The sequence below is a fragment of the Mustela lutreola genome, chromosome 13 (genome assembly GCF_030435805.1).
Source record: "Mustela lutreola isolate mMusLut2 chromosome 13, mMusLut2.pri, whole genome shotgun sequence".
Lineage (NCBI taxonomy): Eukaryota > Metazoa > Chordata > Mammalia > Carnivora > Mustelidae > Mustela > Mustela lutreola.
The window spans coordinates 62,589,575-62,711,470 of NC_081302.1; the positions used below are offsets into that span (position 1 = coordinate 62,589,575).

The following is a 121,896-nucleotide window of genomic DNA, read 5'->3' on the forward strand; positions in this document are numbered from 1 at the left end:
ACACATTTTAGACATTAAGACATTTAGACACATTCCACTTGGAGGTGTGCCAATAGAAGCCTTCATGAGGCTAGGGAACAGGTTGGGAGACAGGAACGAGAGTGGGAAGGTTAGAATTGGCAGTCAGAGGTTTGCATCTGGGAGTTGTCGACTGTAGTTGGAGCAATTGGAAAATGAAGGCAAGACTCTGCTGGAAGGAATGATCGTGAACAAACACTGAGGTCCTCGGTGGGCCAAGGGAGGAACCAAGATGTCTGTAATGTCCAATTCCCAGAAGGGGTGGGGGGACCAGAAGGGGAGCCTCAGAGAAGCAAGGTTTCTGCCCTTCCCCTCTCTGTGTATTTGGTGAACTCGAGTTCTTCAGCTCAACAAGCATTGTCTTTTTTTCTTTCTTTCTTTTTTTTTTTTACAACAGAAAGTACATTTATTTTCTTTTAAAGTTTTTTTATTTCAAGTTCAGTTAACATACAGTGTTATGTTAGTGTCAGGTATATGTATAATATAGTGATTCAGCACTTCCATCCATCACCCAGTGCTCATCACGACAAGTATGCTCCTTAACACCCATCACCTGTTTTGCCAGCCACATCTTCTATTCTGTGAAACCTTTCCCCGTCGCTTCGTCTGGCTCTTCCCCACTTCCCAACCATGCTGCTCAGGATGCATGGTTTCCTCACTTCCACTGGCTCAAACATTTTGTACGTTTCTAAACTGAACCCCACAGACATCTGTCATAACGTTCTCACGTGGTGTTGAGGTGTAGGGTTTACCTGCCTGATCTCTCACTAATGACTGTCAGCGTTCAAAGGCAGAGTCAGTCTCTCATGTGGAGCAGCTCCAGCAGGATCATCAGGTCAGTGTCATTTTGAGGAGTCCGTGAGTGCATGGGCATGGCATTTGTATGGAGAGGGTCAAGGGCATTTGGACGGTCAGACACAGAACCCAAGAGGCTCACAAAGAGAGAGAGTGGGCGATTTGGAAGCTGACCGCAGAGCAGAATGATAACACCCAATGCTTCCCAGATGCCAGGCACTATGTCAGCCTGTGTGTGGTAACTTCTCAGTCCTCCCAAAGCCCTTGGTATGCCAGGGATACAAACAAGAGATCCACCACTCGGAGAGCTTACTTGCCCCAGATCACAAACCTAGAAAGTGAGAGAGGAACAGTTTAAATGTGGGTAGTCTGGCCGGCATCAAAAGTCTGTCTTACTCATTACATGCCACCTTACCTTATATATGAGATGCCTTCAAAGGCAGTGCAATGGGCTGAATTGTGTGCCTTCAAATCCCGAGGCTGAAGCCCAACCCTCAGTACCCCAAAGGTCTTTAGGGAAATAATAAAGTTAAAATGAGGCATTAGTGTAGACCCTAGTCCAATCTTTCAGGTGTCCTTATAAAAAGAGGAAATTTGGACACACAAAGAGATACCAGGGATGTACATGCAAAGCAGAGTGACGACGTGAGAACATGGAGACAAGCCAGCCATCTGCAAGCCAAAGGGAGAGACCTCAGGAGAGACCAGACCCGCCGCCACTACCACGATGTGGGACTGCCCACCTCCAGAACTGTGAGAAAATAAATTCCTGGGTTTTAAGCCACGCAGTCTGGGGGACTTTGTTATAACAGTCCCAGCAGATTAATGCCAGTGGACAAAGCTGTGGAAAATTGGGTCACAGAAGGAAAGTGTCAGAATGTGAGGATGACAGAGAGCTCACCTGTCCAAGTCTAGACCATCAGCGTGATGACAAGGGGGTGACCTGGACACAATTCCCAGAAGGCTCAGCTATCCTCAGTGTTCTGAGTCTAAAGTTTCATCGTATTCTTAAATTTCCACAGCACTTTTCCAGAGGTCTTTCCTGTTCCCCTCTCTCTTTTGGCCCACCCCTGGCGGTTGGAGGGGTAACTGTGGCCATACTGTGGGTTGTCTGGTCTTGGACTCCAGATCTCACACTAGGAAACATAGGCTCAGAGTCTGGGAAGCCTCCCAGCAAGGACCACCATCCCTGCTCCCTCTTATCCAAGCCGAGTCATTCATACTTTAATGAGATTATTTTCCAACTCAGCCATTTATCCTTAGTTCCATTTATCCCTTTGCCATCTGGTCCCCTTATGTTTGCATGTAAGGCTAGTGGCTTTCTTTGTCTAAGTAGATTTGTCAATAGTTTATAATTTTTTCTTCTCATGATCATAATATTTATTTTTCACATTAGATAAACTCTTCTGGAGACTTGGAGGAAAGAGATTCCCCCCGTCGCCATTTCTTTTTAACCTGAAATTTTTGTTTCTGGGACACATGGATTTTGGGAATGAGCAAAACTTCCCAAACCAACATATTTTCTCATTCTATTGCTTCTGCATACCCTAAACTAGTATTTCATTTAAAGAACTATCTTAGATTAGGCTGGCCTCTCAGCAAATGGTCCAGAGGGCCCGCTCATGCAAGGTGTGGCCCACTTCCTTCCAAACTGAATCCCAAAGCCAGGCCAATCCCATGCCCAGGAGATTTTAACTTCTACCTTTCTCAATCTCCAATGCTTCAAGTTCTTAGTCTTCAAGCTACTTATCCTCTGGTTGTTCAAACCCTCAGCCCCTCCCCATTACTTATGTCCTTCTTAATTACTAATCTCTTTCATCAGTAAAATTGATGCTCTTTACTTACCATCACATTATTTCGAGGTTTTCCTTTTTTTTTTCTTTTCTTTATTAAAGGACTGATATGCCAGTCCTACCCTAATGGACCGCAACACACTGTGCACCTGTCAAGAGCTTTGAGGAGCCATCTAAGGAAGGCAAGTTTTGGTGGGAAAGCCAGTCCTGCCCTTGGTGCCGGGAATATGATAAACTGTCCTCTCCTGACCTCGACAGCTCTGTTAGGCCAGTTACTGCCTCTGGCTCATTCCCCATCATGTCCCTGGTACCGGGTGCACAGTGAGAGCTCAATAAATAGACAGATGAATGGCCTTATTTTCTAATACACCAACACATGCGAAAACATCAGCAGAGACTGAAACGAGCATGGTAGGTGAAACAGAACATGAGAATGTTGTCAGTGCATCTGAGAACAAGTGACTAAAACATCAGTGACAGAGCGCCTGGGTGGCTCAGTGGGTTAAGCCTCTGCCTTCAGCTGGGGTCGTGATCTCAGTCCCGAATAGGGCTCCCTGCTGAGCGGAGAGCCCGCTTCCCTCCCCACCTGCCTGCCTCTCTGCCTACTTGTGATCTCTCTCTCTCTCTGTCAAATAATTAAATAAAATCTTTAAAAAAAAAATCAGTGACATCTAGGATTGATATACTTCCTAGTTTCTGGAAGGCTTCAAATCTCCCACGAGATATGTACCAACAAGTATGTCTGAAGGACAAAGCCTCACCAGGTTTCTGTGAGGATTCCAGAGATCATGTATGTAAAGCTGCTACTACAATGCCCAAAATGCAGCAAGAGCTTTAGAAACAGCAGAGAGGCCCTCTTCTTTGCTAGTGATACGACAGGTTCAGTTCCAGAACACAGGGTTTGCATTTCCTGGCCTGTGACAGCATCCTCAGTGTTTTTCCCACGCCATCCTCAGACTGATGGGAACACCTAAAGGCAGCAGGCATGACACCTTAAGAAGACCACGGATACTCCTCTGCCCCCATCTTGCTGGGGAAAGAGATGTGGTGCACTGTACCCCGTGGTTACGGCAATCAGCGCTAAATGGCTGGAAGTCAAGCCTGGGAACCATGCAAACATTATGCGCGGTGTACCTTCTGGTGATTGCCGCAAAGTCCTCATGCTGATTACCTGCTGGCAGCTCTTTCACCAAATACATAACAACATGAGGCTCCTAAGCTCCAAGGACTGAAGTGGGAGCCCTCATATAAACTGAGATCTGTAGTTCGGAGGGACCATAATTATTGTTCAAACTTCTCTCCCCAATAACAAGTGCATCACTGAGCTGCCATCGGACATTGTGCCGATGGTAAATATAATACCTGAGTCCCCTCTGGTTGAGGCGACCTGAATCAATGCATCATTCTGAGATGCAGTCCAGGTTTGTTTGTTTGTTCGTTTGTTTTTGTCTGGCCTGACCTTTTTCTGAATTTTTGAGAATACCTGAAATAGTGGAAGTAGCATCCATTTTCCCGGGCCCACCTTCCAAGGGCTGCACTTAGTTTACCATTTTTCTCTACCCTTTCTCTTGTGCCATCCTCCTGAGGATGTGACTGGGCCACACATTAGCCTTCCAGGTAGGTGACAAAAATCCCACACACAGTAAATGGTCCACTGGGCTCCTCTGCTTGTGCATTGGGTGGTCTGGGGCAAGGCACTTGGACTCACTGAGGTTTAGTTTCCTTGACTGTAAAATGAAAAGATAAACCTGCTTCATCAACCTTTCCTGAGTATTCAGCGATGGGACAAATATGAATTGTCCCTACCCAAGATTGACAAAGTAGCTTTCCTCGTGGTGGTAAGGACACTAACATGGTAGAATGTTTGTTACACTTTATCAATCTCTTCCATCTGATTGCACTGACATTATGTGTCCTTCTACTTTTCAAATAGGCTTTAATGGTCTATTCATTTCCCGGAGATGTCACATTTATATAGAAATCCCTCACTACCTTTGCCACTTTGTGTTCTCGTCACCCAGCCTTCTTCCACTCTAACTGAATGCTTAGTGCCCTATCCTGCCTCACATTCCCTGGTCTCTCCATCTGGAAAGCTCTCTTCACTGCTGTCTCCTCCCTGAGACTTTTTCCCTTTCATTCACGAACACATTTATTGCCCCACATGTTGGGGATGTAGCAGTGAACCCACCAGTCCCTGCTGTTGTGGAGCTGACATTCTACAGGGAGGGAAGAGCAGGTAATTAGTAAATAAATCTCTCATATGCCAGGGCCTGGTAGAGTTATAACAAAGAGTCGAACAGAATAAAGGGATGCTGGGATTTAGGTTTAGCTGGGAAGGTTTCTCTGAGGAAAGGACCATTTGAACATAGTCCCGAAGGACATATGGCAGGAATCTCACAGAAAGTCTGGGAGAGAGTATTCCAGGAAGAAGGAAGAGCAAGTGCAAAGGCCCGGAGGCAGAGAAGGGCTAAAATATCCCTTCTTGAGAAAGCATTCCCCTTGACACCCCATTTTAAATAATGTTCTCTTTCTCGGGGCACACCATTCTTTTTGGAGTATTTAATCTTCATTTATGTTTTATATCTTAGCGTATGTAATTTAATTAGTCTCCCCCTCTGAATTACAAGTTCCATGAAGGCAGGCATCATATCTGTTCCCACTTTCCCTTATTTGTGTACCCAGAGTTCACCCTCTGGTCTGGTATTTGTATAGTTACTGGATGAATTGATCAATTTCAAATGGTCATTAATGGCAATGTGCAGTAATTTTGCCTTGTGTGAGAATTTCCTTTTAGAAATCAGTATATAGGGTGGGGCAAGGGAAATCTCCCCTAAGGAACTGACATACTTCCTTCTTGCAGCTAATGAGCACAAACTGAGTATAATACATCCATTTCTGCTTTGTATGGCAAGGATCTTACACTCAGTAAAGATAATTCATTAAGATTTGAGGTTGGCACCTTCTCCTGTGTTTTTTTCTTAATGATGAGATTGTGCTTGTATTCTTTTATTCATTGGATTCCTCTTTTTGTGTAATTTAATTAAGATACGAATAAAAAAGGAGCGATAATTAGGTAAAGAAGGAAGAACAGAAGAGGGGGGAGAAAGAGAGAAAAGAAAATAGATTCCTCTTTAAGATATATCTTGTCACTGCTTTGCAAGTTGAAATTAGAAACATAGCTAGCTTGTGCTTTAAATGTTATGACAGCTGCCTGTGACTATTGCTTGACATTATCAGGACCAATGCTAAGTATTTTTACATGTATGTAAAATTAAATTTTAAAATCTCTTTAAATTCCCAGTAGGCTATAGAGTAGATATCAATAGCCCCATCTTACAGATAAGTAAGGGTCATAGAAGTTAAGTAACTTGGCCTGAAAACAGAAGAAAGTGGAAATGAGTGCCTTCCAATGGCTGTCAAAATTAAATATGAGTTGTTTTGTTCTGCCTCTCCTCAAGCTTCCATTAAGCCTCACCCCACTAAGAAGAGGTGTGCCCCTCCAACAGAGATCATAACCTTACTCCAAGGAACAGGGGTGGGGTGGGGGGGGGGGTGGAGAGTCCTTTACAAACATCCATTATCCCCTTAACTGAAAAGGCTCTGAATGCAGGTACATCCTATGGTCTTTATTTTTGAAGCCTTTTTTTCTTTTAATAGCAAAAGAATGCATGACACTGATTGTAAACTGTCAAGTTGGGTGCTGGGAAGCCTCTCAGACCTGCACTAAGAAAGGTGATAATGAATTCAGTGTTGCCAATTCTGAGGGAACTGAGAGAAAACACCTAGAGGTTCCCATTAGTCCCAGTAGTGAACCAGATCCCTCCTTGCTTCCAAGGTGCAGCCACTATTTCTCTGTGCTGCTCCCAGCTCTGGGGCTCTGGAACGTCGGGTCAATCCCTGGGACGCAGAATCCTGGGGCTTTGGGCCCAGGAGAGAGGGGCGGCTTCTATGCACACACACGTCCATTTACACGCCACACATGGTCACAAAGCACAGACAGCACACATGCTCAGCGCCCGCACAAACATCGACCTCACCCACCCACCTGTATCAACACCACAACACAGGTGCACGCGACCTCACACACCTCGCCCACTCGTGCACTCACACCACACACTGGCGCGCAACACCCAAGCTAGCACACGCTCGCACACCGGCTCACGCCCCGTGCACACACCCTCTTGCGCGCGCCCAAGCCCTTGCTCGCCTGCACACACCCGCGCGCACCCGCTCACGCCCCGCGCACACACTCTCTTGCGCGCGCCCGCGGTCTCGCTCACCGGCCCCCGCGCGCGCGCACAGGCCCTAGTTCGCGGGCGCACCCCGCGCGCGCACACACACGCTCCCACCGCCGAGTGGCGAGGGGCGGGGCGGGAGCGGCCGCCAGTGGCCGGCCGGGCGCGGCCAGGAGAGGGCGCGGCGCGGCGCGGGGGAGTGCGGCCCGCGCCAGAGTTGTTTCCCGGAGCCCCAGCCGCGAGAGGCTCCGCGGGAGCCCGGCCAGCCGCTCGGGCTGGGCTAGGCGGGGCTAGGCGGGGCTAGGCGGGGCTGGGCGGGGCGGCCCGCAGGGAGTACGCCCCGGGTCACGCCGGCGCCCGCGAGCCGAGCGCGGCGGGGAGCGCGCCATGGACCCCAAAGCGGGCGGTGGCGAGGAGGATGACTGCGTGGACTCGGGCGCCGAGACCGGAGGGTGAGCCGCGCGGGGCCGGGCCGTGGGCGGGGGGCGCTCTCCGAGTTGCGCTGCGGTCCCCGGCCGGGACCTTTCCGGACCCCGCGGCGGAGCCGGAGTCGCTGCCGCCCGGATGGGGCCGCGGGGGCTCCCCCACCTGCCTGGTCCGGGGTGGAAGGTAGAGGGGCTGTGGCGGGCCGGCTGTCTCCTGGTCGGGCCCGAAGGGCAGAGCCCCGTGGTCTGTAGCTACCCCGGGTGGGGCGGGCCCCATCCCTGGGGGAGGGGGGAGGGAGAAAAGTGGAAGGACTCAGGGTTCAGAGTAAACCTCGCGCACACCACCACACACCACCCCTTCTTGCCCCCATTATCACTGAGATGATGTGGAATACCAGGCGAATGCAATGTCCCCCCCCCCCCGAGATCATCGCTAGAGAAACAGATGCTCTTGCACTTGTTTCAGCCTTCCGTGAGGACTTTATTCCTCTAGCCCCGCCGCTCCCGGAGTCCGGGATGAGGGATTGGGGATGAGAAGAGGATAGGACACCTGGCACCTAAAAGTCTTTCAGAAATCTTATAAGAGGATGACATTTTTCATTTCATGGCTTTATTGTGCTTGCTGAGACTCCCTCCGCAGCTCCTGTTTTCCCCGCCAAACTTCTCTGCCCACCTGTCCCAGACACCTGGCACCTAAAAGTCTTTCAGAAATCTTATAAGAGGATGACATTTTTCATTTCATGGCTTTATTGTGCTTGCTGAGACTCCCTCCGCAGCTCCTGTTTTCCCCGCCAAACTTCTCTGCCCACCTGTCCCAGCCTTGGGTACAGGTGGGATGAAGTTGGTGCTACAACGTAGCCCTGCTTATAGAAATGTGCTCATCGCTTCAACGACTCAAACCGTTGGCCCACACCTTTACCTCTGGAGGCTAATTAGCCTTCTCCCAACGACACCATTTTCCTGAGTGGGACAAAAGATGGAGTATCTTTTAGGAGATGAATGTCATTGCAAATGCTTCTACCCAGCTCCTATCTCTAGAGGATTTTCCTGTGCAGAGTCAGCAAACATCCAGGATGCCGGTACTGACCCAGGAGGAAAGGGTGTCTTTTCCTCTCTGGAGAACCCTGGAGATGGGCTGGAGCTGCCCAGGTTACAAAAACCCTCTTCCATGCAACACTGGGGAGATTTAGACTAATCTCGGGGGTTGGCAGCCTTGAGAGGACAGGATGGGACCCAAGGTCAGAATGGGCACAAGGGGCTGCCCCCTGAGGGACACAGTCACTCCTGCCTGCCTAGGCTCACCCTTCCTTGCAGCCTCCCCCCATTCCTAGCCCAAATCTGGCACTTTTACACCCTACAGCAAGTACTCTGCAATGGGCTTTCGCTGTTATCCAAACTTGAGATCACTTCACTATAGAACCCAATTACATTCTGGAGGGGTAACCTGATTCCAAACACAGAACTCCCTTGTTTTCTCCCCACACTTTGTGTATGTGGCATTTATCAACTGTAATTGAAGATCCTTGACTCCCCCCCACCCCCACCACCACCCAGTTAGCTAGCTAGGCCATGGATAGAAGAAACAAAGTGAAATTAACCAGCTCATTTTCAGCTGCATAAAATAAGGCTCCAACTGGTCCATTCATTTTCAATTTGGAGAGCTCACCTAAAACAGGTATTTTTTCCAAGGCTTCTCTCTTGGAAAAGTGGAGGAGAAGCCCTGACCCAGGAACAATTGTACCCTTGGATCCCAGAGAAAAGCATGACAGCTGCCAGGGTTGCTGGGAGGGGTTTGCTGAATATACTGACACCAGAGCTTCTCTTCACTGCCTCTGCCCTAAAGTGTATTGTTGTGACAGAATAGAATTGTTTAAAGACTCCTTTTTGCCTCAGCAGCATCCTTAAGCTAAAGATGAAGGTAAAATGGTACATGCTTAAGGAGTTTCAGTATATAGTTCCTGATCTTTTATTTGCCACATATCCGTGTATCTCCTGCAGTTTGGTTTGGTTATCAAAAAGCTGTTCATAATTTCCTGGCTTTTCCAGAACTCACCCCCAGCTTTCATGTAGCTGCCTGAGGAGACTTTACACATCCGTGCTATCACTATTATTTTTACAATACAAATCTGATCATGCTTCTCTCCCAAACCTTTAGTGGTTCTGTCATCTCTAATGTACAGAGAGCTTAGTGTGGCCTATAAGTCCTAATGTACAAAGAGCTTAGTATGGCCTATAAGTCCCCAATGTGATAGGGTCCCCTTCTGTCTCTCTGGCTTTGTGTCTCAGCACCCCACCCTTATATCCTGCCTCAAGCCACATCGCAAGGTGTTTCTGATTCTGCTTTTGTCAAACTGCCCTTTTCCCCAGCTCTGCCCTTCTCCACCTGGCATGCCTGCCCACCAGGTGAAACTCTATCTTCTTTTAAGACTCGGCTCAGGTGACCCATCGGCTAAGGCAGGGGTCCTCACCTTGAGGCCCATGAATGGCTTGAAGTCACATACAAAATGACATTCTTTGTGAATTTTGGGAAGAAGAGACTTACTTTTCACCAGATTCTAGAAGTAGTCTGTGATTCCCCTTGCCACCACATTTGGGCAGGGTAGGAGAAGTTTCATGTTCATCGTGCCGTGTCCGAGGTATTGAGAGAGAGAGCCAAGCAAGGATGATGAGCCAGTTGTTGAGTCTGTCTAGGGAGATGATCAGAGAGGATACGGGTGTGACGACAGTGGTCAGCCAAAAAATGGCAGTTGCAGTCCTAGGAGTAGATGAAATCAACTAAAGATAGTGAAGATAGTAAACACCCGGCATCTTACTCTGTGCTGGGGACTGAGCCTTTACCTATTTTGTTAACACATTTGATTTTTCAACAACTGCGAAGCACATACTGTTTAAGACCGGCCTTGAGAAATGACAACACTTAAAGGCCAGGTGAAGTTGGAGGAGCTGAGAAAGGGGCCTGAGAAAAAGGAGACCCCGACAAGAGGAAGGATGAGGTGTCCTAGAAGCCAAGGGGAAGAAGGGAAAGGCATTGGCTGTGAGGTTGAGAAACTCACTAAGCTAAAGGAATGTGAAGTGCCTTTTTTGCAAATGTAGGTAATGAAGGAAAAGGTGGATGCGTGGACAGTGGCAGGTGGAGGCAGAAGCCAGGTCCACCTGGCTCCAGGAGGGAGTGGACTGTGTGGAAGAGAAGGTAGGCAGAGCCCTTTGTCTGAGAAAGGGGGGGTGAGGAGAGGCAGTAGCTGGAAGAGAGAGTGGGATGCAGGAAGGATTCCCAAAGCATAGGCAGTAATTAGGCTCCTGTAAAGAGATGCTTCTAGAAAAGACTCTATAAAAAGGGGCATAGATATGGGTGCCTGGGTGGCTCAGTGGGTTAAAGCCTCTGCCTTTGGCTCAGGTCATGATCTCAGGGTCCTGGGATCAAGCCCCGCATCTGGCTCTCTGCTCAGCAGGGAGCCTGCTTCCCCCCCCCTCTCTCTCTCTGCCTCTCTGCCTACTTGTGATCTCTGTCTGTCAAATAAATAAATAAAATATTAAAAAGGGGGGGCACAGATAAAGATATAGCAGAAAAATTGATGGTTTGTAATGTCCACTTTCTGAAAGGGTGAAGGCAGATGGACTTCAGACCTCTCAGCTCAATGGGCTTTGGGTAGGAGGGACAGCTCTCTTCTTACAGCTTAGCAGGGAAGACAGGTTTCCGTTCTGGGCAAATGCAGCCCCCTCCATGGGAAAGTGGAGATTTGAAATAGTTGCTTGGGGAATGTTGAGTGAGAACCCAACTGAGATTAATGATTATAAATGTATGAAGGGCCCAGTCTAGCTTGCTATCAAATTCCCAGCAGCAGTGCTCAACTACCTTAGGGGCAGGCAGAGGGAGATGGTGAGTGGTCGAGATGGTCAGGGAGAGGGACTGTTGCCAGACAGGCGTGAACAAAACATTGGAGCAAAGGATTTGGGGGTATATGTGGAGCTGACTATGGATCCTTTCGGCAGCGTGCTCAAAGGTTCCAAGAACGTTTTGGGTCCCGCTGCCAGTGAGCAGGTGGTGCTGATCGCTTTGAGAGTGAGAGTCAAGAGAGTCAGGCTGCTGGGGTTCAACTCCATGCCCTGAGTTTTCTTTTCTGTAAAATGTGACAATGATAGTACCCACCTCACAGGGTGGTTGTGAGAATTAAATTAGTCTATACATTTAAAGTCTGGCATAAGTGAACGCTCAGAAAATTATTTCTCATCATACTGTTAGTATTGTTATGAAGAAGACTCTAAATGACAAAGTTAGAGCTTCATATAATAAAAATGTCTATTTCTGGGTGCACTCAAGATCCTATGTTCTTTATACTCGTCACAGTAGGTGTTCTGATGTTTTTAAATGTCACGAACAATCTGAACACCTTTCAGAACATCTGCGAGATGATAGGATGTGTCTCAATATAATTATTTTACCCATAAGGAAATGGAGGTTCAGAGGGTACATGACTAGTTGGTGGCCTCAGTGGAAGCCTGCATCTCCGGCATTCTTCCCACCTAGCGAAGTTGCCACTCCAGGAACCACTGATGGGCAATTCATTCTTGATTCCTACTCAGACATTTTCTTTTGCTTGAAATGTTGTATTTGCTGACTGACCCACCTACTACAGGCCAGGCTAAAAGCTAACTAGTATTGTTCTGTGGCAATTGATGTCATTTTGGAGCTCCCCTTTTCCAAATGCACTTGAAGGCAAGTTTTGTGCTCCTGTGTATTTTTCATTAGAAAAAAACTGGCAAGCCAGCTACTGACTATGGTATACTACCCTAAGAAACAGAATCCCTTAACAGAGGGACAAGCTGTGTTTTTGCAAACCGAAATAAAAGACAAAAAGTAAGATGAATGCTTTTTAGTGGGTGTTTCCTTTGTGATGCCTCCCAGATATGGCATCTGAGCCACTCTTTCAAATAGGACCATATCTGGTGCATTATTTTAATTCACAAGTTTGTCCGCCAGTAATGAGCCTCCACCTCCCTGTCACTTGTCACTGAGCTTCTGAAAAAATACTCCTACCATACCCTTTGGGTGACCTTCAATTGATACTTCACTGTGATTTAGAGATAGCACACAATTCACAGGGCTGGAGTTTATAAGCAGGTGCATGGGAACAAATGGAATAAATTTGAAGACGGGACAGGTTTAGAGAAGAGTAAAGGGGGAAATCTTGCAAAGAAGACAGGATGATCTATTAGGTACTCGATTATCTTTGTGTTCAAGGTGGAGCTAGTTAGCTCTGAGCTACCATGGCATCTAATTCAATGGACTGAGAGTAAACAGATGCGGTCCATGATGCACTGAGCTGACGTTTTAATGAAACGTCAAAATCAATATTATTGAAATGCCAAGATCAATTCTTATGCCAAGATTTTCCTGGAAAAAGAGAATTTAAGGGCGCCTGGGTGGCTCAGTGGGTTAAGTCGCTGCCTTCGGCTCAGGTCATGATCTCAGGGTCCTGGGATCGAGTCCCGCATCGGGCTCTCTGCTCAGCAGGGAGCCTGCTTCCCTCTCTCTCTCTCTGCCTGCCTCTCCATCTACTTGTGATTTCTCTCTGTCAAATAAATAAATAAAATCTTTAAAAAAAAAAAAAAAAAAAAAAAGAGAATTTAAGGTGGTAGCCTATACCTATATGGACAAGTAGGCTGCTGACAGTGATAAACTATCTTAAGTTCAAACCCCTTTACACTTAACCCCTGTTTGTATAATTGTAATTAAAAGGCAGTCAAGGGACTACATCTAACTTTCTGGTCACGATTGGCAGAGATACCAAATAAATGTAATGTTTAGAAATGTGTTTACTCTATGTGTCAGGCGTGTGAACGTTTCTAACCCTTGCATCATTCTGCTTATCTGTATCATGTGCCCATACATTTTTCTTCCCAAAATTCATGGATTCACCTCTTGGGCTTCATTCTCACAGAGTTGAATGTCTTATTCAGAGCAAGGTGGGTAAATTCTTAGGATGTAAGACCAATAAACGGGATTCACAAGACAGGTGCCCTATTGCTGTTCCCTCCTATCCTAAAAAAGCTGGGGGTAACTTACCCTTCCAGAGGACTATAGTCAATATCTGAAATTGAACCTGTTTAAGCACAAAATTGTTTTAAGCTTTACAGTTTGTCTTTCACCAACAATATTTCCCATAAATAACCTTTTGAAGTTATTTGGAATGTATTTTATGGGCTATGAAAGTGTTTGTACATTGACTCAGGTCCTGTTTCCCATCAGGATCATTTTTCTAAGGAAAAGAAAGTAAATATCAATGTATATGTATATATATGTGTGTGTATGTGTGTGTGTGTGTGTGTGCAAGTATCTCATCATCGTGTAGTTTGCAAAAGTGAACAATTAGAAACAATCATATAGCAAACAAAAGGCAAATGGTTGAATAAATTATAGTACATCACTTTATCTAAAATTATAATAATGAGAACTAGGTAGCAGCATGTTGTGATGGTGCGTGGTGAAAAGAGCAGTTTAAAATTCTATCTCCATCATTATGGCAACTGTGTACAAATTTCATAAACAGAATCAGAGGCTGGAAAGCAATGAAAGGTTTTAGGGGATTTTCTTCCCGTTTGATTTCCATTTTGATGGGGGACAGGGATGGAAGTTGGGGTGATGGATGAGACTGCAGAGCTGGGCAGAGACCATCATTCATGAAAAGTGGGTTTTATGTTGTGCTTGAACTTCATCCAAAGAGTGACACGATCAGATTTGTGCTTTGCAAAGATCGGCTGCTGTTTGGGGAAGGAACTGGAACGGAGCAAGAGTGACAGGAGACTGACCAGCTGCCAGGCTTGACCCAGGCAGTGCCTTTAGTCACAAGAAATACATACAGAGAGATGCATGGCAGGGACGTTCGCTTTGCTAGCACCTGCCCTAAAATACTACCATCACACCTTAAGATTCTCAAAATAGGTTTCACATGTAAATTTCATTCTACATTCATCTCCATCTGTATGGGGATCTTTAAAATACATGCATTTGTGAAACCCATCTGCCTCGGGAGTTTTGGAAAATCCTAGCTGAAAATACTGGCAAATTTCTAATAATAAAACGAATAGGGGCGCCTGAGTGGCTCAATCAGTTAAGCATCTGCCTTCGGCTCAGGTCATGATCTCGGGGCCCTGGGATTGAGCCCCATGTTGGGCTCTCTGCTCAGCAGGGAGCCTGCTTCTCCCTCTGCCTCCCACTCCCCCTGCTTGTGTCGCTGTTTCTCTCTCTGTGTGTCGAATAAATAACTAAAATATTAACACACAGTTACCACATTTCTAAGTTTGGTCCTAAAATTAATTTATGCCCTGCTTGGTTCGAGAAAGAAGTGAATGTATCCACTCTGGTGGTAACTCATCCTGACCATCCTGATCCTGTCTTGCATCTCCCTTAGCCAGCATGTCGCCATGCTCTATAACCAGTCGTCCTACCTTCCAGGTCCTGCCTCGCCATCACCCCGCACTCCTACTTCAGGTCCACTGGCCACCTCCCGGTCTCCTCGCCAATGGTATCACTTTAAGCTTCCTAACCGATAACATAAAAAAGTAGGCTCGATATAGGCAGATTCAGTTTGTAATACATAAAGGGATATGCAAGTGTTAATAGTTGCTATTTTTTTTCAGCCTGAAGATTCAGTCATTCTGTAACTACTAAGACAGTTCATTTGAAAAGAGAAAACCGCATGCTGTTTTTCTTTCATTTTGTTCCCCTACCAATAAATCAGTGCATCATTTTGCATGAGCGATATAGGTTATTTTAACTAGTAAGAGGTGTGCTTTTTATTATTTTTTTTTGAAGTTTTGTATATATGGTAACAAAGTCAATGGAGTGAAAATTGAATGATTTAAGAAAAGCAACATGAGGCTAAGTAAATAAAAGTGTATCTGTGGAAAATTAAACATAATTAACTACTTTATTTGCATAACCAAGTTCCCTGACCACCACCTTGAAGAATAAATCCCTTTGTGCCTGAGAGATTAATTCCTTACTGAGAATGACTTTAGGACACTGTGGGGAGAAAACCAAGAGCTTCTATACCAGATATGTTGCCAGAGAGGGAAGGCTTCCCAGCCACACAAGTAGAGCAGAAACTTCGAAGAGATTAAGCAGGCAGATCCTTGGCCAGATGCCCATTCTCACAGAGGCCGTGTGCCAGCAGCTGGTTTTTCAGCCTGGAAACTGATGGGTAATTTCACCCTGGCCCTAACCCTGCCTTTTCCCTTTCCCTATCACAGCCCACATCCTGTTACTGTAATGTGCAGCAGGATTTCTTCTCAGCTAGAACTGAAATCAGTCAAACATCACTGTGCCTTTGTTTCCTGATGGCCAGCCAGACCCTGCCTGTGGAAGCAAGCCCTCACAAGCCAGGGTCCCCTCATGCTGCTGCCAAGGTCTATCACCACTCTGCTCATGTCAGCAAAGAAACATGTCCCCACAATGCACTCTAACTTGAAGGGTGCTCATTTTCAGTGATTTCACCTTTGGGGGGCATCGTGAATCCCTTTGAGAATGTGTTGAAGACTTTGAGCCTTCTCCGCAGAGGAATAAGCTTCCATTCGAGAATTCGCCAACGAATTTAGATGGTTCAGGACCTTGCTAGTGTCCCATCTTGGAGAGTCACAGAGCCCATCTGAAGGACCCCTGATTTCTAACATGCCTTGAACGTGTTGCCTTCAAATTCGGACGTAACTTTATTTTGCACCGAAGCCCCCAGCGCTCCGGTTTTTCGTTTGCTACAGGTCCTTACCATGTAAATGCTACTTACCCCTGACTTTTTAAAAAATTCTAGCTTGAAGAACTCACTTGGATACAGAAAAATAGTGTCTAATCCTACTAATACTAAGGTTTTGTGTTTCAGGTCTGACTACAGCCACATGTCCTCCACCAGCAGTAAGTATGGTTTAAATGTCCTTCTGCACTGGCTTCTCAGTCCTGTCTATCTGGGGAACCCATGCTTTCATGGAAGAATCACCCAAGGGATACTTGCCAAAGTGGTGATTCTGGATTCTCTGACTCTGAAAGCTGGGGCTCTTCCTGGAGAATTTAACTGTCCCTTGATTTCAGAACTAGCTATGCCACAACTTTCCCTATGGAAATTGAGCCTAGAGGAACTAGCCCAGGCTTTGTTAGGGCAGATGCTTCTAAAACAGCTTCTCCGAATAATCCCAGGTAACTCATTCAATCACCAGACATTTATCAAGTACCTGCTGCCTGCAGGCTAACAGCTTAGAGCACATTCATTAGACCCCTGGGTGACCCTGCTCACCTGCTGGGCCAATGTACTCCCTTGTATTTCTGCATCTGCAGGTGGATATCATAGGCAGTTATCAATACGGTTTAAGAAAGGTGACTGGAAGTATGTTAATAAACATACTGTAAGCATAGAAAAAGATGTCTGCATTAAATACTAATTGACAGGGAAATCTATTCATGGGAAATTAGGTTTTATATCTAGGCACAATTCACATTGTTTAACACTGTGTAAATGACCAAAGCCATTTGGATTAATTAAACACCTATTTTAAAAATAACAAAAAAAAAACCTTCTTCCAGTAAAAGCCCTGATTATTTGATTCAGTAGATACTTTTTTTTTTCTATCTTCCCTGTTAAACTCTGAATTCTAAGTAGTACCCCAATGAAAAGACACTTAATTGGATTATTCTATTTATTGATGTTCTGGCTTAGTTTTCCCTTGCAATAAGAGACTGTGCAGAAAGCTGTATTTCTGGAATTGTAATTTAGTGTCAAATTATATTTAGTTATTAGTACAACTGCAGTGAGTAATCTCTGATCATTCTAGCCAACTGGAGACCCAACATTGCCCCTTAGTTATTAAGAACCATTAGTAACAATGAGAATGAAGCCCCCGTGATTTGCATTCCCTCCCTGAAGCTTCTGCCTTCCTAAAAATCCAGGAAAGCTCTCTTGAACTCTCTCTCTCTGCTGCTATTTTCATTCCACTCAGTTTTGCCCAGAAGCTACATTTCTTTAAGAATGATTTTTTTGTGAAATACTTGCCCAAAGCCTTTGTTCAATTTGTAGCTCTCACATCAGTCCTCTGGGTCACAACAAAGCATCTCTCTTGTCAGCGAAACTGGTAATTTGGTTTGGGAGGCTTTCCTCTCCATTATTTTAATTGCGATCTCAGAGTTGAAATTTCTCTTGGTGCAACTGGGATCAATAGCCTTTTATTGCTCTTCCTTTTCTCTTTAAATACTTGGTGATTCCTGCGTCAGTCTTCAGTGTTGGGACCTCTTGCTGAGGATGTGTATGTGTTTCATATTTGAGTTAGGAAATGTATTTGGCTATAAATAGTAGAGGAAAAATAATGACTCAAGTCGGCATTTGTTTTCCTCTAACATTAAAGAGAAGAAGAAGAAGAAGAAGGCGGCCATGCAGGTCTGAAGTGGAAGCTCCTTTCATTGTTCTGCTTGGCTTTTGGCTTCTGTTCTTAGAGTTGCCTCAGAGTTACAAAATGGCTGCCTTGACCGCGGGCAGCACATCCTTGTTCTGGGCAGGAAGAAGGGTTGAGTGGGTACTGCTGGGCCCTTGGATGTCTTTGTCTATTATCTGCCTGGCCTGCTTCTCTTCCCTGCCAGGAGGATAAACACTGACCATACCCAGATGCAAGAGAAGGCCCCTGTAGCAGTTAGTAAAGATAACAGAGTGGACCCTTTCTGAAGAAGGGAAAAAAATGTCTGAAGTCTTCAATCTGTCCTTTAAGACATAGGTTTGACAGACTACAATCATAAAGAGTTATTTTCCAAGTAGATTTTTAAAACCACATTGCCCCACAAACTACACAATCACACTCGGAAGACTGAGTAGAGAGAAGGTTAAGAAGCTTGCTCTCCATCCTGAATAAGGCTGTTCCAGGGTCCCTCTCCTTGTCACAACCCAGCTGTGCCAGTACCTGCTATGTGACCAGCAGGAACCCACGGAGCTGACTAGCCCTAGTTCCCTCTTCTTGTGGGTCCTGTGAGCAGCTCCTGCCTCTCATTGTCATCCCCCCTGCCCCTCTCTGAATGGCTTGTTTCTGAATGCTTCCTGGTTGGCATCATAGCATTGGTCCTATCTATTCACTGTTAGGAAATGGATTTTTCTGTCTACTAGTGCTTCCTGTTCAGCATACCCATGATGCTCTTTTACCCATTTGTGCCTGAGTTCACGGGGCCATAAGCAGTTCCTTGGGTTGAGCCAGGGTTGAAGTCTGTCCACAGCTGGAGTTCATCACTGCTAGACCTGACAGGAAAGCTTCCTCCCCAAGCAAGAGCTGCTCTTTAGGTGTCTTTTCCCTGAGAATGCAGGAACCGCTTCCTCATGCTGCCCACCCCTGATGGGAGAAGAAGGAAGGTCATCATCTAGAGAAAGTACAAGAGTTGCGGTGTAAGAGTTCGATCCCCTAGGTCCTAGTCCTGGTATGGAGTCTGGGAGGGCATGGTGGTCTTGGGCATTCTACTTTTCCTCGACCTCCTGGGTCCCAAAATCACATTCCCATTGGTTGTCTTTGATGTCATTTTCAACTCTAGGGGAAGTGGCTGAGGGGGCTTCTTTAATGGATGGTTTTATTCTATAAATTGGGTAAACGTAAATTTGGGTAAAATTTTTTTCTACTTGCCATGGGTCCCTTTGCCTTTTTGAGATTGACAGGGCTGCCAGGCTTTCCTCTTATGTTTTCCGCAAAGCTAAACACACTGTTAACACTCAGATCTCAATAAATCACAATATTTCCTAAGAAAGATGAATTTAATTTATACTCTTGGAATTTTAGGTGGTTTTTCCAGAAACCTGGGTAGAAGATTATCAAGGCAATATGTACAATTTGCATTCTTAAGTGATTTAAATAAAAAGGAGAAATTTTATAAACAGGATCAAAGAAAAGCAGTAATCATGCCAAGGGAAGGAAGATCAAGTGTGCCACATGATGATAAATTCCCCTCATGCATGATTGAATATTCTCATTCAAATAAAGATTATAATCATACCTGGAGAATTTCTCTTAGAAGATCCTGGGAGCTGAAAAATGGTATTTTTAGGAAAGTGTCATATTTCTTGAGGATCTCTATCCCCAGGATAATGCCAGTAGGAGGCAGGTCAAAGAATTAACTAGTTCTCTTTACTGGATACTGTTCCTCGATTTGCCCTCCTAATTTGTGCCTCAAAACTGTGCCTCCTCAAAACCCAGGTACAGTCATTAAGTCTCTACCTGGCCCTTACCGATGGCCAGTGGCAGCAGGGATGCCTTGCAGTTTTGTGCCCCTTCGTACTTTTCGAAATGCAAATGATCAAAGTGAGTCACAGTGATACAGGGGCCCTTAGCAATGCCCTGAGGAATTCCCCATATCTGAAATTATGGAGAAATGGCCATGACCGGTGTGTTCTACCGATTCAAGCCCAGGACCACATACCAAGCTGTGCAAAATAGGGACACCTCCCGGGTGGGTGGGAGTCATGGAATCTATTTTCTCACCCACCCGGGCCTCAGATTCCTGCCCTCCTCTTGCTTCCCTGGCTTGCTTTTCCTAGCTTCCTGCTCTGTCCTTCCAGTTACTCAGGTAGCTTCCCCAAGTCCTGCCTGCATTCCCCTTGCTGCTTGGGCCCGGTTGTAGGGCCAGTGGAGTTCTGTCCCCTCTGCTTTCTTGGGGCTGCCATGTCTGTAACCTGCCCTTGAGGGCAGCCCTGACCAGGCCCAGCTGATGCTGTGGGAACTTGGACATGCTCTCTTCTTGAGAGAAAGGGGCCAAGTAGATTGCAGGTGTTTTTCAAATAGGAAAGTTAATTGCAAGCCCTTGTGACTGGTCTTGAGCCACCACATGAGTTGGCGGGTCCTGCCTTACTGCTGTGTGGGATGACCTTCATCCCTCCCCAAGGCTGCCTTGTCTCAGAGGTATATCTTTCCACATGAATGCCATCTTCTCCCCTTCATTTCTCCACAGTCTCATTTCCTTGAAGTTTTAGGATATCAAAGCATTGTATATTTTGAATTTGGTCTTTAGCCACATCTGTGCCTCCCCTCAGTGTGGAAGGAAAGGTAAGCTCCTTGTGAGCTTATTAATTATTACGTAATTAATAAGCAAAGGTAAGGCGCTTTGAAAGCAACCCATCGAAAAGACATGACTGCATTCCGTAGAACTCGTCACTGAGGGGGAACATTTAAATAAAAATGACCCTTGTCTGTAGATCCAAGAGCTAAATTCAGACGGGATAGTGAAATAGTCATTATTTCATTCTATTTTCGGGAAAGGATATAACTTACTGACAGATTGATGTTTTAAGGCCACTTGTCCAAATAAGGAAGGTCAATATCTTGGAAGAGGTGGGTAGTAGCCAATTTAACATTGATCTTTTTGTAAATTTCATAGTCTTTTTATTTTTTCCTTCTGTGCACAATACTTTCCCCATTATGATTTTCAGAGTAAATGTTCTTTTGGGGTCTTATTTCATTAGATCTAGGCAAAACCTGGATCTGTTCATTAACCCTTATGCAGAACAATTTAGCCATTGCATGTGTATAATTCTGTGACCAGTATGTAGTTGGCAATGGACTCAGGTTTCCAAAAAGACCAAAACACCCACCTGTCCATCCCCAGCTTCCCACTCCTTTTGCAATTAAAACTTCACAAGAAGCATCACCAGTTTTCTCTAATTTAGAGTACAGCCTTTTAGGCAAAGTTAGTTATGGATGGTAATATGGTTTATGAGGTGGATCAGACAAATATTAAGTAGCCCAGTTCAGGCCTGTCACTATTGACACCCATTTCCTACTTCCTCAGTGTGCAGAGGGCTCATTAGTGATACTAAAGATGCTTCATTTACTTTTATAGACCAAACAGTTGGCATAAAACAAATCCAAGCCTAGGGGAAACTCTGATTTCCAAGTGGAGGAAAGTCAGGGTTTTGAATCTCTACTTGGTCACTCCATTGAGCCAGGAGCACTTAACTTTGCTGCGTCCAGCAAAGGAACCCCAGATAAGAATGATTTCCATTTTTAGTATGTTTAAGCATGTTCTGGCACAACAGTCATGTTCATGCACAGAGCTTCTCTCAAAAGAGATCCAGGGTGACCTGCTGCACAGCTGAAATGAATCTGCTGCCTTAGGTAGGCTCTCTGTGAGTGGCCTTCTGTTGAACCACGGTGGCCTCAATATGTGGCCATGGCTGTGGAGACCAACCAGAAATCATTAAGATGCTTTGCACATGGAAGGATCAGTTTGACTTCCTTGTCCATTTTGTCCTCTGTGGCCCTGCCTTCCACAGTAACTATAGGATTAAAGCTTTTACTCAGAAGTCCCTATCATACTCCCTGGCAATAGGCATCTGGTATACCTGCACCTTGGTAGAGCCGCTGCTCCAATCGCCATGTGGGAAAGAACCCTCAAGGCTTCTTCCCTCCTCCTTGGAATGCACTGGCTTCACTCCTGCTTGCCCTGACTGTTGGAGAAAGAGCCTTGGTGCTGGTGGCTCTTCCCATGCCCTCAACCATTGAAGCTTACTGTGGCAAGTATGGCTTCAGGTTTAAGATGCTCATTATGCTCCTGGACTTTCCTCCTCAAGCTGGAGCCATGTAACATGTAGCTTGTAGGTAACTCTAATGAAAAGGTCGCAGGTGTGGGTGTGTCATTTTTTGCAAGTCTGGGTCTTAAAGCCAGTCAGGTAGAGACTTAGCCACAGCCTGAGAGCCACAGAATGCCAGCTGGCACAGTGTGGGGTCTGCTTTGCATTTTGTCAGCTGCCCAGAGAAGGAATTCTTGGCCTGGCAGAGCACATAAATCACCAAACTGGAAAACTTTGCTGCTCAGAGTATGGTCTACAGAGCACTCCATCAGCATCACCCTGGAGCTTGTTAGAAATGCAGAATTCCAGGCCCCACCCCAGACCTCCTGAGTCATGTGAGTTGTTTGTACAGAAATGTTGAGGAGCACTAATCTAGTTCCTCTGGACAGTCAGTAAGATTGCTCTGAAATCCCTAGTAGATATGGTCTATCCACATTTCTTTAAGATTTTAATTTTTAAGGTCATAATCTGTAGGCCCTTGGATTTGCATCACATCGAGATGAGAAAAATTTTCACTTGACAAATATTTAAATTATGAATTATTGATCATTTAAAAGAAGAAAATTGTGTCCTTCTACTGAGTGGTTTATTTGAAAACAGAATTTGTCCTTTATCAGGCAAGCTAGAGGTATGGGTTTGGAAGTGTTTTTTTGAGATGCAGGCAGCAGCCTTATCTGGAAGATCACAGAGTAGTAAATGAAGTCTGAGATGAATGAGCTGAAAGCTAGTGAACTTAGACAGTTATTTGATAGTGTGAGTTCTGTATGGCCAAAATCCTCTGCACAGGAACCTGAAAGGCTGAGAAATATTGGTAGTTGGCAGTCGATAAGAAAAAAGCAATAACCAAAGATACGCATCAGGAAATCAAAGGGTGAAGACAATATACCACACAGTCAACTCCTTTGATGCTGTTCCACTGGCATCCATTCCCCCAAAAATATGATATAGTCCTGCTGGCTCCAAAGATAAGTTTTAATTGTGTGATTTCAACTACATAGAGAGTGTCGATTTCTGTCCAGGATATGAAAGAAAAATGAAGGAAGACTTCTCACAATCACATTTTTCCTGAGAAGCTGATATGACACATCAGGGACAGCTGGTCTACCAGGGTCATGGGGCCACTCCCTTAACACTCCCCCCCCCCCCCCAATGACCAAGGGAAAGAAAACAAACGAATAGCTTCCATCCCCCATTCCTGATGTGCTTGGTGCTTTTCCCAATTTTAAAAATAATTATTATCACTCAAATAATACATAGTCATTGTCAAAAAATCAGAAAATAATGATTAGCCAAAAGAAGAAAGCTCAGATTCCTGCCATCTAGAAACGACCAGTAGTCTTAATTTGGTGTCTGCCTTTATCCATTTTTTTCTGAGCATCTGCATTACTATAGATATGTATTATTAGCAAAAATAGTATTGTATAGTCTTATTGTCCCATTTTCTAATTAACCATATGTGAACTTCTTTGATATCCAACTACTATAGTAGTTTGAATATACAGTATTCCATTGCATTTCTGTATATCCACTAGTGCCCTGTTGTTGGTACTATAGGTTATAGTCACTTTTTCACAATTACAAACAGAATTGCCTGAATTATTTTTATGCTAAGTCCTTGTGTGTTTATCCTTCATTATTTCCTTAGGGTAAATTCCTTCAAGTGGAATTATGAGGTAAAACGGGTTGTTTACACTTTTTAAAGTTTCTGATGCTTCCTGCCAAGTCATTCTCTAGAGGTACCATTTCACTCTCCCACTGGCATGAATGAGAGCACCAGGGTCTCATAAAACTGGTGATTTTTGTGAGTGAAAAATAATACAGGTGGATACACACACAAAGTAACAGTGGGCAAAAGTTCTCTGAAGAGTAGGTGACAAATGGGAGGCTCTCACATTTTGGAAGCCCACAACTTGAAGTTCTGTGTTTGTCTGTCATGAAAAGTATGGTATCAGTTACACTCCAAACGTGACCTCAGGCAGCGAGCGGTACCAACCAGCAAAAGCCATCAGTGGTACTCTGTGTAGGCCTTATGGAAAGTATTTCCCATTCTGGTGGACAACCTCTATCTTTATTCAACATCAGTAGTGTTGCCATTAACTTCTGATGAGGTAACAAGTTGGAAGTATTTGGGGAATATTGTGCAAAGAACCAGGTCGTACCCACCTTGTAAACCTTCCTTGTAAACCTTCTTTCCTTCTACCATGTCAATCAAACTTCTCTTTTGTGCAATATTGGTTATGGAAGAGAAGGAATATTCCACCTGCTCTACTCCCCCTTGTGTTCCTATGTCACCTGGCATCTTCTGACATTATTGTCAGTATTGTTAGTGCCTCTAGCTGTGCAGCCTGCTCCTGGAAGGCTCCTCTGTCCTTTGGAACAAGAGCAGTTGTGAGAAGTCTTCCCTTTGTCCCTTACAGAGAGAGCTGGGCTTCCTCCGTGATTCAGTTTTACTGTTTCACCACCTCACACTGGAGCACAGTGAGGCCACAATGTGTGTAGCCTCACATGCAGCCTCACAATGTAGGATCACAGATCACCTAGACTCAGAAACCAGACACGTCTTTCTACGAGCTGCCATGCTTATAGAGTTGCATTCTAATACTTCGTATTGTCGGTGGAGAGCTTTGTATGAACCTCCTATTGTGGTGGAAATTTTCACAGTTGCATGCTCAGGCGTAACAGTAGAACTGCTGTACTTATAGTCAAGTACAATGTCACTCCTGAGCCGGCCTCACACCTAGAAATGAAGGTACAGGTGTGTTCTGCTCTGGGACCCACAACCCTGCGGCGCTGAGCCCAGAGTGTTGGCACATCACGCTTTCTTGGAAACCATCTGGCATTTAGACTTTGGTTAGGTCCCTCCCAGTCTTCTTCCTCCCACCAGAAGCCAAAACGTGGCATCTCCCGAGCTAGAAGGACCATCCCGCAGCATCACTCGTTCTTCTGTGCTGCAATTCGTGGGGCAAGTCCTCTGCTTTAAGCTTTTAACTTTCCTTAGCTCAGAAAGCCTTGTCTGTCTCTGGAACCCCAGCCCTTGCACTAGAGAGCCTTGCCCTTCAAGACTCTTCTCTCTGCCACGATCTGAAAAATAGACATGAATTTAGAAACTTGATTAATGGATCTATCTGACTCCACCTTCCCTGAAGCAATGAATAGCCCAGACTCTACAGTTAAAGGGCCACAAAACAGAAAATTTGTGGCAAAGGGGAACTTTGGCTATCGTCTCTGAAATTCATCTGCTATGTCATTTAGAACATGTCTCCCACTTTAGGTTTTCCTTACATTTCTCCTGTTTGAACACCTTGCTCCCTCAGTTAGGTTGTGAGCTCTGGGAGGAACCATGTCTCCTGCTTTGCAGTCCTTGGGCTGTTAGCAAGAGGCACTTGAGAGGTAAGGGAGAGCCCCAAATGGGTGAATTTTGGAGATGTTTGTTCTCTTTCTAGATCTGCCATTGAGTCATGGTCGATGACCTCATCTGTGACATGAGGAAGCTGGACTAAATGCCTCTGCCACCTCTAATTTTCTAGTCCTGTGCAATTAGCTTGCTCTTCTAAGGGCTGTAAGGTACATCATTTCTGAGGAAACGGAAACAAGGGACTAGGAACGTGTCAGTGTCCTATTCAGACTGGTCAAGAATTTGAATATTTTATCAAATTTTCAGCCACAAAAAGAGTCCCTATGCTTCATTTCCTACATGGCTAGTTTGATCCCTAGCAAAGCCAGCACCAGATCTCAGCATTGGTTTTTCTACTGTGGCATTCAGAATGTATTTTATAAGGATGTATATGGAACGCTGTTCCCCAGAACAGTTGTAATAGCTAATTGTTGTTTGATTTCTCACCATCCTGCCAGAATAAATCCCTTTGTAAAACGAAACTTAATTACTGTAATTGGGAGGATTCCTGCACCCAGCTCTAGTGGTATCAGAGGTCTGGGGTTTGCTGATGAACAAATCCTCGGGATAGATTTCGGTTACCATCCTCCTCTTTTGTCTGTTTTGTTTTGATCAATATATTTTACATCTCAAAACACGATGAATATACTAATCTTGTTGTTTGCATGCCCCGCTGCCTCATCTCCAAATCTGTAGAATTCTACTGAAGTCCTGACGTGGCTTTGCTACTGATGAAAATGACAAGATCTATATGAAGTGGTAGAGAATGCATGGAAATTACTTAGTGGAAGAAAGGATTCTGGGTGAAAATGCTAGCATCTCTTCTGTCACTTTGAGCCCTTCAACTTTCTAAAAGTTCTTGTTCTTACACTATTAAGCATTGGACTTTGGCATTCATCAGACCTTAGTCACCTTCTCATAAACTTTCAAAATCACTGTAGTCCTGAGGGCTTAGATAACTACGCGAGATATTTTAAGTGTTTCTAGCTGCTTTGCACCTTCTAATTACATGTAAACCTTCTGGCCCCCTTCCAGAATCCATGTCAGGCTGTGTCAGAATTCATACTGTCTTTGTCATTACTCTCTGGCTGGCGGCCGGCCTTGGCTTCGCCTCCTCTTGCCACCTACAGGTCTGTTTCGGAATGAGACTTAGGAAGACATACAAAGTAAAATGAATGTCCCATTTTCAAGTGGGGAAAAAAAATGCAGGGTACCTCAAGAATCTACCCGCCTTTCTCTACGATTTCTTTCTCAATAGTGTCCTGGTTTCAGATGAGCTCAAGAGCGTGTCGGTATCACGCATCCAGATCCCTGACATTGTTTCTGCAACAGATGGTGAGAACGGGGTGAGCAGTTAAACTACTATAGTTAGAGCTGGAAGAGGCCTAAGGATCAGAAAGATCCCACACTGTCTTCCTCTGCCAAATGAAAATAGAGGTTTTGGCTAAACCACATCAGCCTGTATTCCATTCTTCAATGACGAGAAAGCGCTGGGGACTCAGGCTGAGAGAGGAGAAGCGTTATTATGAGCACCATTTGGATCCCCTGCGTTTAAAACTCTGCCTGTCACCTTGCTGCCATCAGAGTCTCACCAGGCCCACCCTGCATCTACTTGTGACTTGCGCCGGGGCTGCCACTGGGACCAGCCTTGCCGCTTTCACAGCCCAGACTTGCAGCTCGACCAAAAGCCTTGTCAAAATCGTGAAGTTACTAGGAATTGAGAAAGTCTGAAATCTTATCTTAGGGGTGCGCATGGGAAAAGGGGATCGCTTCAATTTTTTCATTAGTTCAGAGGTTCAAGAAACTAGTTGTTGTTGTTTTTTTAAAAAGCTGCTTAAAAAAAAGGGATGAAGGCAGGTTATTCATTACACTCTGGATGAATAGACTCTCTGGAGAAGGAATTTGGAAGCCCCTCTCTGAAAGCATTTACTTCAGGCATTCCGGGAAGACCGGGCAGCTTAATGAGGGGAGGCTGGCCCTTTTGTGACACTTCACAATGCACTGGGGTTTGTGTTTGCCACTCCGGAGCCTCTTTGCCTCCTGCCCGCTGACCTAATTTTTCTTCACTGTGGCAGCCCGCGCCTGGCGTGTCTTTGCGGCATACCCGAGCCACACTTCACCTGGGTGTTCTGCTCGGTCAGGAGGGTCTGCTTGACCAGACCAAGGAGCCAAGCCCCAGAATTGTTCAGTGCCCTAGAGCAGGGCTTTAGAAATGCAAATAAGGAGTTTATTCAGCCTCATGCCTGTCTGTGGTTGGAGAATCTCAAGCCAAGATCTGGGGCCAGATTCCCTAAACCAAGCACCTATGGTGGCTGGAAGTACCCTCCGCCTGACTCTCTCAGCCTCCTGGGGGCTTATGGTGGCACTGGTACATAGCAACTTAAGCTGATGGTTAATGGTTGTGGCTGCTGCCTTGAAAATCTCTTATGATTTACCATTCAATCAGCTTTATTCAATGAAGTGTCTTGCCCTGAGTTACCTGACTTCATTTAACATATTTGCTCATGCTCTGACTCCCCCTACTAGATTCTAAGTTCTAATAATGCAGAGATTCTCTTATTTCCCACTGTATCCTATGGTGCCCAGCACATAGTAGGTGTTCAGTAAACACTGCTTGATCAAATAAATGATTGCGGTTGAATTACAAATTGTCTCTGATACATTGTGGATAAAATGAAAGAGACATCAACCATTGCCCAGAACTTCCGGAAAGAGGTCTCTGAACTTGTTGCATCTGAAGAGTTGGCCAGGCGCTCCGTTTGGAATGAGAGATCTGGACTTTAAAGTAGACGTACCTGCTGCTGGGAAGCAAATGCTTTGGGGACATGCACTAGTTTGCCAGTTCCGGGAGGAGATCCAGCCTGGCAGGAACCAGGCAGTGGGAGACTGCACAGGAGGGCTGGTGTGAAGCCCTGCGGTGCAGAGAACAGCGGTGAGGAGTCCCGGCTCAGGCAGCTTTGAGACAGCTGAGTGGGAGGTCTGATATTGGGACATCTGTCCACAGGCAGAAACACCTCAGTCCCCACCTACACCTTCACCAGACAGAAGCTTAGGGTGTCCCTGCTGCTCAGCGGTTGCCAGAAACTGCCCCGACTGTGAGTGGAGTCCTCCACTCGCAGCAGACTCTCCTGCCCACGTGGCCTGAAGGAGCTAAGCCACAGTGTCAGAGCCCAGCCACACAAACCAAAGATGGCAGGCTAGAGGGCAGAGAAGGCACACTGGTGCACACAGCAGAGACCCTACTCTTCTCTAGCTGCATGGCCCTTGTCAGATCCGGTAATATTTCCCCTGCAACAGGGGGCGGATACACCTCTATCCCAGTGTTGTTTTAAATAAAATGAGGTTATATCTGTCAAGCTCTTAGGACAGTCCTCTGGCAAATAATAAGAGCTTAACACGTGATTATTCGTGTCTAAATCATCTTCATTAAAACTTAAGAGACCACAAAAGGGGAGCTGACACGTTGGGGAGAAATGTAACCAATATCCAGGTTCCCAGTATACCTGTCTCATGGAAGGCCTGACTCGAGCAGTGCTTTCCTTGAAGTTGGTTTTTGTTTCATACTATCAAAGGAAAAATCTAATTGTTTCTAATCCCCTGGGAAAGAATCTTCCTTCTCTTCTCAGGCAGCACAAAGTAGTCTTGAGAGCTTTGTTACTACCTGTGAATTTGTGATCAGCAACTCTCTCCGAACCAGCCCTGGCGAAGTCTGTCTGCTGCCCCGTTGGTTTTTGGTCTGTGTCTTGCCCCAAGCAAACAGGTGCTCTCTGAGGTCCTTCTAGAAGGCGTGTAATGGATATGATAAAGGCAGTACATATCCCACAGTCACGGTGTCTCTGCTTCTCCAGGGAGGCGTAGAGGCTTTCCATGACAATGAATTATTCACATTTTCTCTCCTTCCCTCAAATACTCGGTTTCCTGTCTAGCTCCAGGAGGTCCATTTTCTTTGGGGCATGTATAACCCCAGCACCCAGCGCCCGTTTGGAGCTGCATGCTGTGGTTCTTTGGGCCTGGTTACTTTAGGGCCTTGTGCAGTGGGCGCATGTTGGCGATGGCCTGAGTGTATTAATGCCACCACCCATTCTCCTCCTCCTTCTCAGGGTTGGACTGTAGCCACATTGCTCGCCCTGGTTCACGCATGCAAACAGAGCTCGGGGGTCAGGTCTTCATCTCCCTTCCTTGCTTTCTCTTGGCTCCATCCCAAGCTGCCCAGGCGAGCAGGCACTTGGTCAGAGGCCTTTCTCTGTGTCCCCACCCTGCCCCGACCTGCCCCGAGGTTGGGCATCCTGCCTTTCTGCAAAGTGGTGACATTCACTCACCCGAATAGGCTTCTGCATAGCCTCTGTTACTGCTCTCTGGGAAACCTTTGTGTTGCTGATAGAGGGGTCTTGGCCCGGAGCACCCTGACAACTCCGTCTTGGAGACGCAGAAGCTACCTCCACAGGGGCCTCTCCCCACCCAGGCCCTCACGCTTGTCTACAAGCACGAGCAGGCAGTGCTCAGATAGACGGAGCTGGGTGTGTGCCATGGGGAGGCGGTTTCTGGGTTATTCTTCCTCAGACACCCAGAGCCAGATGAAAGAGCTGTAAATGGGTATCTGAGACAGGGAGCTATTGGCTGGTGGCAGAGAAGCAGTAGAGGAGGGTGAGGGAGTAGCAGTGTGGCCAGAAATGATGGGGCAGGGCGGCCGCCCATTCTGCTGGGAAATGAATACAGCGGAGAGGGTAAGCACACGTCTCTGCAGAGCCATCCTGATCTTGCACACACGCGCTGTGTGACCGTGGCAGATTTCTTCACCTCTCTGTGCCTCAATTTTCTGCTCTCTAAGATGGGAACAAAAATAGCACCTTGTCCCCTTTCTAGGGCTTTTCTAAGGATTCAGTGAGTTCATATACATAGAACATGGAGTAAGTGCCAGGCCACAGCGAACACCGTGCACGGGTCAGCTAACGTTTCTCTGTGTTTGCGGCCACACGCACCCCCTGAGGAGCGGGTGCAGGGTCTTAACAGGTCTGCCTCACTGCTCTGACAATGTCTTTTCCTAAACATTCTTTTAACTCCATATGTCCTTTTTTTCTCTCACAGAAATCATCCACAACTTTCTCAAGGAAATTGCTTCATCCTCCAAATCTTTCAAGGCCGTTTTACTTCTTTCCCTTTGTACTGAGCTTTCAGTAAGGTTCAGCAATGTCACATGTCCCCACTGTTGGGAGATCAGGCCACCGTGAACAAGTGAAATATGCATTTTATTTGATTGTGGTGCTTTCTTCTACCTTTCCTGGAGTTACTGACTGGTGGAAAATTGCACTGGCTTGCCTTGTCACTGTTTTTCTTTCAACTGCACTTCTGATGATAATGGCCCATTAGCCATTCAACAAAACAGAATGTAGTCAGGTGAGCAGAAGAGCAAACAGAGGACTGCAAGATTCTGTGAATTCTGGTTGTTTTTTAAGCCATCATGATGAATTTCCACTGATTCAAATTTATATTGGATATAAGTATACATTGGGGGCACACATGTATTAGAGAACCACATAAAGAATACAATCTAATGGTAACTGAACCACAAAAATACAACCTAAAGGTAACTGATCCATCCTTAAAATTCAGCCCATGAGCTCAACAGTGCACAGGTCCCATTGCTAACCGGACATCCCTCCTGGAAGTCAATCTACCATCTCACACCAACATGGTGAGGCCAAAGTGGAACCCCTTACCTTTACCCACAAATCTGTTCTTCTTCCTCTATTTTGTATCTCTTCCTTAAGCATCAGGATCCAACCAGAAACATCACACCTCTCCTTTTCCTGCTCCCCACCCCAGTCTATGGGCTCCAAGGCCAGTGGACTGTGCCTCCTTAATAGCCTGCAAAACTGTGCCTCTTCTGTATACTCACTGACTCCTCCTGTACCTGTATTGCTGTATAACAACCACCCCCAAACAGTAGCTTAGAACAACAGTCATTCCTTACTTCTCACATGTCTTGGCCCAGGTGATCTCGACCAGGCACAGCTAGGTAGCCCTTATGATGTCTCTGTGGGTGTCTGAGATCAGCCAATACAGGCTGGGCTTACCTCAGGTGGCTGGGATCCATGTAGATCTCCTCCTGCCCTCTGGCACCTCTTGATTTCTGGCTAGCTTCTCATGGACACATCAGAAGCACAAGAAGGCAGGCCCAAACACACATCACCACTGTGTTTTTCTGTTGGCCACAGTTAGGCATATGATCAAGGGTGTCCAAAGTCCAAGGGTAGGGAAATGCACTTCATCCATTAATGGGAGGAACTATCAATATGGCAGAGAGCAAGGAGACAGGGCAAGATAAAGAATGAGAGCCCATAATGCAGTTTCCTCCAGGGCCAAGTCCTTGTGATCTGTCTAGACTGTTTACTCATCTTCTGACGTCTTACTTTGCCTCCCCCTGGACTAGCTCCCCACATCACTTTATTAAAACTTTCCACTGTCCCTTATCACTACCAAATTGAGCTGAAGCCCTGTATAACTTGGCGCTAGTCCATTTTTCCCACTGCATCTGTTGCCATGTTTCAGAATTACTCACCACCCCCTTCCAAATGTGCTTGTTTTTTTGCACAGTTCTGTGCCTTCATTAACCATCTTCCCCCTTCCTGCAGTGATCTCCTCCACGTTTGAGGTTATTATGAGCAAGATTTGTTTACCCTTCAAGGCCCAGTTCACATGGTGCCTCCTCCAGGAAACCTCCCCAGAAGCACTCTGGAGGAAACATTGCTCCTTCCTTTGCCCTGCAGTAGTAAATTGGAATTACATCATGCTTATATTTAACTCGTACAAATTCAAGACGGCATGCTCAGCCAGAGGGGGTAGGGCTTGAACAATGCTACCCACCATTCTAGTCCATGATCATGGAAGTACTGAGGCTTGACTTTGTTGTTACCTTGGTCATCCCTATGTTTTGGAAGTCTCTTGCAGGGTGAAAGGCACAGACTGCTGAGTGGTGGTCTGGGCCTTACTGGTACAAGACTATTCTTCTATAACACAAGCCATGCAGCAAGCCTGCAGTTTCATCTGGTGTTCAGCCAGAGGAACACCTATCTGGCTGTGTTGTCTCGCTGCAAGTTCAGTTCTATATTGGAAATTCAAGGGACTTTAGATAATTTTTACCTCAGGGTAATTTTAGAATCTAACCCCTACCTAAAATGCTACTCTACTATATTTCCTATAGGCACATATCAGATTGAATGTTAATTTTTTTAATGACTGTTTATGGAGTTATTTGTGGCTTGTGGTTCTTTACAGGGCTACTGCTGTGGGTGTGCAGGTTGTACACTGCGCAATTCTAAAGGAGCACGCTCTTCACCCCAGAGTCTCCATAAACAGATTGCCATAATCCTCAATGATTATCAGCGTCCTTGTTTTTCCCGTGCCTGGTACATATTGATTGCTCAACAAATGTGTAAATAAATGAGTAAATAAGAAAGGCAACAACAAACTGAATTAACTGTTCCCAAGTGAAATAAGTTAACAGAGTTGGGTTGAAAATTCAGACAGGTTTTGAGCCAACAAAATAGAAACTATGTTATCACAGATGCATGTGATGAAATATACCTGCAAGCCTATTTGGCATGTCTTGCAAAGCTAGAGGAAAATTACTTCTCATCTTGTAAATTGATGTAGGTTATTGTTCCTAAGATCACATCACACTTCTTCAAACGCTATTGACTGCATGATTGACTTCTACCTGATACCCTACTGGACTTGGTGAGGCATGTGTGTGATGACAGATCTACATTCTAGATGAATCTAACCCCCTAAGTCACAATAGACTTAAAGATTTCTTAATTTCCCTTGGATGAGTCATAAAGCCTGTAAAGATGCAAACAGAGCCATCTTTTAAAAGAAAACCCTATCAGGTTGTCCGAGATACTATGCTGAGTATTTCTGAATTAGAAATACGCCAGCATGACCAGCAAACTGTTCACCCTCTGAGATAGCGTAGCCAAGTAGTGCCTGGCACAGCCCCTGGCGTGAGGCGTGAAGAAAGGATTGCATAAATGTTTGTGGGGTGAATGAACAAGAGAAGCCAATTGAAATAAGCAAACCCAAGGAGTTCAGTGGAAGAGGGATCATTTATGGGGTAAGGTGCTGAAGGTGCTTCGGGAAGTATTAAATAAATGGTGTAACCTAAAGGCGACAGCATCTTTTCTAATGGCCATGTTATGGGCTCCAGATCGGTGGAGATTGGACTTTCTGCTGCCTAACAGGAGGTACACTCAAACTGATGCCATTGGAGGTTTTCCTAGCCCTGCCCAGTTTGGGGCCTATCCCTAGCAATACTTCTTTAGTCTTTGGGTGGCCAGGGTTTTGGGGGGCGAACATGGGATCCAAAAATCCTAATGATCACAGACTCAGTTCAGTTAGCCCTTAGCTTCTCTTCCTGTCGCTGTGGTGCATGTCATAACAGGACCCTTTTAGTGACATGGTCACCGTTCACTTGTGTTTCTTGTGGTGCCCCCAGGTGAGCTGTCCGTGGAGGAGGCGCAGGACCCTTTCCTGGTTAGCATCCACATCATCGCAGACCCGGGGGAATCGCAGCCCCTACAGGAGGCCATTGACAAGGTCCTGGCCTGGATCCACCCGGACCTGCAGCTGTTCCGGGTGTCGGAAAGGAGGGCGTCGCGGCGGCGGCGGAAGCCCTGGAAGGTGGCGCAGCCGGCGCTGGCGGTGGTTCTCTTCCTCCAGGAGGAGTACGGCGAGGAGCAGATCCTGCAGCTGCACCGCGCGCTGCAGCGGCCGCCCTGGCGCCTCCACCACACGGAGCGCGTGCCCGGCCGGTTCCTGCCCTACCTGCCCTGCAGCCAGGACTTCTTCACGCTGGCTCCCGGTACCCCGCTGTGGGCCATTCGGCCGGTGCACTACGGCAAGGAAATTGTGCGCTTCACCATCTATTGTCGCCATGACAACTACGCCGACATCCTCAAGTTCTATGAGCTGATCCTCCGGCGCAGCCCCAGCCAGAGGAAGACGGACTTCTGCATCTTCCCCATCTTCTCCAATCTGGATGTGGACATCCAGTTCTCCCTGAAAAGACTGCCCTGTGACCAGACCCCCATCCCCACCGACTCCTCGGTGCTGGAGTTCCGGGTCAAGGACATCGGTGAGCTCGTGCCTCTCTTGCCCAACCCCTGCAGCCCCATCAGTGAGGGGCGCTGGCAGACGGAGGACCTCGACGGGAACAAGATCCTTCTGCAGGTACCTGGCCGGGACTGGGGGCGGGGGGCGGTCTCTGTGTCTGCTCCTGTTGGGGGGTGGGGAGAGGACAGAGAAATAAGTGGCACTGCCAGAAACCCCCGTTACCCCTGTACCTAGTAAAGAGCAATGAGTTAGGAAAAAGGAGGGATCGGTGGCCCCCTGAGTGGCTCTTAGACAAAGGCAAGGTGTCCCTACACTGCCGAAACAGAAGAGGAGGCTCTCTGCCTTGGTTGTTTTCACTTGGCTGTCTTGGCTGTGAGCCTCAGCCAGCAACTGCCAGTTCCTCTGAGCGCCTCTTCACCTGCTGTTTGAGCAGCCACTAAACGCTCGCTCGTGTGGCCCCTGGGGATTTCAGATGCGCTTACATCCCCGGGACCTTATTTCAGATTCCTGGATCTACTCCCTTACACTTAAGGAGTTTTTACCAGTATATCCTTCACTTCCCAAAGGACCCTCACGAAAACCCAGCTCTTTGAAAACTGTACTATATTGAGAGAAGATAAATGTCTCCTCTCGTGCCTCCCCACCGTCTCCCCTTCCACCCTTCTATTGCAAGGCAGTAAATAGGTTGTCAAAATCCACTGATCGCTTAAAAAATTACTTTCTCATAAATATTTGAAGAAGTAACCTATGCCTTTGGAGCTCTTGATTTCAGTAAGCTTGGAATGCATCTTAAGGGAACGGATGCTGTAGACTGTCCTGTTTCTCTGTGGTTGGACCCCTTTCTCCTCCTGTCCTCCCACTGGTTCCTTGATCCTCTTTTAGGATCATTGATTACTATACTCGAGAATTCAAAATGCAGCACGTAGACTTAAGAATGCCCTACAGCTGGCCTGGCCTGATAAATGCTTTCTACACCCAGGCTTTCTGGAACTGACATGTAAATCAGTTCCAAGCATATAGGACTTTGTTTTTCTGAAAAACCTCTGGCTCAGGCATCTCCATTTTCCCATTTGACTACTTGGAAGGAGAAGTTGATAGTGCATCAGGGGCCATTATCTTGAAAGGTGCTGATCGCAATTACTCAAATCACAGGTAAAGCTTCCTAGTTTTTCTTGACTTTGACATCAAACATCAGAACTGTAATCCACACGTCATAAAATGAAGTGAGAATGTGGCACATGTCAGAAACCTGTTTAAAACTACAGCCAGGCCACTTTGCTCAAGTCAGAAAGGTCACCTCTGAGACGTTTACTGTTTATAGGACTCAAGTTATTTTCTGATTTTCCTTTGAACCATACAGATAAGAAACTAAGTATCGCTTTATTATTCAGTGAACTGAATGCTAGCTCACATCTGCTCTGTAATCTCTTTTGAAATGTGAGAACAAAATTCTTCAGTGTTTGAAGGCGGCCAATGCCGTATGCAAAATATAGTGCAGTTGATAATGTAAAAGTAAATGGAAGGGTTTTGTTTACACTCAAAGACCAAAAGGAATGTGATTGTTTTGAAGGGACTTCTTCCTTTTTTGTAGTAATTAGAACACTTTTTTGCTCGATGCCTGTAATCACGCAAGTGAAAGAACAAAGTATAAAAGCTTGGCCTGGACCGTGCTCAAAGGGAACCACTGAAAGGATATTTCAAAGAAGATTCACACATTTAAATGGTTATAAAATCTGTACAGGTGGAGGCTTTTGAAGTTTGAGCATTGAAGTGTGAAAAGAGGAAGAAAAAAGATTTGTATCCTCAGTCTTAGGAATGCAGGCCTTTGTTCAATATAGTAATATATCGAGGAGGTAAATTAATGTGGACAGAAATGACTAATGGCCCCCTCATAATTCTTCATGATGGCCATTTACAGGTTACTGGGACTGAATCACTGCAGAGAGCAACCTTCTGTTCTAGCACGAAATAATCAGCTGCCTGATTAACTGATTAACTTACTTCTATGTAAAAATTTATGTCTCAGTCTTCAGCAGAATTAAGATCTTTACGTCATGGAGAGGGACCCCTTGAGAGAATGCCTTTTATCCACATTGTCCTTAGCAGTATATATTTCCCAAGTTATTGTTTCGATGCTAACTTTTAATATAAATGCTCTCATTCACTTGGGTGGAGTTGTACACTGCAACAAATCTTGGTTGGGTAGCTTTTAGTCGGCTTGCTTAAAATACAGACTGAATTTTCTTTCCTCATCCTGCCCCATCAATGTTCCATATTCCAGAGACCTCTCCCTCTGATTTAATTCCTCTGGAAGACAAAAGATGAAAGGGTTTTTTCTGGGGGCTGCTCAACCTTTCATAAGAATTTGGAATGTTTCTGACTAAGATCTGATAAGAGGGACAGACAGACTTTCCCCTCCTGAAACTCCTCCTCCTCCCTTCTTCGTACCGCCTGGTCCAGGGGGAAAAGGCAGGGAAGAGGAGGGTGGGGAGTTGCTGGCATCAGAATCTGCCTGAGATCCCTCTGGGAAAATGTATCGTAGACATTTGCACTAGTGCTCAATGAAGCTGAAGTACAGCGTTCTGGAGGCATGGTCCATGTTCTGTGAATCTTTCCATATCGCCTGGAGCTAAACTAACATTGTACTTTGGACACAATACCTTCTCATCATATGTTTCCCTTTACTGTTTATTGAAGAATAGTGTAAATAATATATGGAAAACTACATATAAGCAGACAGCTTAATGAATTTTTACAAACTGAACATTTGTGTAAGCAACACCCAGCTGAAAAAACAGAACAGAAAAACAGACGAAAGGGTCTTTCCCCAACTCCCATGAGGCCCTTCCCTTGAATGAACATATTAATTACTCTATTTTGCACAGAAGGGAGAAGAGGTACCTAGTCAAAGAAATTGGGAATGTGTATATGTTATTTTTTTCATATTTACAAGTAGATCTCACATTTTAAAAAGATTTAAGGTAGATGACAAGAAGATTAATCAAAATAATTAGACAGCAAAGGGACTTGAAGTAGATGGAATATATTGATAGGGAAGTCGGAAAAACCAAAGGTGACATCCAAAACACACACATTTCCCACATCGTGTCTAGAGCTGATGGGTACCCACTAGCCACATGTGGCCATTTAAATTTAAAATTTGAATTAATTAAAATGTGAAATTCAGTTTCTCTGTCTTACTAAATACAAAAGACATTTTCTCTGTCTTACTAAGCCACATGTGGCTAGTGGCTACCATATTGAATAGCAGATACAGAAAATTTCCATCATCACAGAAAGTTCTGTTGGACAACATTCATCCAGAAGTAGTCCCCATATTGGACTTAAAGTTCTCTAGCAGGAGAAACAAAGCATAAAATCATCAGCAATAGGATTTAGAGTCCATGCGGTACAAACATGCCATGTTTAAGACACACAAGTACTCCTCGTTCTGAGTCCTCGGAGCAGTGCCCCCCACCTTCCCGATTCCACGTGGAGTCAACAGCCCACCTTCAGCAGTACCCCTAGAATAACTGCACGAGGCCCTCACAAACCTCTTTCTTACATGGAGCCGCAGAGTGGGCCAAGGTGCCTGGCCAAGCATAGTGCCAAAAAACCATTGAACAGAGGAAAGGTAGGTACGACAAAGTTGTCCCCACCACTCCTGGGGACTTGGCTCAGTCCCAGAGGGAGCGATGCATCTTCAGATGACCACTCCAGATTTGCTTCTCTTAGGCAGGCTTTGGTACATAGTGAGTAACCGTGAGCTTGGCTTTCCTATTCCCAGCCAAGTGCCTATCGTACACCTGTACCATGTAGCCGGTCAAGCAGGGTCAGAGGTCCTGCACCTCATCCAATCTGAGCTGTGTGCTGACATCTTCTTAGAGAGCTCCCAGGAATCTGATAAGGGCACAAGCCTCCGTGGAAGGCTACCTGCCTCCTCTGGGGACCTGCCATGAGAATGCATGGGCAGAGCTCAGGTTCTCCTTAAGAAATGATTTGGGGTCCCCCCCCAAACACACAGACGGAAGCACAGCTGAGCGCCCAAAGCTCTCAAAGTTCCACAAAGAGACTAGGACTGCTGCTTTAGGCTGGGAGGTGTTGAAAGCAGGTGGCTCTGCATCATCAAAGAGGCAAGGTAGTGTAACAACGGTGTCTAAGTCTTTGGAAGTCTCTTTCCACAGAGGATGGTCACCAGCTGTTCTTTGCATCTGCATTAAGGCAAAAGGGGCAATTAGTTCAAAACAAAAGGAGTTAAGTAAGACTTAAAAGGCAAGAAACTTAAAAGACACACAGAATTGTTAAGAGTTGCAAGCATCAGCCTCCAGGACTTTCTTCTCTGGAGAGCTTTTAGAGTCTCAGCAAGGTGCTTAACTAGACTACCGGGGACACCACACTGTTTAGGGCAGGGAGACTGATGCTGATGGGGATGCAACTGAGGGGCTGAGTGGGCCTCAGAGACTTTGTAAAGCTGTTGCATTGTGCTAAAATACACGTCACGGTAAAACTTACCGTCCTAACCATTTTTAAATGTACAGTTCAGTAAAGTGCATTCCACTGTTGGCACAAACATCACTGCTACCACCTCTGGGCTCCAGCATTCTTTCCATCTGGCAAAACTGAAACTCTGCCTGTTTAAAAAAAAAAAAAAAAAAAAAAAAAAAACCCACTCCCCTTGCCCCCAGCCCCTGGCAACCAGCACTCCACTTTCTGTCTCAGTGAATCTGACTATTCTAGGGAGCTCACATAAGTGAACGCATACAGTATTTGTCTTTTCATAACTGGCTTATTTCACTTAGCATAATGTCTTCAAGGTTCATGGTGTTGTAGCACACTTCAGGATTTCCCTCCTAAGTCGAATATTCCATTATAAACATGGTGCATTTTGCTTATCCTCTTATCTCTTGATGGACACTGGAGTCGCTTACCCCTTTGGGCAATTGTGAATAATGCTGCTGTGAACGTTGGGGCACAAATACCTGTTGGAGTTCCTACTTGACTTCTTTAGGGCATATGCCCAGAAGTGCAATTGCCAGGTCTGATGGTAATTTTGTGTTTGACTTTTTTTGTGAGGAGGAACCACTGTACTGTTTTACACAGCGAGTGAGCCATTTTCTGTTTCTGCCAGCAATGCACAGGGTGAGACTTATTTTTTAAGAAAGCAAAGAAAGGCTTGCCCTTTGTGAGGCTACAGCACATCATTTTTTACTCGAGGAGGTGGGAAAGAATAGAGCAAACATTGAAATGAGACTTGTTTTATTATGATTCACCCCCATGCACTCCAGAACAAGACTCTATAGCAGAAATTCTGAACCTACCATTCTTGGACCCCCAAGCACAGTTTTTGAGCATGTGTTTTCATGCATCATTGGAAAAGGTGCATCAGATTAAGATTCTGCAGAGGCTCTCATGGCCCTTGCAGTCCCATCCAGAATTCACCGAGGTCTAAGATTTTACATCAGGTGGCCACTACTGACTCAAGCTTTATCTCCCACTTCTCTCCCTTCTTGCTCCCTTATGCCTTCCATATTGGCCTACTTTCTGTTCCTCAGATGTAGCAAGCTCACTCCTGCCTCAGGACATTTGCACTTACTATTCTGTCCACCTGGAATGATCTCCTGCAAGATCTTCACATAGCAGTTTCCTGCTCATCATTCAGATTTCAGAGACACCTTCCCTGCCTGCCCCACTTAAATAGCTTCCTTTCTCTGGCCCCAGCACTCTCTATTATATTATCTATCTTCTTTTTCACTTACTATTATCTAAAATTATTTTGTATATGTATCTGTTTTCTTGTATACTATTGGTCTCTACTACTAGATTATCAATGAATGAATGAGTTTAAGGTTGGGGAAGAGGGCCTAGGGCCATGAATCTCAAATGGCTCCACGACTACCCTTATAGCCTCTCATATCTGGGTTGTGATCCCATGTTGAAGGAAGAAACTTTGGCCAACATATTTTGGACAACCCCTCTATACCAATGCTCTCACTCCCTACTCCCCTTCAGTAGCTCACCATCCAGTGGAGGCAGCCGTCAGGCAAACCAAAAACTCCAGCAGAATGTTCCAGGTGCTGTGATTTAAAATACTCCTATGGGGCAGTGTATGGCCCAGGCTTTGCAGCCGGATGTATTGGGGTCGGACCCTAACTCTTTTACTTACTAGTTGAGTGATGCCAGACAGATGAGATTACATTGCTGAGACTCTCTTTTCTAACCTGAATATTTAGGCTATTAATTCTTACCTTGCAGAGTTACTCAGACACTTAAAGTGCCTCTGAGGTGCCTTTCAGCACCAGGAACCAGTGAATGGTAGCTGTCGTTACACAAAGGGTGGGCTGGGTGATGCCGGCCTGGGGTCAGAGGGTCCCAAGAGGCTCTGTAGCAACTGATGCCTGAGCTGAGCTGAACTAAGGGTGGCCGTGGGTCCAGGGGATCCAGGGGAGCCCCAGGGCAGCAATAGGCACAAAGGGCCAAGGAGGGCTGCTGGACCCTGGGGCAGTGGTCAGGGTTCTGGGCTGCCATCAGAGAACACCAGTTTTTCTGGGGAGAAACTAACACAAGAAAAGGCAAACCATTGTTCAGATGCTCAAGACAAAAACGCCAGAGTCACTTTGAGATTTTCCCTTTCAGGAGCCCGTGTTTGTTCCCCATGCAGGATACACACAGAATCTGCCCGCTTCCCGCCACTTCCACTTCCGCTGACTCCACCACTGGTGTTGCCCCCGGAGCCACTGAGCAGCTCTTGATTTCCGCAGCCCATTCTCCCCTACAGAGGTAGCAGGCCCTTCAGAACACAAGCGGGGCCTGCATTTCCTCTGCTCAGAGCCCACAGGGGCCACCCATCGTGTCCCACGTGGAACACAAGCCACTTCCCCGGGGTGGCCGGCAGACCCAATGCTATGCCCCTGTCCCACTGTTCTCGCCTCTCCTGCCTCCCTCCGTCCAGCCACCTGCCTCATTGTCCACCTTCAGAACACCCTGGGCCTCTCTGGAGCCACCGCTGCCCACTCTGCCCCCTAGTCCCAGTGGCCACGTGGCTGCTTCCTCAGCCCCTCAGTCCCCACTCCATGTGCCCTCATAAGCAAGGGCTGACCAGCCACCCTGTCACCTATGCATTCATGCTTGCTTTTCCTCCTTTTAACACGCTCCGTGTTGGCTCAGCATTAGCACCTCGAGGGCAGCGACTTTATCTGATGTGCCTACTGGTGTGTCGCTCATGCCCCGAATAGTGTCTGGCACAGATCCAACACTCAGTGTTCAAATGAATAAAAGAAAGAAAGACAGAAGGGGGAGAAGGGGGAGGCTTGGGGCTGTTTCGGGCCTGCCAGGTGGAGGCAGACTGGGCAGTGGAAAATCTGGGCATGGCTGTTAGGAGGAGATGAGGGACTGGGGGGAACACAGACTGATGAGGGCCCAGAGGAGGACACCAGGCTGGGAGGTGCAGAGGGGAGCACTGTGTGCCAGCCGACTCCAGTGGGACCCAAACCACAGAACACTGGGCAGAGGGCAAAGGGGAAGCGTGGCTGCTCCCAGCCCCTCTCTTCATGCAGAGAGCAGTGGCTGTGCTAACAGGAGCCCTTCTGCCCTGCTCCCCCTCCACCGTGCATGGGAGCAGCCCTTCTCCCTGAGGGCACCTGAAAGAGGAAAGGAGGTCCAGCCAGCATCTCTGGGAAAGCCAAAAGACCCACACAGCACCAGTCCATCCTCCCAGTTTGGCTCCTCTGCTCCCAGCTGCCAAAACAGGGGCAGACTACCTCCAGCTGCTCAGCTTTTTGCCTGGGTACGAGCTGAGCAGGGAAGAATTTAGCCAAGAAGTAATTGTGATGTGATCATGAATATTAATTGCTTGCTTAGAAGGTGCTACGCTTTAGGGTTAACTGTACTCCAGTGCCTCACTTTACCCCCTCGGTATTTCTACCCAGAGGGGCCATTCGCACCCGGGCCCTACAGACACATGCCCTGAGATTTAGGCCTGGTAACTGCCACTGCCAGTTACTACCAGCCGTGGATGATGGGTTGGGCAGGGGCTGTCAGTGTGCCTAGGCACGTCTGATTCATGAGTGCACGTCGGCTGGGTTATTCCCTGTGCTTTTCCGAGGGACCCGGTAGAGGCCTGGACATTCCCTCTGCCAATGCCACTTAAACTTCAGCAGGCATGAAAATCACAGATTCCTGGGGTCCCCCTGCAGAGACACTGGTCCAGCAGGTGCAGGGCGGCCCGATCCTGCATTTCTGGCCCCCTCCCAGCTCCCAGGGCTGCTGCCCACTGCTCTCTCTGCACCTTCACCAGGCACAGCCTATTCTCAGGCAGGACTACCCACTTGCTGACATTTGATTACTGCTGCCCGGCACGCGTTCACCTTTAGACATGTACTATCATTATACTTAATAGCAGGCTTGGCATAGATCAAGAGCACAGGTTGCAAGTCAGTGGTGATCACTTCCCAGTATATACATGAATTGAATCATTCATTATATCGTACAACTGAAATTAATAGGACGCTATCAAATTTTTTTTAAAAAGGGGGGAAAAAAGTCAAATCACAAGACATGTCTAAAAGGTGAGCCAAGCTTCCTAAAACTTTTTGTTTTGTTTTGTGTTCATCAGAATGGAATTGCCAGGTTTTTTTCCTTTAAAAAAGAATAATAATTCTCCCCCCCGCCCCGTGACTAGAAACCCACTGGAGGCCATTTGTTTATTGAAGGTATTTCCTTTTTTGTTTTATTTTATTTTATTGAAGTGTAGTTGACATATTAGTTTTGGATGCACAACATAAGGTTTCAACATTTATATGCATTATGAAGTGATCAGCATGATGAATCTAGCTACCATCTATCACCACACAGAGTTGTTGTAATATTACTAACTTTATTCCCTGTGCATGCCCATGTTTTATTTATTTTATAGTTGGAAGTTTGTACCTTTTAATCTCCTTTCATGGTTTTAACCATTCCCTACTTCCTCTGGCAACCACCAGATTTTTTCCTGTATCTATGAGTCCATTTCTGTTTTGTTTTTGAGATTCCACAACTAAGTGAAATCATATAGTATTTGTCTTTGTCTGATTTATTTACCATAATACCGTCTAGGTCCATCCATGTTGTTGCAAATGGCAAGACTGTATCCTTCTTCTATGGCTGGATAATATTTCTGTGTGTGTGTGTGTACACACGTATGCACCATGTCTATATCCATTCATCTACAGTGCATACTGGGGCTGCTTCCATATCTTGGCTACTATTTAAAAAATACCTGTTGCAATAAACATAGGGGCAAATATGTCTTTTGAAATTAGTATTTTTGCTTTCTTCAGAAGAACACCCAAAAGTGGAATTCCTGGATCAGAGGGTATCTCTATTTTTAATTATTTGAGGGAACTTCATACTGTTTTCCACAGTGGCTACACCAGTTTGCATTCCCACCAACAGTGCACAAGGATTTCCCTTTCTCTACATCCTCATTAACACTATGTTATTCCTTGTCTTTTTGGAAATAGCCCTTCTGACATGTGTGCGATGGTGTCTCACTGTGCTTCTGATTTGCATTTCCCTGATGATGAGTGACGTTGAGCATCTTTCCGTGTGTCTGCTGGCCATCTGGATGTCTTCTTGGGAGAAACACTTCTTTATGTCCTTTGCCCATTTTTTAAATTGGATTGTTTGTTGTTTTGATGCCAAGTTGTGCAAGTTATTTATGTACTTGGGGTATTAATCCTTTGTCAGACATATGATTGGAAAGATCATCTCCCATTTGGTGGGTTGCCTTTTTGTTTTGTGGTTGGTTTCCTCCACTGTGCAAAACCTAAAGCTTCTTACCCTGTTCTGAGCACTAAGCCTGATGTCCATCGCACAGCAGCTACTCGGTAGACATTAGTTTGTACCCCCCACCCTTGTTCTCTAATATTCTCAGGATAGGGGTGCAGTCTCCCAAGGGGCAGGGCTTCCAGTCATGGAAGCAGGAAGACACCATGTAAACAGGAGGCCATGGGGAATGCCAATTTGCTATTACTCATAAGGTCTGTGGCTCCCAGTCCAGGCTCTGTAGAAAACTGCTGTGCCTATACTGGGTTATTTTTTCTGTGTAGACTACCCAGGGTGGTTGAAAGTCTCCCCAGAAAATCCTTTCCCAGATCATCGTCTGGTTTTGGCATTCCTGCAGAATGTGTAAGTGACATCATAGCTCTTTCAGGCCTGGAAGGAAGAGTAATTTTTTTTTAGGGAAATTAAAAAAAAAAAAAAAAGAAGAAGAAGAAGAAGCAAACTGTGATTATAGGCCTTGGCAAGACTTGGAATCAGATCTTAGAGGCAGAGGAAGGAAAATGAGGAATCCTAAGCATGTTTTCTGCTCTTAATCTCAGAACAGCTTTCCCCTTGGCCTCTCTGTCTCACTGAATCTGTGTGGTGGACTGCCCAGGGCTTTGCTACCAAAGGAGTCACATTTAGTGGCAGATCTGCGAGAAAATGCTGCTGTCTCCACATGTGACGACTGGCTTCCGGCAGGCAGGGCTGATCCCCTGCAGGTCAACCACATTGTGTCTGGAAGTAAACTGCAAGAGAAGTGGACAGTCCCACATTCTCAGGATCTGTTCAAGTTAGCCAGCACCCTCCTCTCATCTACATATGATACTGGAAACAGACAAGATGGCCAGGAGAGTCCCTATGCGCCAAGTTCACCAGCTGGTCCAGACCATTCCATGGAGTATGACGTGTGCAAGCATGGCGCAGCCAAGTGGGGTGTGGTGGGTGTACCTCCAGGCAGCATCTCCCTCTGGGGCCAGGGACAACGGGACCCCAGCCAGTGCTTTCTGGGAGCCAGCAGCCAGGCATCTGAGCTGTAGATCTCACAGATCTGGACCAAATCCTGTTTGCCTGGTGATCTGACAGCTCTGTCAGCCTAACCTTAAAACACCTACTTTAGTCTCCACTGAATTTTCCTCCTGTGTTAATATATTCTTTATTACCTTCCAATTGGCCTTTCTTTGATGTTTTCATATTTTCTAATTTTTATTAGTAATGAAGCCAAATCACCCAAATCTTGTTTTGGAAATTAGAATTTTTTAATTTAAATTTTAGTTCATGAACATGCAGTGCAATATTGGTTTCCGGGGTAGAATTCAGCGATTCGTCACTTACATACAACACCCCGTGCTCATCACAACAGGGGCCCTCCTCAACGCCCATCGCCCGCCTAGCCCATTCCCTGCTCATCTCCTTCCATCTCCCTCAGTTTGTTCTCTGTCGTTAAGAGTCTCTTATGGCTTGTTTCCCTCTCTTTTTTCATTTTCCCCTTCCCATATGTTCATCTGTTTTCTTTCTTAAATTCCACATATGAGTGAGATCATATGGTATTTGTCTTTCTCTGACTTAGTTCACTTAGCATAATACACTCTCATTCCATCCACATTGTTGCAAATGGTTAAGATTTCCTTCTTTCGATGGCTAATATTCCATTGTGTATATATACCACATAGGTATCCATTCCTCTATCGATGGGCATTTGGGCTCTCTCCATAGTTTGGCTATTGTTGATAATGCTGCTATAAATGTCTGGGTGCCTGTAGCCCTTCAAATCCATACTTTTGTATTCTTTCGGTAAATACCTACTAGTGCAATTGTTGGATTGTAGGGTGGTTCTACTTTTAACTTTCTGAGTACCCTCCATACTGTTTTCCAGAGTGGCTGCCCCAGTTTGCATTCCCACCAACAGTGGGCAAGGGTTTCCTTTCTCTGCATCCTCACCAACACCTGTTATTTCTTGTGATGTTAATTTTAACCATTCTCACAGGTGTGAGGTGGTATCTCACTGTGGTTTTGATTTGCATTTCCCTGATGCTGAGTGATATGGAGCATCTTTTCATGTGTCTGTTGACCATCTGGATGTCTTCTTTGGAAAAATGTCTATTCTTTTGGGTGTTGAGTTTGGTAAGTTCTTTATAGCTTTTGGATACAGAACTTAGAATTTTTTTTTTAATAATTCTGTTACTGCTACCATAACAGAGCATTTTAATACATTTTCTTTTGGTTCTTAGTTTTTGTTTCATTTTGTTCTTTGGTTACGTAAGCGGTATATGTCAGTTTTCTTTAAAAACATGTTGTGTTTACTTTTTCTTTTCCACTTGTCCCCCAAAAATGTCAGAAAAGAACCTTTTGATAAAAGGCTTCAGACCTTTTGGTTACTTTTCTTTCTCACTTCCAACCTTTTATCTAGTGAAATGGAAATTCAAACATTACTTTTGACTTTAAGGAATTTTCTTGCTGATTCTTGGCTTCTTGCCAAGAGAATGAGCCCCTGGACCCTCTGAAACTTTATGCTGAGGGAATTTCTGTCCCCTTCTTTGTACTCCCATGCAGCTTTGCCACCCAAGATGTTTTGGTTCCACTAGCTTGGATTTTTGTCACCTGAGAGGAGTCCCTTTCTTCCCGGGGTGGTCTGGAAGGGAATTCTATGAGGAGCCAGATAACATATACCAGTGCAGCCATCACAGAGCCCACCTATAGCTGGCCCTTGGCCAACACCTGCTTTTAAAAAACAGTCCCACATCACCAGCACCAATGGGCCTCGGAAGCTTTGAATCACCCATCCAGGCCACAGGAAGGTAGAGAGGGCTCCTAGACCCACCGTAGCCCCTGTTGTTGTCAGTGGGAGCCTGAAAGCTACAGGCCCTCGGGCAGGAGCCCTCAGCTTTCTCACTAGGTGACCTCTCCCTCCACCATGTGGACCAAGGTGGGGGCCAGGGTAAACAGTAAGCCATGAAGGAAGGCAGGAAGGAGCCGAGTGTTCAGTTATGGGGAGTGGCACCAGCAGTAGGAGGCACAGGGCCCGGACAAAGTCCAGTCCTGGTCTGCAGGGCTTTCTGTCCCTCTGCTGCTGAAAGCTGCTGGCCTGACAAAAATGATGATCACAAGTTTGGCCTCTGAGCCAGAGTTTGCATTTGGATACCCTCTCTTCCCGATACATAGCTCTGATCCCAGGAAAGTCACGTTTGCACAGGCACATGAGGGATCTAGAGTAAGGACTATACATCATCCTGGGAGCTGGCAGAGAAGGCTGTGCCCTCAGTGTGGAACCTGAGATCTCCCTAAATCTGATAAACAGTTAGGAGGAAAAGCTGATGGGAAGTCACAGGGATCAAAGGTGAGCCAGGATGAACCCAAGAGGCATCTGACCAGGGCCAGCAGCAGCTGAACATGGCGGACCAGTGGGAGCTGGAGGCTGCAGGCCTGGGGGCAGCTGTGTGCCCTCCAGGAGAGACAGCAGCTGGGCGCTGCACATACACGCTGCCACAGTGCCTGGCACCCTGCTCCAACCTATAGAGCATGAGAAATGGCTGTTCCTTTCTTTCCACTTCACATCCCCAGCACATTCCTCTTGTGACCATCTTAAACAGAATCCTATGGAGAAAGGAATTCTGGGAAACAGTTTTGGCTTAGCTAAGTTGACAATAACACAAAGCCCTAAAGGTTGGTTATGAAATAAAGTCAATAAAATATAGGGAAAGGATTTATTTTTAAGTTTTTTCTAGTTTTATTGAGATACAATTATCAGCAGTCTCTAACTTTAAAGTGTACAGCACAATTATCCGACCGACATGTATTGTGACATGATTGCCGCAGAAAGTTTAGGGACCACCAGTCATTTCATATAGTTACCAAAAAAAGTTCTTCCTTGGGGTAAGAGTTCTTTGGATTTACATTTAATGACTTTCAAACATACCATATAGCAATGTTAACTGTCATGTTGTATGTTATACCCTTAGTATTTATCTTATAATAGCAAGTTTATCCTTTTTGACTGGTTTCATCCAATTCCCACACCTCTCACCCAACCTCTGATAACCACAAATCTGATCTTTTTCTCTATGAGCTTGCTCTTCTTTAAATTCCACATATAGATGAGATCATGTGGTATTTGTCTCTCTCTGTCTGAGTTACTTCATATAGCATAATGCCCTTAGGATTTATCAGTGTCATTGCAAATGGTGGGACTTCCTTCTTGTTAATGGCTCAGTAATATTCTACTGTGTGTATTTGCCACAGCTTCTTTACTCACTGGTGGACACTTAGGTTGTTTCCATGTCTCAGCTATTGTAAATAACACATGGGGTTCACATATCTCTTTGATAGGGATTTTTTGTTTCCTTTGGATATATATCCAGAAGTGGAGTTGTTGGATCATATGGTAATTCTATTTTTAATTTTTTGAGGAGTCACCGGACCATTTTCCATAGTGGCTGCACCAATTTATAATCCCACCAACAGTATGTAAGGGCTTCTTTTTCTCCACATCTTTGCCAGCATTTGTTATGTCTTGTCTTTTGGTGATGGGCATTCTCATAAGTGTGAGGTGATACCTCATTGCTGTTTTGATTTGCATTTTCCCATTGATTAGTGATGTTAAGTACCTTTGCATGTACTTAAGCATGTAGCCATGTTAGCCATTTGTATACCTTCTTGGAAAAATTACTACTCAGATCCTTTACCCATTTTTTAAAGATTTTTAAAGATTGTATTTATTTATTTGAGATAGAGGGAGCACAAGCAGGGGGAGCAATAAAGGGAGAGGAATAAGTAGACTCCTCACTAGTACAGAGCCTCACATGAGGCTGGATCCCACGATACAGAGATCATGACCTGAGCCAAGATCAAGAGTCAGATGCTTAACTGTCTGAGCCACCCAGGCATCCTCTTTATCCATTTTTAAATTGGATTATTGGGTTTTTTTTCTATTTAGTAATAAGTTCTTTATATATCTATGTAATATTTTATATAATAATGTATAAATATTTTATATTTTACATAAAAACAATATACTTAATATGTAAGCAGTCAGATACATGGTTTTCTATTTTTTTCCTATTCCATGGGAGTTCTTTTCATTTTGTTGATATTTTTTCTGCAAAGAACCTTTTTAGTTTGATATAATCCCACTTGCTTATTTTTTATTTTGTTGCTTGTGCTTTAACGATCATATCCAAAATTTCAGGGCCAAAACCCTTGTCAAGGAGGTTTTTTCCCCTATGTTTTCATCTAGAAGTTTTATGTTTCCTAATTTTACATTTAAGTCTTTGATCCATTTTGAGTTACTTTTGTGAGTGGTAAAATAAGGGTCTAATGTCTTTTTTTTAATTAACATATAATGTGTTGTTTGTTCCAGGGATAGAGATCTGTGATTCATCAGTCTTATACAATTCACAGTACTCACCATAGCACAAACCCTCCCCAGTGTCCATCACCCAGCACCCCATCCCTCTCACACCCCACCATTCCAGCAAACCTGAGTTTGTTTCCTGAGATTGAGTCTCTCCTGATTTGTCCCCATCTCTGGTTTCATCTTGTTTCATTTTTCCCTCCCTTCCCCTATGATCTTCTGTCTTATTTCTCAAATTCCTCATATCAATGAGATCATATGATAATTGTCTTTCACTGATTGACTTGTTTCACTTAGGATAGTATCATTTAGTTCCGGCCAGCCACATCATTGCAAATGGCAAGATTTTTTTATGGCTGCATAATATTCCATTGGATAATTATACCACATCTTCTTTATCCATTCACCTGTTGATGGACATCTAGGCTCTTTCCATAGTTTGGCTATTGTGGACATTGCTGCTATAAACATTCGGGTGCACATGTCCCTTTGGATCACTACATTTGTTTCTTTAGGGTAAATACCCAGCAGTGCAATTGCTGGGTCATAGGGTAGCTCTATTTTCAACTTTTGAAAATTGAAAAAACTTTTGAGGAACTTCCATGCTGTTTTCCAGAGTGGTTGCACCAGGTTGCATTACCACCAACGGTGTAGGAGGGTTCCCCTTTCTCCGCATCCTCACCAACATTCATTGTTTCCTGACTTGTTAATTTTAGCCATGCTGATTGGTGTGAGAGGTAGTATCTCATTGTGGTTTTGATTTGTATTTCCTTGATGCCGAGTGATGTTAGGCACTTTTTTATGTGTCTGTTGGCCATTTGAATTTCTTCTTTGCAGAAATGTCTGTTCATGTCTTCTGCCCATTTCTTGATTGGATTCTTTGTTCTTTGGGTGATGAGTTTGATAAGTTCTTTCTAGATTTTGGATACTAGCCCTTTATCTAATATGTCACTTTCAAATATCTTTTCCCATTCTCTCATTTGTCTTTTGTTTTTGTTGACTGTTTGCTTTGCTGTGCAAAAACTTTTTATCTTGATGAAATCTCAGTAGTTCATGTTTGCCCTTGCTCTCCTTGCCTTTGGCGATGTTTCTAGGAAGATGTTGCTGCAACTGAGGTCAAAGAGATTTTTGCCTCTGTTTTCCTCAAAGATTTTGATGGATTCCTGTCTCATATTTAGGTGTTTTATCCATTGTGAATCTGTTTTTGTGTGTGGTATAAGGAAATAGTCCAGTTTCATTCTTCTGCACGTGCTGTCCAATTTATCCAACACCATTTGTGGAAGAGACTGTCTTTATTCCATTGGACATTCTTTCCTGCTTTGTTGAAGATTAGTTGACCATAGAATTGAGTGTCCATTTCTTGGCTCTCTGTTCTGTTCCATTGAGCTATATGTCTGTTTTTGTGCCAGTACCATACGTCTTGATGATTACAATTTTGTACAGAGCAGCTTGAAGTCCAGAATTGTGACGTCACCAGCTTCGGTTTTCTTTTTCAACATTCCTCTGGCTATTCAGGGTCTTTTCTGGTTCATTACAAATTTTAGGATTATTTGTTCCATTTCTTTGAAAAAAGTGGATGGCATTTTGATAGAGATTACATTAAATGTGTAGATTGCTCTAGGTAGCATAGAAATTTTCACAATATTTGTTCTTTCAATCTATGAGCATGGAACATTTTTCCATTTTTTGTGTCTTTCTCAGTTTCTTTCATGAGTACTGCGTAGTTTTCTGAGTACAGATTCTTTGCCTCTTTGGTTAGTTTTATTCCTAGGTATCTTATGGTTTGGGGTGCAATTGTAAATAGGATTGACTCCTTAATTTCTCTTTCTTCTTTCTTATTTTTGGTGTACAGAAATACAACTGGTTTCTGTGCATTGGTTTTATATCTTGATGCTTTACTGAATTCTTGTACAAGTTCTAGGAATTTTGGAGTAGAGTCTTTTGGGTTTTCCACATAAAGTATCATATCACCTGCAAAGAGTGAGAGTTTGACTTCTTCTTTGCCAATTGGGATGCCTTTTATTTCTTTTTTTTTTTTTTCATTTATTTATTTTCAGCATAACAGTATCATTATTTTTTCACCACACCCAGTGCTCCATGTAATCCATGCCCTCTATAATACCCACCACCTGGTACCCTGACCTCCCACCCCCCCCACCACTTCAAACCCCTCAGATTGTTTTTCAAAGTCTGTAGTCTCTCATGATTCACCTCCCCTTCCAATTACCCCAACCCCCTTCTCTCTAACTCCCCATGTCCTCCATGCTTTTTGTTATGCTCCACAAATAAGTGAAACCATATGATAATTGACTCTCTCTGCTTGACTTATTTCACTCAGCATAATCTCTTCCAGTCCCATCCATGTTGCTACAAAAGTTGGGTATTCGTCCTTTCTGATGGAGGCATAATACTCCATAGTGTATATGGACCACATCTTCCTTATCCATTCATCATCAAATTGGTAATGAAGAAGTCAAACTCTCTCTCTTTGCAGATGACATGATTCTTTATATGGAAAACCCAAAAGACTCCACCCCCAAACTACTAGAACTCATACAGCAAATCAGCAACATGGCAGGATACAAAGTCAATGTACAGAAATCAGTGGCTTTCTTATACACTAACAATGAAAATACAGAAAGGGAAATTAGAGAATCAATTCCATTTACTATAGCACCAAGAACCATAAGATACCTGGGAATAACCAAAGAGGTAAAGGATCTGTACTCGAGGAACTACAGAACACTCATGAAAGAAATTGAAGAAGACACTAAAAGATGGAAGACCATCCCATGCTCTTGGATTGGAAGAATAAACATTGTTAAAATGTCTATACTGCCTAGAGAAATCTATACTTTTAATGCTATTCTGATCAAAATCCCACCGGTATTCTTCAAAGAGCTGAAGCAAATAATCCTAAAATTTGTATGGAATCAGAAGAGACCCTGAATCACTAAGGAAATGTTGAAAAACAAAAATAAAATGGGGGGCATCACGTTACCTGATTTCAAGCTTTACTACAAAGCTATGATCACCAAGACAGCATGGTACTGGCATAAAAACAGACACATAGACCAGTGGAACAGAGTAGAGAGCCCAGATATGGACCCTCAACTCTATGGTCAAATAATCTTCGACAAAACAGGAAAAAATATGCAGTGGAAAAAAAGACAGTCTCTTCAATAAATGGTGCTGGGAAAACTGGGCACCTATATGTAGAAGAATGAAACTCGACCATTCTCTTACACTGTACACAAAGATAAACTCAAAATGCATAAAAGACCTCAATGTGAGACAGGAATCCATCAGAATCCTAGAGGAGAACATAGGCAGTAATCTCTTCGATATCAGCCTTTTATTTCTTTTTGTTGTCTCATTGCTGAGGCTAGGACTTATAGTGCTTTGCTGAATACCAGTGATGATAGTGGACATCCCTGCTATGTTCCTGACTTTAGGGGGAAAGCTCTCATTTTTTTCCCATTGAGAATGATATTTGCTGTGGGTTTTTCATAGATGGCTTTTATGATATTGAGATATGTTCCCTCTACACTGTAAAGAGTTTTGATCAAGAAGGAAAGTACTTTGTTAGATGCCTTTTCTGCATCTGTTGAGAGTATACATGGTTCTTGTTTTTTCTTCTATTAATGTATTGTATCACATTGACTGATTTGCGGATGTTGAACCAACCTTGCAGCCCACAGGAATAAATCTCACTTGGTTGTGGTAAATAATCCTTTTAATGTACTATTGGATCCTATTAGCTAATATTTTGTGGAGAACTTTTGCATCCATGTTCATCAGGGATATTAGTCTGTGATTCTCCTTTTTGATGGTGTCTTTGGTTTTGGGATCAAGGTAATACTGGCCTCATAAAATGAGTTTGTCAATTTTCCTTCCATTTCTATTTTTTGGAACAGCTTCAGGAGAATAGGTATTAATTCTTCTTTAAATGTTTGGTAGAATTCCCCTGGGAAGCTATCTGGCCCTGAGCTCTTATTTGTTGGAAGATTTTTGATTACTCCTTCAGTTTCCTTACTGGTTATGGATCTGTTCAAGCTTTCTATTTCTTTCTGGTTCAGTTTTGGTAGTTTATCAGAATAATGACTATAAAGATACTAGCGGGGCTTGAAAAAAGCATAGCCAGGGCGCCTGGGTGGCTCAGTGGGTTAAGCTGCTGCCTTCGGCTCAGGTCATGATCTCAGGGTCCTGGGATGGAGTCCCGCATCGGGCTCTCTGCTCAGCAGGGAGCCTGCTTCCTCCTCTCTCTCTCTTTCTGCCTGCCTCTCTGCCTATTTGTGATCTCTCTCTGTCAAATAAATAAATAAAATCTTTTAAGAAAAGAAAAAGAAAAAAGCATAGCCAATACCAGAGAATCCCTTTCTGGAGAAATAAAAGATCTAAAATCTAAGTCATAATCCAAAAGGCTATTCATGTGGTTCAGTAAAAAATGGAGGCTCTAACTGCTAGACTAAATGAGGCAGAAGAGGGAATTAGTGATGTAGAAGAGCAAATGATAAAGAAAAAATAATCTGAGAAAAAGAGAGATAAACAACTACTGGATCACGAGGGGAGAATTTGAGAGATAAGTGATACCATAAGGTGAAATAATATTAGAATAATTGGGATCCCAGAAGAAAAAGAAAGAGAGAGAGTGGCAGAAGGTACATTGGAGTAAATTATAGCAGAGAACTTCCCTAATTTGAGGAAGGAAACAGGCATCAAAATCCAGGAGGCACAGAGAACCTCCATCAAAACCAATAAAAATAGGTCAACACCCCATCATCTAATGGTTTAAAACTTACAAGCCTCAGAGACAAAGAGAAAATCATGAAAGCAGCTTGGGACAAAAGGTCTGTAATCTCCAATGGTAAAAATATTAGATTGGCAGCAGTCCTATCCACAGAGGCCTGGCAGGCCAGAAAGGACTGGCATGATATATTCAGAGCACTAAACAAGAAAAATAAGCAGCCAAGAATACTATATCTAATTAGGCTGTCACTGAAAATAGAAGGAAAGATAAAAAGCTTCTAGGACAAACAAAAACTAAAAGAATTTGCAAACACCAAGCCAACCCTACAGGAAATATTGAAAGGAGTCCTGTCCTCTAAGCAAAGAGAGAGCCTGAAAGTAACATAGATCAGAAAGGAGCAAAGACCATATACAGTAACAGTCACCTAACAGGCAATACAATGGCACTAAATTCATATCTTTCAATAGTTACCTTGAATATAAATGGGCTAAATGCCCCCAATCAAAAGACACAGGGTATCAGATTGGTTTAAAAAACAAAGACCATCAATATGTTGTCTGAAAGAGACCCATTTTAGACCAAAGATACCTCCAGATTTAAAGTGAGGGGGTGAAAAGCCATTTACCATGCTAATGGACATCAAAAGAAAGCTCAGGTGGCAATCCTTACATCAGAAAAATTATATTTTAAAACAAAGACTATTATAAGAGATGAGGAAGGACACTACATCTACTTAAAGGGTCTGTCCAATAAGAAGATCTAACAATTTTAAATATATATACCCCAAACATGGGAGCAGCCAGTTATATAAGCCAATTAATAACAAAATCAAAGAAGCACATTGACAATAATACAATAAAAGTAGGGGACTTTAACACCCCTCCTCACTGATCCTCACTGAAATTAACAGATCATCTAAGCAAAAGATCAAGGAAATAAAGTCTTTAAGTGACACACTGAACCAGATGGATATCACAGGTATATTCAGAACATTCGATCCCAAAGCAACAGAATACACATTCTTCTCTAGTGCACATGGAACATTATCCAGAATAGATCACTTCCTGGGTTACAAATCAGGTCTCAGCTGGTACCAAAAGATTGGGATCATTCCCTGTATATTTTCAGACCACAATGCTCTGAAGCTAGAACTCAATCACAAGAGGAAAGTTGGAAAGAACTCAAATACATGGAGGCTAAAGGGCATCCTACTAAAGAGTGAATGGGTCAGCCAGGAAATTAAAGAAGAATTTTAAAAATTCATGGAAACAAATGAAAACACAACTGTTCAAAATCTGTGGGATGCCACAAAGGCAGTCCTAAGGATAGTATATAGAAATACAGGTCTTTCTCAAAACTTAAGAAAGGTCACAAGTACACAACCTAACTCTACACCAAAAGGAGCTGGAGCAAGTTAGGCCTAAAGCCAGCAGGAGAAGAGAAATAATGAAGATCAGAGCAGAAATCAAGGAAATAATAACCAAAAGAACAGTAGAACAGGTCAATGAAAGTAGGAGCTGGTTCTTTGAAAGGATAAGATTGATAAACCCCTGGCCAGACTTAACAAAAACAAAAGAGAAAGGACTGAAATTAGTAAAATTATGAATGAAATCGGAGAGATCACAACTAACACCCAAGAAAAACAAACAATTGTAAGAACATATTATGAGCAAGTATATGCCAACAAATTAGTCTGGAAGAAATGGATGCATTCCTAGAGACTGATGTCTGTCTTTTACATGTGAATATCCAATTTCTCAAGCAGCATTAATTGAAGAAACTGTCTTTTCTCCATTGGGTACTCTTGGCCCTCTTGTCCAATACTAGTTGACCATGTATGGGTTTATTTCTGGTCTCTCAGGCATGTTCCGTTTGTCCATGTGTCTATTTTTGTGCCAGTACCATGCTGTTTGGATTATTATAGCTTTATAAAATAGTTTCAAATCCAGAAGTGTGATGCCTATAACTTTGTTCCTCTTCCAAGATTGCTTTGGGTATTCGGGGTCTTTTGTGGTTCCATGTAAACTTTAGGATTGTTTTTCCTACTTCTGTAATAAATGCCATCAGAATCATCATAGGGATTGCATTGTCTACACAAGTCTTTGGGTGATGTGGACATTTTAATGTTAGTTCTTCTCCTCCATGCACATTGAACCCCTCTCTATTTGTGTCCTCGTCAGTTTCTTTCACCATCTTGTAGTTTTCAGTGTAAAGAACTTTAATTCTTTGATTAAATTTATTCCTGATTATTTTATTGGTTTTGATGCTATTGTAAAATGGCATTGTTTTCTTTATTTCTTTTTCAGAAAATTTGCTATTACACAAATGTACTGATTTTTGTATATTAATTTTGTGTTCTGCAACTTTCCTGAATTCATTGATTAGATCTAACACTTTTTTGGCAGTGTTTTGGGATTTTTTTATATATAAAATCATGTCACTTGAGAAGAGACCATTTTACTTCTTCCTTTCTAGTGCTAATGCTTATCTTCTTAAAATTTTTTAAAAATTATTTACTTGTATGTATGTGTGTGTGTATATATGTATGTATGCATGTATGTATGTATTTTGCCTGATTATTCTAGCTCAGGCTTCCAGTATTTTGATATAGTAGTATATAGATGTTGAATAGGAGTAATGAGAGTGGGCACCATGGTCTTGTTCCTAATTTTAGAAGAAAAGCTTTCAGTTTTTCACCATCAAGTGTGATGTTCACTGTGGGCTTGTTGAAAAAGGCCTTTATCATGTTGAGATACTGTCCTTTGTACCTAATTTGTTAAGAATTTTTATCATGAAAGGATGTTGAGTTTTGTCAAATGCTTCTGCATCTATTGAGGTGATCATATGATTTTTCTTTCATTCTATGAATGTATCACATGTATTGATTTGCATATGCTGAAACATCTTGCATCCCAAGGATAAATTTTACTTGATCACGGCAAATGATCTTTTTATTGCACCACTGAATTTGGTTTTCTACTATTTTATGGAGAATTTTTGCATCTATATTTATCAGGGATAGGTCTTGTATTTTTCTTGTTGTGTCTTTTTCTGGCTTTTTATCAGGGTAATATTGGCCTTGTAAAATGAGTTTGGGTGTGTTCCTTTCTCTTCGGTGTTTTGGAAGCATTAAAAATTCGTGTTAATTCTTCTGTAAATGTTTGATAAAATTCACCTGTGAAGCCATATGGTTCTGGGGTTTTCTTTGTTGGGAGATTTTTTGGTACTGATTTGGTATCCTTACTACTAATTGGTCTTGTTAGGTTTTCTATTTCTTAATGATTGAGACTTAGTAGGCTGTATGTTTCTAAAGATTTTTTCATTTCTTCTAGATTGTCCAGTTTGTAGTGTTCATAGTATTTTCTTTGGATCTTTTAAATTTCTGTGTTATCAGTTGTAATATCTGCTCTTTCACTTATAATTTTGCTTATTTGGATCCTCGCTCCTTTTTCCTTGGTGTGTCTAGGTAAAGTTTTTCTCTTTTGTTTCTCTTTTTAAAGAACCAGCACTATTTTTTTTTTCATCTTTCCTATTGCTTTCCTTCCTTCTTTTTCATATATTTCTGTTCTAATCTTTACTGTTGCCTTCCCTCAGTTAAGATTAGTTTGCTCTTCTTTGAGGCACAGAGTTAAGTTTACTTGATATCTTTTTTGTTGCTTATGTAGTTATTTATTGCTATGACCTTTCCTCTTACTACTGCTTTGGTTAGATCCCATAAGTTTTGATATGTTATGTTTTCATTTGCATTTGTCTAAAGATACTTATTAATTTCTCCTTTAATTTATTCCTTGATCCATTGGTTGTTCAAGAGAGCATTGTTTGACTTCCATGTATTAGGAAGTTTTATAGTTTTCCTCATTATTGATTTTTTTAGTTTCATAGCAGGTTCAGAGAAGATATTGGTAGGATTTCAGTCTTCTGGAATTTGCTAAGAACTTGGTTAGTGACCTAACATATGGTCTATCCTAGAAAATGTTTCATGTGTGCTTGAAGCACTTGTTGGGTATGTTATTCTGTACATGTCTGTTAGGTCCATTTGTTCTATAATATTGCTCAAAACTGTTGTTTCCTTTTTGATTTTCTGTCTAGATAGCCAGTCTGTTGTTGAGAGTGTTTTACAAAGACCCCAATGATTATTTATTGAGGTTTATTGCAATTAGGTTTTGCTTTATATATTTAAGTGGACCAAAGTTGGGAGAATAAATATTCAAAATTGCTGTATTTTCTTGAAGGATTGACCCCCTTTATCATTATTTAATGGCCATTTTTGTATCTTCTTTCCATTACTTGTTCAAAGTCTGTTTTGTCTGATATAAATATAGGTGTCCTTGTTTTGGGTTTTTGTTTTTATTAACATGTGCTTGAATATCTTTTTCCATTCTTTTACTCTCAGTCTACATGTATCTTTAAGACTAAAGTCAGTCTCTTGTAGGCAACATATCACTAGATCTTGCTGTTTTTCTTAATATATTCAGCTATTCTCTATCTTTGATTAGAGAAATTAATCCATTTATTTTACAGTAATTACTAATACTTAATATTTCCACTTTGTTCATTGTTTTCTTGCTATTTTGTAAATCCATTTTTCCTTGTTTCCTATGCTTTTATATATTTTTATGTTCATATTTTATATGCATATTTTATGCATATATTACATATATGTATTCAAAGGTATTGATGTATTTAAATATATTGATGTGTTTCAGAATCAGTATGCCTTGACTTCTGTATCATGTTCTTCTGTGTCATTACTACAGGTTTTTCCCTTATGGTTACCATGAGACATACACAAAATATCTTAAAATTATAACACCCTATTTAATTTATTTTTTTAAGTAATATCTTACCCCCTCATGGGGCTCAAACTCACGATCTTGAGATCAAGAGTTATATACTCCACCAACTGAGCCAGCCAGGCTCCCCTGTAACACCCTATTTTAAACAAATAACAACTCCCAAAGCATTTCTAAATTTTACCCTTTTTCTCCCACTCACATTTTAGATTTTTGATGTTAAAATTTGCATATTTTTATACTTTGTATCCCATAACAGATAATTGCTGTTGTGGCTATTTTTACTATGCTTATTTTTTTTAACTTTTAAATTAAAGTTGTAAATGAAGTACACACCACCATTACCATATTGCAGACTCTAATTTTGACAATATATTTACCATTACCAGTGAATTTCATATATCCTCTTGTGTTCTTATGATGTTAAATAGTGTCCATTAACTTCCATTCAAATAACTCCTTTTAGCTTCTTATAAAACAGGTCTAATGGTAATAAACTCCCTCAGCTTTTGTTTGTGAAAATCTCTCTCCATTTCTGAAGGACAGTTTTGCTGGCTATACAATTCTTGGCTATGAGTTTTTCTTTTTTCTTTTTTTTTTTTAACGATTTTATTAATTTATTTGACAGACAGAAATCACAAGTAGGCAGAGAGGCAGGCAGAGAGAGAGAGCCCAATGCGGGGCTCAATTCCAGGGCCCTGGGATCATGACCTGAGCTGAAGGCAGAGGCTTTAACCCACTGAGCCACTCAGGTGCCCCTCTTTTTATTTTATTTTATTTTATTTTATTTTGTTTTTTTGTTTTTCAGTGTTCCAAGATTCATTGTTTATGCACCACACCCAGTGCTCCATGCAATAGGTACCCTCCTTAATACCCACCACCAGGCTCACCCAACACCCCACCCACCTCCCGCTCAAAACCCTCAGTTTGTTTCTCAGAGTCCACAGTCTCTTGTGGTTTGTCTCCCCCTCCAATTTCCAACTTACTTCCCCTTTCCTTCTCCCCATGTACTCCATGTTATTCCTTATGCTCCACAAGTAAGTAAAACTATATAATTGACTCTCTCTGCTTGACTTATTTACTCAGCATAATCTCCTCCAGTCCCATCCATGTTGATACAAAAGTTGGGTATTCTTCCTTTCTGGTGGAGACATAATACTCCATCATATATATGGACCATATCTTCATCATCCATTCATCTGTTGAAGGGCATCTTGACTCTTTCCACAGTGTGGCAACTCTGACCATTGCTGCTATAAACATTGGTATACAGATGGCCCTTCTTTTCACTATGTCTGTATCTTTGGGATAAATACCCAGTAGTGCAATTGCAGGGTCATAGTGTAGCTTTATTTAAAATTTCTTAAGGAATCTCCACACTGTTTTCCAAAGTGGCTGCACCAACTTGCATTCCCACCAATAGTGTAAGAGGGTTCCCCTTTCTCCACATCCTCTCCAACACTTGTTGTTTACTGTCTTATTAATTTTGGCCATTCTAACTGGTGTAAGGTGGTATCTCAATGTGGTTTTGATTTGAATCTCCCTGATGGCAAATGATGATGAATATTTTTTCATGTGTCTGTTAGCCATTTGTATGTCTTCTTTGGAGAAGCATCTGTTCATGTCTTCTGCCCATTTTTTGACATGATTATTTGTTTTTTGAGTGTTGAGTTTGAGGAGTTGTTTATAGATCTTGGATATCAGTCCTTTGTCTGTAGTGTCATTTGCGAATATCTTCTTCCATTCTGTGGGTTGCCTCTTTGTTTTGTTGACTGTTTCCTTTGCTGTGCAGAAGCTTTTGATCTTGACAAATTCCCAAAAGTTCATTTTCGCTTTTGTTTCTTTTGCCTTTGGAGACATGTCTTGAAAGAAGTTGCTCTGGATGATGTCAAAGAGCTTACCGCCTATGTTCTCCTCTAGGATTTTGATAGATTCCTGCCTCACGTTGAGGTCTTTTATCCATTTTGAGTTTATCTTTGTGTATGGTGTAAGAGAATGGTCAAGTATCATTCTTCTACACATAGCTGTCCAATTTCCCCAGTACCACTTATTGAAGAAACTTTTTTTCCACTGGATATTTTTTTCTGCTTTGTCAAAGATTATTTGACCATAGAGTTATGGTTCCATATATGGGCTCTCTAATCTGTCTTGGTGATCACAGCTTTGTGGTAAAGCTTGAAATCAGGCAACATGATGCCCCAGTTTTGTTTTTCTTTTTCAATATTTCCTTAGCAATTTGGGATCTCTTCTGGTTCCATACAAATTTTAGCATTGTTTGTTCTAGCACTTTGAAAAATGCTGGTGGAATTTTGATCCGGATGGCATTGAAAGTGTAGATTGATCTAGGCAGTATAGACATTTTAACACTGTTTATTCTTCCAGTCCATGAACGTGGAATGCTTTTCCATCTTTTTGTGTCTTCAGTTTCTTTCATGAGTGTTCTGTAGTTTCTCAAGTACAGATCCTTTACCTCTTAGGTTAAGTTTATTCCCAGGTATCTTATCGTTCTTGGTGCTATAGTAAATGGAATCAATTCTCTGACTTCCCTTTCTATTTGTTATTGTATAAGAAAGCAACTGATTTCTGTACATTGATTTTGTATCCTACCATAATCCTGAATTGCTGAGTTCTAGTAGTTTGCGGGTGGAGTCTCTTGGGTTTTCCATATAAAGTATCATGTCATTTGCAAAGAGAGAGATTTTGACTTCTTCAATGCCAATTTGAATACATTTTATTTCTTTTTGTTGTCTGATTGCTATTGCTAGGACTTCTAGTTCTATGTCGAACAACTGTGATGAGAGTGGGCATCCTTGACTTGTTCCTGATCTTAAAGGAAAGGCTGTCAGCTTTTCCCCATTGAGAATGATACTCACTGTGGGTTTTTCATAGATTTTATGAAGTTGAGGAATGTTCCCTCTATCCCTATACTTTGAAGCATTTTAGTCAGGAACAGATGGTATATCTTGTCAAATGCTTTTTTCTGCCCCTCCTCCGAGAGATTTTCTCTTAATATTTTGTATATATCATCTTATTAACTGGGCCTGAGAAGTCCTAAAAAGTTTCTGTTGAGAAACCTGCTGATAGTATGATGGGAGTGACCTTACATGAAACTTGTCTCTTCTCTCTTGCTGCTTTCAGAATTCTTTGTCTTCAACTTTTGAAATTGTAATTATAATGTGTGGTGGTATCACCCTATGTTGGTTCATCCTATATGGGGTCTTTTGGGCTTCATGTTTCTGGATGTCCATTTCTCTGCACAGGTTTGGGAAGTTTTTAGCCATTACTGCTTTAAATCTACTTTCTATCCTTTTCTCTTTCTCTTCTGGAATTCCCATAATGTGGATATTGTTGCTTTTGATTGTGTCACATACATTCTCTTGGCTTTCTTCACTGTTTTTCATTCTTTTTTTTTCCTTTTTGCTCCTGTGACTGGATAATTCCCAATGTCCTATCTGCTAAATCATTGATTCTTTCTTCTGCATGGTCGAGTCTGCTTTAGAAGCTCTCTATTGAATTCTCCAGTTCAGTCATTGTACTTTTTAGCTTTAGGATTTCTGTGAATTTTGCTGATTTTTTTTTTGATGGCTTCCATTTCTTTATTGAACTCATTTTGTTCATGAATTGTTTTCTTAACTTCATTTAGTTGTGTGTTATAGTTTATTAAACATCTTTAGGAAGAATATTCTAAATTATTTGTCTGATAGTTCATGGATTTCATAGATCCTCATTTCTTTAAGTCAGTTATTGGAGCTTTATTAATTTCCTTAGGTGGTGTCATGTTTATTTGATTTTTCATGATCCCTGATTCCTTACAATGATCCCTGATTCCTTACATTAGTATGTGTATATTTGAGTAAGCTATTTCCTTTTCCAGACTTTGTCGGTTCACTATGGCAAGCAGTCCTTTACCAGTCTGCTCAGCTCGGGGTTCAGAACATGTCATCTGATAATATACTTGAGCAGGTGGAACTTGCTATCAGGCTCTGTTTTGGGATGAGGCCACAGAGCAGGCTCTGAGGTCATGATGGGTGTTGGGGAGAGCTGCCACTGGCTGATAACACTGGATAGGACTGTTCTTGGCTCCCTGATCAAGGAAGGTTGTAGAATGGGCTCCATGATTACCTGAATTCTCTGGTCAGTCTTCCCACATAGTTGGAAGTGGTTATATACTCTGCAATAAGCAGGGCTATGAATTCGCTCCCCTGTTCTGGTGGGGTAGCAAAATAGGCTTCAAGGTCTGCACTGCTCATTATTTGAGGACTGAATCAGGACAGACTTTGCACCGAAAATCCTGGTCAGACAGGGCTACCAGTTTTGCTCTGCAAATGGGGAAAACCCTGTGTTCTGCTCTTCATTCATGGGCCACTGTAAGCTGGGCTGTAGAGTGGACTATATACCTTCTCATGTGCTCTGGTGCCCCTAGCCAGGTAGGCTGAAATCTGCATTCAGCAGTGGATGGGGCTATGATTTAGTTTCTCTACCCAGGCAGGGCCCCAAATGGGCCTCAAGACTACCAAGGCTCTTGTTTGGGGGGTCAAGTTAGAATGAACTATGCACCAAGTTCCCTGGCCTGACAGGGCACTATCCTAGCTCTTTAGATGGGTGGTCCACTGGCTAGGTTCTCCACTCAGTGCTTCTATAATAGGAATTGCAAAATGGGCCATACAGAATCCTGGGAGGTCTCGTTAAGTTCCCAGGTCAAGTGGCGTTAGAGATTCTTTCCTGCTTTGGATGTAGCAATAAATTACCTTCCCTTCATGGTTGGGGCTGGAGAACAGTCCCCAGATCTGACAAGGTTCTTTAGGAAATCACACAGACCTACATGCTAAGCTCCCTGGACAGATAGGGTCACCATCTTGACTCTGTGGATACAGAGCCACTAGTTGGATTTTCTGTTCAAATATCACAGTAATCAGGGCTGTGGAGTGAACTGCTGAGATTCCCAGGAGCTCTGATTAGGTGTCTGGTTAGCACAGTTGGAGGCTGTATTCAGCACTGGGCAAGGCTATAGGTTAGCTTCCCCGTCCCAGAGGGGTAAGGGGTTTGGGAGCACAGACCCTCAAGGCTGACAAGACTCTTGTTTGGAGAGCTAATCAGGCAGACTTGCTCTGATTGTTCAGCTAGAGCTCTGATTGCTCTGGTTGTGCACCCACCTCTGTCTAGACTGGCTCACCAGCTTGCCTCTGAAGACAGGCAGAAATATTGGCTGGGTGTGCTGTAGTGCTACTGGGCCAGACTAGTACAAGGCTTCCCTGTCAGGCAGGCCCCAAAGTTACCCTCAGCAGTGAACAAAGCTATGAATTAGCTCCCCTTCCAGACAGAGCGGGAAAGAGAACTCCATATAACTTCCCAGGTGTTCTGGAAGGCTATCTGGCTGTGTGGCTGGGAGCTGTACTCACCAGTGGATGGAACAATGAATTAATTCCTTTGCCTGGGTAGAAAAGAGAACTGTCTCCAAGCCTGTCAAGGTTCTTTGTGGTCTTGACTTAAGTCAACCCACACCTCAAGTACCCTGGCTAATGGTGCCACCAACTTTGTTCTGCCTTTCAAACTCCACTCAAGTGTTCCTGGGCTATGTGGCTTTAAGGTGTTCCAGCCTGACTTCCTGGTTAGGTAGGGCCAGGAGCTATTCTTGGTAGTGGGCAGGACTCAGCTCACTGCCTGTGTGAGGAGACTCACCAGGCTTTAGAACTGTGAAACCTTTTTATTTGAAGTCCTGAATCAGGCAGACCTGTGCTCTTGTTCCCTGATCATCTTGTGCCACCATCTTGGCTCTGCAGATGAGCAAAGTTGTTTGGGACTACTACTTAGATGCTGCAGGTAGAAACTCAGTGTGCCAGAATCCCAGTGCTGATTGTTTGCAAGCCTCTCCTACCTTCTCCATCATAATCAGATTTCCAGTCAAGATTTACAGATTCCCTCCTGATTCTCATCAGGTAAGACAGAAGTAGGGCCTCCCAACAAGCAACACTATGCTAGGGGAGCTGGATGTCCATCCAAAGTTTTCTTTTCCTACTGGAGGCTCAGGGGAGATCTCTCTGCATGATGCTACACTGTCCTGGGGGAGGGACAATGTGGTCAAGGTGTAGTTGCTTCTTTTACACTTCTAATCAATCTGTCTTGGTTTCTGTGGTACAGGGGGTGCTTCAGCCTTACCCCCCTCCCCAGTTCTAGGGTTTTCTCAGTGGTGTCTTGTTCACGGATAGTTGTTAGTTCTTACGAAGGGGAGCAAAGGCAGGAACAAGCTGAGTCACCATCTTGGTGATGCTCCTCCTAGGAAGATCTAGAAGTAAGTCCTGGCACATGGTAAGGTCTACTGAGTGTTTGCTGGGCTACTGTTACCATTTTCACCACCAGCACTATTATCATCAGAGCTGGTAAGCCACTTGCCCCAGGCCACAGAGCTAACAAGTGGCTCACTCACTAAGGGTTCACAGGTATTGAGGGGGCTCTTCCGGTAGCTGAATTGGTGACTACAAAGACCTCCAACTTCGGGGCTTCTCTCCAGACTATAACAAAGCACCTTCCTGCCTGAGACAGGAATTCAGATGCTTGATTGGTATATATGTACATGTGCTCATCTCAGCCACCTAAATGGGATATGCCTAAATTATTCTTAGGCGATGCAGGCTGAAATATGTAGGAGTAAAATGTTGTGAGAGCCACAAATTGCTTTCAGGGGATTCAGCAAAAAGTTATATATAGATTCTACCATATATACATATTCTCATAAATATATTCTCATAAATATGCATATACATATAGACCAACTGAAGGATAAAATATAGACATAGAGGATATATCCGTACACATATAGATAAAGAAAACAAGACAAAATAACTGTTGTAGGTAGGGTGTCCCTTGTACTATTCCTTCAACATTTTTTGTATATTTGAAAAGAAGTAATGAACACTGGAGAAACATACACATATTTTCACCCATTTTTAGGTGATAGTTTGGGGGCCTTTCATTAGAGCCCACTGCATTGTAAGATCTGTATTTAGAATTTATAAAAGCTATAATGTACTAGGTAAAATAAAAAACAAGATACAGTGCTTCTTTACTCTTGAACTGGGTATCTAAAGCAGCATTTTAATGTGCATTAATACCATCCTCTTGTCCAACCTCAAATCTAGCTGAGCTCATGGGGCTCAGTAATGCATAGTAAGTACTTGCAGTTTGCTTCTGGCAGGACTTGGCAACTTAACTGGAAAGAGGGTAATGAGGCCTATTATGGGCAACATAGATTAATGATTTACAACCGTACAGTTATAGCCATTGTAAAAATGTCTGTGAGGAATGGAAGCACCACTACTCTTACACAGACCTAGAAGTTTTTGGTCTGTATTCTAATGAAACTTAGCATGTCTGAGGACAAATACTGCTTGACTAAAGTTTCAGTTAAAAATTCTTAGGCTTTGAAGGTTTAATAATGTTTTGATAAATAGAATCAGCCTTGTTTTATACGTTTTAAAAAGCATGAATCCATTTCTCCCCTCAAAGTACCTCCTAACATCCAAAACCCTCAGTTTGTTTCTCACAAAAATTAACCTTAAACAGAGCAATGATAAAATGTCTAAAATATATTTTAAAAATTTTGTGTGCATGTCTTGGCTATTGTAAATAATGCTTCAAAGAACATGGGAGTGCAGATATTTATTTGAGTTAGTATTTTTGTTTCCTTCAGATAAATTACCCAGAAGGAATTGCTGGATGGTTAGGTAGTTCTATTTTCAACTTTTTGAGGAACCTTCATACTGTTTACTGTAGATGCTGTACCAATCTACATTCCCACCAACAGTATACAAGGGTTTCCTCTTCTCCATGTCCTCTCTTACTAACACTTGTTATTTCTTGTCTTTTTGAAAAGAGCCATTCTGACTGGTGTAAGGTGACAGTTCATTGTGGTTTTGATTTGCATTTCCCTGATGATAAATGATGTTGAGCATATTATGTCTATTGGCACACCTATATGTCTTTGGGAAAAAAATGTCTATTTAGATCTCTGCTTACTTTTATTATTTTTTTAAAGACTTTATTTGAGAGAGAGAGAGAGATCATGAGAGGGGAGAGGGTCAAAGGGAGAAGCAGAAGCAGGCATCCTGCTGAGCGGGGAGTCTGATTCCTGGGACTCCAGGATCATGACCTGAGCTGAAGGCAGGTTTTTTTGCTATTGAGTTGTAAAGTTTTTTTTATATATTTTAGACATTTTATCAGATAAATTGGTTTACAAATATTTTCTCCCATGCAGTAGGTATGCCTTTATTATGTTGATGGTTTCCTTCGTGTGCAGAGCTTTTTAGTTTGATTTAGTCCTACTTGTTTATTTTTGTCCTTGTCACTTTTGTATTTGGTGTCAAAACCAAAAAGTCATCACAAAGACTGATGTCAAGAGCTTACCACCGGTGTTTTCTTCTAAGAGTTCTAAGTTTCAGGTCTTACATTCAAGTCTTTAATCGATTTGGGGTTAATTTTTATGTATGCCTGTTTATTGTAGCTTTTGTTGCCTGCACTTCTGGTGACTACCCAAGAAATTATCACTAAGACAATGTCAAAGATCTTTTTCCCTGCATTTTCTTCTAGGAGTTTTATGATTTCAAACCTTAACATCTAAATCTTTGCTCTGTTTATGGTTAATTTTTGTGAGTAGTATAAGATAGTGGGCCAGTTTCATTCTTTTGCAAGTAGCTGTCCTCTTTTTGTTTGTTTGTTTGTTAGCTTAGATGGTTGTCACAGGTTTTGGGGGGGTTTGGGGGTAATTTTATTTTATTGTTTCAGTGTTCCAAGATTCATTGTTTATGCACCACACCCAGTGCTCCATGCAATAGGTGCACTCCTTAGTACCCACCACCAGACTCACCCAGCCCCCCACCACACCCCTCCAAAACCCTCAGTTTGTTTCTCAGAGTCCACAGTCTCTCATGGTTCATCTCCACCTCTGATCTCCTCCAACTCACTTCTCCTCTCCAACGCCCAATGTCCTCCGTGTTATTCCTTATGCTCCACAAGTAAGTGAAACCGTATGATATTTGACTCTTTCTGCTTGACTTATTTCACTCAGCATATTCTCCTCCAGTCCCGTCCATGTTGATACAAAGGTTGGGTATTCATCCTTTCTGATCGAGGCATAATATTCCATTGTATATATGGACCATATCCATTCATCCATTGAAGGGCGTCTTGGCTCTCTCCTCAGTTTGGCGACTCTGGCCATTTTGCTATGAACACTGGCATACAGATGACCCTTCTTTTCACTACATCAGTATCTTTGGGGGAAATACCCAGTTGTCCAATTACAGGATCATAAGGTAGCTCTATTTTTAATTTCTTAAGGAATCTCCACACTGTTTTCCAAAGTGGCTGCACCAACTTTCATTCCCACCACACGCAGTAAACAACAAGTGTTGGAGATGATGTGGAGAAAGGGGAAACCTCAACATCATTTATTAAAGAGGCTATCTTCCCACTTTTTTTGTCCCTTTGTCATAAATTAATTGACTATATATTCATGTGTTTATTTCCAGGCTTTCTATTCTGTTTCAGTAGACCCATGTGTCTGTTTTTATGCCAATACCACTACTATACTTACTATAGCTTTGTAATATAGTTTGAAATCAGAAAATGTGGTGCCTCCAACTTTATTCTTCTTTCTCATTCTCTCTTACTCTTATTTCTTCTTTAGTCTCCCCTTTTGGGGGGTCTTTTGTATTTCCATACAAATTTTAGGACCATTTATTCTATTTCTGTGAAAAATACCTTTGGAATTTTGAGAGGGATTGCATTGGGTCTGTAGATAACCTTGGATAGTATGGTATTAGTAGAATTAGATACAATTAGATAGAATTAGTATTTAACAATATTAATTCTTCCAATCCATTAGCATGGAATACTTTTTCTATTTATTTATGTGATCTTTAATTTCTTCCATCAGTGTCTCATAATTTTCAGTGTTTGTCATCTTCTTGCTTTAATTTAATCTTATTTTATTTTTTGATGCAATTGTAAATGGGATTTTTAAAATTTCTCTTTCTGATAGCTATTTGTGTATATAAATGCAACAAAGTTTTATCTGTTCATTTTGTATCTTGCAGCTTTACTGAATTTAGTTATTCTGTTTTTGGTGAAGTCTTCAGGGTTTTCTATATATAATATTATGTCACCTACAAATAGGGAACAGTTTTACTTCTTCCTTTTTATTTGGATGCTTTTTATCTTTTTCTTATCTAATGACTCTGACTAGGATTTCCAATACTATGTTGAATTAAAGTAGTGAGAGAGGCCATTCTTGTCTTGTTCCTGATCTTAGTGGAAAAGCTTTCAGTTTTTCACCATTAAGATGTTAGCTGTTGCCTTGTCACATATGGCCTCTGTTATGTTGAGGTACATTCCCTCAATACCTAGTATGTTGAGAGTTTTTATCCTCATTTTGTTGACATGGTGTGTTGCATTGATTAATGTTTACCCATTATAATCCTAGAATAAATCCCACTTGAACACAGTGTATGATCTTTTTAATATCTTATGAATTCAGTTTGCTAATATATTGTTGAGCATTTTTATATCTGTGTTCATCAGAGGTATTAGCCTGTAATTTCTTTTTCTTGTGGCACCCTTGTCTGGTTCTGGTATCAGAGCAATGCTGAACTCATAAAATGTTTGGAAGTGTTCCCTCCTCTTCTATTTTTTGGAAGAGTTTGAGAAGGAATTGGCATAAATAAATGTTTGGTAGATTTCACCAGTGACACCATCTGGTCCTGGACTTTTTGTTGATTGGAAGGTTTTAATTACTGCCTCAATCTCTTTCCTAGTAATTTATCTGTTCAAAATTTCTGTTTCCTCATGATTTAGCCTTAGTAGGTTGTAGGTTTCTAGGGAATTTATCTGTTTTTTCTAGGCTGTATGCTTTATTGCCATATCATTTGATCTTTTTTATTTTATGGTATCAGTTTTAACATTGCTTTCATTTCTGATTTTATTTGAGTCCTCTTTTTTTATTGGTGGGTCTCTCTAAGGTTGTCAATTTTGTTTCTCTCTCAGAAAACCACCTCTTAATTGTTGTATTGCTGTACTGTACACTCCAAAGTAATATAACATTGTATATTAACTACATTGGAATTAATATTTTAAAAATAACACCTCTTAGTTTCATAGATCTTCTTAATTGCCTTTTTAGTCTCTATTTCATGTATTTCAGCTCTGATCTGTGTTACTTTCTTCCTCTACCGACTTTGGGTTTTGTTTGTTGTTTTCCTACTTCGCTGAGGTGTAAAGTGAGGCTATTTATTTGAGATCTTTCTTGTCTCTTGATATAGGCATTTATTGTTATGAACTTCTCTCTTAGAACAGCTTTTGCTACATCCCATAAATTTCATACATTGTATTTACATTTTCACTTTTCTCCAGGTAATTTTTTAATTCTCTTTTGATTTCTTACTTGACTCTTTGGTTGTTCAATACCATGTTGTTTAATATCCACATATGTGTGAATTTTCCAATTTTCTTCTTGTAATTGATTTTTAGTTTCATATCATCATGGTCAGAGATAGTTAATATGATTTCAGACTTCTTAAATTTATTAAGACTTGTGGCTTCACATATGACCTATCCTGGAGAATCTTCCATGTGTACTTGACAATATATGTATATGACTTTGAAAATTCAAAATGTATGTTTGTATGTCATTTTAGTCTGATCCCAATGTATTGCTTATCTGTAATATTTGTTGTCAGAAACTGCAAGTAGATTTTTCTCCCTTGGATCTCAAAATAGAAGAATATCTTCCTAAAAAAGAGAAGTAAAGAGGGCACCTGGGTGGCTCAGTGGATTAAGCCTCTGCCTTCAGCTCAGGTCATGATCCCGGGGTCCTGGGATCGATTCCCGCATTGGGCTCTCTGCTCAGCAAGAAGCCTGCTTCCTCCTCTCTCTCTCTCTGCCTGCCTCTCTGCCTAATTATGATCTCTGTCAAGTAAATAAATGAAATCTTAAAAAAAGAAAAAAGAGAGAGAAGTAAAGAAAATATCTAATACTGCAAGGCTCAAATCACAGGTAAATCATTAGGTTATTGACTACCTGTTCACTCTGTAGAAATATCCAGGAAATTAGATTTTGTGGTATGTCACCTAACCTTAATATAAACAAAGATTTTTTTTTTTTTTTTAGTGTTCTCCCTTTCGATTCAAAAGACATTCAAACAACGTAAATGAGAAATGTAATTTATTAAAAAAAAAAAAAAGCCTAATGTTGAACCATCTAAGTAATGATTAGAAGTATAAGGTGTTAAGATGTCCTCCTATTACTGTTTGGCACTGGTCCTCTCCACATCGTGGCCAAGTATGGTATTCCCTTCCTAGTACTCCATTGTTGAGAGAGCCTCCTCCCCCATTCACATAGGCACATCCAAAACATGATATTAGGATAACCAAATCCTGCCTCCCCCCTGTAGTTGATGTATTTACACTACTTGTGCAGTGATGTCATTTTGGTATGGGGAATTAGTACTGGTTGGGAAAGAAAAGTTAGTCTTCCTCCAGGTGGCTGAAGCTCTAACATGTAAAGCTTGGGAGCGGCTAGCAGGTGTTTTCCTCCCTGTTTTCCAGGGAGAAAGCCACACTGACATGAGAGAAAAGAATGGTACTGACCCACGAGAAAAGGATAGAGAAGAGAAGAAAATGGTCCTTACTCTGGGTGAATCCTAAGCTTCACTAATTCCTGTGACTCACTGCACTTCTGCAGCTGTGTCTCCACTTTGCTTAGATTTTTCTTTATTAAAAAGTAAGAGATGAGTTTCTGTCCTTGACAACTGAAAAAGTAATACCTTCAGTCTTATAGGAAAAAATTCAATTTTGATGACCCTCTTTTGAAAGGGTTGTAGAAAGGATCAATGAAAACTATTATAAAGAAATAGTAAACAGATCATGGAGGAAGCTTCCAGAGCTTGGTCATTGTTAAGTAAAGAAACAATTTTATAACCTTCTCCAATGTTATAAAAAGAAGGTCTTTAATGTTCTTTTCACCAGAATAAATGGGGTAAAGTCAAAACTAATATTTTTTTCTATTAGACATAACTTCAGACTCCCAGCTACGCTGTTTTTGTGACCACCCTAGACTGTGTGTCTTTATTGAAAAGCAAATCCAGTTGCTCAGTCCAGTGTTTTGCTTCCTTTCCCTTAGGTCAGGTGTTCACTCTTGGCTCTGTCACCCACCAAGGCAGTGGTAGGAGAATCATGACCTCGGGAGGAGGCAGACTCTAGAAGCCTGCAGGTCCACAGATAGCCACAAGAAGGTGCCATGTTTTAGGGCCCTGGAAGTCAGCACCTCACATTGCTTTCCATGACCCCCTTAAGTTTTTATGATGTTGATAGTTGAGTTATGAACAGCTTAACACCTTTCTTTTCTGATCCTACTTCCCTCTTCAGTTCCCAGCTGCTTTGGGGTCATCCTTTTAACACCAGCTTCATGTGGGACATTTCAACTAGCTGGGACTTCCAGGCTCAACTGGCCCTTCTACTTCATGAACCCAAGAACATTTGGTTATCAGAGGACTGTAGAGGCAGCAAAGCCTTGAAAAATGTAGAATCCAGTGGGATAACATGTAAATATCCTCAGAGAAACAAAGACACACAGACCAAATGAAGCAGTAATAGAAGTTAGCCAGAGTCTGAGAGAAGGTTGCAGAAGTCTATTAATGGAGAGGATTTGCATAATGATTTGACTCAGCTGGGGAGATGGGCCCTTTAAGTCCTGGAATCCCAGTTATTGCAACGATAAAAGAGGGTCTGACTTGTCTCTCCTTTGGGACACCTCCTGACCAAGTAGCTATCCATGGTAACCTTAGTTCGCTAGAAAAGCAACCCCAAATTATTTGGAATAATATAGTTATCCCTTAAGAGGCTATTTATGTTTGGGGCACCGGGGTGGCTCAGTAGGTTAAAGCCTCTGCCTTCGGCTCAGGTCATGATCCCAGGGTCCTGGAATCGAGCCCCCTATTAGGATCTCTGCTCAGCAGGGAGCCTGCTTCCTTCTCTCTCTCTGCCTGCCTCTCTGACTACTTGTGATCTCTGTCTGTCAAATAAATAAAATCTTTATTTTTTTTTAAAAAAAAAGGCTATTTATGTTTTAATCCCAGAAAAAAGAGAATTATGTACATAAATAATAAACAAAACATATAATATTGAAATTTCTGTTTTAGGTTCAGAAATAATTTGTTCATGTTTGATATTTCAAGAATTAGTTGTGTTTTAGAGAATTTGGTCTCTTAGAATAAGAGATCAACTTTGTGATTCCAATTTAAAATGCAGCTGAGAGGGGCAACTGAGTGGCTCATTGGTTAAGCTTCTGAGTCTTAATTTCAGCTCACGTCATGACCTCAGGGTCTTGAGATCAAGCCCAGCGTCTGGCTCCATGTTCAGCAGAGTCTGCTGAACATCCTGTTGGGATTCCCTCTCTCCTTTCCTCTCTACCCTGCCCCCTCCCATGCACATATGCCCATGTGCAATTTCTCTAAAATAAATCAGTCTTTAAAAAATAAAATAAAATGTAGTTTAGAATGGATTTTTATTTGGCATTTTAAGTTTTGAGGAATATAGGGTGAAGTTTTAGTAAATTCATAAAATCGAAACATTTAAGAGGATTTAATGTTCACTGTGTTTAATTGATCAGATTTATAAGAATTTTTAAAGCATTTTAAAGGTTTTGTTAATCAAATCAGCAGTCGCTGAACAACTTAGAAAATCATTACATTAAAGGTATAAATGCAGTTTATGATGTTAAAGGAAATTAGTTAAGCTACAAGAGCTCTTTTAAAAATAAGTGTTAATTGTTAAAATTTGATAGAATAAGATTTGGGAGTTGAACTCAAATCAGTAAATATAAGAAATTGGGTTTAAAATTAGTGATTTTAATTGGATATTAATTTTTCAAAACTAGTTTTGGTTATTTTTCTGTACACAAAAGAAGATAAGACCTACATTGAAATTTTAGAATTTTAAGGGAATAACTACTGGAAAATTAGTTTAATCCCAGTGAGAATGAGTCCATGTACAGCTGGGGTTGGTACCCAAGACTGTAGAAAGTCCAAGGACCCAGCTACTGAATGGGGTGGGTTTAGGACCAATGAGAGAGTTCTGGGGACCCACTCCCACTTGTGGCATTCTGGGACAGGTTCTGTTTACTTAGAGCTCCCCAAGATCTCATAGAAATTGGGACCATCCCCTTGATGATCCTTTGCAACTCCAGGGTGGGCCCAACCTGGAGCAATGACCCTGGCCCCATATGTCCTCTAGCCCAGATATTTCAGCAGATTAAAGTGGCTGGTACTTCTTCCGGCAAATAGCCTGTAACTGAATACATGCCAGGTTGTTGCCATATCTGAAAACACAAGCCTGAAATGACTCATCATTTACAACATATGAAGACACTTATATCCCATCTCATCTTCAGTAAAAATGGTTATTTAATTGATGTATTTGTTGCATAGCTATCAAGTTGTTCCATCTTTAGGTCCTTCTGTTTCTGCATCTGTGTCTTGAACAGTAAGCTCTCCAAAGACAGGATTTTTTTAAGTTAATATTTTTACTTTTCATCACCCAGGAAAGCCCACGCACCATTCTAGCCAGGAGAGTACCTAAGGACATAATGAGTACTGCTGCTTTTCAAATAATAGTGAGTACTTGACATATTACTAACCCATAAAACTTTTAGGTACTGTCCTAAATTCTGTGTGCTGAGTGGAGGCATTGTTATTCCAAGAGTAATCTCAACAATCAACTTTTTCCCCAGTGAGGTAGATTTATGGAAAAGATTAGGTCCATCTTTGCACTTTAGAATGTACAATGACAATGACGTCTGTGTGTTCTGGCGAGGGCTCGATGGAGCTTTTGTTCAGCCTTGGTCTTTGTTTTGTGAGGCGGTTAGCTGATCTCTTCTGATGTTGGCAGCCTTGTGTTTCTGGCATAAGCATTACGGAGGCATTCAGTAGTTCTGTTTTAAGTGAGTTAACAGATAATACTTCAAGAAGAAACTTACGTAAGTCATAGCAATGATAGGAACTGATGAGGATTCAAAGCTAAAAAGCACATTTTGTTATTATCATAGATTTTTAGATTAACAAAGTAAAAAATTATTGAGAGGGGAAGATGGCAGTGGAAAGTTATTCTTTAGGGTTTCCATTATTCATATCATTTTCCAGACAAAAGGTTAATTGAGAGGACACAGTATATTTAGCCAAAATAGTTGTATAAAATGAGGAAAAAGTGAATGCTGTTCTGATTATTAATATGGGAGAGCAATAAAACAAAGAGAAAAGAATATTCCTCTGTGTTAGCTCTGCCTCTCCCACTAGCTTTCTTGGTGCAAATTCTACAAGGCCCAATATTCTGGGTCTTGGTTTCCATGGTTTTTTAGAATCCTAGATTTGAGGGATCTGGAAGGTTGTAAGCATTTATTTCACAGAAAGTACAAAGGCGAGTTTTGGGGTTTTTTAAAATTCCAGTGTAGTTAACGTACAGTGTTATCTTAGTTTCAGGTTTACAATATAGTGATTCAACAATTCTATACTCTCCTCCGTGCTCACCACAGTAAGTGTACTCTTAACCTCCTTCACCTGTTTTACCCACCTCCTCTCTGGTACCCATCAGTTTGTTCTCTATAGTTAAGAGTCTGTTGGAGGTTGTCTGTTTTCCTTTGTAAGTTTCCTTCACTATGTTTCTCAAACTCCACCTATGAGTGAAATCATAAGGTGTTTGTTTACTCTGATTGAGTTATTTCTGCTAGCATTATAACCTCTATATCCATCACTGTTGTTAGAAATGGTAATATTTCATTCTTTGCTATGTCTGAATAGTCTTCCATTATATGCAGATGCCACCTGTTCTGTGTCCACTTATCTCTTGATGGACACTTGGACTGCTCCCATAATATGGCTATTGTAAATAATACTGTAAGAAACATAGGGTGAATATACCTTTTGAATTAGTATTTTCATATTCTCTAGGTAAATACCCAGAATGTGATTACTGGATCATACAATTGTACTATTTTTAACTTTTTGAGGAAACTCCATATGATTTTCCACTGTGGTGCACCAGTTTGCATTCCTACCAACAGTGCAAGTGGCACCAACACTCGCTGTCTCTTGTGTTATTGATGTTAACCATTCTGACAGGTGTAAGCTGATATCTCGTCTTTCTGATTTGCATGTCCCTGATAATCAGTGATCTTGAGCATCTTTTCATGTGTCTGTTGGCCATCTGGATGTCTCCTTTGGAGAAATGTCTGTTCATTTCTTCTGCTCATTTTTAAATTGGATTATGTGGGTTTTTTGGTGTTGAGATGTATAAGTTCTTTATATATTTTGAATACTAACCCTTTATCAGATATATCATTTGCATATATCTTCTCCCATTGAGTAGGTTGTCTTTTTTTTTTAATTTTTTATTTTTTATAAACATATATTTTTATCCCCAGGGGTACAGGTCTGTGAATCACCAGGTTTACACACTTCACAGCACTCACCAAAGCACATACCCTCCCCAATGTCCATAATCCCACCCCCTTCTCCCAAAACCCCTCCCCCCAGCAACCCTCAGTTTGTTTTGTGAGATTAAGAGTCACTTATGGTTTATCTCCCTCCCAATCCCATCTTGTTTCATTTATTCTTCTCCTACCCACTTAAGCCCCCATGTTGCATCACCACTTCCTCATATCAGGGAGATCATATGATAGTTGTCTTTCTCTGCTTGACTTATTTCGCTAAGCATGATACACTCTAGTTCCATCCATGTTGTCGCAAATGGCAAGATTTCATTTCTTTTGATGGCTGCATAGTATTCCATTGTGTATATATACCACATCTTCTTGATCCATTCATCTGTTGATGGACATCTAGGTTCTTTCCATAGTTTGGCTATTGTGGACATTGCTGCTATAAACATTCGGGTGCACGTGCCCCTTTGGATCACTACGTTTGTATCTTTAGGGTAAATGCCCAATAGTGCAATTGCTGGGTCATAGGGAAGTTCTATTTTCAACATTTTGAGGAACCTCCATGCTGTTTTCCAGAGTGGCTGCACCAGCTTGCATTCCCACCAACAGTGTAGGAGGGCTCTCCTTTCTCCACATCCTCGCCAGCATCTGTCATTTCCTGACTTGTTGATTTTAGCCATTCTGACTGGTGTGAGGTGATATCTCATTTTGGTTTTGATTTGTATTTCCCTGATGCCGAGTGATATGGAGCACTTTTTCATGTGTCTGTTGGCCATCTGGATGTCGTCTTTGCAGAAATGTCTGTTCATGTCCTCTGCCCATTTCTTGATTGAATTATTTGTTCTTTGGGTGTTGAGTTTGCTAAGTTCTTTATCTGATATGTCGTTTGCAAATATCTTCTCCCATTCTGTCAGTTGTCTTTTGATTTTGTTAACTGTTTCCTTTGCTGTGCAAAAGCTTTTGATCTTGATGAAATCCCAATAGTTCATTTTTGCCCTTGCTTCCCTTGCCTTTGGTGTTGTTCCTAGGAAGATGTTGCTGTGGCTGAGGTTGAAGAGGTTGCTACCTGTGTTCTCCTCAAGGATTTTGATGGATTCCTTTCTCACATTGAGGTCCTTCATCCATTTTGAGTCTATTTTCGTGTGTGGTGTAAGGAAATGGTCCAATTTCATTTTTCTGCATGTGGCTGTCCAATTTTCCCAGCACCATTTATTTGAAGAGGCTGTCTTTTTTCCATTGGACATTCTATCCTGCTTTGTCAAAGATTAGTTGACTGTAGAGTTGAGGATCTATTTCTGGGCTCTCTATTCTGTTCCATTGATCTATGTGTCTGTTTTTGTGCCAGTACCATGCTGTCTTGATGATGACAGCTTTGTAATAGAGCTTGAAGTCCGGAATTGTGATGCCACCAACGTTGGCTTTCTTTTTCAATATCCCTTTGGCTATTCGAGGTCTTTTCTGGTTCCATATAAATTTTAGAATTATTTGTTCCATTTCTTTGAAAAAGATGGATGGTACTTTGATAGGAATTGCATTAAATATGTAGATTGCTTTAGGTAGCATAGACATTTTCACAATATTTATTCTTCCAATCCAGGAGCATGGAACATTTTTCCATTTCTTTGTGTCTTCCTCAATTTCTTTCATGAGTACTTTATAGTTTTCTGAGTATAGATTCTGTGTCTCTTTGGGTAGGTTTATTCCTAGGTATCTTATGGTTTTGGGTGCAATTGTAAATGGGATTGACTCCTTAATTTCTCTTTCTTCTGTCTTGCTGTTGGTGTAGAGAAATGCAACTGATTTCTGTGCATTGATTTTATATCCTGACACTTTACTGAATTCCTGTATAAGTTTTAGCAGTTTTGGAGTAGAGTCTTTTGGGTTTTCCACATATAGTATCATATCATCTGCGAAGAGTGATAATTTGACTTCTTCTTTGCTGATTTGGATACCTTTAATTTCCTTTTGTTGACTGATTGCTGAGGCTAGGACCTCTAGTACTATGTTGAATAGCAGTGGTGATAATGGACATCCCTGCCGTGTTCCTGACCTTAGCGGAAAAGCTTTCAGTTTTTCTCCATTGAGAATGATATTTGCAGTGGGTTTTTCATAGATGGCTTTGATGATATTGAGGTATGTGCCCTCTATCCCTACACTTTGAAGAGTTTTGATCAGGAAGGGATGCTGTACTTTGTCAAATGCTTTTTCAGCATCTATTGAGAGTATCATATGGTTCTTGTTCTTTCTTTTATTGATGTGTTGTATCACATTGACTGATTTGCGGATGTTGAACCAACCTTGCAGCCCTGGAATAAATCCCACTTGGTCGTGGTGAATAATCCTTTAATGTACTGTTGAATCCTATTGGCTAGTATTTTGTTGAGTATTTTCGCATCTGTGTTCATCAAGGATATTGGTCTATAGCTCTCTTTTTTGATGGGATCTTTGTCTGGTTTTGGGATCAAGGTGATGCTGTCCTCATAAAATGAGTTTGGAAGTTTTCCTTCCATTGCTATTTTTTGGAACAGTTTCAGGAGAATAGGAATTAGTTCTTCTTTAAATGTTTGGTAGAATTCCCCTGGGAAGCCGTCTGGCCCTGGGCTTTTGTTTGTTTGGAGATTTTTAATGACTGTTTCAATCTCCGTACTGGTTATGGGTCTGTTCAGGCTTTCTATTTCTTCCTGGTTCAGTTGTGGTAATTTATATGTTTCTAGGAATGCATCCATTTCGTCCAGATTGTCAAATTTATTGGCGTAGAGTTGCTCATAGTATGTTCTTATAATAGTTTGTATTTCTTTGGTGTTAGTTGTGATCTCTCCTCTTTCATTCATGATTTTATTTATTTGGGTCCTTTCTCTTTTCTTTTTGATAAGTCTGGCCAGGGGTTTATCAATTTTATTAATTCTTTCAAAGAACCAGCTCCTAGTTTCGTTGATTTGTTCTATTGTTTTTTTGGTTTCTATTTCATTGATTTCTGCTCTGATCTTTATGATTTCTCTTCTCCTGCTGGGCTTAGGGTTTCTTTCTTATTCTTTCTCCAGCTCCTTTATGTGTAGGGTTAGGTTGTGTACCTGAGACCTTTCTTGTTTCTTGAGAAAGGCTTGTACCGCTATATATTTTCCTCTCAGGACTGCCTTTGTTGTGTCCCACAGATTTTGAACCGTTGTATTTTCATTATCATTTGTTTCCATGATTTTTTTCAATTCTTCTTTGATTTCCCAGTTGACCCATTCATTCTTTAGAAGGATGCTGTTTAGTCTCCATGTATTTGGGTTCTTTCCAAACTTCCTTTTGTGGTTGAGTTCTAGCTTTAGAGCATTGTGGTCTGAAAATATGCAGGGAATGATCCCAATCTTTTGATACCGGTTGAGTCCTGATTTAGGACTGAGGATGTGATCTATTCTGGAGAATGTTCCATGTGCACTAGAGAAGAATGTGTATTCTGCTGCTTTGGGATGAAATGTTCTGAATATATCTGTGATGTCCATCTGGTCCAGTGTGTCGTTTAAGGCCTTTATTTCCTTGTTGATCTTTTGCTTGGATGATCTGTCCATTTCAGTGAGGGGAGTGTTAAAGTCCCCTACTATTATTGTATTATTGTTGATGTGTTTCTTTGATTTTGTTATTAATTGGTTTATATAGTTGGCTGCTCCCACGTTGGGGGCATAGATATTTAAAATTGTTAGATCTTCTTGTTGGACAGACCCTTTGAGTATGATATAGTGTCCTTCCTCATCTCTTATTATAGTCTTTGGCTTAAAATCTAATTGATCTGATATAAGGATTGCCACTCCTGCTTTCTTCTGATGTCCATTAGCATGGTAAATTCTTTTCCACCCCCTCACTTTAAATCTAGAGGTGTCTTCGGGCTTAAAATGAGTTTCTTGGAGGCAACATATAGATGGGTTTTGTTTTTTTATCCATTCTGATACCCTGTGTCTTTTGACAGGGGCATTTAGCCCATTAACATTCAGGGTAACTATAGAGAGATATGAATTTAGTGCCATTGTATTGCCTGTAAGGTGACTGTTACTGTATATGGTCTCTGTTCCTTTCTGATCTACCACTTGTAGGCTCTCTCTTTGCTTAGAGGACCCCTTTCAATATTTCCTGTAGAGCTGGTTTGGTGTTTGCAAATTCTTTCAGTTTTTGTTTGTCCTGGAAGCTTTTAATCTCTCCTTCTATTTTCAATGATAGCCTAGCTGGATATAGCATTCTTGGCTGCATGTTTTTCTCGTTTAGTGCTCTGAAAATATCATGCCAGCTCTTTCTGGCCTGCCAGGTCTCTGTGGATAAGTCAGCTGCCAATCTAATATTTTTACCATTGTATGTTACAGACTTCTTTTCCCGGGCTGCTTTCAGGATTTTCTCTTTGTCACTGAGACTTGTAAATTTTACTATTAGGTGACGGGGTGTGAGCCTATTCTTATTGATTTTGAGGGGCGTTCTCTGAACCTCCTGAATTTTGATGCTCGTTCCCTTTGCCATTTGGGGGAAATTCTCCCCAATAATTCTCTCCAGTATACCTTCTGCTCCCCTCTCTCTTTCTTCTTCTTCTGGAATCCCAATTATTCTAATGTTGTTTCGTCTTATGGTGTCACTTATCTCTCGAATTCTCCTCTCGTGGTCCAGTAGCTTTTGTCCCTCTTTTGCTCAGCTTCTTTATTCTCTATCATTTGGTCTTCTATATCACTAATTCTTTCTTCTGCCTCATTTATCCTAGCAGTGAGAGCCTCCATTTTTTATTGCACCTCATTAATAGCTTTTTTTATTTCAACTTGGTTAGGTTTTAGTTCTTTTATTTCTCCAGAAAGGGCTTTTATATCTCTCGAGAGGGTTTCTCTAATATCTTCCATGCCTTTTTCGAGCCCAGCTAGAACCTTGAAAATTGTCATTCTGAACTCTAGATCTGACATATTACCAATGTCTGTATTGATTAGGTCCCTAGCCTTCGGTACTGCCTCTTGTTCTTTTTTTTGTGTTGAATTTTTCCGTCTTGTCATTTTGTCCAGATAAGAGTATATGAAGGAGCAAGTAAAATACTAAAAGGGTGGCAACAACCCCAGGAAAATATGCTTTAACCAAATTAGAAGAGATCCCAAATCGTGAGGGGGGAGAAAGGGGATAAAAAGAGGTTCAAAAAGGAAGAAAGAAAAAAAAAAAAGAAAAGAAAAGAATTAAAAAAAGAAAAAATATATATATTAGATATTAGATATATATATTAGATATATATATATTAGATATATATATTAGATAAACTAGTTAAAAAACATTAAAAAAGAAAAAGGTAAAAGTTAAAAAAAATTTAACCAGAAGGCGAGAAAAAAAACAAAAAATGAAAAAGAAAAAAATTAACTGCAAGACTAAAAAAAAAATCACAGGGAAAAAGCCATGAGTTCCGTGCTTTGCTTTCTCCTCCTCTAGAATTCTGCTGCTCTCCTTGGTATTGAAACCGCACTCCTTGGTAGGTGAACTTGGTCTCGGCTGGATTTCTTATTGATCTTCTGGGGGAGGGGCCTGTTGTAGTGATTCTCAAGTGTCTTTGCCCCAGGCGGAATTGCACCGCCCTTATCAGGGGCCGGGGTGAGTAATCCGCTCGGGTTTGCCTTCAGGAGCTTTTGTTCCCTGAGCGCTTTCCGTAGAGTTCCGGAGGACGGGAATACAAATGGCGGCCTCCTGGTTTCCGGCCTGGAGGAGCCGAGAGCCCAGGGCCCCACTCCTCAGTGCGCCCTCAGAGAACAGCGCCCAGTTACTCCCGTCTGCCTGACCTCCGGCCGTGCTCCGAGCTCACCGAGTCTGCGACCAGTTCAAGGTAACACCAAGCTGTGAGCTTACTGTCGGCTCTGTCTCTGTAGCCGGCTTTCCCGTTCCAATACCCGCAAGCTCTGCGACACTCAGACACCCCCGATCCTTTTGTGACCCTGCGGGACCTGAGGCCACGCTGACCCCGCGTGGGCTTCGCCCGGTTTAGCCTCTGGAGCGATGTCCCTCAGTGGAACAGACTTTTAAAAGTCCTGATTTTGTGCGCCGTTGCTCCGCCGCTTGGCGGGAGCCGGCCCCTCCCCCCGGGGTCTATCTTCCCGTCGCTTTGGATTCACTTCTCCGCCAGTCCTACCTTTCAGAAAGTGGGTGTTTTTCTGTTTCCAGAATTGCTGTTCTTCTTCTCTTCGATCTGCGGATGGATTTTCAGGTGTTTGCAATCTTTAGATAAGCTATCTAGCTGATCTCCGGCTAGCTGAAGCAGTCTCAGCCTGCTACTTCTCCGCCATCTTAACTCCTCCCAGGAGTAGGTTGTCTTTTAGTTTTGTTGATAATTTCCTTCACTGTGTGGAGGCATTTTTTTTAATGTCATCCCAATCGTTTATTTTTGCTTTTGTTTCTCTTGCCTTAGGAGACACATCTAGAAAGTAGCTATTTTGGCCGATGTCAAAGAAGTTACTGCCTGTGTGTTCTCTTCTAGGATTTTTAAGGATTCAGGTTCATATTTAGTTCCTAAGTCCATATTGAGTTTCTTTTTAGTGCATAGTGTAACTAAGTGGTCTAGTTTCAGTCTTTTGCATGCAGCTGTCAAGTATTCCCAATACCATTTGTTGAAGAGACTTTTTCCCATTGCATATTTTTGCCACCTGTGTCAAAGATTAATTGACCATATAATCATGGGTTTAGGTCTAGGCTTTTTATTCTGTTCTGTTTTCTATGTATCTCTTTTTGAGCTAGTACCTTACTGTTTTGATTATGTCAGCTTTGTAGTATCTCAAAATTGAGAATTGTGACACTTCCAGCTTTGTTTTTCTTTTTCAAGACTGCTTTGGCTCTTCAGGATCTTTTGTGGTTCCATACAAATTTAAGGTTGTTTATTCTAGTTCTGTGAAAAATGCTGTTGGTATTTTGATAGAGATTGCATTCTATCTATAGATTGCTTTGGGTAGTATGGACATTTTAACAATATTTATTCTTTCAATCCATGAGCATGGAATATCTTTCCATTTATGTCATCTTCAGTTTCATCAGTGTTCTATAGTTTTCCGAGTACAAGTGTTTCACCTCCTCAGTTAAGTTTATTCCTAGGTATTTTTTTGATGCAATGTAAATGAGATTGTTTTCTTGATTTCTCTTTCTGCTGCTTCATTATTAGTATATAAGAGGCAACAGATTTCTATACATTGATTTTATATCCTGTGACCTGAACTTTCTGACTTCATTCATCAGCGTTAGCAATTTTTTGGTGAAGCCCTTTGGGTTTTCTATATATAGTATCATTTCATCTGAAAATAGTGAGTTTTACTTCTTCCTTACCATTTGGATGCCTTTGATTCCTGTTTCTTGTCTAACTGCTGTGCCTAGGACTTCAGTACTATGTTTAATAAAAGTGGTAGGAGTGAACATCTTTGTCTTGTTCCGGACCTTAAAGGGGAAAGTTCTCAGTTTTCCACCATTGAATAAAATGTTAGTTGTGGGTTTTTCCAAGATGGCCTTTATTATGTTGAGGTATGTTCCCTCTAAATCTATTTTGTTGAGAGTTTTTATCATGAATGGATGTTGTACTTTGTCAAATGCTTTTTCTGTGTCTTTTGAAACAATCATATGTTCTTTATATTTTTCTTTATTGATGTGGTATATCGCATTGATTGATTTGCAAATATTGAACCACCCAAGCAACCTGGGAATAAATCCTTCTTGATCATTGTGAATGATTCCCTTAAATGTATTGTTGGGTTCAGTTTGCTAATATTTTGTTGATGATATTTGCATCTATGCTCATCAGAGATATTTACCTATAGTTCTTTTTTATAGTGTCTTTATCTGGGTTTGATATCGGGGTAATGCTGGCCTCATAGAATGAACTTGGTAGTTTTCCTTCCTCTTCTATTTTTTGGAGTAGTTTGACCTCTTCTTTTAATGTTTGGTAGAATTCACCTGTGAATCCATCTGCTTCTGGACTCTAGTTGGTTGGGAGGTTTTTTTATTATGGATTCAATCTCCTTGCTGGTATTAATCAATTCAAATTTCATCTTTCTTCCTGATTCAGTTTTAGGAGGTTATATGTTTTTAGGGGTTTATCCATTTTGTTCTAGGTTGTCCAATATGTTGGCATATAGTTTTTATAATCCTTTGTATATCTGTGGTATTGGTTATTATTTCTTGGCTTTCATTTCTGATTTTGCTTGAGCATGCTCTCTCTCTTTGTGATAAGTATGGCTAAAGGTTTATCAATTTTGTTGATCTTTGCAAATAACCAGCTCCTGGTGTCATTGATCTATTTTTTAAAATTTCTATTTCATTTATTTCTACTCTAATATTTTTTTATTTTTTTAAATCATATTTAAATTCAATTAGTTAATATTTGGTATATCATTGGTTTCAGCGGTAGAGTTCAGTTATTCATCTGTTGCATGTAACACCCAGTGCTCATTTTATCACATGCCTCCCTAATGTCTATTACCCAGTTGCCCCATTCCCCTGCTCACCTTCCCTCCAGTAGCCCTCAGTGTTTCCTATAGTTAAGAGACATAAGACAACATAAGAATATGGTGTCTCCTTCTCTGATCTCAACTTACTTTATTTTTCCCTCCTTTCCCTTATGATCCTGTTGTTTCTTTTTTCAAAATATTTTCTTTCTTTCTTTCTTTCTTATCAGAGAGAGAGAAAAAAAAAAAACACATGTAGGGGGAGCTTCAGAAGCAGAGGGAGAAGCAGGCTCCCCACTAAGCAAGGAGCCCAATGCGGGACTCAATCCCAGGATCCTGGGACCATGACCTGAGCCAAAGGCAATCATTTAACCAGCTGAGCCACCCAGGCATCTCTATCCTGTTTTGTTTCTTAATATCCACATATGAGTGAAATCATATAATAATTGTCTTTCTCTGATTGACTCATTTCACTTAATGTAATATCCTCTAGTTCAATCCATGTTATTGCAAATGGTAGGGTTTCATTTTTTTGATGGATGAGTAATATTCCAGTGTGAGTGTATGTGTGTGTGTGTGTGTGTGTACATATATCTTCTTTATCCATTCATCTGACAATGGACATATTAGCTCTTTCCATAATTTGGCCATTGTGGACATTGTTTCTATGAACATTGGGGGCAGGTGCCTCTTCACATCCCTATGTTTGTATCTTTTGGGTAAATACCTAGTAGTGCAAATGTTGGGTCATAAGGTAGCTCTACTTTCAACTTTTTGAGGAACCTCCATACTGTTTTCCAGAGTGGCTATACTTGCTTGCATTCTCACCAGCAGTGTAGGAGGGTGCCCCTTTCTCCACATCCTTGCCAACATCTGTTGTTTCCTGACTTGTTAATTTAAGCCATTCTGACTGGTGTGACATGGTATCTCATTGTGGTTTTGATTTGTATTTCCCTGTTGCCAAGTGATGTGGAGCATTTTTTTCATGTGTCTGTTGGCCATTTGTATGTCTTCTTTGGAGACATGTCTGTTCATATCTTCTGCCAATTTCGTGACTGGATTGTTTGTTTTTTGGGTGTTTAGTTTGATAAGTTCTTTGTAGATTTTGGATATGGGCCCTTTATCTGATGAGACATTTGCAAATATCTTCCCTATTCTGTAGGGAGTCTTTCGATTTTATCAATGGTCCCCTTTGCCGTGCAAAAGCTTTTTATCTTGATGAAATCACAATAGTTCATTTTTGCCTTTGTTTCCCTTGCCTTTGGAGATATATCTAGAAAGAAATTGCTGCAGCCTAGGTTGAAGAGGTTGCTGCTTGTGTTCTCCTTTAGGATTTTGATGGATTTCTGCTCACATTTGGTTCTTTCATCCAGTTTGAGATTATTTTTGTGTACGGTGTAAGCAAATGGTCCAGTTTCATTCTTTTTTTTATTAACATATATTGTATTATTTGCTTCAGGGGTACAGGTCTGTGAATCATCAGTCTTACATAATTCACAGCACTCACCATAGTACATACCCCCCACAATGTCCATCACCCAGGCACCCTTTCCCTCCCTCCACCCTCCAGCAGTCCTCAGTTTGTTTCCTGAGATTAAGAGTCTCTTATGGTTTGTACCCCTCCCTGGTCCCATCTTGTTTCATTTTTCCCTCCCTTCCCCCCACAAGCCCCCACCCTGCCTCTCAAATTCCTCATAGCAGAGAGATAATATGATAATTGTCTTTCTCTGATTGACTTATTTCTCTTAGCATAATACCCTCTAGTTCCATCCACGTCATTGCAAGTGGCAAGATTTTGGTTTTTTGATGGCCGCATAGTATTCCATTGCATATATATGAATATATCACATCTTATTTATCCATTCTTCTGTTGATGGACATCTAGGTTCTTTACACAAGCAGCTCAGTTGGGAAAGTGTTAGACTGAAGATCTAACGGTCCCTGGTTCAATCCTGGGTTTTGGCAGTCGTTTTAGATGCCACCATCAGTGGCATCCCCTCTCACTAGACGGCACCAGTCTAATTACAGTAGTTTCATTCTTCATTTTCCTGGATATGTGGCTGTCCAATTTTCCCAGCACCATTTGTTAAAGAGGCTGTCTTTTTTCCATTGCATATTCTTTCCTGCTTTGTCAAAGATTAGTTGACCATAGAGTTGAGGGTCCATTTCTGAGTTTTCTTTTCTGTTCCATTGATCTGTGTGTCTGGTTTTTTTGTGCCAATACCATACTGTCTTGAGGATTACACCTTTGCAATAGAGCTTGAAGTCCAGAATTGTGATGTCACCAGCTTTGGTTTTCTTTTTCAACATTCCTCTGGCTAGATCACTGGTCTTTTCTGGTTCCTTACAAATTTTAGGCTTATTTGTTCCAGCTCTGTGAAAAATGTCGATGATATTCTGATAGGGATTGCACTGAATGTATAGATTGCTCTGGGTAGCATAGACATTTTAACAATATTTGTTCTTCAAATCCATAAGCATGAAATGTTTCTTTGTATCTTCCTCAATTTCTTTCATATGCATTCTATAGTTTTCAGAGTATAGGCCCTTTACCTCTTTGGTTAGGTTTATTCCTAGGTATTTTGTGATTTTTGGTGAATTTGTAAATGGAATTGATTACTTAATTTCTCTTTCTTTTCTCATTGTTAGCATGTAGAAATGCAACTGATTTCTGTGCATTGATTTTATACCCTGCCACTGAATTCCTATATGAGTTCTAGCAGTTTTGGGGTGGAGCCTTTTGGGTTTTCCACAGAGTGTCATGTCATCTCCAAAGAGTCAGAGGTAAGAATTTGACTACTTCTTTGCTGATTGGGATGCCTTTTATTTCTTTTTGTTTTCTGATTGCTGAGACAAATACTTCCAGTACTATGTTGAACAACAGTGGTGAGGTGGACAGCCCGGTCATGTTCCTAAATTCATATCTTTCAATAATTACTCTGAATGTAAATGGATTAAATGGGCCAATCAAAAGACATAGAGTATCAGATTGGATGATAAAACAACACCTACCAATATGTGCCTATAAAAGACTCATTTTAGACCCCAAAACACCTCCAGACTGGAAGGGGTTTAAAACCATTTATAATGCTAATGGACATCAAAAGAAAGCTGGGGAAGCAATCCTTATATCACACAAATTAGATTAAGCCAAAGACTGTAATAAAAGATGAAGAGGAACAGTATATCATAATTAAAGGGGCTATCCAACAAGAAGATCTAACAACTGTAAATATTTATGCCTAATTAATAAATAATTGGACATAATATAATAAATATTTATAATATTAATATATTATAATTTTATTATAATTTTGCTGTTATAATTAATATTAATATAATTAATAAAAATTAATAAGAAATTTAAAGAAACACCTTGTTAATAATACAATAATACTAGGGGACTTTAACACCCCCCTCACTGAAATGGACAGATCATCTAAGCAGAAGATCAAACAAGGAAACTAGGGCTTTAAATGACACACTGGACCAGATGGACTTCACAGGTATATTCAGAGCATTTCATCCTAAAGCAACAGATGCACATTCATCTCAAGTGCACATGGAACATTCTCCAGAATAGATCACATCCTGGGTCACAAATCAGGTCTCAACCGATATCTAATTTTTTTATTTCCTTCTTTCTACTGGTTTTGAGCTTTCTTTGTTCTTTTTCTAGCTCCTTAGGTGTAAAGTTAGATTATTTATTTAAGATTTTTCTTACTTCTTGAGGTAGGCATGTATTGCTATAACCTTCCCTCTTTAAAATAGTTTTTGCTGCATCCCAAAGATTTTGGACCATTGTGTTTTCATTTTCATTTGTTTCCATGTATTTTTTTTATATCTTCTTAGAGTACTTGGTTGACCCATTCATGTTTAACAGCATGTTATTTAAATTCTATGTATTTGTGTTACTTTCAGATTTTTTCTTGTGGTTGATTTCTAGTTTCATAGCATTGTGGTCAGAGAAAATATATGGTGTGACTTCAATCTTTTTTAATTTGTTGAGACTTATTTTGTAGCCTAATATATGATCTAGTTTCGGAGAACGTTTCAAATGCACTTGAAAGAATGTGTATTCTGCTGTTTTGGGATGGAATGTTCTGAATATATCTGTGATGTCCCTTTGGTCCAGCATGTCATTCAATGCCATTGTTTCCTTGTTGATTTTCTGTTTAGATGATCTGTCCATTGATATAAGGGAGTGTTAAAGTCCACTACTATTATCGTATTATCATGGATTACTTCCTTTGTGTTTGTTATTAACTGCTTTGTTTTTGGGTGCTCCCATGTTGTGTGCATAAATATTTACAGTTGTCATATTTTCTTGTTGGATTGTTTCCTTTATGATAATATCCTTCTTTGTTTCTTGTTAGTCTTTGTTTGCCAGTCTATTCTGTTCAATATAAGTATTGATACCCTGGCTTTCTTTTCACATCCGTTTGCAAGATAAATGCCTATCCACCCCCTCACTTTCAATCTGCAGGTGTCTTTTTAGGTCTGAAATGGGTCTCTTGCAGGCAACATACAGAGGAGTCTTGTTTTGTTTTGTTTTGTTTTTAATCCATTCTGTCACCCTGTGTCTTTTGATTAGCATGTTTAGTCCATTTACATTCAAAGTAATTACTGATAGCTTTGTATTTATTACCATTTTGTTACTTGCTTTATGATTGATTTTGTAGTTCTTTGTTCCTTTCTTACCTTTCTCTCCTCTCTCATGATTAGTTGGCTTTTTATTGACATATTTGGATTACTTTCTCTTTATTTTTTGCATAGCTATTACTGGTTTTTGATTTGTGGTTACCATTATGTTTGTATATAACATCATCTGCATATAGCAGAAGTTGATGGTGGTTTAAATTTCAACCCATTCTTTACCTCTCTCCCCCACCCCACTCCCTTTTAGGTATATGGTATCATACTTTACATCTTTTTATTTTGTGAGTCCCTTGACTCACTTTTTACGATTTACTTATTTTTACTGATTGTGTTCTTCCTGCTTTTCTTACTCTTATTTACGGTCTTTGCTTTCACTCAAAAAGTTCCCTTTAACATTTTTTTTTTCCCTTTAACATTTTTTGTAGGACTGATTTAGTGGTCATGAATTCCTTCAACTTTTTTTTTCTGTCATCTGCTCAGCTTGGTGACTTTCAGATACTCTGTCCTCTGGTTCACTGATTCATTCTCCTACTTGCTTTAGTCTATTTATCCCATCTAATGTGTTTTTTTATGTCTTTGTTAAGGGTCTCACTGATGTCCTCCACTTTTCTCAAGTCCAGTGAGTATCTTTATGATCATTACCTTAAATTCTCTGTCAGGCATATTACTTAGCTTCATTTTATTTAGGTCTCTTGCTATGATTTTGTTTTCTTTCATTTGGGACATATTTCTGTGTCTCCTCATTTTGTCTGACTCTGTGTCTGTTTCTGTGTGTTAGTAAAGTGAGCTACAACTCCCACTCCTGAAAGTAGTGGCCTGCGATGGCCCTCTGTTGCCCTGCGGTGCAATGTCCTTTGTTCCCTAGAACCTGGTGCTTCAGTGCTCTCCCCTCTGTGTGTTGCCTGTGCCCTCCTCTTGTGGCTGAGGCATTTTAATCTTCAGTCATCTGTAATGGCTCTCTTTGCCTGTTGGGGGCAGGGGTTGGTTCCTGTGTTAGTGGGCCAGCTTGGGGCCACCTTTGATGAGTCAGACCAGGCATTTGCCAGAAATGAAGCAGCACCAAACTGCAGGGTACTTTCCTTGTGTTGTCCCTTGAGAAGCTTTTGTTGGTGAGTGGGGCCTATAGTCAGACCAGCTATCTGCCCTTCCACCCACTGCTGGAGCCACAGTCTGGCTGATGTGTGTGATAATCTTTCCCTCTCCTTGGGGTAGGAGTCACTTGGGATTGGTGCTAGCCTCTATCAGGACGGCTTTCAGGCTTGCTAAGTAGCTAAGCCTGGAGCACTGCTGTGGATAGACTGCAACTAGGAGTCTATGGAAGAGGACGAATCTTCAGCATGTGCGATGGCAGGATACACAGTGTTAGGAAGGTTTGCACTGGTCTCCGGGAGAGAAACCTACAGCACTGGGACTGAAGCAGGGCTGTCTAGGGCGGGCAGATCCATTGAAGTATAGGGAGTAAAGAAGAAAGTGTGGTGTTAGCAAGTTAGGTGGCAAGTGTTAGTGCCACACTGGTTCCTGAGGTAGCCATTTGTTTATGTTGGGGGGGGTGGGCAGAGGAGGAAAAGGGTACCTTCCAGCTCCATTGTTCTGGAAGAATCTCCCAGTGATCTCTGACCCTCCAGGACAGGCTCTGAAATTAGTAAATGACCCTCACTCTTGTATACCCCAGGTGTTTTTCAAACTGCTGCTTCTATGCTATATCTCCACAGGGTGTTTTTTGTGCTATTTCCTCTTGCCCTACCAGCTCTCCCATAGCTGAGCCTGCTGATTTTTAAAATTCCAGTTTTTAAGTCGTGCTGATTGTAAGAACTCATGAAATTCAGCCCTTCTTGTTTTTAAAGCCAAATGTTACGGATCTTCATCCTCCCGGCACAGGCTCACTGGTGTGATAAGCAGTTTCTCCAGTTTGAGTCCATGGGTCTCTCCCTCTCATAGACCATATAGTTCAGTTAGCTCCCCAGTGTGTCTCCTACCCTTCCTACCCTCCTCAGTGTGGCCTCTTCTTTACATTTATTTGTGGGGTTCCTTCTGCCAGTCTTCAGGTCATTTTCTAAGCTACTTACATTGATGTGAGTGTTATCTAATTGTGAACGTGGACAAGGTGAGCTTAGGGTCCTCCTACTCTATCAACTGTTAAGCAATCATTAGTTTTTGATGTAGTATTCAAAGATTCTTTAGTTATATATAACACACAGTGCTCATCATAACAGGTGCCCTCCAGGATACCCATCACCCTGTTACCCCTCCCCACTCCTCCTCTCTGAAACACTGAGAAACAGCGTCCATAGTGCCCCGTGGCTCATCTCCCTCTCTGATTTCTCCCCATTCAGATTTCCCTGCCTTCCCTTATGGTCCTCCATACTATTGCTTACGTTTCTCATATGAGTGAATCCATACAATAATTGTCTTTCTCTGTTTGACTTACTTTACTTAGCATAATCTTCTCCAGTTCATTCCATGTTGATGCAAATGGTGGGTATTTATCCTTTCTGATGGCTGAGTAATAGTCCATTGTATATATGTTCCACATCTTCTGTATCCATTCATCTGCTGAAGGGCATCTTGGCTCCTTCCACAGTTTGGCTATTATGGACATTGCTGCTATGAACTTTGAGGGGCTTGTGCCCCTTCTTTTCACTACATCTGTATCTTTGGGGTAAACATGTAGTAGAGCAATTGCTGGGTCGTAGGGAAGCCCTATTTTTAACATCTTGAACCTTCATACTGTTTTCCAGAGTGGCTGTACCAGTCTGCATTCCCACCAAGAGTTTCCCTTTCTCTACATCCTTGCCAACTTTAATTATTTCCTGTTTTTTTTTTAATTATTTCCTGTGTAAGGTGGTATCTCAGTGTGGTTTTGATTTGTATTTCCCTTTTGCCAAGTGATGTGGAGCATTTTTCATGTGTCTGCTAGTCATTTGTATGTCTCCTTTAGAGAAATATCTACTCATGTCTTCTGCCCATTTTTTGACTGGGTTATTTGTTTTTTGAGTGTTGAGTTTAAGAAGTTCTTTATAGATCCTGGATATCAGCCCTTTGTCTGTAGTGTTATTTGCAAATATCTTCTCCCATTCATTGGGTTGTCTCTTAGTTTTGTTGACTATTTCCTTTGTCGTGTAGAAGCTTTTTATCTTGATGAAATCCCAGAAGTTCATTTTTGCTTTTGTTTCCCTTGCCTTTGGAGAAGTGTTTTGAGAGAAGTTTCTGTGCCCAGTGTCAAAGAGGTTACTTCCTATGTTCTCCTCTAGGAATTTGATGGATCCCTGTCTCACATTGAGATCTTTCATTCATTTTGGGTTTATCTTTGTGTGTGGTGTAAGGGAATGGTCCAGTTTCATTCTTCTATATGTAGCTGTTCATTTTTCCCAGCACCATTTATGGAAGAGACAGTTTTTTTCCATTGGATATTTTTTCCTGGTTTGTCAAAGATTAGTTGATCATAGAATTGAGGGTCCATTTCTGGAGTCTTTCTTCTGTTCCATTAGTCTGTGTGTCTGTTTTTGTGCTGATACCATGCTGTCTTGGTGATCACAGCTTTGTAGTATAGTTTGAAGTCAGGCAACATGATGTCCCCAGCTTTGATTTTCTTTTTCAACCTTCCCTTGGTGATTCAGGGCCTTTATGGTTCCATAAAAATTTTAGGGTTGTTTGATCTAGCTCCTTGAAGAATGCCAATAGTATTTTAATAGGGATGGCATTGAAAGTGTAAATTTCCCTGAGCAAGATAGACATTTTAACAATGTTTTTCTTCCAATCTATGATCATGGAATGTTTTTCCATCTTTTTGTGCCTTCCTCAATTTCTTTCATAAGTATTCTATAGTTTCTAGAGAATGGATCCTTTACCTCTTTGGTTAGGTTTATTCCTAGGTATTTTATGGTTTTTGTTGCGATTGCAAATGGAATTGATCCCTTAATTTCTGTTTCTACAGTTACATTGTTAGTGTATAGAAAAGCACAGAATCCTGAAAATATATACTTTCGGCAGCCATAAAATTAAGTATGAGTCCCAGGCATAGGAAACATAAAGCTAGGCATAAGAGTAGATCAGGAAATTGGCCTAAAACAGTAGGCCCTCATCTGGGTTCATAATAAAATCAACTTGGAAGTTTTTCAACTGATTCCCACACCAGAGATTGTTTCAGTTGCTCTAGAGTGGGATATTTTTTTAAAGCTTCCCAAGTAATTCTTATGAGCTGCAAGGTTATAAACTGACCTGTTGTATTATACAATAAATTCTGCTTTCATTTTTGTTGCTTTCAGCATGATTTTAAGACAGCCTGGGTTTTGAGGACTATTCTGTCAAATAAGTGTATTTTTTTTTTTTAATCTGTACTGGAAAACACATGTATTCAGTGATCCTGATGGTGGTGGTTGGAGGGGGGGGGTGGCAGTTGCAAAGTTGAGAATGGCCAGGAAAGAACCAACATGACCAGCAGTAGTCTGGCAATAATATATATTGCCAAGTCCACTGGGAGGTTTTGAAGATGGTTTGTAGACATGACTCCATGTTGCCTTATTTTAGGTGTAGTTCCTTGTCAGATATGGGCAACTAAGTCAGACTTGAAATACCACTGCCTTTCACTTTTGATCATTCCTTCTTACTGATTTATGTTAGAAAGTGGTGAGGAGCACAGAGTCATCCATGAATAACACATAATAATATCTATGAATAACACAGAATTATCCCTGAATTGTTGATTAGAGTCCAGGCCAAATACAAAGAAGAAAAACAAAGAGAAACAAAGAAGTACCCCACACTTTAAGTTCAGAGAAACTCCAACTGTGAGACCAGCCATTTCCCTCTTCAAGGGATCCTGGGTGCCCCAGTTCAGCAGGACTGGAATTCCTTCCACTGCCATCTCCATAGAGGAGCACTGGGGCCATGTCAGGTCAATAGGGGACAACACAGCCCCTCTGTTCCCTACAAGATCAAGGGTCCACTAACTGTACTCCCTACCTGCCTAAATAGTCTCCTGTTTTTATCATTCTGAGCCACTGAATGGCCAAGACTTGATGTTTCAGACCCAGTCTTGCCTTGAGGAAGGAGGCAGGAGGAAGATGACCAAGGGAGATGAACCAGAGTGCATGCAGTATTTCTGGCTTTGGTGAGGGGCTGGTAAAATTGGATAATTGGCTTAAAAGTCTGTATGAAATGCTTTTTTGACAGGATTCAGCAAAGCAGAACCATAGGCCATATCTGGCCTGCTACCTATTTTTGTAAATAAACTTTTATTCTAACATATACATACAGCCTTTGAACCCCAAATCAGCCATCTCTTCCTCTTTGATCGTGGTTTATGACTCTTTCAAGTATTGTTGAAATCAGTTTTGAGGAATATTTTATCCATGTTCATTAGGGATACTGGTCTATGATTTTCTTTTCTTCTAGTGCCCTTATCTGATTTAGTATCAGGGTAATACTGGCCTCATAAAATGAGTTTGGAAGTGTTCCCTCCTCTCCTCTTTTCTGAAAGAGTTTAAGTCTTCCTCAGATGTTCTGTAGAATTTACTAGTGAAGCCATCTGGTTCCAGACTTTTTTATTTGAATCACTAATCAAAAATCTCCAGTCTCTTTGCCAGTAATTTCTTCATGATTCAATCATGGTAGATTGGATATTTCTAGTAATACATCAATTTTAACACCTCTTCTTTCACTTGTTTTGAGTTCTTTCTGTGGTGAGTCTAGCCAAAGGTTTGTCAATTTTATTTATCTTACAAAAATTACTCTTGGTTTCATTGATTTTTCCTATTAACTTTTCAGTCACTGTTTCATTTATTTCTGCCCTGATCTTTCTTTCCTTCTGCTTTTTGTGTTAGCTTGTTGTTTTTCCAGTTCTTGAGGTTAGAGGGAGATTGGTTGAGATCTTTTTCATTTCTTGATGTGGGCATTTATTGCTCTGAACTTTTAGTACAGCTCTTGCTGCATCCGAAAAGTTTTGCTATGTTGTATTTCCATGTTCAGTTGTATATATATATATATATATATATATATATATATATATTTTTTTTTTTTTTTACTTCCCTTTTGGTTTCTTTTTTGACCAATTGGTTTTTCATGCATATGTTAATCTCCACAATTGTGAATTTTCCGTCTTCCCTCCTACTACTGTTTTCTAGTTTTATACCATTATGGTCAGAAAAGATAGTTGGTATCATTTACTCTTAAGTTTGCTAAGTAATTTTTTGTGACCTATCACGTGATCTATCCTAAAAAATGTTTTGTGTGCACTTGAGAAGAATATGTCTTCTGCTGCTGTTGGGTAGAATGTTCTCTATATGTCTACTATGTCTGGTCTAAGGGAAATGGATTTGATAACCAAACCAAATTTGATTTGGTTATCAAATCCATTTCCCTATTGATTTTTTGTCTGGTTTATCTATTGTTGAAGTAGCATAGTGAAGTCCTCCACTATTATTGCATTGCTATTTATTTCTCCCTTCAGATCTGTTAACAATTCGTTTTTTTAGGTGCTCCCATATTGGGTGCATAGATAGAATTGTATATCTTCCTGATAATTGACCTCTTTATCATTAGATAATTACATTCTTTGTCTCTTGTTATAATTTTTGACATAATGTTTATTTTGTCTCATTTAATTACCTCTGCTCTTTCGGTTTCCATTTGCTTGCAATGTCTTTTTCCATCCCTTTACGTTCAGCCTATGAGTGTCCTTACTGCTTAAGTGAATCCTATGTAGACAGCATACAGATGGATTTTTCCCCCCACTGTCCCTTAATTGGAGAATTTTGTCCTTTTAAAATAATTATTGATAAATAAGGATGTGCTATAGCCATTTTGTTCATTGCTTTCTGGTTGTTTTATAGTTCCTTTCTTGCTGTCATTTTTTGTAGTGCTTTGCTCTAGTTCTTTCTCCTTATCATTTGTGTATCTGAGGATTTTTTTTTCTTTGAACACTTTGAATATGTCACCCCACTCTCTCCTCACTTGTAAGGTTTCTGCCAAAAGCCTTGTGGGGATTTCTTTGTATGTAATGGTTCTTTTACCTCTTGCTGGTTTAAAGTTTCTTTGTTTTTGATTTTTCAGAGGTTGATTATGAGGTGTCTTGGTGAAAATTGATCTTTGAGCTTCCTGTGCTGGATGGCCATATGCCTCCCCAGTTTGGGGGAATTTCAGCCATTTAAGTTTCCTCTTCCTTTCTCCCTCTCTTATCCTTATTTTGGAAGTCCCAAAAAGATATTTTTTTTTTTATCTTGCTCCAAAGTGAAAGTAGGATTTTTTCACGCTTTTTCATTCTAATTTCAAAAATGGGATTTTTGGGACGCCTGGGTGGCTCAGTGGGTTAAAGCCTCTGCCTTCGGCTCAGGTCGTGATCCCAGGGTCCTGGGATCGAGTCCCGCATCGGGCTCTCTGCTTGGCAGGGAGCCTGCTTCCTCCTCTCTCTGCCTGCCTCTCTGCCTCCTTGTGATTTCTGTCTATCAAATAAATAAATAAATCTTAAAAAAAAAAAAAAAAAAAAAAAATGGGATTTTTGCTTAAGTTGATACTAATTATTTCAGTCAGCTGCTTCTAAGATCTGTTCATTGAAGTATGATAAGGAATATTTCTCTTCCGAAATTCCTTACATCAGTGACACTTTATCAAATTGTAACAACCCTTTGTTAATGCAAAAATCAGTTTAGTCTACCCTTTTATTTTTTAGACAATGGTATAGTAATGCATAAGTCATACTGAAAAATAATCAGGGAAGAACATAGAACTTAGGGAAGAATTTAAATTGGGCATGATATGCTCCTTTCATGAATTTTTAGATTTATAGATTCTCTCATTAAAGTTATTTCTCGGATCTATGATCTTGTCTGTTGATCCTCAAATGGATAGCTTTTTGAATATACACCAGGTCAATCAGAACTAACAGTTCCAGGGGGTCATAGTCCCTTTCTATCTAGCATCTTCTGTGATACTTATCCCACTTTCCCAAGAGCTAGTACTGCTATTGAACAAGGTGGTCCCTAAGGCATTTCTTGACTTGAAAATTTTCTTTTTACCATAGATGTTGCTGCCACTTTCTCAAAATATCACGGTCCTTATGATTTTTCCCTATAAAAACCATTTGTGGTTTACAGATATTTGTACATACTTAATATTCCCTTGATAATAAGCACTTTTAGAAGAGATGTATTTTTACCTGACATGTACTTTTGTATTCCTTCATTTGGTAGGAATTTGTTGTGTGCATATATGTGCCAATATGAACATTTGGGCGGGTATTAGAAGTCATTCAGCCGGGGTGCTAAAAGCCTTACACCAGCAAGTAAAGATTTTGCAGTTAACCCAGTTCCTCTAACTATTCAATGTACATTTCTGCAAAATTTCTATGTTTTGGTAATCTGTAAGGTCAGGTTCATGAAAGGACAAATAGTGGCTTTATTAGATACAAGCTTAGTTCTCTCTCTCATATATGGCAGCCCACAGTTCTCAGGGTTCCAAGTTTTTTTCTGTTTGGTCCCCCACCCTGTGATTCAGAATAGCTGCTAGATGGGTAGCAATAATTTCTTAAAATGCAGCACAGTAAGTACCAGCCTTAAAAGATGAATGTTGATATTTGTAATGTGAATATATATATAAAGAATAGGCACTTCACTAAAGCGGATATCCAAGTGGCCATTAAAAATATAAGAAGGTACTCAATATAATCAGTCATCTGGGAAATGCCAGTTTCCCACCACCCATCATTACCTACCAGAATCGCAAAAATTTTAAAGAACAGTAAAACCAAATGTTAATGGGGATGTGAAGCAACTAAAACACAAATTCCTGGTAGAATTATACATTGATATAATCTTATAAAGCTTAAAAATAACTTGCCTTGTGCCCCAGCAATTCCACGTAAATATACGCCCAAGAAAAGTAAGTGCACATTGTTCACAAAGGAGGGCAGGTGGCCAGATGAGGGTTCACAACATCGCCTTGAGTTTGGTCTCTGAAGATAGGCAGGTGTCCTCTAAGCAGATAAGCATTTAGAAGAACATGAAGTCATGGAGATAAAAGCCAACCTGATGTTTTGGGGGAAAATGTCAGTTCCAAACAGCTGAACCACATAGATTACAATTCCAGAAAGATACAAGGCTGAAGGAGTAGAGTATTGCAGAGCTTGCTAATGGGTCTGTTCTGCCGGGGGACATAGTCAGATTTGTACTTATCAAGATTGTTCAGATCAGTGCATTGGAGTGAAGTTAGGGAGGCTATGTAACAGGTAGCAGGAGGTTAGATGGATGTTTATCACTTTGCTGCCATTTTGCCAGTTCTGGAGAATAAGTACTTTTCTTATATTCTGCATTATCCTGGTGTGTCATTCTATAAGAAATGAACAGATGAGTGGTTAAGCAAGTCTTTGCTTAAACCGTTCTGACAATTTTCAAGTGTCCTATCTAGAAATGTCACTGTTTTCACCAAATGTACACAGGTTTTACCTTACTATGAAACTTGCATTTTTCCTCTAAATTGTCCTTATTTCTAAGGTCCATTAAAAAAAATGGACTTTCAGTTTGAGATGTTGACATAGGAGTATCCCAAATTCACCTCCTTCCATGGACACACTGAATCTACAGCTACATATAAAAAAAAAAATTCTTCTGAAGGAAACCCCAAAACACCCACATCAAAGTGGGGTAGGGGGGTTGATCCATGATGGCAATGTAGGAAGACCCTGAAATCACCTTCCTCTATGGGCACACCAAATCTGCACTATTTATGAAGCAGTTCCTTCTGAACAACTGAAGACTTGATGAACAGCTTCTATATAACAAAAGACCAAGAACATCAAGAGAGATGGAGGTATGATGGGAACCCCACCCTTGATAATGTACTACCTCTCCCACTTGAGTTCACAAAGAGGCTATGAGCAGAGTCTTCTGTCCAAGGGCACAGGAAGAAAAAAGACTACAGATTAGCAGAGCAACTAGAATATAAAGGAACAAGCCCTAGACACCAGCCAGAATGTGAGGGAGCTGCTGAGACTCTCTGGGTCTAAGAAGTGGACAAGCACTATGGTTTAAATTCCCCACCCCCAAGCTTGACAGTATGGGTAGAAACAGGGTTCAGGTGCCCCAGACAGCCTGTCTACCTCAGTGACTTCCAGGCTCCTAACCCACACCCAGCTGTCCCACCAAGATGGCATCAGTACAGTGCTGCTTACACCAGGATACCCCTGCGCAGCACTTACTACATCTCCAGTCATTGCAGGAAGGTAGCACAAGCAACCTGGAATACTCCAGACTCATACCATTTCAGCTTCAGATGGCTTGCTAAGGTACCCCCAGCACAGAGTGCTCTGGAACGTGCTCATGCTTGCCTCAGTTCTAGCGACAGTGCCAGAGCACCCCAGGATCCCCCAGCCTGTACCATATCTCAGATTCAGAGCAGGGAACCTACCGGGCACCCTCCATGTGGAGAGCCTCAGGACATCTTGGTTTGCACCCACTTCACCACCACAGCACCACCACAGAGCACCCTGGGAACCCAGCCCACACAAGCCACAGCTCCAGCCAAAGTTACCAGGCCCACACAGTCTACATAGGGAATGACTATACACAAGACCATTCCTTTGAGTTTTGAAATAGCTGTCCTACCTAATTCATGGAAACAGATCCAGCAAGTCAAGCAATATGAGGAGACTAAAGAACAGGTTTCAAATTTAAAAAAAAAAAAAAAGAATCTCAGAAAATGAAATGGAGGTAAACAATATGCCTCATAAAGAGTTTAAAGTACCTACTTGTGATCTCTGTCTCTCAAATAAATAAAAATAAAATCTTTAAAAAAAAGAGTTTAAAGTAGGGATACATAAAAATGCTTGTAGGACTGGAGGGAGAAGGGGAAAAACTCAATGATAACTTCAACAAAGAGATAGAAACCAAGTTGAAGAATACAATAACTGAAAAAAAAATACAATAACTGAAAGAAAAATACACTGGAGGAAATCAATAGTAGATTAGCAGATGCAGAAGAGTGGGAATGGATTAGTGATCTGGAAGGGTAACAGAAAGCACCCAAGCTGAACACCAAAAAGAGAAGAGAATTTTTAAAAGTGTAGATAGATTAAGGGATTTCTTGGATGTCAAGCAAACTAACATTCAATTTATAGAAGGTCCCAGAAGATTAAGAGAGAAAGGTGTAGAAAACTTACCTGAAGAAATAATAGAGATGAACAAGATGAACGCAAAGTGTTCCACGCCATGACATATAATAATAAAAATGCCAAAAGTTGAAGAGTTGCAAGAAAGAAGCAAAAGGGAGACCCCATAAGGCCATTAGCTGACTCTTCAGCAGAAACTGAATGTATCATGTTATTCCCTTCTGGCTTGAAAAGTGCTAAAAGGATAAAAACATACAACCAAAAATATTCTACCTGGCATAGTTATCATTCCGAATTGGAGAGAGCATGAGTTTCCCAGATTAACAAAAGTTAAAGGAGTTTATCACTACTAAACAAGACTTAAAATGTTAAAGGGATTTCTTTAAGTGGAAAAGGAAAGGCCATAATTAGAAGGAAAGTATAAAATATAACAACATATACATGAAAAAGAGTGGAGAGAGTAAAAAAATTCTTTTAGAATGTGCTCAAACTTAAGGGACCATCCAATTGATATAGACTAGTGTATACTTAGGATAATATATATGAAGCTCGCAGTAACCATAAATCAAAAACCTATAATACATACACACACACACAAGAGAAACCCAATCATAACACTGCAGGAAGTCACCAATCACAAGGAAAGAAACCAAGAGGAGAAAGGAACAGAGAAAGACAACAAAAACAACCAGAAGACAATGAAAACGGTAATAACATACATATCAGTAATTACTTTAAATGTAAATAGTCTAAATGCTCCAATCAAAAAACATAGGGTGAAAGAATAGATTAAAGCAAAAAAAGACCCATCTGTAGGCTACCTACAAGAGACTCATTTCAGATCTACAGCCACCTGAAGACTAAAAGGGAAAGGATGGAAAAAGATATTCCATTCAAATAGCAGCAAAGAAACCAGGGTAGCAATGCTTGTATCAGACATAATAGACATTAAAACAAGGCCAGTGGTGTGCCACGGCCCCGAGGAGCCATTGAGGCCTCAGGACTGAGGCCCGCTCTTGTGGGAGCCGACGCTGCTACTGTCCTCCCGCCCGCCCGTCCATTCTCCCTCCCGCCGGCCATCATGTTGGCACTCATCTCCCACCTGCTGGACTGGTTTTGCTCGCTCTTCTGGAAGGAGGAGATGGCACTGACGCTGGTGGGGCTGCAGTACTCGGGCAAGACCATCTTCATCCATGTCAGCACATCAGGTCAGTTCAGTGAGGATAGGATACCCACAGTGGGCTTTAACATGGGGAAAGTAACTAAAGGTAACATCACAAGAAAGATTTGGGACATAGGAGGACAACCCCAGTTCCGGAGCATGTGAGAACAGTACTGCAGGGGAGTCAATGCCATTGTTTACATGACAGATGCTGCTGATCGTGAAAAGATAGAAGACTCTCAAAATGAACTACATCATCTTCTAGATAAGCCACTGTTACAAGGAATTCTAGTGCTAGTACTTGGAAGCAAGAGAGAGCTTCCTAAGACCTTGGATGAGAAACAACAAACTGAAAAAAATGAACCTATCTGTTATTCAGGACAGAGGAATTTGCTGCTACTCAATTTCTTGCAAAGAAAAGGAAAACATAGATATCACACTTCAGTGGCTTATTCAACATTAAAATCTAGAAGAAGCTGAAGCATCTCCTGAAGTCTTCCAGTACTTCCTGGCTATAATCCTAGAATTACTGTCCATTCCCCTGAAGTACTTCCCAGAGTACAGTCCTCCCTAAACCCAAGAAATTGCCTTTCATAAACAAGAGAGTTTATTTCTCTTGTGTACTGCTGAAGATGTGTATCCCTAATCCTTCATAAAGAATCAGCTAGAGTTGTCATGATAAAGTCAGCACACACACAAAAGCTTCTTATACATACTTGTCTTAAACAGTGTATAGAGCCTTTTTTTAAAAAACAAAAACAAAAACACTTGACCATCTTAAATCAAGAAAATTGCATATTTCTGTTCTGGTCTTTCTGGGCCAGATTTATATTGTTTTCAGTAAATGTCTATGATAATTCATTGTAGAATCCATCCACTTAATAATACTGATACTGACTTGATAGCAACATGAAGTTTCTAGTGCCACACAGTATTTAGAAAACCTTTAGCTTGACTCGTGGGATATTAACATACTGTTTACAAAACTCACAAATGCATGTGAAATCTGTAATCACACCTTAGGAATTTTTAAAAAACTGGTCTGCAAAGCATGACCTGAGGCACCAGATCAGTGTTGTTCTCGTTTTTTACACTGGTGAGATCATATATGAATTCTTAAAACGTCTGCTTTCTGAGAATTCTTCATCACAGATAGCAGTTGGGGATATGAGAGGAACTAAGGCACGCTGTATCTGTCCAGATCCTTAGTTCTCTACTTTTTCTTCTTTTTCTTTTTCTCTTTTTTGGTTGGGGGTGGGGGGGATCAACATACTTTTTTAAAGGGTTGGGAATTGAAGATTTTCTTAAAGGCTTTCATGGATTTAGAGCATTCCAACCAATGTAATAAAATGGGTTAAGAATGTCAAAAAACAAACACTGTAACAAAAGATAAAGAAGGTCATTACATAATTATAAAGGGACCAATTTCAACAAGAGGATATAACAATTATAAATATCTATATAGCCAACACTGGAGCACCTAAATATATAAAGTATCTTTTAACAGACATAAAGAAAAAAACTGACAGAAACACAATAATAGTAGGGACTTTACCACTCCATGTATATCAGTGGATCGATCATACAGGCAGAAAATAAGGAAACAATGTCTTTGAATGACACATTAGACCAAATGGACTTAACAGATATATACAGAACACCACATCTAAAAACAGTAGAGTAACATCCAAGTGCACATGGAACATTCTCCAGGATCATATTCTAAGCCACCAAACAAGTTTCAATAAATCAATGAAAACATGCTGTCAGGCATCTTTTTCAGCCATAATAGTATGAAAATAGAAATCAATCACAAGAATTAAAAAAAAAAACCCTGGAGGGGTGCTTGGGTGGCTTAGTCAGTTAAGTGTCTGCCTTCAGCTCAGGTTGTGATCTCTAGGTCCTGGGATGGAGTCCTGCATCAGGCTCCCTGCTCAGCAGGGAGTCTGCTTTTCCCTCTCCTTCTGCCTCTCCCCCAACTTGAGTGTTTGCAATCTCTCTCTCAAATAAATAAAATCTTTAAAAAAGGAAACTGGGAAAAAACACAAACATGTGGAAGTTAAACATGCTACTAAACAACCAATGAATGGGTCAATGAAGAAATCAAAAAGGAAGTCAAAAAATACATGAAAACACAATGCTATAAAATCTTTGGGACACAGTGATGGCATGTCTAAGAGAGAAATATAAAGTAATCAAGCCTACCTCAAGAAATAAGAAAAATCTCATCAAAAACTAATGATGTACTATATGTTAGCTAATTGAACATTATAGAAAAAAAATCTCAAACTATCTAACTTTACAACCAAGGGAAGAAGAAAAACAACAAACCCCAAGGTTAGTAGAAAGAAGGAAATTATAAAGACCAGAGCAGAAATAAGTGAATAGGAACTGAAAAAAAAATAAATAAAATAGAAAAGATCAATGAAACCAAGAGCTGGTTCCTTAAAATGTAAATAAAGTAAGCCTTTAGCCAGACTCAAAAGAAAAAAAAAAAGTGAAAGGTCCCAAATAAAATCAGAAATAAAAGAGAAGTAAAAATCAACACCACAGGAGTGCCTGTGCGTGGTTCAGTGGGTTAAAGCCTCTGCCTTTGGCTCAGGTCATGATCTCAGGGTCCTGGGATGGAGCCCCACATCAGGCTCTCTGCTGAGTGGGGAGCCTGCTTCCCCCTCTCTCTCTGCCTGCCTCTCTGCCTGCTTGTGATCTCTGTCTGTCAAATAAATAAATAAAATCTTTAAAAAAGAAAATCAACACCACAGAAATACAAAAGGTTATAGGAGACTACCACCAAAAAAAAAAAAAAAAAAAAAATGCCAACAAACTGGGAGACAACCCAGGAGAAATAGTAGGTTTCCAGAAATGTATCCACCTTCCAAAACTGAATTAGGTAAAATCAGCAAATCTGAAAAGACCAATTAATAGTAACAAAATTAAATTGTTGATGAAAAAACTCCCAACAAACAAAAGTCTAGTACCAGATGGATTCACCTGTGAATCTACCAAATCTACCAAACACTTAAAGAGGAGTTAATTAGAATAAACTTATTAACCTAAGGAGTTAATAAGAATAAACTTGTCCAAGGAGGTGAAAGTCCTATACTCTAAAAACTATAAAACATTGATCAAAAGTAGTTGAAGATGACATGAACAAATGGAAAGACATTCCATACTGCTGGATTGGAAGAATATTATTAAAATGTCTGTACTACCCAAAGTAATCTACAGATTCAATCTGTATGCAATCCCTACCCAAATACCAACAACATTTTTCACAGAACCAGAAGAAATGAGCCTAAAATTCGTATGGAACCACAAAAGACCCTCAATAGCCAAAGCAATCTTGAGAAGGATCAAAGCTGAAGCTGTCACAATCCTTGATTTCAGGATATACTACAAAGCTATAGTGATCAAAACAGGATGGTCCTGCAAATAAAAACTGACACCCAGATCAATGGAACGGAATAGAGAGCCCACTCCACTCAGCGGGAGCCTACTTTCCCCTCTCTCTCTCTGCCTGCCCCTCTGCCTACTTGTGATCTCTCTGTCAAATAAATAAATTTTTAAAAATCTTAAAAAAAAAAAAAGAGTGAGAGCCCAGAAATAAGCCCATGTATATATGGTCAATTGATCTCAACCAGAAAGGCAAGAATATACAACAGGGGAAAGACAGCCTCTTCAACAAATGGTTCTGGGAAGACTAGACAGCTACATGTAAAAGAATAAAACTGGACCACTATTTTACCATAAACAAGAATAGATTATGAAGCTAAATGTGAGGAAACACCAGGTGGCTCAGCTTGTTGAGCATCTATCTGACTCTTGATTTTGGCTCAGGTCATGATCTCAAGATAGTGGGATTAGCCCCATGCTGGGGGCGGGTGCAGGGGATCGTTGAGGGGAAAGATGCTCAGCAGGGAGTCTGCTTGAGATTCTCTCCTTCTGCCCCTCCCCCTGCTCATTGGTTCTCTCTCTCCCCCTCTCCGACTCTAAAAAAATAAACATTTTTTTTTGTTTTGTTTTAAGGAACCTAACTATGTAAGACCTGAAACCATAAAACTTCTAAAAGAAAACATAAACAGTAATCTCTTGAACATGGCCATGACTTAGCAACATTTTTCTAGGTATGGCTCCTATAAGGCAAGGGCAACAAAAGTAAAAATAAACTATTGGGACTATACCAAAAAATAAAAGCTTTTGCACAGCAAACCAAACTATCAACAAATGAAAAGGCAGCCTACTGAATGAGAGAAGATATTTGCAAATGATATATCTGATAGGGAGTTAATATCCAGAAATACATAAAGAACTTACACAACTCAACACCAAAAAAATAATAATAATCTAACTGAAAATTGGGCAGAGGATCTGAGTAGAAATTTCTCCAAAGAAAACAAAGATGGCCAATAGATACATGAAAAGATGCTCGGGGCGCGTGGGTGGCTCAGTGGGTTAAAGCTTCTGCCTTCAGCTCAGGTCATGATCCTGGTGTCCTGGGATTGAGCCCCACATCAGGCTCTCTGCTCCACAGGGAGCCTGCTTCCCCCTCTCTCTCTGCCTGCCTCTCTGACTACTTGTGATCTCTGTCAAATAAATAAATAAAATCTTAAAAAAAAAAAAAAAAAGATGCTCAACATCACTCATCATCAAGGAAATGTAAATCTAAACCACAAGGAGATATCAACACCTATCAGAATGGCTAGTATCAAAAAGATAAGTGTTGGCAAGAATATAGAGAAAAAGGAACCCTTGTGAACTCTTGCTGGAAATGTAAATTGGTACAGACACTGTAGAAAACAGTATGGAAGTGCCTCAAAAAAATTAAAAACAAATACCATATGATCCAGTAATTCCACTACTATTTAGCCAAAGAAAACAAAAATACAAATTCCAAAAAGAGGTAATACCCCTTTTTTAGTGTATCATTAGCCAAAATATAGAAGCAACCCAACTGTCTATTGAGAGATGAGTGGACTGAGGCGTGTGTTTACACACACACATACATACACACAATGGAGTATTAGCCATAAGAAGGGATAAGATATTGCCATTTGCAACAACATGGATAGATCTAGAAGGTATTATGCTAAGTGAAATAAAAGGAAGAAAAACCAGAAACAAACACATTAGTACAGAGAACAAATTGATGGTTGCCAGAGGAAAAGGGAGTGGGAGATACAGGCTTCCTGTTACAGAATGAGTAAGTCCTGTGGATGAAAGGAACAGCATAGGGAAAATAGTCAGTGTGGTTATAATAGTGTTGGATGGTGACATATGGTAGCCACGTTTGTGGTGACCACAGCATAACATTTAGACTTGTTGAATCACTATGTTGTACACCTGTAACTAATGAAACATTGTGTGTCAACTCTACTTCAATTAAGAAGAAAAAAAAAAAGGTAGGATAGGCTGAGACACAGTCTCACAGTGAAACTCAGTCCTGGCAAAGTAACCTACCATCAAGAGGGATTTCACAACTCGGATCTCTCCCTGGGGAGTAAGGGATTTGAACTCCTCTTGTAGTGCTGCAGCTTTTTAAAGTGTGTACCTGAGAAATGAGTCCCCAAAACATCTAGCTTTGAAAACCCATGGGGCTCCTGTCCAAAAGCCCCACAAGGCTATCAGGACCTGAGAAATAGTTCTTTTTTTTTTTTTAGAAATAGTTCTTAAAGGGCTATCCAGAATTACCCACCCCCAGGGCCTAGCAGAGAGACAGTGAATTAAAAAGCATCAAGTCTTCCTTTAAAAACAAAACAAAACAAAAACAAAAAACCACACCCTGTTTGCCTATCTTAAAGCGTCACCTAAGGGCTGGCACATCTAATTTAACACATATCCAGGGACCTACTGAAATGCTTTACAAACAGTTGCCTGTGGGTGCTATTTTTGTGCTCTTCCCTCTGCCTCATTCCAGGTCACCAATATCTCCCAGAAAGGAGTTTTGTCTTGTGCCCTGTTTTTGCAGCTGCCCTCCAGGGGAGGCTGCTTGGCTCTGCTGGCCAGCAGGCCTGAACCTTTGCAGGCTCCAGAGGACTATAACAAATTGAAAAGGAGTTCTTAACCAACTATATACCACAGGGCAAAGAGGTATCAGACTGAAATTCCCACTCTCTCTATAAAAGCAGGTTATTACTGTATCTTTATAGCTGTGGCCTATGGGGCATGCTTTTATTTCAATACTTGTATGGGAGCTGACTATAACCCTCTCCAGAGACTGGGAAGGCTGGTGGCACCATCCTTATGCTCTTTATCTTCATGTTTTTCCTCCTCTTAGCCCCAGGTTGCAAGAAAGGAACTGCTTATATACTTTTTTTGGTGTCCCACCTTTTGTGTCTGCCACCCTGAGAAAACATTCCTTGATAGTTTGACCCTGGTATCCAGCAGGGCTTGTGTGTCAGTAGGATGGTAGCAAACAAAGAAATGCTTCTTAATTGGCTATCAACCCAGGGTGGGCTGAGGCTTGGTGCAGAGAAAGCAGACAACACCTGTCTCCCAGTCTTCCCCTGAAAGAGTTATATTTGCATATTTTAAACTCTGCTGCCTGAGGGTCTAGCTTTCAATCAGCCTGAATCTAGGCTCTGACTGAGATCCTCCCTTTGGGACACTCACAAGTCTTAGAGCACCCTCAATTATTTGAAGCCACTAGGAATAAAATAGACTGCTGGGACAAACACAAAGCTCCAAGATACAGTGAAAAGCCAGAGCAAGATTGAATAATAATTTCATCTCCCGCATGATCCTGCTCCTTCAGGCTGGGAGATTTGGCTGTTTTTTCTAATGCATAGCAACCAACACAGAGAATGAAAGAAAATGGAGAAACAAAGGAACATGTTCCAAATGAAAGAACAGGTAAAGTCTCAGAAAAATACCTTAATGAAATAGAGGTAAGGAATTTACCTAATAAAGATGCTCACTAAGCTCAGGAGAAAATGGACAATGAGAATTTCAACAAAAAGAAAATATAAGTACCACATATTAAGTCATAGAGCAGAAGAAATAGTAATTAACTGAAAAATGCACTGGAGGGGTTCAACAACAGACTAGATAAGCAGAAGAAAGGATCAGTAAATTCTAAGACAAGGCATCAGAACTCCTCCAATTAGACCAGCAAAAAGGAAAAAGAACAAGAGTGAAGATAGCTTTGGGAACTTATGGGACAACAGCAAGCAGACTAACATTCACATTATAAGGGTCTCCAGAAGGAGAAGAGAGAGAGAAAAAGTAGGAAACTTATTTGACAAAGTAATGGATGAAAACTCTCCTAACCCAGGGAAGGAAACAGACCTGCAGATCCAAGAAGTCCAGAGAGTTTCGAAAGGATGGTACACCATGATTGAGTAGGATTTATTCCAGGGATGCAAAGATGGTTCAACATCCACCTTTCAGGGTTACACTGAAAGACTTGCGGATCCCCTTACCCAAGAATTCAACACTGCCACAGGATGCAAACAGCAAGAGGTTCTTTATTGTTACGCAGGCGCCTGCGGGTGGTCAGTAGCGCCTACGGGTGGTCAGCAGTTCCTGCTAGCTGAGCACCCCAGGCTGGGGTGGTGCAGGATTTTTATAGACAGGTACAAACAAGTTTTGGATGGGACGGAGCTGATTGGCTGACAATTTGAACATTTGAAAAAGGCATACTTGGTGTTAGCAGATTGGCTTTGGAGGACCTACATTCTGGCCAGTCACCGTTCAGATAGTGTACAGTAGAGGGTACGTGTTGAATTGCACGTTTCTAACCTTTATCTATATACGTGCTGAACCGCCTGTCTCCAGCTAGCGTACGTGCTGAACCGCACGTCTCCGGCCTTGGTACTTATCAATTTTACTTAGTAGTAGGGGAAATTCTTAACAGGGGAAGGGTATAACTTTATTTGATTACACAGCGAGCGAGGGTTTAAGCAATTTTTCATTTCTTAGCAAAGCATTAGAAGCATTATTATACAGAAGCCAGAAACAGCTGGGTTAAACACAGATTTTTGTTATTCGTTATCCTGTTATGCTGCTTGCTGACTCCCTTATCTATGGTCAGTTGGCCACAGTTTCTTAGTTAGCATAAGCTGGTTATAAAAAGAATGTTAAAACTTATAGGCTATACTATAGTTCTGACCTGGGGTCCTTCACACACTATATTATAAAGGATGGATAAACATTATATGATCATCTAAATTGATGCAGAAAGAAATTCAACATTTGACAAAATTCAACATTTACGATAAAAATTCTGGATAGGTTGGATATAGAAGAAACATACCTCCACATAATAAAGAGCATATATAATAGGCCCACAACTAACATCATACACAGTTGTGAAAAAGTGGAAAACTTTTCCTCTAAGACCAGAAACAAGACAAAGATTCCCACCTTACTGCTTTTATTTGACATAATACTGCAAGTCTTAGAACTATTAGGCAAGAAAAAGAAATAAAAGGCAACCAAACTGGAAAGAAAGAAGTAAAACTGTCATTATTGGCAGATGACATGACACTATATAGAGAAAACCCTTAAGCCTATACTAAAATAAAACAAACAAAAAAACCTGTCAAAACTGGTAAATGAATTCAGTAATGTTGCAGAGTATAATATCAATATATAAAAATGTGTTGCATTTCTATACACCAATAACCATAAGCGAAATTAAGAAAACAATCCTTTCTAATTTTACCAAAAGAATAAAATACCTAAGAATGAATTTAACCAAGGTGAAAGGCCATACGTGGAAAACTATAAGACACTGATGAAGGAAACGCAAAAAGATACAAATAATGGGAAGGTATTCCATGCTGATGGATTAGAAGGATCAACATTGTAAAAATGTCCATACAATCTAAAACAATCTATATATTTGATGCAATCCTTATTAATATCAGTGGTATTTTTTATAGACCTAGAACAAATAATCCTAAGATTGGTATGCAACCACAAAAAAATTCTCAAGAGCCAAAGCTATCTTAATTTTTAAATTTTTTTATTTTTTTACTGTGTTAGTCACCATACAGTAATCTTAACTAAGAAAGAACAACAAAGCCAGAGGCATCACACTTCCTTATTTCAAACTACATTACAAAGCTCTAGCCATAAAAATGATACTGGCATAAAAACAGATACGTACACCCAAGAACAGAATAGAGAGCCCAGAAATAATTTCACACATACATAGTTGGTTAATTTACAACAGTGGAGCCATGAATATACAATGTGGAATGGGCAGTTTCTTCAGTAGATGGTACTGGGAAAACTGGACAGCCACATTTAGTATATGTGCTGCCGAAGCGAGCACTGGACAGCCACATTTTTAAAAAATGAAACTGGACCACTGTTTTATACCATACACAAAAATGAACTCAAAATGGATTAAACCTTGAACATAAGAACTAAAATGATGAAATCCCTAGAAGAAAACAGGTAAGCTGCATGACACCAGTCCTAGTGATTTTTTTCAATTTGACACCAAAAGGAAAACAACAAAAGCCAAAATAATCAGTGGGTCAGCATCAAACAAGAAGGCATCTGCACAGCAAAGGAAACCATCAACAAAATGAAAACACAACCTGAGTGGGAGAAAATATTTGCAAATGTTTATCTGATAAGCGGTTAATATCCAAATACATAAAGAATTCACACAACTCAGTAGCAAATAAAGAACCTGATTAAAAAATGGGCAGAGAATCTGAATAGAGATTTTTCTCTAGAAGACATTCGCATGGCCAGCAGATCCATAAGACGGTGTCCAGGATCGCTCCTCATCAGAGAAATGCGAATCTAAATCAAATGTTATGCCATCCCACACCCATCAGAGTGGCTGGTATCAGACAAGAAATACCATGTTGTCGAGGATGTGGAGTGAAGGCTGTTGGTGGGAATGGAAATTGCTGCAGCCACCGCGGAAAACCTTATGGAGGTTCCTCAACAACTAAAAATAGAATTCCCAGAAGATCCAGCAATTCCACTTCTGAGTATTCATCCAAAGAAAATGAAAACCCCCAAAAAGAACTCACACATTACGGCATTATTTACAATGGCCAAGATACAGAAGCCACCTGTGTGCCCATCAGTTGATGAATGTATAAAGAAAAATATATTTTTTCAGCCATAAAAAAGGAAATCCCTCCATTTGCAACAACACAGATAGACTTCAAAGGCAGTATGCGAAGCAAACAAGTCAGAGAACGGTACCATATGATCTTACTTCGATGTGGAATTCAAACAAACAAACTCACAGATACAGAGAACAGACGGGTGATTGCCAGGATTGGGGGATGGGGAGTAAAGCTGTTCAAAAGGTGTACTTTCAGTTGTAAAATACATAAGCCCTGGAGATGTGACACAGCTTAATGACTGGCTAGCAATACCGGGTTGTATATTGACCTACTAAGAGAGCAGATTAAGAGTTTGCATTACAAGAAAACAATTTTTTTTTTTTTTTTTGCTTAAAATCAGGAATGACTGGCAGAGGACAAACACTTGGTGGTTTTGCAGAGATTTTCACCACTGTGCTTGTTTAACAGAAAACTACCTGTGCCGTCTTATTTTTGACTCCATCATGAAGGCAGGGGTTCAGATAAACCCTAAATTACACTGCTTTGAAGAGAGGATGCACCTGATGTTGGTCACCAGAGGGGGGCTCAGGTGCACCGTGGAAGCGCTAGCTGGGCAGGTGGGGTTTCAGCTGGAAGAGTACTAGCTGGTGGTAATGGCAGGGGCTGGGGTAAGGGTTGCAGGAATGTGGCCGTGAGCCTCCCCCCAACACAGCCAGCTCCCACTTTAAGCTCATGCAGGATGTGTGGTGATTAACTAGGTTTATTATGGTGATCATTTCACAATACGTAATATTAGTACAGCACTGTTATTCTATTTTTTATATATCAACTATATTTCAATAAGAATTATTTTAATCATTTCTATTTAAAATAATTTTTAGGGGCACCTGGGTGGCTCAGTCGGTTAAGCGGCTGCCTTTGGCTCAGGTCATGATCTCAGGGTCCTGGGATCAAGCCCCATATTGGGCTCCTGCTCAGCAAGGAGCCTGCTTCTCCCTCTCCCAATGCCTCTCCCCCACCCCTCCTCATGCTCTCTAATAAAATCTTTAAAAAGTAAGTCTTTAAACAACTTTAAATGTTTTAAATAATTTCAAAGACAACATAGGCTATATGAAAACTTCCCAGAGGACAGTGAAGTGGGAAGCAAGATGTGTTTTTCTTCAGAACAAAAATCTGATTTTTCATGTAAACCCATTGCCCAATTTCCTTGAGTTGCCCCTAATGTTTTTGTTAGTCGCTGGATTAAAATTTCTATTTCTGTCTCATCACTCAGCACACATTGCCACCCTGGTTGTATTTGCACCAAGGACACAAGAGGAAATGACCCTTCTCAGAAAGAGGAGGTGTGAGAACGAGGGAGAATTCCAGTGTGACACTGCCCAGGGTTACTGGGTCAGGGCAGAGTCCCCTTCACCAGGGGTTCTACCCATGTGCCAGGAAATGAGTCTACTGACACCCAGATCACTGAAAAAGATGCCTCAGCTCAGACTTCTTCACGCTCCTAACTGCAAACTGCCTAGGCTCAAAGTTGCCAGAGAAGCTTCCGGGGTGACTGCTACATGTCACTGCTTTGTGATTTCAGAGACATAACCAGATCTCCCTGGCTAGTTGCCTGAAGCAGATTCATTTATCTAATGCTATTCTGTTCCATAAATAGCAAAGGGAGGACCCACTGGCTTCCAGTGAGTCAGCAGCCTGCACTGCTTCAGAGAGAAAGGCAGGGGACTCCAAGGCATATGGCTGCTGTCAAAGAAGGCAGCCCTGAGAGCCCGAGGCCAGGCAGAGAGAGGCTTCCCTGGAAGGCGGGCCCACAGGGTGAGGTTTTACTCTGGAAAGGTCACCTGGGGAAGTTTCCTGAAACATCTAAATGATTCATTCTCAGCCTGTAGTGTTCCTGGTCAAGTTAGACAAGCAGACAAGAGAGGCCAGAAACAGAGGCACAGCCAGGAGAAGGGCACAGAAAGAAGCTCCACCCAGTGTCTATGTGAGTTGTCTTTAAGATAGACGAGATGCTGCTTTTGAAGCTGACTTTTCTGCAAAGCTGGAGAATACCACCAGATTTGCTGCAAACTCATCCCCCATGCACTCAGCGTGGGAACTGGGGTGGAGGGAATGGTGGAGGCTCGCAGCCACCCTCCTGCAACTCCCTGCCCCCGACCCTGCCCTTACCACCAGCCAGTGCTTGTCCAGCTGGAACCCTACCAGCCCAGGTGCACTGTGGAAACACTAGTAACCAACATGGGGTGTTTCCTGTCTTCAAGGCAGGTAATTTGGGGTTTATCTGAGCTCCTGCCTTCATGATGGAGCCAAAATGAGAGAACATAGGTAGGTTTCCATTGAACAAGCACAGGGGTGAAAATCCCTGCAAAACCACCAGTTGTTTGTCCTGTGCCAGTTGTTCCTGGTTTTAAGTCAAATTTAACACCATTCTGCCCCCTGATAGTGGGATGATTTGATGTCTCCTAGCAGTTTCTTTCATGGCAGCCTTGGCCTTTTGATGCTCATGAAGCAATTCTCATGGAGGCTTCCTTTTTCAGGCAGATTCAGAATGCAAATATGCTTACCAAGGCTCCAAAGATGGAAGGCTCCTGAGACCATCAGGAGAACCACACTGTACCCACTTACAAGCTGTACCAAAAGCATTTTGCACCATATTCTTCAAAAATCTATAACTCGGACCATCAAAAATCTCCATAAGTGCTACTTTCACTTTTGGCTTCTTAAGCCACCCTTGGCAGAACGACTTGGGAATTTCAGTGGGCTGTACAGAAAGGGCAAGACTAGATTCATCAGGCCATGGGGACACACACTACAGAATATAGAGACTGAGATTTAAGAAAAGGATCAGGAGGTTGGACAGATAATCCATACAAAGACCTGAATATCTGAATTGATGTTTGGGAAGACACTCAGGCAAGCAACCGGGAATGTGGCTTGTCACAAATCTTACAAAGTGAAAGACTACAGCAGTATCCTCTAAAATGCTTTCTACCACCAGTCTTCCTCCCCATCCAGTCCTTTCTCCTTTATGCCGCAGCCACAGACTTGGCCGTGTCACCATCTTGCTTTCAAGTCTTCCGGTTTTAAAGTGCAGGGGACTTACATGAACACGATTTGGTGCCCACCCAGACGAGACTCCTCTTACCTCTCAGGGCTCACCTCTTGCTTTGGTTCACACCTACAGCCTCTGATCAGGCTGCTTCTGTGCATGAGCGTGCCTCCATGCCATGCTGGTCGCCCTCCAGTTGGAGGGCACCTCGTGCACCTCCAAGATTTTGTCCAAGTATGACTGCCCAAGGGAAGCTTTTTCTACCCTCTCCCCATGCTGCCTCATTTCTCAGGAGAATCAACATCTCCCTCCTTTGTGCCCAAACGTGCTCCATCCGTTGTCACTCACCTTCTCATCATAGCTCACTTTATCATCCTTGAACACTGTATTGTTCGTTGTTAGGGGCTTAGATTATGTCTTGTTCAAAATTATCTGTGCCTGGGGCGCCTGGGTGGTTCAGTGGGTTAAGCCGCTGCCTTCGGCTCAGGTCATGATCTCGGAGTCCTGGGATCGAGTCCCGCATCGGGCTCTCTGCTCAGCGGAGAGCCTGCTTCCCTCTCTCTCTCTGCCTGCCTCTCCATCTACTTGTGATTTCTCTCTGTCAAATAAATAAATAAAATCTTTAAAAAAAAAAAAAAAATTATCTGTGCCTGGCCCTCTGGACCTTTTTCTCACCAAAGATCCCATAGAAAATGATAACTAGAATATTTCTGTGGTGCAAGAGGCTGATGGTAAAAGAGAGCAGCATCTTGGTGCACCTTTAATAACCCACTCAAAACTTGAACACACCCATGGAGAAGACCCCCAGTTAGTGTTGAGATGGAAAGAATGAATCAGACTGTATAAGATTAGGAGAGATCTGCAAGTAGGCAAAGACCTTAGAAATCAATGGAAGGAATGGTCATACATAAATAACAGAATTAAGACTGCAACATAAGGATGAGTATGTAGATTTCTTACCTAGTCAAGGTGTCCTTGACCAGAACAGCTCTAGACTCCATTCCCATTCGACTGTGATCAAGCCAGCTGCTTCTCAGTCCCACACCCCCTCCACATTTGTTGCCTACCTGCTAACAGTCAGCCTGTTTGGATTGGCCCCTCTCTAGCACAGCCTCCTCTCCACCCATGCCATCCAGCAGAAGGCCAGCTGTGCATCTCAAAGGCTCACCTGTGGGACCACCTCCTTTGGAGACTCCTCTGCTCCTACGGGGCAGGTGTGCCTGGTCTCTCCTTCACAGCCCTGTCGTTGGGCCTGTCATCAGGTTCTTGCCCAAGGGATTTCTTTCTCTTATCTTTCAATGTAAGCTTCACGTGGTCAAACACAGAGTCTCATTTTAGTTTCCACTCCTTCACCTGTAATAGATACACAATAAGTGTATTTTACATTCACCCATATCTCGCAAGCAGCTGTAGGAAAACCTAGTTCCCATTTAATAGGGGAGCAAGGGTGTCTGTTGTATAGGGAAGGGCCTGCTGGGTGCCAGGAAAAATCCCAGATAGTAAACCACATTCAGGACCCTTATTTCAAGGATTCATAAATTAGATGATCCATACTAAATAGGGCCAGACCCGCTGTCCCCAAATCCATTATTTAATGGAAACTGCATAGTAAGTTTGACCTGCAGGCTTAGGCACTGAGCTAGACCAGATGGCGACTCTGTCTCGTATAGAGGTCCCCCGTTCTACAGAACAGAAGCAGGTCCCTCGTGTGCTGCAGGGAGGGTGGGCGGAAGAGCAGAACAGGGTGAGGTGTTAGAGGGAGACAATGCTTGTCCAAGCCCTAAGGGGCTTCCGTGGGGTCTGGCAGTAATCAGCAGCACCCCCTCCTGTCCAGTCCCTGCAGGGCAGAGTGTATGGAAGAGTCTGGTTCCAGATAGCAAGAGAATAAATGCTAATTTCCTGATAGCCCATCACTCATCAAAGATTTACCACCCTGAGCCATGGGCCACTGCCCCTAGGATATAGCCTGGCAATCTCACACATACTGGAATAGAGTCCCATGTTGACCTAAGACTGTGATACCCTACCCTGAGCACGCCCATCTTCCAATCAGTTACATTCAAACAGTGCTGCTTTGGTTGGAGAGAGACACACCCTTCAAATGTTCTTTTTGTATTTACTGGTGCCCTCATCCCGGCATCCTCACGCTTGGGCCTTGCCAAGCGAATCTTGTGGCGAATCTGTGCAGCAAGCAGCCCTCCCTATGTCCTTGAAATAACAATAGCCCCGACGGCAGCCAAGGGCTGCATCTCCTCCCAGGTTCAGAGAGGTCTCCTCAGGCTGAGAAGTCGGGTCCACACTCACCCAAACTCTGCTACCTCTTGGTTTTAGAGTTTGGAGAATGAGATGTCTGGTAACGTTTGATTGCCACGACACTGCTGGATGTTTCGAGTCAACATCCTCCTTGCCAGTGACCCCAGTCCTACACTAACCTGACGTGCCCTCTTCCCCTACAGGCACAAAAGGTGCACAAGAGGATTCCTAAGGCTGGCAGAAGCCACCACGCGTCGGAGCAAAAACCTCCTTCCATGCCTTCCCCGAGCACCACCGCCCCGAGCCGGACGCCTGGCAGCAGCCAGCAGCCCCTACCGGACAGCTCACATCCGGGCCCTGGCCAGATAGGCCGGCCGACCGGGCATCCGCAAGAAGCCGCCAGACAAGCCGGCAGCCCTCCCAGCCTCCCCTGGTCCTTCCAGAGAAGCAAGTCCTTGTTTTGTTTGCCCACAGGAGACTCCTTCCCGGGCTCCTCAGCTCTACCACAGTGGTTTTCAAACACAGATGGCTCAGGGCACAGGGCGACGGAAGGGAGGCACAGCCACCTCCTCTCCATCGATGACCTGGAGGGGGCCCAGGAGACCGACGTGGACACGGGCCTCCGGCTGTCCTCCTCAGACCTCTCTGTGGTCTCTGCCTATTCAGCGCCCAGTCGGTTCTGCAGCACCGTGGAAGCAGCCCTCCCCCCTGAAAGGTGCAGCAGCCACTGGTCAAAGCCTAAGGGTTTCAGAGACGGCCCACTGCCCACCGGGAATGGGGGGGCCACAGAGACCACCTGGGCTTCCCTCCCTTTCTTCACCAAAGGGCCTTGCAGCTCCTCAGCCCCAGCGGCCGCTGCTGCTCCCCCCACTCATGGCCCCTCCTCATTCACAGAGTCCTCCCCAGAGCCTCCCTGTGATGCTCTCCGCACTGAACAGACCGCGGGCAGAGATGCCCCACTGCCCCCAGTGCTGGCCGGACCCGTGGACAATGACATGGAGGAATTCTACATCTGAACACCCTCTGCTCTTGTGTTCCAGACACACAGACTCAGGTCCTACTGCCGCCCTGGGGTCTGCACACCATCCGTGCGTGCTCTCAGCCAGCCCCCTCAGGTTCGTCGGAAATCCTTCCGTCTCACGGGCTCACTAGCACAGGTGCCACACCACCCATTCTTACCTGAGAGGTGGCACATTTTAGAGACTTGCTGGAAAAACGCTCACATTTTTTATGCAAATAAATTCTCAAGCTTAAGTTGTAAAATTTTTTTGAATACCCAATTCCTTTTGAGATATGGTTTAGTGCATTTAATACAATTTAAATGCCTCATATCATTATTTGAAATGAAAAGAAAACCTAGTCAGCCGGAGCTGATTCGGCAATTTTTCATGCTGTGAGGGAAAAACAATTAAAGCCAAAATGTTGAATGTGGGAAAGCTACTAAGTGACCTGTATGAGAGATTAGTGCACAATAACGTAACGTACAGCTTACTGGATTCTGCATACATATTTGCATCACCAGGCAACAGTGGCCCTAAGAATTTCCAGGTAGTGCTGATAGTGCGAAAAGTCAGCTTGATAAAACAGCGAAACACGTATCGGGCTACGGTAATGCCTCGCTGTGATGCCATGCGTATCTGAAAATCTGAATTTATGCAAAAGTAGCTAATATACTTTATAAGGATTTATCCTGAGTAACAGACTCATGGTGGAATCAAAATATGATCTGTGTTCCAAAAACCGGATTTGCATCCACTTTTCAACAACACCTCCCTGTAACAAGTGGAGTCTACAGAGGACCACTCCACTCCTGGGATTTATGTGGCTCCCTGAGGAACCGCTCACTGGAGTCACAAGATAACAGGATATCGGTCATAGGAGTAGCTAAGCTTAAGACAGTTGCATTTTAAAAAACTACCATCCAAGGGCTATGTATATATGTATGTATATAAAGGACAGGAGCCACACTTTATACTGCTCTCTCCATGCTCTCTCCGGGAAACATGTATGGCCACACACCCTGATCTTTCTGTTTCTAAACAATTTGCAACCTTTTTCAGTGGCACTTTGATGGCACAAATTAATAAAGGCCCCCATCTTCTCCAAATAAGTTTTATACAAAACGTTGTCCTGGACAGACCCTGTTTCATCGCCAGCCTTCCACAAGTGCATAGAAGCCTTAATTAAAAGCTGGCGCTCTAGCCCAACCTTAACCTTTTCTGCCTGTTTTCTGCTTCTGTCGAAGTATGAATGATATTTAAATAGCACCTCTCTCCCACTCAGGGAGGGCATGTTTACAACCCCAACCTCAGCAGTGCTGAGCACGGGGCACGGTGACGCCGAGCTGTGCCTGCCTGCTACCTCCCTTTGGGAAACAGGAGCATGGACTTCCTGGCCTTGCTCACTTCCTAGTCTGGTGCTCCTTGCCTCCATGACTCCTGGCCCAGCTTTCCACACCAGTCTGGATACAGCCTCAGGATCCATTTCAACACTGCTCTCCAGGCAGCCGTGAAGCCTTTGCCATTCCTGCAGTGAGAACCTTAGATCCTGCCCCCCACCATCCAAATGATAAGATTCTCCATGTTAAGTAAATAAAAACATGGTCTCTTTTACTTTTAGGCCAGGAGCAAACAAACTTTCTAGAAAGGGCTAGAGAACAAACGTAGTAGGTTTTGCCAGCCATTTGGTTTCTGTTGCAATGACCCTGCTCTGAGCACCGAAACAGCCAGGGGAGACGTGGGAGTGAGCAGGAGTGGCTGGGTTCCAATCAAATCTTATTTACTAGAACAGACAGAGCCCTGTGCTGGAGAGAGGTTGATCTAGGACCTCGGGCACAGCCAGCAAGAAGGGATCTGCATCTGCAGCCCTCTCTGCCACGGGGTCCTCCTGTCATGCCGGTGACCCCAGGAGCACAGGGCTCAGGGCCCTGAGGGGCTCCTTTGTGCAGAGATGGTTCTTAGTAAGCCACTAGCCATCCACCTCCCATCCGGAAATGTGACTCAAGGCAGCAGGGGGGTGAAAAACAACAGGTTAATGTTAAGAAGGAGAAAAATAACTCCAAGGTGTTGACGCCAACTCGTGAGCAGCAAAGGTCAGTGAGGCATAAACAAACGGGCCACCATCCAGTGATGGCTCCTCCTGGCGTGCCCCATCCGTGCCCTTAGTTTAGTTTAATATACTCGCATGCACCCCTAGGATTACTTTGGAACCCAAACCCCGATGCTCTCCGGTCCCACCCCTTCTTAGTAACCCACCCTCAGCACAGTCCAGTCTACCAACCGAGGGAAGGTCCTGACACCCACTGGGGGATCCTGACTCTTGGACTGCTGTTGTTGTGATGGAGGCTGGCCTACAGTGAATGCTCAATAAACGTGTTCAATTAAAAAACATGAGGCTGTCTCAAATTATTTCTCTCCTGGACTGTACTCTGAGGTACAGGAAATCTAGATTTTAGCCCTAGGTTTGGGGGGGGGGGTTTGTTGTGGTTTTTGGGTTTTCTTGTTTTTTGTCATTTAATGGAACCCAGTCTCTTATCTTGACCTTACACCTCCCCCCAGCATGGCCCAGGGGAGGGGGTGGGGGAAGGGGGGCTACTAAGTGTCCCAGTCTAATTCACAACCCATCCCTTATCTCTTCTGCAAAAAGACTCCCCAAGTTACTGCTCACGATCCCATCATGGTGCCTAAGCACCACCAAGGAGCCACTATAAAGATGAGATGCTTCTTAGACAGTTCCTAACTGACCTACCAAGCCCTGCAAAAGTCATCTCGGGTCACCCATGGGGGTGGATTGGTGAGCTACCAAAGATAGCTTGTATTCTGGGAGCACGGACATGTGGTTGTACAAAACGGGTTATAGCGCTGGGTATGCATTGAGCCCTGTGACCTAACCTAAGGGAATAGTCACATGGAAGCCAGTTGGACTACACTGTCTAGTGTGTTCCAGGTGAGACCAAATGTTTACTTTTACTGGGAAGACCACTATGGCTGATATCGTCAGTCTGCCTAATTCAGGAGACATGCAGGAGAAATCTATCCTCCTCCAGGGCTTTCTGTAGATGAATGAATTCTATCCATCAGGTAAGAAACACCTAAGTAGACTCAGAATTCCTGGAAGAGACATTTGAGGGTAAATAAAACTAACTATGGAGAGCTTCTCCCTCCCAAACCCCCAGATGGACATGACCCAGTTATGGTCAATGATCTCATGTCTGCATTTCAGGAAAGCAGTGGGAACAGACCAATGGTCTTCCTCCCCCTCCCTGCCCACCACATTGCTCCGTGTTCCTGGTCTGAACATAGATGTCTCCTAGGATTTATAGGATTCTGTTTCTCTTTAATTCTCTGGAAATAAAATTGAGCAGATCCAGCAGAGGTTTGAGAAAATAACATGAGAAATTGACATCACATTATAAAAATGGGTTCATGAAGGGTAAAGAAGCTGAATTTATATATTTTTATATAATCACACTCTTCCAACTTTCACTGAAGGCTTTTCTCTAATCTTTGGGAACAGAAGTCCAAACACAAAATGTCTTTAAATCCCATCATATGAATAACAGAAGCAAACCTTAATGGTAATGTCAGCACACTTGAGTCTTTTTAACAATTTCTGTTTTAGAGATGTGATAACTATTATCCAGTTATGTGCTCAGAATTAGGATCAATATATCCATTCAAAACAAAAGTCACCAGAGTATTTGGTGAAGCTGAAA

General features: G+C 42.0%; 1 protein-coding gene and 1 pseudogene across 1 annotated transcript; both read left to right on the forward strand.

Annotated features, from left to right (window-relative positions):
- Positions 1-7,140: 7,140 nt before the first annotated feature.
- FAM124A (family with sequence similarity 124 member A) lies at positions 7,141-120,548 on the forward strand. Its single transcript, XM_059144311.1, has 4 exons — positions 7,141-7,293; positions 16,140-16,171; positions 33,725-34,458; positions 117,386-120,548. The coding sequence occupies exons 1-4, from the start codon at positions 7,229-7,231 to the stop codon at positions 118,196-118,198; spliced, it is 1,644 nt and encodes a 547-aa protein (XP_059000294.1). The 5' UTR covers positions 7,141-7,228; the 3' UTR covers positions 118,199-120,548.
- On the forward strand, positions 98,644-103,661 carry LOC131813821 (ADP-ribosylation factor-like protein 8B; annotated as a pseudogene).
- Positions 120,549-121,896: the final 1,348 nt, after the last annotated feature.

Excerpts from the sequence above, each read along its gene's own strand:
- FAM124A (XM_059144311.1), top strand. The coding sequence starts at position 7,229 with ATGGACCCCAAAGCGGGCGGTGGCGAGGAGGATGACTGCGTGGACTCG. Across the intron at positions 7,294-16,139 it reads TCGGGCGCCGAGACCGGAGG|GTCTGACTACAGCCACATGT; the intron begins GTGAGCCGCGCG and ends TTTGTGTTTCAG. Across the intron at positions 16,172-33,724 it reads CCACATGTCCTCCACCAGCA|GTGAGCTGTCCGTGGAGGAG; the intron begins GTAAGTATGGTT and ends TGGTGCCCCCAG.